At 35.4% G+C, this 128,065-nt stretch overlaps 1 protein-coding gene across 1 annotated transcript; it reads right to left on the minus strand.

Annotated features, from left to right (window-relative positions):
- Window positions 1-527: 527 nt before the first annotated feature.
- LOC127213834 (cadherin-8-like) lies at window positions 528-55,866 on the minus strand (the record flags this gene model as incomplete). Its single annotated transcript, XM_051174285.1, has 3 exons — window positions 55,780-55,866; window positions 51,601-51,895; window positions 528-647 (listed from the first exon to the last, which is right to left on the minus strand). Coding segments are annotated over exons 1-3 (502 nt in total), but the record flags the coding sequence as incomplete, so codon positions are not given.
- Window positions 55,867-128,065: the final 72,199 nt, after the last annotated feature.

The raw sequence follows: 128,065 nt of genomic DNA on the forward strand, positions 1-128,065 counted from the left end.
ATTAGTGGTATATGACTTGGGCCAAACAAATATCTTTATGGCAGCTCATACTGAGTTATCCCAAGAAAGGGCCCCTCTAGTCAATGTAATGATAAAGACATAATGATATGATGAATGGTCATTTTACCATTAAGAACACCACATGAGTGATAAGGGGTCCTTCCACACTTCATTATAGATAAAGTAAAATCTAGAAAGTCACCTTTCGTAAAGCCAATAAGTTACTGAATCTATATTTAGATATGACAATGCACTCTCCTAATTCAATCTCCTTTATTTTATTTACTCTAGGATAAGAAGTTGCATTAGACCATCTTCTAAAAAGTGGAGATAATCAATCCAAGCCTTATAATTCATTTATTCAGTATCAGTGATATCAGAGCTAAACTTGTCTCTCACAGTGTGAAGTCAAATATTATTGGTATAGTCAGTGAAATATTTAGCCAGAAAATTTCTTAAACCAGATCCTAATAAGTGTTTCCCTGAACAAAATATGTTAAATAGAATTTATAATTTAAACCACAAACCTGTTTCAGGCTCAATGGAAAAATACGGCTGTCCTTCCAAGATACCGTAAACCAACTTTGCACTGTTTCCATAAACTGGGTCATCAGCATCCTTGGCTGTTACATTAGTGACAGATGTACCTAATTAAAAAAAAAAAGTGAAAGTGGTAAGAATTTACACATTATTTTTTGCCAAGTGCTAGGATTTTGTCAATTATATCCTATATTAAACTTATAGCAGGTAAATATAGGTAAATAGGTAGATAAGGTAGGTAGATAGATAGGGATTGATTGATAGAGATATACATCCCCTTTATAAGATAAAAGTAATCAGCTTGGTCAGAACTTCAACAACTGGAAATTCTTTTGTAAGAAGCAGTACTTTGAGATTGAAATAGCAGATTATGATGGCACTTTTAGTTTCTATTATTTAAGATGTCTTGTAGTTTTCATTTTTAATGGTTTTTATTAGAGTTGTGGGGGTTTAAGGGGTATGCAAAGGAATCATATCAAAGAAACATGAAACAAAAGTTTAATAATATAATATAGCATGAAGCACTTGAGTATTGTCAAAGTATAACTGAATGTGCCTTGAAACTTTGACTACTGTAAAAAGAAGTACATAAATATCAAAAGGAATATTTTTATTCCATCACATTTAATTCTCTCAGAATATAAGATGAGATAGGAACCACCAATTAATCAGCAGGCTCAGGTAATTAGACCTGTGGATAACAGAATGAAAAACCTCTTTGCACATTAATCTTTTGTGTTTTATAACAACTGTACACATAGAGCTTGTCTGGATGGCAGTATATATGCCTATACAAAATCCCACCTGTACTAAAGAAGCTTAAAGTTTATGGTGGGGAAGAAGAGAAGGAAATAGACAAATTAACTTAGTTACTCAGGTGAATGCAAGTGCTGCAAACCATGTGCCTTCTTTGGTCTGCCACAAACAGAATGGCCCTGGATGTGTTTCAAAAACAGATTGCACTGAAACTCAATGTTAAAGAAATGTCAAGTTTCTAAAAAAAATGAATGCATAAAAATTAGCACAAGAATTATTCAATCATAAATAAAGACAATGATCATTGAATAGTCTTATGACCTCTGAAACAGTAGAGAACATAGGGAGTCTGGTGTGACTAGAATCCACAGTAGATAGGGCGAGGACAATATTATTCTCTTCAATTAAAAAGTCATTCATATAGTAGTTAGTTACCATATGTCTATTAATTAAGTGGCTATATGGAAGAATGTGTTACCTCATGATTTATTGAAAAAAGCAGTGTCACAGATCATTCTGTGTTGAAAATTCAGTACATTTACTGGAGGGTGTCCTTTGTCAACCTCTGAGGGGAATAAGTCAAAGCAGATGTCTATAAGATGCCAGGAAATATCAACAATGGCTGTTATATGATGCTGTGAAGCAAGATACTCAGAACTGGAGCAACTTATTGAGAAATGGGGCCAGACTTTCATATTGTAAGATTGAAGAAGTAGGAGATGGAAATGGCCCATGAGGAATGGAACTTTGGCCTTGAGCCAGACAGGGTGTTTAGCCAAGGGCAACTACAAAGTGGTGTCTGGGATTACTGAGCTTTGAACTCTCTGTTGATAATGTGTCCAGCATAGAGTGAAAGAGGATTTTAATCCTGAAGGAGATAAAGGGTACATCTGAGGAGTATATCTTTGTAGTGATTGAAATAGAATTGAGTTCTTGCAAGATCCTGTCAATCAAAGTGTTTTGGATATGCTTTCAATTGCGGTCACTGCTCAGAAAAATGTAATATTTGTTGTGTAGTTGATAACTGTATAAAATTGAAATTTATAACTCATAATGCTGTTCCTCCCTAGTGGCGGACATGGTTCCTGTGTAAAATGGCTACTGAAGAATTATGTCACTTTGGCTCTTTATCTTCATCCAGGGAGAACACATTGTAGTTTTACTGCTCAGAAGAGACAACATGAGGTGTTCTAACCACAAAGAACCTCATCTCCATTTATACGAGAATTATTTATATGTTTTAAAATTCCACTTTAGTTTTGAGAGTACATAAAAATTTTAAGGAAGATATACATTAACTATTATGTAGTCTGCAAAATTAGTTCAAAAAAGGAAATAACAATGGCTGGAGAAAGAAGTACTCCAAGATTTATTTAAAGGGCTGACAAGTGGAAAAATCTGCAGAAAGACACAGGGAAAATTGTTCTTTGCTTTGTGGTTCAGAGTGTCCCACTTTCATTTTTTAGCAAAAGACATTGTTTTCCTACTGTGTAGTAATAAACTGACATGAAAATATATTGAAATGTAATGCTCACTATGATACTGTGGTAGTAAGTCCAGTCACTATTTAAGCATGGGGGAAACAGAGTGAAAAATCAAATATTGTTTCTACTGTCATCAAAATTATCTTCTATTTCCTGAATTGATTCTTTAAATAACAGATATATTGGTAGATAAATAAATATCTAAATATTTTCTGGAAGGTTTTTGCACACAGAATGGACTAACATGTTCTCAAACGTATTCCCATATCTTCAGGCAAATCATTTAGCCTGACTCAGTTTCAGAGTATAGATAGATAGATAGATAGATAGATAGATAGATAGATAGATAGATAGATAGATACATACATAGATAGATACATAGATAGATACATAGATAGATACATAGATATATATACATACAATATTGGAGGGTGAAGCCAAATAGATAACCCAGAAATTATAACATGCTAAATCTAGAGAATAAATCTATGCCTCTAGTCTACAAGCTTCAAAATATGATCTTAAGGTCCCATCCAGAATGATATGATACAGACAGTGGTAGAATATTACTTTAAATATTCTCAGGCATTTATAATGTGAAGCCATGTTTCAAGATGTACACTAGGACCAAACTTTTCACAACTGACTCACTCCATTTTTGTGTTGGTACCTTAATTTCTGTTATGATTATTTTGAGAAGGAAAAGTGACTTTCAGATTTGTTTGTAAAACTTAGTTTATTAAGCTATTCTCTTGGGGGAAATGAAACATGCAACCATTTCTCATAGAAAAGAAGATGAGACTATGTACTTGGCAGTTTGCTATTTCCAAGATAGTCTCCATGATGTCTTCTCCTGTGTCTATTGCCATGTGATCCAATTTCATTGTAGAGGCTTCATATCGCAGGCCTGGTGCAAGAGAGATTGGCTTAGCAGATCCATAGTACAGCTTTCTCATAGGTCAAAAATTTGGCAGACCTCAAAATCTTATACAGAACTCTGGCTGAAAGAATACAATTTTTGAAGTCACACTATCATGAACCAGAACACAAATTTCATTTCCTGTGTCTTATATTTTTTTTTCAAATTCTCTGCATTTAGCCAAATACCTGAATCTTTTCTACCCCTTGGCATCATTGTCTTTTTATCAAAGTTCATAGTCATTGTTAAAATGCAGACATGTTCAGATAATTCAGGGAAATAATTCATGTAAACACTAGGAAAAATTTACTGAAAATTTTTCTAGAAGCTTACTGTCCTTCTCACTTATGTGTATTTTTATTTGCACAAAAGTAAAACTGAATACAAAGTTTGACAATTTTCAGTGGTAGTAAATGTTTAATTTGTGAGTCATTTTTCTTAACTTTACCACTAATAGGTTTGCATATATCTTGGGGAATAAAAAAGATTGTAAAATCAATAATATTGAGGTAAAGGGGGAAATATAATCTAGTGTTCCATGTCACAGATGGTTCATGTAAATAAGAACAAGATTGTATGTCTCAAAGTAGAAGAATAGGTTTTAAATTTATGCACTATAAAGATATAATAAGGTAGTATATATATTAATAATTGTCAGTTGATCATCTCACAATAGATACATGGATCTATGTCAACCAAAAATAAAACGTGTGTGTGTGTATGCATATGAAGAAACTGATTTCATTTTTAAAATTGCCAAAAGAAAAAAAAAAAGAAAAAGAAATCCCTCATACATTGTGTGTAACCTTACATTCATCAACACATGACCTCTGTCCAATCTATTTCACATCGGTTTCTGCTTCAGGGTAAATTGCTCTTGGGTCTAAAAGAGAAAAGTGTTTAATGTAGTGAGCACAAAGAGAGGCATCGGGCACTGGACAATACAAGTTTTCTGCTGCTACTTGAATAGAAGGCATATTCCATGATCATGCAAATACTATGTGACTGAAGATGAGCTACTGGGCCAACAGTGCTAAGACTAGCTTTTGCCCAGAAACTCATCCAAAATATATCTGCCTGATGTCTGGTTTCCAGAAATCCACATCCTTTGATATTAGGCATTTGGAAGGGAAAAGGTAGCACTTCTTTCTGTCATGAATGACATTTCTCCTTAGGGATTTAGGACTGCTGATACACCTGTACACTGCAGTAGATGTGTGGGGAGGTTTTATGGATGTATTTGTCAAGTGATTATCCAGAAGAAAGAAAATAGACACTGGAGTTAATCTTGCAGCAGAAAAGATTCAAACCAAGCGGCAGTCTTGGCTTCTCCATGGAAATGCATGCAGAATGCAGAGCACTGACGGAAATTGAAAAGTGTAAACCTTGCAGGATAATTTTTCTTCAAAGCAGCAAGTGTTTGGTGTGTGATAAATGGGACCCTGAGTAATACCCAGGAAATATAACAACCAGGATTCTCTGTTTGTGTTTTCATTTGGAACTGTTTCTGTCCCTTTGTCAAGGATACAAGAGACCCATTTAGCTAGTGACTATAAATTTGACACTGTGCCATTTCCCTAAGAAAGCCCCTATTATAATTCAACTGGATGCTGACCCTAATTACTAATAATATAGCTGTTGTGTCTCCAGCTGTTGTCAACAAAAATGATCCCACATCTCTGCAATCCAGACTTATAGTATCAAGTCAAGTATGAGAAGACCATTCCAAGGTGATTTCTGTTTTTAACAAACATATTTTCTGAATTTAAATTCTTAGCTGAATGAAATGTGCCGTTATTCTGCACGGTTTTAATTACCAGAGAGCCTGCAGTTTTTACTACATCTTGCCCCACCAGAAACTTTCCTCCTATTAGCCACAGAACTATCATATCCTCTTCCAATCATGACAGCAAACACTACAAGCAAAATTAGCCATCAAAGATGTTAGTCTGACAGGTTAGAGGTTTGGGTTTGCTGACAAACTAAGATGAAAAGCCTCGGGAAAATAAGATATTGGGCTTTAGGTAGCATAGCTCTGCTAGCTTGGCTATACTTATTTTTTTTTATGAGCAAGTCAGCACACCGATTTTGCACATTATTCAGAAAGAAAAATGCCAGTGCTGACACCTAAGCTGGGAAAACAAAGGTTTGGTGCAACGTGAAAATGCACACACTGGAAAAGCTAAAACTATTGTGATGAGTGGAACACATACCCCATTTGCAGGGAGTCATTTGCAATACATTCTTAAAGAATAAGCATTCAAATAGCCAGTAGAAAAATAAAGAAGCAGAACCTTTGCAACAGTTCAAATCCAAATAGGCAAGCACTGCTGGCCTGCTTCTATCATCTTCAAACTTTTCATTTTAATGTCTAGCTTCCTGTTCCAAGTCAACAGGAATAACCCACAGACAGAGTGCTTAGGCATTATCATCTGAAAATGCCTTACTTAAACATTCATACACATCAAAAAGAACACAACTTTAATGGGTCATAGCAATGATGGGATTCCTCTCATTAGTTTAATAAAAGTAAACCCTTGCCTTAACTTTTTTCATATTCCTCATTAATTTCTCCAAGTACTGTGAAAAACAATAGGTCAGGGGCATGGGTGTCAACATGACAATACGGCTTGTTTGTAGTAGGGCAGCAGAGTCATAATTTCATATAGCCTACACAACTTGTTGGCATTTAAATTAACACTGACTAGAAATGGAAGCATAATGTCCTGGATGTTTCAACATGTCTGATCTAGTACATTACCTAGTAAATTTTTGGCATAATGCATTAATGCACTCATCTATCTGACTGGTAAACATAAATGTGGGTTTTGCGTTGCCCATTTGTTTGGTTTTTTTTTTTTTTTTTTTTTTTGGTTACCACAATCAACATAACACAAACCTTTCATAATTAAGGTAAAAACTTAGCAATGAAAACAGCCAACTCTTTTCACTACCCTTTCTTTAAGTGAAACCATAGTCTTCAACAATTACTTCTCCAGACAGGAATCAAGCTAATGTTCCCAGTGGGGAAACATGCCCTAAATCCTACCAGTATTCTTCGCTTGTGCTACTTAATTATAGAAGACACGTGCCAAATATCCAATTCTCCAAGGCTGCCTTAGGGGTCTTTGCGGGCTCAAAAGAATAAGCATGGACCTGAAAAATACAGTGCTTTTTCTACTTTAACTCTGTATATGCACATCTCTTCTATAGCTATGTTCTGAAAGTAATAAGTAGGGAAGCAAACCACATGACCACTCAACTTCAGGCCTGAGAAGTTTTTTTTTTTTTTTTTTTTTTCCCAAGAATCCTGAAGGATAATTGGAGAAGTTTTGTTAGACTGATATCATATTGTTGTCTTTCTTTACTTGATCAAATATTGCTGCCAGTCAATTCCAACTGACTCCTTGCTTCACACACACACATACACACAGACACAGACACACAGACACACACACACACACACACACACCACAATCCCAGGGTTAGTCCCACTATATTTTTTTTAAATACTCTCTGAGTGTTTTTCTCCTGTACCACATGTTTAGCCTACACCTGAAAGATTCTGCCAAATTTCACATGTTCCCCAACTGACTTTAGTATTGAAATAGGGACAGATTAACTGGGGTGCATAGACAGTACCAACTGCATTCGGCCATTATATTTTTTTCTGTTTCCATGATTGGAGACTTCAACTAAAAAAATAAATCCAGTTTCCATATTCCATTCTGGAGCACACAGAGATAGATATATGCAGAGTGGTGTAACAATGAAATAGCCAAGGCATTTAACATCATGCTTTTAAAATAAGCCAGAACATTTCAGATGTGATTAAAATGCTTTAAAAAACAGAGTTGAGTATATAGACACTTCTTACTCACCCATGCATCATTCAGGAATTATCTGTAATGTGCACTGGATGAGAGAACTGGAAAGCATCATGTGGAAATGTGTTACTGTAAAATCTCACCATGTCACTATGCACAGAAGAAAGTACCTTTCCCAAACCTTGCAGACAAATGCTTGCTAGCCTGGTGGCCTAGGCACTGTATTTGCAGCAGATAATGAGAGCAACTGGAGACCTGGCTGTGGAAACTAATAAGCTCATGGTTTACAGTAACATGTGCATGAATAAACTCTTTCTGAATTCAGATGACTTCCTCAACATTACAGAAAAGAAAAGGTGTATTTGTATTCCATATGCTGCCTATTTCCAGCAATAGAGTTTTCCCCTATTCAGTTTCCTATGAAATCCTATAAATAACAGAGAACTAAACCAGCACTGTATATGATTTAGAATATCTGGTATATTCATCCCGACTTTGCAAAATGATGCTACCAAGGCATTTACATCTACCATTTCGATGTAATAGTTATGTGAAGATTTAATAATTTCTGTTTTCTTAAATGAATTCATTCATTTGTTCCCACTTATGGGGTAGTTTTTTCATGACATATACAGAATATGAGGAATTGAGCATGAGGTTATGGTATAAGAATGTGTAGGAGAGTAGTAATTTCTTTTTACACCTGTGTTTGAAAATTAAAATAACAATGCATACAGCTGATATCTCTTCATTGTAGAAAACTTCAGGCTTTTATTAAATTCAAAATATGGCACAATATAAAATAAGGAGAGTAATGATGTATACTCTAAGGCACAACAGAAGTTTCTGTTGATAGTAGTTTATTAAAATATTGAAACACATCCAGCATAGCAATGATATTGTGAGCCTGAGGACATGAGTTCAGAACCCTAGCTTCTATGTAAAATGCTGGAAACAATGTCACACACGTACACTTCAAGTGCTGGGAATACAGAGTCAAGAGGATCTATTTGCTGACATTTTAATATACCCAAATAAGTGAGCAAGAAGTTTAATGAGTGATCATGTCACCAAAAAATATAGTAAAAACAATAAGGGAAGACACACAGGTACCAGGTTGAGTTATGTTCTATGCCTATGATTTGATATTAACTAACTAAGAATTTAACATCATCGACTCAGTTTTCTAATATCAAATATAGGAATAGGACAGGATATTTGGCACACCAGGTAAAGACTCTTGCCATCAAGCCTGATGACCTGAATTTCATCCCTGGTCCCTGCATGATGAATGAAGAAAACAAACTCTTAAAAGTTGTCCAGCTATGTCCACTTGTTCATAATGCTACATACACCCAGTACCAGACAGGTCAATCAGACACACACCAAACACACAGAATTAAGTAATTCATATAAAAAAAGACAAACATGAGCCTTCAACCAGTAGCTGATGGAAGCAGAAGAAGATATTCACAGTTAAGCACTGAGCTAAACTCTTGGAATCCAGTTTCAGAAAGGGAGGATGAACAAATGGGTCATGAAATACTGGGAAAACTCACAGAAATAGCTGACTTGAGCATGTAGGGACTCATGGACACCAGTCTGACAGCTGGTGAACCAACATAGGACCAAACTAAGTCCCTGAAGATGAGTGTCAGCTAGGAAGTATGGGCAGTGTATGGGGCCTCTGGCAGTGGAACAAAGATGTGTTTGTAGTACACGAATGGAGTCCTGGAGCCCATTCCACATGGAGGGATACTCTCTTAGCCTAGAACCACAGGGGATGTCCTAGGCACTAACCTAAATGACTTGACAGATTTTTATGATCCCTCATGGAAGGCCTCACCTTCCCGGGGAGTGGATGGTGTATGGGATAAGTGGACCAGGGAGGTGGAGGGCATGGGAGGATGAGATGAAGAGGGAACTGGTAATAATATGTAATATAAGAAAAATTATTAGATAATAAAAATGCTCAAAAACAAAGAAAATATTTAAGTAAAAAAATAATTCTTATGGATAAGGATACCATCCTCTTTGTTTTTACTATAGATCTCCATAAAGAAAGATAAATATTATTCCGAGGGGAAAGGATATCTGTTTTTCCACAGTTGTGTGTTCTCTACTACATGACACTTTGTGTTTGCTAAACTGTGAGATAAGACAACTATACATGAAAATAAAAGTTGTTCATCTTAGTGGCTGTTTATTTTTCTTCTTTTAGAGTAAGCCTACATCTCTAGTAAAAGCCAGGACTTGTAGAAATGATGACAGTGCACTGTCAGCTTATCTTTCTGGTGTGAAGGACAAAAATCCTGTCAAATTTCAGACCTGCGTAAGTGAAAAGCCACTGAGCCAGTACAACAACTGGGATAGAAAGACCCAAACAAAGAAATATTAATGTGATGTCATTAGGAGAATTTTGATCTCATGGATATTTTTAAAAAAATATTGTTTTTCTAGCAGAGATTATGCTATCATATGCATGTTGCTGTCCACAATGCAGCCAGCTGTAAGTAAATGGCCTTATTTCCCATTGAGGATCTTCACCATCTTTTTATTGATATCCTGCCATGTGTGAAGACTCCATTTCAGTAGCTTAGAAACCATCATTAGGAGAAAAACTCTTGCTTTCTTGAAAGGACAAGTCATGAAAGTGTGAAATTTTTCAGCAACAGCTACAAAATGGCATGATAGAGCATTGAGTGTGAACCAAATATTAAAGAATGTAGGAGGCTGGATAAACAAATAGATGACAGGTTTTGATTTGAGGAGGTCTTGACCTTAAGATTTGGCAAGACTTACATTGACTGAGAAGGAGATTCCTGTGTCCAATTTCACAGGAATTGCAAATTGAGATGAACTCTCCTGGGATAATTTGTTTAATGAAAAATTAAAAAGAATACATTCAAATGTCATTGAAAAAGGAAAATAATAAATCAAGATACTTTCTTCATACATGGTCAGATAAGTCTATTCCTGTCATACTTAACAAATGACCACAACATTTTGAAGATGTACTTGATTCCTAGCTCTACCTCTGAGCTCCCCACAATGCTTCACTCAACTGTCTTTGAGTACCTTTTATTTTTTGTATACATTTTTATGAAAAGAGTCTTTCATGTTTTAGAATACAAGCTTTGATATGAGGGCTATTGCCTTGTCTAATTGTATTCTGTTTTGTCTTGTTTGGCTGTTGTCTCTTGATGGCCTTCTCTTTGCAATTGGAAGAGAGAAAAAAATGAGGGAAAGCTAGAAGGAAATGGTGGTAGGGATGTATTATATGAGAAAAATATCTAGTTTCAATAATTTTTTTTGAAAAGAACTTCTAACTGATAAAAAGAATAGTATCCTTTCTTATTCTTTCAAATTCACCATATTCTTCTCACCTTCAGAATTACATATTCCTGAAAAACATTACCTTATCGTTTAATCTACAACTTAATCAAGGATCTATACTGTCCTAGTTATACTTGTTAAGAACAATGCGTAGTGTAAGAGGACTTTTGTTATCTTTGAAGTAACTTGTGACAATTTGGTGTGGTAATATCACTACACATAGAGATGTGTAAGATTTTCAGTCAGACCAGGCATAAACATTTGCAAGCTTGCTTTTGTAACCATGGTGCACATAATATTAATTTTTGAATGACAAGTTTTTAGTACAGGGAAAATAACTTGGTGGTTTCTGTTTTTCTCTATCATCATAAAATGTATCTTCTTCACAAACATTTATGTAGAGAATATTGTGGATCACTCATTTCTCTAAATATTATTACAGTGGTCTTATGTTTTATATCATGTATTGATACCATTTATTTGAATTACTTTCATTTTAATCTTACTAGTAAATAATAGGTAATATTTCTCTACTGTTATACTTGAGTGTATCCATGACCGATTTTCAAGTTGGAATCACATAATAAACCAACATGATATCAAACTCTCACTTAATTTTGTGGGTAGCTCCCATATAAGAGATAATGCATGGGACATTTTTATGAGGGTCCAAGGATGTGGAAAGTGTCTTTACCAGTGCAAAAGAAAAAATGATCTGACCCTAGAAGTGTGATAAAGGTGGTGAAATGGGTTATCATGGATCATGGGCTTCAGAATCCTATATCAACATCTGCAATTTACATCCAAGAAGGTAATTAATAAGTGCTCAAGTATGAAATTGGGATTCAAGGACAAAGTTACCATGGAGTGAATGGAGTATTGACAAAGACAAGTTAATATGCAGGGTAACCATGAAGGAGGTTGAAATATGTACTAAGAGAATCGTCTAGTATCCTCTAGTACATGCATCAACAAAATAATCTAGTAGCCAAGGACAGCAATAATGTCCATTATGATAAAGGTGATGGGGAGCTGAAACAGAGGTTCTCCTTTCCCATTGTGAGAATATTAATTCTATCAGAATTTTCTGTGATGTTTTCCTGGTTAGTACATGCCAACTTGACATATGTTATATTAGAAGAGAAAACCTCAGTTGAGAAAATGCTTCCATCAGATTGTCAGCCAATAAGACTGTGTTGGGATTTTCTTGATTAATGGTTGTGGGGGGGGGAGGTTAGGGCACAAGTCTTGAGTTTCATAAGAAAACAACCTGAGAAAGTCAATAAGCAGCATTACACCATGGACGTTGCCTCCAAGATCCTGCCTTAAATTCTACCACCGAATTTTTTCACGGATGGATGACCAAAGAGATGTGAGATTAAATAAACCCTCTCCTCTAAAAGTTGCTATTGATCATTTGTTTTATCACAGCAATAAAAACCTAGCTAATAACATGGTGTATGACTGTAACATTATAACTCACCTGTAATTTCTCCAAATTCCAAATTCCAAACTTGGGGATTGACCTTTAGGCAACTGCACTTTGTGAAGTACCTTTCCTCAATTATCAGACCACATCTGTCTGAAGCTTATAAAAATGAAACTATATGCTAAGTTAATAATTAAAACATATCATATGTAAGTAAAGCAGTTGTCTGTTTAAATTTGGAAGAGAGGTGTGTGTGTGTGTGTGTGTGTGTGTGTGTATTATCCTGATTAAGGTGATTTTTTCCTACAGTACCATTAGATCTTTCTGAAATATGCTACTGTAAAGAACATAGAAAATATTTTTAAATATACTCTTTTTTTACCAATATGTTTATTTGAGTAGTTATAACAACTACTCAATATTTTTTAGTCAACCATGTACTTATTAAAGAGAAGAATGACAAGATTAAACAAAAAAAAAGAAAACTAGTTAATTCTTTTATCAAATACCTCTGAAATATTCTTTGATCCACAAGAATAAAGGCCTTGTGATGGTCTTGCTGTCATATAGTTAAGGGCATTCTATTAAAGCTTAAAAAAAGAAGATGCACATATTTTGAGACAGAAATTCATGTAGCCTAAGATAGCCTCAAACCACTACATAACCAAGAGTGACACTGTACTTTTGATCCCTGCCTCTGGCTCAAAAATGTTAAAATTGAAGGAGAGCCTAATTTTATGAACTGCTGGCAATACAATCTCTGGTTCCTAAATATGAGGCAAATACTCTACCAATTCACAGACATCTTCACACTATGATTTTATTTCTTTGACATAAATTGATTCTTGTTGCATTTTTAACAGCATTATGCAAGAAAATCTTTTTTCTGTAGAAGGAAAACAATCACAAACAAGATATCATACACTGAATGCTCATATCATCCAAATGAGTGCTGAAATACTAACTACCAGTGGAAGTATTAGGAGGTAAGGCTTTGGGGGAGTTAGTAAGATTATCATGGTAGAGTCCTTATAAAGGAGGAGATGAGAGGAAGTTTTGAATTATTCTTTACTTGCTTTTGTGTGTGATAGCACAGAAAGATACTATGGAGCCCAGATCTGGAGACTTGCAATGACAGTATGTGGATTTTGGTCTTGTCCTCCAGTCGTGAGATAGAAGTATTTCTAGAGTATTAGACCTAGATTTTCATGATATTTTACAACAGCCTGAACTGACTATTGGTATCTCTTATAGCCAAGGCCCATGTGTTGATGCGAGAATCTTACATAGAAGTATAATTCCATCTGAACTAAGCCAAAATTTCTTTCTACAAGCAATTTAATGAATAAGTGAATGAATATATTATACAATGCAGGTCTTCTAGAATCTGTGTATCTTAAAAGAAGTTTTGTTTTTTTTTTTTTTAACACAGAATCACTACTGTATATCATTATTAAGTAAACAATATTTAGGTGGTTGGATTTTTTCTCTCAGAGTTCTACCTAATATGTGGGCAACTTAACAGAAATGCTCAAAGACAGCTCTAAGTCAGAAACTCATCATTGTAATCCACACATGTCTAATCTTTATAGATAACATACATTGTGAGAAACATTAGAAAATTTGCCTTGGCAAAGAGTATTAATGTCAACATACACCTACAAATGAATAGACTATGTCTGAAGCAATGCAAATCGACATATTTTTTGCTACTTGATTGATTGCATGCATCTCTAATTATAACAAATAATTTAATTTGTTACTATTGGGATAAGACAGTTTTTCTTTTCCTTTTCATAGATTGTCTTAAAGGAATTATGAATCCAAAGGACCTTTTACAAGAGTATGTAAAGAAATAAAATATAGTCATATTAAACAGGAAATTCATAACAGAGGAACAAAATACACCATAAGAATGCACTGAGACCTTGATCTGCGAATGCATTAAAGACTTTGAGAAACAACACTGGAAACTCTGTGAATCCTAATTAAAACCATGACAAGAACAAAAGAATATGTGAAAGGCTAAATAATGGGTCACACAAATAAAGAGAAACACACACACACACACAATAAAATGATTAAGCAAGGCACCGCTAACAACTTCGGGTTTTATTTTTTAATTGCAAAGGTTAAAAATTGGAGGGGGAGAAAGTAGGATCTATGAGAGAAACAGACTGGCTAGTGTCATGCTTTTGGCCCTGAACATCGCACTGATGGTTCCAAAGGGAGACTTTTAGACTCTAAAGAAATATTAGTAAGAAAGCAGATTGTGTATTTCCTTCTTTCCCTTGTTCTTCATCTGTCAGCCCATTTTTTATTCTATCCATCTTCATAAGTTGCTACAGCTATTAATTACTGTTGATCACGAGAAAGATGCTGATAAGGCTTTTCTGACTTATGAGAAACATACAACCCACAGTAGAGAGGTATAGAAAAAACAACACTGCATAACCTGGAACCCTGAAATTTTTCTATGACTAAGGGCCATGTTTTATACTAAGAATACCTCCAGGGAAAATTGGAGGTTAGGTAAATAAACGATTTATAAAAAAAAAAAAATAGTATTATGTGCATCCTAACTTTAAAGATAGGCTTTATGAGTTCAGAATATTGATGTTGTAAATGGAATGTGTGTGTGTGTGTGTGTGTGTGTGTGTGCGTGCGTGTGTCTGTGCATGTGTGTGTGTGTGTCTGTACATGTGTGTTATTGTTGTGACAATGCATGAGATTAAAACCTAATTCAAACATTAGATCCTGATTAAATAAAAATTTAAAGGTCAAGCTTTATTTAGAACAGCACTGCCACACACATCCAGCCTTAACTCTCGTAAAATTTTAACCCCTATGGAGTGTGGTGGGGGTAGGTGGGATGGAAGGGTGGTCAGGGGGCATGGGAGAGAAGCAGGGAGGGAGAGAGGAGGGAGAAATGGAGGGGAGAGGGAACTGGAATTGATATGTAAAATAAGAAAACAATATTTACAGTTACACAGAAATATCTATCTATCTATCATCCTTATCTATCTATATAAATTAAGCTGAGCTGAAAAAAGATATAAAATTTTAACATTGTAATTGTGACACCATGACAAGAGATACAGACTAAGCATTTGAAACCATGGATTTAAAATGAAAAGTATTGCAAAATTCATAACATTGTGAGAACAGACAAGTTCACAGATTTTCAAAGCTGTTCTCATGTAATAGGTTATATTCAGAATAAAGATGCACTAAAAACATGGCATAAAGCTTGTTTCCATGTTCTGTGTATAGGTATGGAAGAACTACAGGTGAATTTTGTAGATACCTTTGGATCCTATCCTTAAGATATTCCATTATTCACATGTAAATATTCCAAAATACAAAAAGATAAAACCACTTCTGATCCAAAGCATTTTAGAGAAGGGGCAATTAACCTACAAAACCTGTTGTGAACTTTTACAAATAATAAAATAAAAAAGTTAGTGCTTTTAAAGCACAAATCCAGGTGAGAAAGTTACACAGACAAATTTGACTCCAGAAATGATATAATGGTAGATGAAGATACTTGACTGCACAAAATTGTTCTATGAACATTCAAATGTATACAGTGGAATATGTGTCCATTCCTAAATATTAAAAACAAATCATATCTTGAAAAATTGAATTTAACACAGAATTTAAGGAGACATTTAAAACAAAGAACCTTTAAAAATAACTGATTTGAAAACCTTATTCTTGTGATCGAACTCTATACTCTACATACTGCCAATGGAGCATAATTCTATTCAGCTTCAATACCTATAAATCATGACAATGACCAGCATGACAAGGGATCCAAAAAGTTGCAACATGTAGCATTCACATGTGGGTACTAATCAACAACTTTTTAATTGGATCTAATCAATTAAATACAATTAGAGGTCTAATCAATAGGAAAGAATTCCCATCTAGTTCAGGAAACAGAGCCAGCTCCCTGGGGATAAAGGTCATGAACCTTAGAAAAGAATTTATGACTAACACTTGACTAGACTTACCACATTCAAATCTTATTCTTTTACCCACAGATAACTATAGCTACCATCCTCTCCAAAGAGGTCTCTCTTTACAGTAAATGGAGACCATCCCAGAGAACAGAAATGGACATAAACCAGAGATCAACAAACTGTCTACAGAACAGCCCCAATGCATATGTCTACATAACAGCTCCTGCATCTATGGCTCAAGTAACATTTTGGAAGAGGGATGGAAATACCCGAATGGCAGAAATACTAGTAGGTCTACTGTGAAACAGTCTTTTGTAAAGATGGATGCATAAACAAGACCAGATGTAAATGGATACATTAATGTGAATGGAAAAAATTTTTGAGGTATTTCATTTCTACACAAAGAACTACAGGACACTAATTATTCCTGGTAGAAGAATATGCATCTCTCAGGTATGACTTTCATTGACTGTCAGTGCAGAGTGGTTAGGCTTGATATCATATACACCAAAATAAATAACAATGAACAGAGCAGGTTTGTGTATACATGTGTGTTTGTGTGTATCAAAAACAATCAAAGAGAAAGAGGCTATCAATTTAGGGTTTGGGGGAAAACGATCAAGGGTTTCATGGGAAAATGCCTACAAGGAGCTGAGGGAAGTAAGGAACCAAAAGTGGTATCATTGTATAAAACATCAATAGATATGCAAATGTGGAGAAGAAATCTATTGAGGCATCAGTCTTAGACTACAGTCAGTTATGGAATACTGAAAGCAAACAGGAAAAGTCCTCCCTAGGGAAAAGTATACCAATTTATTATCCAATGCCAAATGGTAAGCCAAAATGCGTGCATAAAAGTAACACTGTAGAGATTGAGATGATTCTATTTAACAATATATACATACAAACGTAAACATATATAGCATATATGATTGAATATATACACATGTGAATATATTAGCATATATGATTGAACATATACACATGTGAATATATTCATGTGTGTGTGTGTATGTGTGTGTAAAATTATTTGAAGATAAAGAAACAATGAATTTGAAATAGATAAAGAGGGTTTGAAGAGAGTAAGGAGAAAGGAAAATTATGTAATTATTTTATATATCAAAAAATTAAAAATAAAATCATTGGATGAGATATGAATGTATAGAAGAATATGTATATGTAAGAAATATATGTATAATAATAACTGGAATGATTAAAAGACCCACTTTCATTCTTTGTGCACTTCTTCCAGCTTAATTATAGCAATTATATTAAGAATATCCTTTAGAATAAAAAACCATATATGCTCTTTCCTAATAGCTATATCTTCCCGGGTTATTTATGACATGTGTGACTTTACATTTTCTTTTCAATATTTCTACTACATTTGTGTTTACCCTTTGGGCTAATTCATAGTTGAACCCAGTAATACAGCCCCTTTAGACAACATTTTTGTGACAGACAATCATTGATTTAGCTGTTTTGCAGAGTGCCTTAAAAAAATCAATAAATACAGGAAAAAAAGAACTGGTGAAACTTCATAACATCACATCTCATTTTTATCACAAATTTCCAATTTGCTAAGTTCTTGTCTCTTATTTATACCAGAAAGGGCATGCTGATAAGATACACAGCCCACTCTGTCCCTGTTGGCAATTCATTTATAACGGAAGCACAATTAATATCTCTGCAGCTGTTCCCCTGGGAAAAGAAAAAAAAATTGTGGCAGCATTTTGTACATGTGTGAGTGTAAATGTGTAAAGTGAGGGAAGGTGGATCATACACAAGAACACTGGAATCAGTGTTCATTTTAAAATTCTCCAACGAATTATTTCAACACTGTATCTCATACAGAAAGAGAAGCTCTCAAGTATTCCCAGAAAGCACTAAGGAATCAAATAGTCCTTATGTATGAGCTTGACCCTCATCTGTTTTCAAAACCTAAGTATGTCAGTAATACACTGAATTTTGCATAGTGACACATCATATTAACTTCTTTGTCACACCTTGTTCTTAGTTGGCTCACTTATTGCCAAATATTAGAATCTTCTTTTATTTAAATATCTATAATTACCATCAAAGTAGATGAATGATTATGTCGTTAGTCCAAATATTGTTCAGTTAATATTATTGTGTTAAATAACTTGTAATTTGGGTTGTCTTCTCTCTCTCTCTGTGTGTGTGTGTGTGTGTGTGTGTGTGTGTGTGTGTGTGTGTGTGTGGTGTGGTGTGGTATGGTGTGGTATAGTGTGTGGTGTGTGCATATTCGTATTCATGTGCATGAGTGTTTCTGTGGAACCCAGAGGTCAAAATTAAAGGTTTTCTTCTATCACTCTTCAACTTATTTGAAGATAGTTTCTGTCACTGAATATTCTGTTTACCACATAAATTATACTGATTGGCCAGTGAGCTCTAAGGATGCATTTCTCTCTTCTCCACCCCAGCACTCAGTAAGATATTTGGGACATAATTAAAATATCCAAACAACAATCCTAGAAAACACACACACACACACACCACAGAGAGAGAGAGAGAGAGAGAGAGAGAGAGAGGTACAGGTTCACATTTCTCTACCCTTTAACACATGATTTCAGATCACTTTGTGTAAATCAGTATTCATGGATAACAAACCTGTAAACACAGAAGCACCACAGTGGCTCAGTATAAGCTGTGGTCTTCAGTTTGCACTGGGAAATCAAATAACATTATAATATCTTATCTTTTCTTTTAGAACACATGTGACTTATGGTTTAGAGAGATTATTTAGTACTTAAGAGCACTGTGTCAGGGGGCATGGGATGGTGGGAAAGAGGACGGGAGGGAAGGACAAAGGGAGGGAGAGGGAATTGGGATCGATATGTAAAATAAGAAAAAAATTTATATATGTATGTATAAAATGGGCACTAGATTCTCTTCTAGATAACCCAAATTCAATTCCCAGAACCCACATGGCAAATTGCACCCAACCATAACTCCAGTTCTGGAGGATGGACACTGTGGTAGTTTGAAGATAATTGGCCTCCATAAGCTCATAAGTAATGATACTACTGGGAGGTGTAGGTTTTTTGGAGTATGTTTGGCCTTATTGGAGGAAGTATGTGTCTGTATAGGCTGGTCTCATATATATGCAAGCCACACCCAGTGAGACAGTTTATATCCTCTTGCCTGCATATCAGCATGTAGCAGCTTCTTCTCCAGTACTATGGAAGCTGCCACCTCATTAACTGTTTTCCCTTATAAGAGTTACTATTGTATGCTGTCTCTTCATAACAATAGATAACCTAAGACAGACACCCGGTTCTCGCTCTTGCAGCTACCATGCCTATACATCGTGTATAAATATATATGCAGGCAAAATACCCATACACATAAAATGATAAATTACCCTTTAATAAAAATAATGTGACTAGTAGTAAGAGAGATGGCTTATTGCAGAAAGAACACAGCATCCACATAAAATGTGAGGTATGGTTCCATGTGCTCATGTAAAGTCAGCACTGTGAGGTGTGAAGGTGGAAGTATTACTTGAACTTGCTGTGTACCAGTCTAGCTCCAGGATCAGTGACAGATCTTGTCTCGAAGAATTAAAGCAGGCAATGAATGAACATGTCATATGTTGTCCTCCTTTGCTCACCATGATCATTCACCATTCCCAAAGATCCACAGATATACCTGCATATATCCTACACATACATACCCACATACAAAAATCACTCTAATTTATACATCACATACACACACACACGTACTGTATCTTGGCTGAATATTTCCAGACTATACCTTGGTCATCATTTCTTAAATAATTAGCATGTAAAACTATTTACTTAGCTTTGACATATAATTGGGCTTATGAGGAATTTATAGGTAATCAAAGAATGTAGTGTGCATTATATTTTATTATATGCAAATATTATGCCATTTTATTTGAGACTTGAACACCAACAGATTTTGGGACCTAATTGTGATATAGGAGAGCCCTTGGTAGAATAGAATAACTTTGTAGGGGTGTGTGTCTGTGTGTGTGTGTGTGTGTGTGTGTGTGTGTGTGTGTGTGTGTGTATGTGTTTTGCAAATATATATGTTAAGCTATTTCATTGATTTCAAATTATGATCAAATAGTACTGTTCTAAATTATGGTAGAGCTATAAATATTTATGTAAGTAACAATAGGTACAGTTTTATATGTACACACATACACATGTGAACTCATACATTTTTTAATAAAATTCTTCACAAGTGAAAGTAGCATTCCTTCAAAAGCTTTGACTGATAAAACAAAACCAAAAACAAAGAAAAACACAAACACTAAAAAAAAAAACAAAATAAAAAAAAAATTAGCAAACAACATATTAGGCATGGGAAACATACCCTTGAAATGTTGTTCAAGGGACTACTAGAGACTCCCAAATCAATATGTAATAGTACCATTGCCCTTGGTTGACTTCCAGAATTTGAAAGTAAGACTGCATTGCTGAAGACATCATTTAGTTCAGGCACAGCATGTGGAGGAATCAATATAGAGCTGAGCTGGAAGTTTCTTCCCTGAGAAATGGATCTTACATTATCTGAAGCTTCTTGCGAGCTGACAAGGAAGAAGAATAATCTGTAGCACTATTCAGTTCTAAAGCTTATGAACTACAAAAATGGGCAGAATATCTAAATAGTTCAATATTATCTAAATATCTAAAATAGTTCAATGGTTACACTTTTATCATGGAAATATTCAACAACTCTATAATTGGACTTATGATGAGCATAATAAGAGGGAATTCATCCCTGGTGCTTTAAATCAAGCCAACATCCTATGGCTAGAGAGGTCATAGACTAGTGAGGAGACACTATCCTCATCTTCTATTAAACTATCATTATTTGTAACTGCATTAAAATACTTAACTTTATACTCACAGGTCAATGTAGATCTTACTGCTCATCAATGATGCTTCTTTCTTTTTTTATTTTAACAGATTGAGACTGTTACAGAGATCCACAATTGGTCAAATTTCAGAGAATAAGTAGCTACAAGGAGTTGAAGTCCAACTTAAATTACCCTAACTCAAATCTACACCAAAGACTCACAGTTAATTGCAAGACAGAGGATCCAGGACAGCTACTGTTAGATATATCCTAGATATGACAGGAAAAATGTACCCATGAATGGTCAGCAGTATGGTTGCCTACAAAGGTCATTATAATGAAAGTGGCAGTTGGCAAAACATTTTAACATACATTTCAATTAGTCTTACTCCTAGCTGAGGAACCACAGGTAGCCATTGGCTACTGAAAGAGGAAGAAGCAGTTTCTGTCTGCAATGTACTCCTGCATAGGTTGTCCTGTCTCAAGTCATCTGCATATGAAAAAATGGTAAATGGGCTAAAGTGATTGGATATATATTTATATGCATGTAACAATAGTTAAAGAAAAGATCATGAGAAAAAGAGGAGGGGACATGGAAAGAGTTAGAGGGAGGGACAAAACTGACACAGATTCAGTGTTCATGTATGAAGTCCTCAAAAATGTAAAATCATTTCTAAAAGTATTATTAACAATATTTTAATAACAATAATAAAGATGTGGCAAAGTAACGCTAAAGTAGGATACACAAAATGAAAGCAACTAAGAAAAAAAAACCCTGATTTTTCCAAATAAAAGCAACAACAGCAACAAACCCTGAAAATTTTAGGTTACAATGCTGGAATGTCTTTCACCTATGGAACAAAGGTTAATATGATATAGTTCATAATCAATTTTTTGTTATTGCTCTTGAATGTAACGAAAAGGGAAAATACTACTTGTGAATCACAATGTGCAGATGGTTGTAGGACATATTCTGAAGTCATCAAACAAAGCAATGACTATCCGAAAAAAAAAAAAAAAGAGTAACAACTGGAAAACTGTGCTCTTGTGTAAATGACTCCTTCACCAAAATACTACTATTCTGGTTAACTCTATTTATATTATAAATAGAGGTCTTGTGCCACAGACCTGTGATCTCCACTACTCCGGAAGTTGATGTAGGAAGATCATATATTTAAAGTTTTCCTTGTCTACAGGGCATGTTCTAGTTCAGTTTATGTAACTTCTCAAAACCTGTCTCAAGCTAAGAAGTGAATGGAGATGTTTATGGAGATTAGTAATAGGACAGTTTATGTCCTAAAGTTCTGAGTATGTCCTACTACTTTAAATTCCATCCATTGATGCATTCATTCATCTATTCATCCATCAATCACTAGATCTTTCAAAATGGAAACCAGCTCAAAATCACATTTGGAATCTACTTGACACACTAGCCCATTGGCAAGTGCTAGTTGTGAATAAAAAAGTGACCAGGATGCTTACATACCTTTAAGAGTTATATATTATGTCAAGTTTCTAATTACAAAAGTATTACATACTCATGGTGAGAACCACACCTCTTTTTGTAAGCAACTCAAAGAAACACCTCAGAAGGTACTGGACTGTGCAAAGACGTGTTAAGGAGTTAATTAACACCTCCATTCTTAAGAGCATTGAGGAACAAATTAATATAGATGTGATGGTCAGAATCTAAGAGAAACACCCAAAAAAAGCCTCAAAGATTGAAAAAAAGATCACACCTATAACTTAGCTATTGTAAGTATTTAAGCCTACATACATTTGTAGTTTTCTGTTTATTCATCCAATTTTGTCTCTAATTAAGGTGCATTTTTGAGTGAATGTGTGCAAGTAGTTGCTCATATTATGTAATATTTATATAACAATAAAATTAGCTGTTTGAATAATCAAAGTGTTCAATATATGCTTTATTTTTATTATTCCTTCTGAGCTGCTTATCTTATTGTTAATTTTCATTTCATTTTATTATATATTATCTAAGTGCTCTTGCCTATGGAAGTCAGAGGATAACTATCAGGAGTTGGAGTAATAGTTTTCTTCTACCATATGGGCCCTGCATTCCCAAGGCCCTCCACTAATTATGGAACCATACCATTAAATTGTAAAGAGCTGTTGCCAGAGTAAATAGATGTGCTTTTATGGGGTGTTAAATTCCACAGTAGATATGAAATATCTTTTGTGATAATTGTACCTTTTCTCTAAAATTAATAGAGTAGTACATCTGAGCATAGCAATTAAAAAAAATACTAACTGGTTAAAGTATCTGAACTAAAAAAGCATTATCAAAGCATTATCTTCAAAGTACACTTTTCTTTTTTTCAATTCATTTAACTTGTGGCTTCCAGGATGTGCCTCAGATTTAAGATTTAATGACCTTAGGTTCTTGATATCAGCCTCCTCCTGCCAGTGTTTTATAAGATACAGCCATACTTTTGGCTTTGAAATGACTAATACCAACAACCCTGCGCATTTTGCTTCTTGACAGTTTTCTATTAACCTTGGGAAGTGGGTCTCCATATACTTTAATTTGTCAACAGAGGAACAATTGCTGGTTGCTAGGGCTTCATTGCTGTCTCTTCAGATTATTGTTCAGGGAACAAAAATGCCTTAGTCCCATGAGAAGTAGAACCATTTAATATATGCAGTCTTATAGTAACAGTGGCTTTCTTCTTCTTAAATGAATGACTGAATTTAGTAAACACAATGACAAGTGTCAACTTTGAATTTGTGTCTGTCTGTCTTCTCCTGCTTTATTTCTGATCCAGGTCACATTGAGTCTAGAGATGATTATATGTGGAGTTTATTGACAACAAAAGACTGGTGTGAAAGTCTCAAAGCAAGTGAATAACTATGAGTCTAATTCACTTATCTGCTTTCCTTATCTAAGAGCTAGTAATGTAAAATATACTCCACAATCTGATAGGAACATCACAAACAGATCTTCAAAGATAATTGTAATAACCATGCCATACTTTCTATCTAGATCTCTGTTAATGGTATAGTGACTTTCTAACACAGACTACATACCTTACAAAAACTTGGAAGTCACATAAAAATTACTTTGAGTACCAACATTAATAAATGATTAAATCACAGTCATGGGATAAGAATCTAGTGCTGTATGTTATGGGTGGCACTAACAGATGGATAACAAAGTAAATGAAGTAATATAGAATTCAAGAAGATAGGAGGGGAATTCTATGGTTTTGATGAAATTCAATCCCTTGGAACTTGAGTTTCCTTGAATCAGAGATTACAAAATAAATAATTTCTCAGTCACATTTTTTGCAAAGATTATACAAGATTAATGATTTCTCAAGTTCTTAAAGAGACTTATGATTTTGCACATACTTCACACTGTGTGGATATATGGAAAGATGCCTACGCTTGACCCATAAGAAAATTCCCTTTAGGATAGAATTTATCTAAGCAGGGACAATACAACTGTTTTTGTTGTCTTTCCAGACTACACATTTTTCTCTTTGATTTGGAAAGAAAACATTTTCATTCCAGCTTATACTGTATATATCACACAAATCCATGTACATGTACTCAGATATTGCAACTTGTAGAAATAATAGGTAAAGGGGAAAGAAAATGTGCATGTGTAAGACAGAGATGAGGTGGGAGGAGGCCAGGATAGGGAGAATTGTGTATATGAAAGATAAAGTTATTTTTCTTTGCTAGCTTCGTACAACATAGAAATACCCAAGAAGAAAACCCTGATAAGGGATTGTTAGATCAAGTTGGTCAGTGGGCATATTTGACAATGATTGTCTCAATTCCCTTAATTGCCTTGGAAAGACCCACCATGAATGTAGGTCTGCATCCTTCCCTGGTTTGGAGACCTGGATTGCAGATGAGAAGAAATATCTCTCTGTGTAGCAAACCTGTATGACTTGAGTTTTTGTCTGTGGATATCATATGACCAGCTTTCTGGGCTTCTGTCACTCTCACATCCCTGCAGAGATGGAATGCAATCTGGAATTGTGGACAAAAATAATCCCTTTCTTCCCCAAGTTACTTTTTGTCAGAGTATTTTTGCTCAGCAACAGAAATAAAAGTAAGAAAAAAAAGTAAGGAATAAAAATTCTGTTTCCTACCAAGAGTAAAAAGAAAATATTTTTGGAAATAGCACTGTACCTCAATTTGTAAAGAAGTTAAAACTAAGAAGACTAGGCACTAGAATGAATCACTTGCAACTTTTTCTTTGTCACAGTTGAAAAAGCAACATGTAAGCACTGACTGACTTTATGTCCTTTTGTACAAATCACATGTGAAAACAGCATGGTGGTGACATTTGAGCAGTGATTCAGCCATTTGGTCAGACATTCAAAAGTTTTTAGCATTTCCTTGAAAACTTGTTTTATACTAAGCTGCAACATATTAGTGAGGATAATGAATTCTATTTCACATCCCCAGAAAGGCATACTGAAAAACATGACTCAAGGAGTGCCTTGAATAATTGAGGCCCCACAGACTGACAAACTTTGGATTTCACCTGAATGAAAGTATCAAAAGATAATTGCACAGGCTTTTGTGTAATGTGAATGAATGGGAAGTGAAAGAAGTCTTGCTTACCTTGAAAGCCATTGTGATTTTCAATAGTGTACACAGGAATTCTGTATGTGTACTTTATTCCTGCTGGAAGTATCGCATGTTTGTTTTACTAAAGAATTTGTGGATCAAATTCTTCACAGCTTCATGGCCTGTTTTCTGCAAGATTCTCAGTTACATAGCTGTATTTTTTCAGAAAAATTGACATGTTGTTAAAAGAATGGGGTGAGAATTGTGGAAAGTAAATTAAACAAGAAAAATGCCCCCCAGTGTACTTCTGCTCCACAGTAGTGATGATGACATAGATAAACCTGATCATGGCACTAAAGATGCCCTGAATGTTTCTATTTGTAGGACATTTGCTTGGGTATTTTGTGTGGGATATTGTCGTTGCTTCTGAAGTACCAAGGACTGACTAGCCAGTAAGCATCTTTGCTACATGTGTAGTAGAAATACACATTGACAGCACCAGGCATTGGTGCACACCTGCATTTGGGAAGCACAGGTATGCAGATCTCTTGTGAGTTTGAGGCCAGCCTGATCTACAGAGCTACACAGAGAAACTCTGCCTCAAAACCTCTCCCTGAAAAAAATACACATTAACAATAAAGGAATAAGTAAGAGTAAAGGAACCTTATTTTAAAGATAATAAATTGGAAGTATAAGAAGATAAAAAGACCTGTGGACTTGAATGTTTAATGAGAAGCCTCCATGATAAACAATTCACCCTCTGAAGCATTTGCATTCGCTGACTCTCTCCTTTGATCATTTTATGTTCTTCATTAAATTCTATTTCATAACAGGCCATGTATGTTACATCCTGAATATTTTTCATCCCTTATATCTGAGTGAGTTGACTAACTTTATGTCGACTTGAAATAAGCTAGGGCCATCCTGAAAGAAGAAATCATAATCAAGAAAGTGCATCCATATAAGTAGGCTGTAACCATGTCTGTAGGACATTTTCTTGATTGACCACTGATGAGGGATGGCCAAGATCACTGTGGGTGATGCCTTCCCTGTGCTGTAGGTCCTGGGTTGCCATAAGGAGGCAGGCTGAACTAGCAATAAGTAACAAGCCAGAAAGCCAGTAAGTATGATCATTCAGACCTCTGTATCTGCTCCTGCCTCTAGGTCTCTGCCCTGTTTGAACTCTTTCCCTGACTTCCCTTAGTGATGGACTGTAATGTCGAACTATAAGCTGAAATAAATTCTTTTCTTCCAAGTTGTTTTAGGTTATGGTTTTCAATCACAGATTTGAAACCCTAAATAAGACACTGAATACAATTTCTGTATTCATGTCCACGTCATGCTCATTGGTGAGGTCTCAAGAAATATATATATATATATATATATATATATATATATATGTATGTATGTATATGTATATGTATAATAAATAAATCAATAACACAGTGGATCTTCTGTTTCACTGCATAAGTCACAAATGTGTTTTATTGAATGTAGGCAACAGACTTATTTCTAAGCTGGATGGCAAAGTGTAAATAAAAGAAAGATGCAGTGAAGAAGAGGGCCTAACAGATGGGGACAAGATTAGGAGGGGAGTCAAGTAAAAAAAAAAAAAAAACACCACCTTAAAGAAGTCAGCCACAAAGGGATGGGGAAACTTGAATGTCAAAAGTACATTGAAAGATCAATTTGGCTCATGTACAGAGACCAGAGACATAAAAGCTGTACAAGATATTCCTTATTTGTCATATTCTAGGGTCCACTTTGAGAAAATATTTAGAGACAAATAGCATTCAACAAACATGTCTCACATTTCTCTGAAACATTAACAATCCCTTCATCATTAAATTTTTGGTTGGCTCTGAGTTTTGCTATTAGTTTTCATTCTCATAATGGTTCTACATTCCGGTCATTGATATATCCCATTCCTAGCCTCTTTCACCACAGCTCTCAGGGAAGATCCCAAGACAAAGTAACTATGCTAGATTTATGATTTATGACAAGCCATTTGCACAAGCTTATGGTCAAGTTCAAATATTAACAATTAATTAATGACTTGCAACTTGTAGAAAAGATAAAGCAAAACAACAAGAAGAAAGCTAAATAACACTATGATGGTGGAAGAAAGATTAGATGTTAGAGTTGCCCATGTCAAATCCTTAACATATAATGAAACCTTCATGGCTGAGGCCATGAACATATTTGAATATGGGTTTAGTGGTTTACATAATATATAAGCATGTACAACATCATCTACAATGTTGTGGAGATAAACTATATATAAAAGGCAATAAATGCAGAAACTCATTAATCATAATAATATCATGGTCAGATAAGTAGTATTTATAATAAAATGACTCAAAGCTCATACATGGCTTTGCAATAGGAATTGACATCGTTGAAACCTCTTTGGTAAAGATCATTTTTGCTATTAAAGAAACTGAGGATACATTAGAGTATCCACAATCTGTGAATGGCTAGAATCAATAGGATTCAGCAAGGCGGGAGATTTTGTTCTATTATGTGGACAGGAACTGTCACTCAGAAAGAACATGAAGAACAAAGTGGAGTAGATGACCATCTATTGATGACAGTGCAAAAAAAAAAAAATAACACTTTCATTTCAGCAAACTAGAGGGCTCTGAATGTTGGCAATAACTAGGACATATTGATCCTGGATTCTTGTCCAGATAAGTCTCAGATGATACCTCAGTCATGGGTAAAATCTTGGTTTTAGCCTTACAAATCACCTCAGCAGAAAACCAACAGTCCTTCCGACTGGACTGATGACTCATACAAACTAAGAACCAATAAAAATATATTGATACTATGAGTAGTCACAAATATATATGAAGGTGTCATATTCTCACCTATGCATGTCACATAACAGTTTGAAATGTAGTCTGGAGCATAGTTGAAAAGTTAAAAAATGAGGTACTTATTTTTTTGGAAAATGAATTTATAAATAATAGTAGTAAAATGAAAAGTGCATCAGATAAACAAATGATAAGGACTTACTTTCCACAAAGGTAATGGATGGTAGGTATTTGTTTGGAATTAGGTAGACACTAATTCAAAGACTGTAGCCTAAGCATTGATAAGGAGAAACTGATACACTTTGCTGATATTTAGAAAAACTCAAAGTAGCATGCTGACCAAGAAATGGAGCCAAGGTTAATTTTATAACTATAAGCAAGCTCTTAGAGCTTGGCAAAAATTGGAACTTTAATATTGCATGCCTGGAAAATTATTACAGCCTTTCATATATCCTTTATTTTGAATGCCATTTTAAAGTAAAGGAGATGTAGATGACAAGAGGTAATTCTCTTCCCATGGTTAATGTGCTGTTTGAAGATCATGATTACAGCACCAGTCTGGTTTCCAAACAGAAGTTATTAAGATTGGCCAATATAGGGTAACATTAAAGCAAAAAGTAACAAGTACATTGTTATATTGTTCAAGCACTTCTAAGCATAGATTGGATCCCACATTGCCAAATATTCACTTCTTCACTTGGCTTCTAAAATGATCAAAGACCAACAGTAAGTAAGGATATATTGACAAAGCTACAAAGTCAATCACAATCTTAGATTTAACAAGCAAGATGTTTCTGTTTAAAGCAAATGGTGAGCCTAAAGTGACAGGATGCTTCATAAAACCAAGAACTTATCTCTGTAGCTGGACATAGTAGAGGTTCAAAATATCCTTTATTAACACACACACACACACACACACACACACACACACACACACACACAAAAGGTTAAATGCAGACTCTTAGAATTTTTTTTTTCTGATCAAGTGTCCTTTAGTAAATGGACATGACATGGAAGCTCCCATTGAGTGTGGAAACAATCACACACCTTTAAATTCATCCACCTGCTTGCACACTTGTATGTGGTATTCATTGTGTATGTTTACTGGACTGCTTGGGCACAGGCATAGTAGACAGATTTTGCAGGGATTTCTGTTTTTCTAGAATCAGTCTTTAAGCTGAGCCCATTGAGTCTCACTAGCTCTCTCTTTCATGGACTCATATACATCATGTGCTTGTAAACATCTGACCTGGAGAGATTGCTCAGTAAGTAAAATGCTAGCCATGAAGCCATGTGGATACAAGTTATAATCTACATCGTTCACTTGAAAAAAAATTCTGGTCCTTATGGTCATGGAATTTTAATTAATATTTTATCATGTAAATCTTAACGTTTTTGGGTGATATTTCATGATTTCTGCATAATGAAAATATCACAATTTATGATGGAATGGTTCTTTGTGTCTTTGGTAACATCAAGATTGTAGGTTGCCATCCTTCTCAGCCTAAGTGGCACATGAAGGAAGGCATAGTTAAAAGAAAACATTTATTCAAAGAGTTTTCACATGCATATAACAAAATACTGGCAGTTAGCAGGATATACTCCTTTCCAAAATGTTTTAATTCCAGCAGTATAATCTTGGTGCATAAGGAATCAATATTAATTAACTTTAAATCTATAGGCACACATATTTGTATCCAGTTTACTCTTCATTTAATCCTTTTGATTACACTGAAGACAGCATGCCAATTCTATTTTAGTTTGCATTCACAGTGTTCCTGATACCTTTTAGTATCCTCTTACACATATAGGAATCATACAGCTTGCAAATAACATCTTCAGTCATCAGTAATGACTCTAATAAGTTTCTGGGAATTTTATGTGTACATGTATCTCATATTATAATTACTCCTTGTCTGGTAGGTTTTGCAAATGATATTGCCAGTGAGATAAAGATTGTTCTTAAAATTGTAATGCAAGTAATATATAAATGCATGTTTTCCTGAACTAGATGTGCCTCGTGTTACTTAGCTACAGTCTTGCTACTGGCCATAAATCCTGAAGATAGATCTCTTGAGACTAAAGGTGGATTCAGTATTCTCTTTAAAGGAGCTTACAGGGATTTGTACCAAGTCCTGCTGACTCTAAAGAATAAATGGTTAACCATTGTTTATCTACAAACCACACATTTATCTCTATGGCTTTACTGCATAGTTACTCAATCAATATTTATGATTTGTATTTGACTATAAAGAATTGGAGAAAACAGAGCTGTTTGGTTGTGGAGCAACAGCAAAAAGAAAGTATAATATAGAACAGTAGAAAGAAAGTTTTCTTTCCAATAAATGACAGTTTTAATAAGTGAGTTTCTTTAGGAAGACAATGGGTAGTTTTTGAAGCAGGTTAGAGACCTGGAGAGTACCACAATGGTATGAATAGATGGACTTATGATTATTTTAGTTAAGATGGGGCTAGACCTCAACATGAATATTTCTACAAAGTAACACTGAACTTTATAATAAAATACTATCCTAGAGAAATATTATAAAAGTCACCTTTCAGAGCAAGAACAAAAAGAGATTGGTGATGGTGACAATTAACATGATAAAAGCAATAAAACAATAAATTAGAGGAAAGAAACCAGGCTTAAAGTCATTCATATTCATGAGTCTATCTGAAGCACAAAGCAGACTAAACTTATCTACACTGGGAGAAGGAAACATGGCTATTATTAAAAGAACAGAGAATGTGCCTATGCACATCATAAGAAAGGAATTTTCAAGATTGGTGCCATTATAACTTTTTATTTTGATGCTGGCCTCATAAATATGTTCAGCTTTGGTGTTATGTTCTTAGCTGTATTGACAACATACATGAATCCAGAATTGAAAGGTATATATGGAAAAAGGGAAAAAAATGAGATGTAGAAAAACCTGAGGATGAGCAAGAGCCAGAACCAAAATTGTTAATATTCATAAAACTTAAGTACAAGTATAGTTTGTGACAATTCAGGGGAAATGAGAGAGGAAAGCACTATGCTTGCACATGGCTCTGCTTACTTGGAGAAAGACCACATAACAGAACAAGGGTCTGTTCAGAACACCTGTTGAGAATGTATTTCTGTATGAACAGATCTGAAATTAGTTATTGGCCCTTACCTTATATTGAATTTTACATTATAACTTGTTGCTATCCATAAACGTGCTGGACATGTTTGATGTTTTACATTGTCACCTAATAGCATTAGAAACACTAGTAATTACATGGGAATAGCTTTTTTTCAGAGAAGAAAAAAAATAGAATCCCAGGTTGATTATCATTATTCAGAGTACTCTGTCAAAGAGAGAAATAGGGACACCAAAGATAAATCCAAGAATTAATGATTCCCTATGTTTTTAGTCTTTATAATCCAGTTTGTCTTTCATAGCAATTTTTAACAAAGTACACAAAATGGTAGCTTATCTTCCCTCCATTAATAAGATCTATGAATAAAAATAGTGAATGGAAGATGAAAACTATAGTGAGTATGAAAAACCTGAGTATATTCTTTCTTGAATCTCAATTTCTTTGTTCAATGGCAGGCATGTTCCTTTTAAAATCCCAGTGGAAAGGGTACCCCACCCCCCACTGCAATGTTAAATTCTCCAAGTATTTACTTTTTAATTTATTGTTTTCATATATATAGCATTGGGTAATGAAGATATCTGTTGCATACAGCTGTATTCTTACCATGTGTGAATCCAATGAACCAGACCTTTCCCAAGGAAACACAAGTGATAATCCATTCATAAGATCCATGTGATTACTGGATGACATTTAATTTGTGAGGGCACAAATACATTTGGAATTGATATGTTTGACATAGCCCAAAATAAAAATGCTCTATGTAGCATCTCTGAAAAATCAAACTAATGTTCACTTTCAAATTTTTTTCATTTAAGAATACCTCATGTTCCTCCCTATATGTAGTTGCCATTCATTGAGAGGGAAGCACCAAGGAATTCAAAGATATAGATTGTTCAAAGCTTGGCATATTTCTAAGACTATTCATTAATAAATACATCAAGGGGTATATAGCTCGGTTGGTACAATGTTTGCCTAGAGTGTATAAGTTCCTGGGTTCAAATAACATTTAGAAGCTGGTGTACTTTGAAGTTCAAGGAAATTCTTGGCTTAAGCTACATGAGACCATTTCTCACACAAAAGAGATAATACAGAGCGTGAGGAGAAGAAATCTGCTAATAAGCCTTGAAGTTCCTTGCTCTTCCCATTGTCACAAATGTGAACCCAAGCTTACTTCTTTTTATAGTTAGAATATGTGTATGTGTGCGTGTGTAAAATTATATATATATATGTATGTATATGTATGTATATATTTGTGTATAAAATAGTAATATATATAATAGAATATAGATGCATTCTAACTATATAAAATACATGCTAACTACATAGAATATATACATGTTGAGAAAACGATGTCTAATTGAAGTTTCAAAGTTCATATTATAATATTGATGTATTTGGAAAGGCACAATTTCCACATCTACTCATTTTTGTGACAGATTACTGGATGAAAGTCATAGAATTAGACACAATAAATTGTCTACCCATATCTCTCAAATGAGAAGCAATTTTGTATAAGCATGTAAACGGAATCCCACACTGTGATGAGAGACTACAGTGCCCAGATAATTAGCACATGATGAGTCATGCAGAAGCTATAGGAATATTTATAATATTTCTAGTAGATTGGTTCTCCATAGAGGTTGCTGACTAGAAGATATCAATCAATTTTTCTGTTTATTTAATTTCTTATATTTTTAAAGTCTCATTTTTAGTTTGTATTTTTTTTTTGTTTGTTTTCTCTTATTAGCTCAGGCTGATCTTGAACTGGTTTTATAGTCAAGGATGATATAAAAGTCATAATTCTCCTTCCTCAGACTCTGTGTATTATTAGATTTAAAGTGTGTATTACTTCATCAGGCTTCTTCACATTTTCTGTCAAATAGCTCGGATAAAGACTAACATAGGCAACAAATTATCCATAAGCAGATATTGAAAGAATATGGACGCAAGGTCCCAGCATTCCTAAATTAAAGCAAAAAATTTCTTCTTCCTATTATTACTTTTTTAAAGAGAATGAGCCCTAAGATTATTAAATATTGAATTGCATGTTCTTACTTATATATGATTATCCAAAACCAATAAAGACTTCTTGTTCATTCCTAAATAAACTGATCATTTTTCTCCAGTCCAAGTTTTCCGTCATTAATATTTTTGATGGTTAATAAACAATATATTTCAACACTTTATAAACAATAAATGGGATTTCTTTTTATTATTATTTATTATTTTTACATATCGATCCCAGTTTCCTCTCCTCCCTTCGCCCCTCCCTCTCATGCCCCTGGACTCTCTCCCACCCCATCCACCCCACTACACAGGGAGGGTGATGCTTTCCAGGAGGGACCAACAAAATCTGTTAAGTCATTTGGAGTAGGGACTAGGCCCTCCCTACTGCCTCTAGGTTAAGGGAGCACACACAGTGAGCCTTTTGTTAAACTATTTAAGATATATATCTTAAACAAGAAAAAAAAACTTTGAAAATCATTCAGAAATGTTTTAAATAATGAAACTGAAACAAAAGAAAAGATAAGGTAGGAAAATTTTTAAAATATTTAATAAAGGTATTTATTAAATCTTTAAATTCAAAGTAATACATTACAGTGCAGTTTATATGCCTTTTTCATGCTTTTATTCTGTTTTCATGTTTGTCTGCTTTTTTTTATTTGGGCTATATTATTTGTATGGTTTTTGTGTTGTTTTTTTTTATTTTGCCTATTTATTTTCTACAGAGGAGAATGAAGGCATGCACTTGGATGGGTAAGGTGCTGGGGAGAATTTGAGACAAGATAAGAGAAGAAACTGTGATCCAAAAATGCTGTAAGAAAAAAAAAAATTCACTTAAAAGAAGCAGGCAAAAATTCTGACTGTGTCAGGTGATTTTCAGACTGGAAATGGACATTAAAAATTTCGGGTGTCACTAGGGGTCATTTGTAGGGTCAAACAAAGCCTACTACAGAAGTTGCTTAAACTGTACACATATATGAAAGAAATCTAAACAGAGTCACTGAATATTGAGGGAAACAAAGCTCCAGCTAGTCATCATTTTACCACCAAATACAATCTTCCATGTCAGGAATGGGTTCCATCTAATTGAATTGTTGGTCCCGTGGAAAACTTCAAACAATGTAGGCTAGTGCTAAGGCTACAGTTTGCTCTCTTCAACCTGATTGTAAGGTCTCATTGCTGAAGACAAGCTTACATATCTTAATGAAAATGAAGATGTTGGGTTGGTACATAACTAGCATATGGATCAATATTTATGGTACTGAAAGGTACTCTGTATGATATTAGAGGAGAATGGTAAACACTAGTCCAGCTACATGAACTTTAGTCTATAGTGGAGAGCTGCCTGCATGACTTAGTTCAATAGTGGCACAAAATTTGGAAGAATAACCAACAACTATTTTTTTTTTAATTTAGGAATATCCATGAGCTTCAATTCATGTATAACACTTGCTCAAGTGATCAATAACTTAAGACTAGACAGGTCATGGACCTAGGGAAAAAACAAATACTATTGTTCTGATGAAGGTACATAATATTAAAGACACCAAGGATGAGTGTCTCACTAAGCCATCATTAGAGAATCTTCCTCTTGTAGTTGATGAGAACTAATAAAGATTCATAACTGGACAATGTGTAGAGAGTGAGAAACATTGGAACACTCTATCCCATATGGATTATGTTCATCATACCATCAGGGCTCAGGTGCTATGAGAAAGAAAAGGCAAATATTTTTAAGAGCAAGAGGGAATTTATGATACCAACAAAACTGGGCTAATATACATATGAACTCACATATACTATGGCAGCATGCTGAAGGCCTTCACGAGTTCAAACAAGAATGGGTCCTAGTGCTGAGATGGAGAAACAGACATGAAGTTCCATCCCTTACCAAGAAGCTATCTCTAGATGACAATCACTCTCAAAGGAAAAAATTGGGGACTATCACTGAGTATACCATAGCACTCAAAGGCAGATTCCATGTCTAGCAAGAGATATCCAAAATGAAATGAACTAAACGGTATGTAGGATTTTTTGTTTCATAATGTTTGGAGTGAGAATTGTGTACCTTTCTGTTCTTTTACATTTTGAATATTATAACGTCTAATTTTGTGTTTTTATGTGTGCATGCATGTATGAGTGTCATGTGTGTATCTGCATATATATATATATACATTTCATGTACTATTTCTGTGCTAATTGTTTTTTAGTTTGTTCTTTTTTATCCTTGATTGTCAGTTTACTTGCATATTTGCTTTCTTTAGACAGAAATAAGATGTGGAATTGAAGAGTGAAGAGATGGAGATGATCTTGGATGAGAGGAAATAAAAATCATGATCATACTATATTGCAGAATAGGAAAAAAAACTTTCCTTTACTTTCAATAAAATAATTTTTCAGTATGATTTGTTACTGGGAAACTAAAAATTTTAAATACAAATATGATTTCACTGCAATACTAAGATCATCAAAATCCTCAAACAGAAAACATTAATTTCTGCTGAGTTTTTACAGGACAGGAAGTCCCATCAACTTTGTTATAACTGAGAAAGTTGTAATCATTTTGAACTGCATTTTTGAAATATGTTACAAAGCTGAGTGTAACATTACCATGTGACCTAGTACTCTCATTCTGAAGAATGAATTAAAATACTTTCATTTTAATTCCTTGATACTTTTTAATTTAAATTTGAAACAAGTTAATTGTACATGTCAATCCCAGCTCCTGCACACTCCTGTCCTCCCCTTTTCCCCCCTCAGCAACACCCATCCTACCCCTTTCTGCTCCCCAGGGAGCAGACTGCCATGGGGAATCTCCAAAGTCTGTCATATCACATGAAGCAGGGACTAGGCCAGCAGTTTCTGTGGGATTACCCAGACTAGCTTTGACCCCTTTGCTCATCACTCCTCCCTCTCTGCAAGTGAAAATTATGTCTAATCAAAACTTAATGGGAAAGTACTTACAAGCTCAATGGACATATTTATATTTATAATAGGTTTACCTTTCATCACAATATCATAAAAGACCTGAAAGCAAATTGGACTGTCCTTCAAAAGTAAATGTGAAAACTGCTGACACCATAGTAGGATATTTAATCATAAGAAGCAATTAACCAACTAAGAAAATAAAATAATGATTGAATATTAAATGAAAATAACTATGTGAAATGTCCACATCAATATGTCTCCTCACACAATATATTGCAGGAAAAAATCTCAAACTTTAAATAAACAGATAAACTTAGGAAGAAGCTCACTATGGTTGCCTGCCTAAGCTTTCTAAAATGTGAAAAAGCTGTGGTCATTATTAAATAAATGCAAATTTATAGTGGTTAAAATAGAATTGGGTACCACTATGTAGTATTAATTATTATTGAGTTGTAGAGTAGTTATTTGTTATCCAGACCTGAAACTGGTAAGATTGCTCTGGATTTCAGAAGTAATCAGAGACATTTCAGTACTTTAAAAAAAACTTTTAAATTTTATAGTTTAATTTTTATCTTATGAATATCTACATATATATGTATATACACAGACATATATATATATGTGTGTGTGTATACACACACACACACACACACACACACACATATATATATATATATATATATATATATATATATATATATATATGTAAACCACATCTGCCTGGTGTCTGCAGAGGCCAAAAGAAGGTATTGAATCTCTTGGAACAGGAGTTAAAAATAGTTATAAGTCACCCTGTTGGTGCTAGGAGCCAAATTCTGGTTTTCTGCTCATGACTCAAGTGTTCTCCATTTTACTCCAGCCTTCAAATATTTAACTTTAATTATTAATTTCCCCAAGTGACCACAATGTCTTTGTGAACTCAACCTATTTGTAAAGAATCACAATGAGTAGACAATGGTGAGATCTGATGGGTCAAATGTGGATATAAAGGCTCCTCTTGTTGCTCCTAGCAAAATGAAATTGAATAAAATTCTCTCCAGTAACAGCACAAGTATGATTCTGCTGTCTGTGATGTTGAGTCCAGAAACAAAATATAAAACTCCATTTTGGCAGAATGAGAAAGACATTTGAGTGCATACATTACCCAAAATCCATATGCTCTCATTCACAGCCTTATGGAGTAACTATATTTTGTCTTTTGTCAGGATATCTAATTACATACTAAGAAGACATACTGCATATTTTAAATCTCTTTGTACATAGACTACATAGATACCCTTACATTTTTGTTCATTTAACAGCTTGAATATCTTCTCTACTATTCTTGTCTATTCACCTGTGTGTTCTTTTATGCATGCTGCACTCTGTAATATAAATCAATAATATTATTTTCTGTACATGAAATTTCTGTAAAGAGAACAATTAAATCATACCTCAAAACTGTAACAGTATAATTGCTAATCAGCTGAAGAATAAAAGCCACTTGTACCTAATTTTTGTATCAAAATTAGATATCAAATTAAAAGAAATAATGTCTGCTTACATCCATGGAAAATCTAGAAAACTTCAATTACCATGACAGTGAGGTTCTGGGGAAAGTATGTCAAAATATATTGACAATGGTGCCCGATGCTCATTTTCAGCCAACATTTGAGAATTTCACAGATATATGCCTTGGATGTGCCCTGACATGCAGCTGACTGAGTTCCCTTCCAGGCACATTTGTGAAAATGCTGACTCTTTGAGCTGTCTTTTTCCAAATTCTCTTAATTCATGAATTTTTAGAACCCTTGTGGAACAAATAAAAATAAGTCTGTAAAGCACTGTGTGTGACCGTTCCAGTTTATAGAGCTCTACACACAGAACATGAATACAATTTGTCTATGGTATAAATATATATTTGTATCCTATCATACTAATTTCTATAAGGGGAAAGTGTAAAAGACAGGTTTAAGGAGATGGTTCAGTGATTAAGAGTATCTTGTGTCTTTCAGATCATCAGAGTTCAGGATCCAGCACCCAATCGCAAGGGATCTGATGTCTTCTGTATACATGTAGCACACAAATCCCATAGGTTTATATGTGTATGCAAAAAAGGTTTATTTTAAAAAAAAACAAATAAGTAAATAAATAAAAGACCTCCATAAAACAGATTCACTAGATTATCAAAGTAGAACCCTATATGGATCGTCAAATTCTCCTCCATGTTGTCAATCTCCATGTTGTCAAATTTTTTTTTTCCTGAAAGATTTGCTTCCATGACAAGTGCAGGTTACCTGACTTCGTATTTCAAGCCCTCATAAAAGTTCATCAGATGGATGTCTCCTGTCCTTTAGAAGCCTAGAGTGGACCTACATGAAGTTCTAGCCATAGAAAACTTCTCCAAGTATGGCAAATTGGATGCAACACTGATAAACTAATATTTTGAGAACCAGGCCGGTAAAGAGACAACATAGAGATAAATCCATTTTACAGTCATTCTAACAAGCAAATGGAGGGCCAAAAGGAGTAAAACATTAAAAGGAAAACAAAGGGAATTATAGCCATTAGCTATTACTGTGAATGAACTTGGAAACCAGCCTTTACTTGGAAACTGGGAGTCTGGCCTGATTTCAGGGTTCACGTTAAATGAAAACATCAGTGTGGTTGTTTTGAGTTGATATTGTCACTCTTAATTTAATTTTAATCTTCTGAAAGATTAACTCAAATTATAATAGAACTGCGATTAGTGTTTCTAAATGATATAAAGACAAAAACATCATATATTAAGGGACAGCACATAGTTCACTGAATAGTTACAAACAGGGATTTAAAGTCTTTTTTCTGCATGTTTAATGTGGGGCCATTTGTATATTTTTGTTAATATTTTCTTATGTAAAACAAAAGAAATATACACATTTTATTTCTACAAAATCAAATGAGGTATCATCATGTTTTCTTATTATCACAATACTTATGAAATTTTATTTGGGAATTATGACCAATTCATCTATTAAAAAGAATAGCAAAAATATTACCAAACAGTAAACTACTGAAAATATTTCACTTCCCTTGGAAATGTATCTTGAAATAAGAGTGGATGTAAAGCTATTGACATAGGTCTAGAATGAATTGAATTATAGTGTCATTAGATATATTTTCAATGTGACTGCAAGCAATTTTTCTATGAAATGCAGAAAAACATCACCTAAATTCATAGGCTATGTTTTATTATGTATTATGGTCTGAGCCTTGAACCTTGATTTTTAAAAACTGAAAAGATTAGTGGTAGGAGTTAATCAAACTAAGTGTTAAAAATTAGTAAGAAACATCTTAGAGAAAGCATTAAGAATAATTGTATGCTTGTCATCTGCAGTTTTTTTTACTTATATTGTTATAATTGAGGCAAAAATGTTGAAGCAAAAAAATGATGACTCAAGATACCCATATTACATTTACTTAAATAAACCATGTTCATTTTTTCATTATTTTTCATAAAGCTTGCTTTCAAAGATCATGTGAAAGTAGTCTAATGCCTCTTGGAAAACTAGTGTTTTTAGACAACTACAATAATAATGAAATGAGATTTGTATCATTTATGCTAAGTTCTAAACCTTGAACCACCGTGGGGTAGCTCTTAAAACAGGAAAAAAATTAGAAATTTACTTCTGATTGAATATGTTTAAGTTATATTCAAATTTTGCTTTCAATTGAACTCCTTTCTCCCTCCCCCTCCCCTTCTCTCTCTTTTCCCTCTGTCTCTCTCTGTCTCTGTCTCTCTGTCTCTCTCTCTATATATATATATACACAATATATATGTATATATATTGTGTGTATGTGTGTGTGAACACAGATGCAGGTATTATACCATCTCTATATCCTTAATGAAGATTTAACTTCTTTATGGAAACTAGAGATTGTGGAATGTTCATTCACCCTGACCTATGATTTTGGAACTACCCCAGTCATTGGCATTCACATCAGGTACAGCAGCTGGAGATCTTTTGCAATTATTTCCTTCAATCCTTATGATTTTCTTCCTATATTTTCCTAAAGAATTTCAATTTTCTTCATCTGTCTGAAGGAAAGCTAGAAAAAAATATAATCACATCCATCAAGATGTATTTTCCCTTTCACTCTTTGCATATTTCTTTAAAAAAAAATACTTCCAAATTCATTTGAAATATTACCCAAGGAGAGAAACAGAGCACAAAAGCAAGGTATAAACTAAGGATTTTAAAAGAAATGTGTCAAGATTACAACAGTTTGTCAAGACACAGCATCCTTTGATGTTTTAAGAATTATGCATTTAATGTTTATTTAAATGAATTGCTTCAATTATGACTTTGAACATATTCTTCTTTGGGGGGGCTATAATATGTACTGGGCAATGACAAAACAACAATGTAAGCCATGTCAGCTGCAGTCATCATAATTCACTTTTTAGAAATGGCAATTTTCTCTATTTAGCTGTGTGCTAATTTAACATGTAGTCATGCATGGTAACACATGTATTCTCATTTTCTCATTAGATATTTTTAAGACTTTCATTGAGTAATGTTGTTGGTATGATACAGCCAATTTTTGAAAACAATGAATTCTATAATAATATGAATGCCTAAATCTCTATGAGACCATATAATATTAAATTATAAAATTATCTTAATATTTTAAAAGTCAAAATAACAATAAAAGCTGAACTTAATTTCAGAATTTTTCAAATGCATTAAACTCTTTTTGCATTAAACCTATTTTTGTATTGTATTCTTTTTGTGAGAAGTTATATATAACCCACCCCTACCCACTCCCCAAGGATAGTGTGGCCTTCCATGGAGGATCATCAATGTCTGCCACATCATTGAAGAAGGGCCTAAGTACTCCGAGTATCTTTGCTGAAACAGTATCCCTCCATAGGGGATGGGCTCCCAAAAATCCATTTGTGCACTAGGGGTAAATACAGATTTTACTGTTAGAGGTCTCATGGACTGCCCAAGCCTCTTAAATGGCGCCTATATTCAAAGGGCTTAGTTCAGTACAATTCTGGTTCCCCAGCATTATGCCTAGGGTCCATGTCCTCTCAATAAGTCAGGTCAGCTGTTTCTGAGGGTTTCTCCAGCATAGTCTTGACTGTTTTGCCTCCCACTCAACAAATGGATTCCAGCAGTATGGCTCAGTGAATAGGTGTGGGTGTCTGTTTCTGTTTCTATCAGCTACTGGATAAAGACTCTAAGCTGGCAAATATGGCAGTCATCAATCTCATTATAGGGGAAGGGCATCAAAGGTGGTCTCTCTGTTTTTCCTAGATTCTTAGTTGGGGTAATGTTTGTGGATCTGTGGACATTCCCCTAGTGTCAGATTTCTCTTTAAACCTATAATTTCTCCCACTATTAAAGTATCTTTTCTTGCTCCTCCACAGACTCAGTCTTCCTGATCCCTCATGTTCTCCTTACCCCTCCTCTTCTCCACTTCTCTATTTCATACCTAGGTTCCATCCCCCCATATACTTCCAGTTTGCTCAGGGGTACTTGTCCCTTTCTCCTTCTTCAAGGGACCATGTATTTCTCTCTTAGGGTCCTCCTTCTTTCCTAGTATCTCTGGAGGTATGGATTCTAGGCTGGTAGTCCTTTCTTTAAGTCAACTACCCATTTATTAGTGAATACATAACATACTCTTATTTCTGTGTCAGGTTCACCTCACTCAGGATGGTTTCTTCCAGTTCCATCTATTTGCCTGCAAATATCAAGATTGCTTTGCTTTTTTTCTGCTGAGTAATACTCCATTATGTAAATGTACCACATTTCTCCATCCATTCTTTCATTGAGGGGCATCTAGGTTGCTTACAGGTTCTAGGTATTACCAACAATGCTGCTATGAATATAGTTGAACATATGTCCTTGTTGTATGAATGAGCATCCATTGAGAGAATCCAATAATAGAATTGCTGGATTTGAGGAAGACTTATTCCCATTTTCCTGAGAAACATCCTTAATGATTTCCAAAGTGGTTGCACATATTTGCACTCCTACCAAAAATGGAGGAGTGTTTCCCTTCCCCTATCTAGCCTAGACTATCATTGGTATTTTTTATTTTACCCATTCTTACAAGAGCAAGATGGTATCTCAGAGTTGTTTTGATTTGCATTTCCCTGATTGCAAAGGATGTTGAGTACTTTTTAAAGTGTCTTTCAGCCATTTTGAATTACTTTATTGAGAATTCTCTATTTAGTTCTATACACCACTTATTAAATGGATTATTTGGTGATTTGGTGACTATCTTCTTGAGTTCTTTATATATTTTGGAAATCCTCCCTCTGTCAGATGAGGGGATGGTTTTTCTCATTCTGTGGGCTACCATTTTATCTTGTTGACTGTGTATTTGACTTACAGAACTTTCTCAGTTTCAGAAAGTCCCATTTATTGACTATCTCAGTGTCTGTGCTTCTAGAGTTATGTTCATGAAGTGATCTCCTGTACCAATTCATTCAAGGATACCTCCTACTTTCTCTTCTAAGGCAATAAATATGGCTGAATTTATGTTGAGGACTTTGATCCACTAGGACTTACGTTTTGTGCATGGTGATAGATAAGGATCTACCTGCAGTCTTCTAAATGTCAGCATCCAGTTATGCCAGCACTATTTGTTGGCGATTATTTATTTTTCCATTGTATAATTTTAGCTTCTTTGTAAAAAATCAGGTGTTTGTAGATGTATGGGTTAGTCTCTGTATCTTCAGTTTGATTACATTGGTCCACCTGTATATATTTGTGCAAATATCAAGCTATTTTCAGGACTATAACTTTATAATAGAGCTTAAAGTCAGGGATAGTGATGCCTCCAGAAATTCCTTTATTGTACAGGGTTGTTTTCTTTTTATATAAAGTTGAGTATTGTTTTTGTCTTCTCTCACTATCTCTCATTTATTTTTTTATTTATTTCAAAATTAAATAGATAGCAAAGGATCATGTTGTTTACTGTGGATTTGTCTCCTAGTAAGGATACATTTTTTAGTTTTTTGGATTTTTTATTTGTTTTTTGACTGTTGTATGGTCTATTTATTGAGTTCCCAGGTGTTCTGAACTTGGTTTGCATTGTTGTTAATGAAGTTTATGCCCCTGAATATGGGTCTCAACAAGAAGAACTGAGCAGTCTAAGCAGACAAAGGAACCAGGATGTATTCCTGGTTCACAAAAGGACCTTGCAGAAACATCCCCATGGAGGGAAACTCCCTTAACCTAGAGTAAAGGCTACTCTTAATATAAATTTAAAAATATTGCTTATATATATTATATTGCAAAGGCAAAATAAATATAGACACTGGTATGTACTTTCTTGTCTCCTTTCCTATCTTCCTACTGAGTAATTCAATATTGAAGTTATTAGACTTCATTGGCAACATAGGAGGACATATTATACCCTACTAACATAGGGAGGTAAAGGAAGACTCCCAGAGGAGATGCACAATACTATGCAGGCATAGAGTGGTTAAAAAGATAAATTAGAAATAACTTGTCTAAGGATTTATTAAGGATCTGATTAGAAAAACATAGATCATTTTTACAGAACTTGTGATAGAGGATAGTGAAAACAAGAAAAAAAAATCCCTTTTGTGTTCCTGTGGAGTTGATTTGAAAGATATAAATTTATGGAGTCCAATGGACAGAGATTTTACTAGATCTCAAGACTTCCCATGACAAACTGACCTAAAGTTTTATATAGTTTCAGAATCTGAAATCATAATGTCCACAGACTCATCTTCCCACGTGAGCTCCCACCATGTCTGTTTTCAGCTACGTCTTGACTTCTGATAGCAAATCTTATATTTTGCCTCTACATGTATATGCCTTTTAGTAAACCTGTATTTTTACATAGTTTTGTATACCTATACAGATAATTGTATTTATATGCAACTATGTATAGACAGAACATAATTAATCATAACCACACACATCTTCTTTTCAAATAAATTCACTCTGCAAAGTTCTGAGTAGACAATTACACCTGAGAGTTTTAGGGACACAATTCAATTCTGTGCAAATGAGTAAAGTATAAGTGTGTGTGTGTGTGTGTGAGAGAGAGAGAGAGAGAGAGAGAGAGAGAGAGAGAGCATATACATATCCTCAATGAATTTTTCAGATTCTTCTTGTTCATAAAATTTTCAGAACACTAACTCCCAAATAACAAATAGTAAAACTACTATTTAGATTTTGGCATATCAGATGATTTCCCTTTAAATGGCATTTAAATAACTAATTCTAATACTGAGATAAAACCACAAAATAAGTCTGAAATACTTTGTTGCTATAGAAGGGAAAAACATTGCCCAAGAAATAACCAGAACCAGCTTCTAAATCACACATGTTCTTGTTGAAGATAATCTGAGAATCATCAAAAATACTTTAAATGTCTGTAATGACCTACTACATAAAATGTAGATGCAAATATCAAAATAAATTTGAGTAAATTTACAAGTAAGGAAATTGAAAGGAAAAAAATGTTCTCCCCAATAAATGTCACATAATGAGATAAGTAAGAAAATCCGTGATTGCATCTCCTCATGCTAATAATTAATTCAGCTATGAAACTTATTAATGTTAAAATTTGGTGTTCCCAGTTTGATGAGAAATAAGATATTTATGAAGGCTCAAAGTATGGAGCTCAAAGACAAAAAAGAATAGATTTACACAGTAGACACAGGGCATATACCTCCTCAGCAGAGTGATCAAAGTTATTGTCACCTTTAATGGGATAAATAGAGCACCTCACATGAGCCGAAGTTGCCGTGTCTTGGAAAGTATTTTCAAAAGGCACATTCTGAATTCAACCAAGGAAATAAATGACAAAGTTTCAGGACTTTATAAAATATTTTTCTTTGTAATTGAGAATTATAAAGAGCATGGCAGGGAAGTGAAGAGTGCAGAAAACTTGAGAGTTAACCGGGTCTCATGGATGCTTAGTCCCAGAAAGACTTTTCTTTACCAAAAAATGGGCACACTTTGGACAGTTGAAGCACTTTTATTGATCATCCTGCATCTAGCAGCAAAAGTAAGTTCATATTCTATCCCTGAACTTGATGGTGGTTTTGTGTTAGTGTACAGTGACATATATAAGATGAGGATTTACTCTATATATAGGGAGACAAAGAAAGCAACAAAATTTTATTCTCTAGTGTTTCAAAAAAATATTTGGATAATATCTATCCCTTTCACATAAGATTTAATCTACTTAAAATTAAAGATAATAACCAGTAAGACATGTATGTGGTTTATTTGGGCCTCCTTTCAAAAGAATGCTTAAGTCGTTAGCATAAAGAGCATGTATACAAAGACTCATAAAGAAAACAAAAAGTGAATTATAACAAAAATATAACATTTTTCAGAAAGAAAGCACCTGAATAACCTAGTAGAATTAACATTTGTTTTAAATTGAGCCACTGTTCAATTTCATAATGTATTACATCGTATGTGGGAAGACCCATGAAATCAGTGGGACTTAACATTTTTTTTTCTTATTTTACATATAGAATCCAGTTCCCTCTCCTTCCCTCCATCCCTCCATTCCACCCTCCCATGCCCCCTGACCACCCTCCCATCCCCCCCATTCCACATGCGGGGTGATGGTGATACCTTCCAGGAAGGACTTGACGTATTTAAAAAGACATATTTACTAAGCCATAATCTAAGCTTTTCATGAGATTATAGTTATTATTTGGTAGGAAGTACATTCTCCCTCTGCTTTCACCATCACCAAAACCAGAGTTACTCAGTTCATTCCCCTATATATATGTTCAGTTCTTGGGCTGTTGCCATTCAACACAGGGATCTTAATGAATGTTTATTGTTACTGAATTCCTATGTGATGAATTAGTCTTACATTTTTATACATTGGTAACTGTATAATATTATCCTCAAAATTTTTTTCAACTTTCCTGTTACATCTTCAATTTGCAATTTAATTTGCAAAGTATGCTGACCTCAAAAGCTTTTTCACCTTAGAAGAACTTTAACTATGCTAAATATGCATACAATCATTGCTCTCATATAAACAAAACTCTCTAGAGATGCTATCAGAGATCAGTAGAGCATGATGGTTAAACCCATGGGAGGTAGCAACAGATGCTTAAAGTTAAATCTGAGCTCCTTAATTTAAAAATCTTCCTTTATATTAGAGATTTTTTTCCTGTTTTATGATTAAAACTAATAAAGACAAGAGAAATTTATCTCTGTATTAAAATCACAGTGCAATGGTAAATATTAGAAGCATTTAACATATACAATAAGCTGCCGAAGCATTTCAATACATATTGTTAACTGTTAGAGCAGTCCTTGCTTGTAAGCAAACAAAAAGACCTCGAATTTCATGCAGTCTGTATCTGCATGAACAAGAATAAAACTATGACCTACAACTCAAATTCTACCTGCTGTCAGGTCTCTTTAGAACCCTTTGACTAGCTAGCCATTTTAAGAAAATAATTTTCATTCTAATAAGTAAATTTGTAGAAAATTTGTCATTGAACATGTTTCCATTGACCATGTTATTCATCATGTCTTCATCAATTTATTGGATGATACTATTAAAAGGAAATCATAGATTGGTTATAAGTAAACTAGTTCTATTAGACAGCAGTACTATTTTAGGCCACATAGTTAGCACTTTGGTAATTTGAATTCTCTAAGCGTACTTCCTGCTAGGATTTATTTTTTAAACTATGTAGATAAATTGTCCCTAAAATGAGAGTATTGTCACTCTCACCATGGAAATCAGATTTGCAACTTAATAATTCCAGAATCAATTTATAAAGCAAATAGAAAGTTTACTATTCCACAATTCAGATTTTCACTTACATGTATAATTAAAACCTCAGTATACAATATTATTAAAATGTATACTTACCATTTGAAGTAACAATTAAAAGAAAAATGTAAAGTAACTTCAGTTTTCACTGTTAGAATAAGACACATCCAGCTTTGTCATAGAAGCAAATTATCACCAAGACCTGAAACTCTCTGTATAATATAAAAGGACCATGTCTCCAGTGTCCAAGTAAGATATTACTAAATTATTTGTCTACACACACACACACACATACACACACACACAGTGTATGGGTGTCTATACGTGTTTTGTCTCAACAGATTGTCAACTGGTAGGCAATTTTGACAAATCACATTTATTTCAGCTTAATATTGGTAAATTTCTCAATTAGACTTTTATTTTCCCTTAATTCTTGCTGGCATTACTCCAGACATATGGTTGCAGCACTGGCATTTTTGAAGAAGCAAAGGAAGACAATGAAAGAAGAAATGAATGGGAGAGACACTGTGAAACAGGACAGTGTTAACAGGTAGAAAAGAGAGATAGTTGGTGACCTTCATCCCCTAGTCACCTTCATGAGTAATTAAGAGAATAGTACACACTTAAGTATGAAACAGCATAGCTGCCTCTGCTTCCTTAGACAAGGAAATTAGCATCCAATAAAAACAAGACACCACTACTTAAAACCAATACATAGAAGAATGTACATATAAGTAGTATATTAATAAAAATATTCTCATCACTGCCAAAACACCAATAATGGTACAATAATCTATTAAAGCACTCCTTTATATTGTATTTAAACATGAAAATCATTAATTGGTAATGATAGCTATAAAAACTTTGGCAATAATTAAACCTGTCAAAATTTCTCAAACAACCCCAGAATAAACAATGGAATTAGGACACAAAGACACAAACCTGCTCTGATAACTCCAACAATGTCTCGGTGAATCTGAAGACTCGTTACACATTAGAGATTTAAACACTTATGTTCGTATGTACAGTATTTATATATATGTGTGTGTAAATGTATGTGTATATATGTGCTAAGATTAATTATGTCTATCAGTTTAGCAGAATAAGAGATTTTTTTACACACACACACATGCCGTTCTGAAGGAAATAACACTATTTATAACCTTTCATAAGTAAATTAACTTTCAAATTTGTATATGTATCTGAACTTTTCTTCTCTAGCATTTTTATCATCAGGCATGTGAATCACATGAACAGAAAATGCATCATCTGATACACTTATACACGGGAGAGAAAGAGTAACATGGGGCAGTTACAGTTTTCCTGTTCACTGTATATTACTAATTAAGCATATCCTGTGTTTCAAAGGCACTAGTAATTTTGTGTTTAGAAACCATCTTTCTAGAATCTAAGGAAAAAGATAAATGGGATAAATAATTCCTTCACCTAATGGAGCAGAACAAACAAGATGAAAAAGAAAGAAAGAAAGGGAGGAAGGAAGGAAGGAAAGAAAGGAAGAAAGAAAGAAAGAAAGAAAGAAAGAAAGAAAGAAAGAAAGAAAAAGAAAACTTACAAAGTATTTCTGACTTCCTGCTTATACTTGAGAATTTAAAAGATTTGTAGAGATTGGGATGTTTCTGCCTGTTTGTGTGCTTCATTTTTACAGTGAAGCTGATGGAGGAGAGGACATTATGGCTAGGAATTAATAAAAGTTTTCCCAAGTAAATATGTCATTTTGACCATCTATAGCGCATATCATTCAGTTTTGATGAGCATGAAACATAAATAAAAATAGGATTCCTCTCACAAGAAGTAGATAAAATGGAATCCTGGCGGGAGAAATATATGCTAGATAAGATATGAAGACATAAAATCAGTTCTGATTTGTTACTGGAAGAGGTATTTCTACCCAAGTTTCATTATAGGGTGATAGTGAAGAGGAGATCAAATGAAAATAAAGCCATCAAAAACTTTCAGGCTAAGGAGCTTGGACATCTTTATTCAATGGAAGAAACACACACTTGTACATGAACACACACACACATATCTATGGACTATGAGGAAGATTTTTTCCATTGTAAATCCAGATATTTGTTAACAAAGTAAAATATGGATGCTACAGCGATAAGCCACTTGAAGACACAGGTTCTAATTTATAAGGGTTTGATCTAAGAATGAAGTGAGCAATTAAGACTGCACTAAAGAATGCCCAACCCTAAATGGAGTATATACTGCATATCTCCTACAAAGTCCCTGGGACTTTTGCAAAAAGGGGAGCAATAAGAATTTAAAAGTCAGGGTTGATAGTAGCTACAAATAAATGGTGCTTTCTTGCCAGACCAGGGTACGTACACAAAAACTCACAGTGGTGGTATACCATTCAGTCTAAACTCAATCAATCGCAGCATGAAGACTAAAGATAGACATGCAGCTTTGCCCCTGAGTGAGTGGATATTGGTAATTCTTAGCTGTTGGGAGAAAGAGGATCAGTTTTCTTTAAAAGTGTAATCTCTGGTAAGAAGAAAAAGCTCGACCAATATCTTTCAGGTTTTGTTTGGGGGGTTTTGGTGTATACTGGGACACAGAAAACTGTGGAAGTCTGAATCAGAAACATATAAAGAAAAGGAATGAAGTTGATTTTTTTAATATTGTGTTTGGTTATCTTTGGGACCTCTATGTGAAAACATACAGAAAGCATATAGACATGTAGGCTACTGGTTTAATTAAGCAGGCAGATCAAACCCTGTTTGGGATTTTAAAGCTATCCACACAGCAAATGGCTGAAGACATAGTCAGACAAAGGACCACTTAATGGTCAAAAAGAAAAGAAGAAGGTTAGAGGGGATGAAGTGAGAAGAAAAGAAAAAAAAGTAGAGGTGAAGGGAAAAAAAAGAGTAAAAGGGGAATGATGAAGAAGAAGAGAAAGACAAAGAGGTAAATGTGAAATATGAAGAAAAAATATAACTGCAACAGGCATAAGGAAGGGACAATAACACCAAGGAACAAAAGCACAAGAATAAGTGACTAAACATGGGTAAGGGAACAAATGAAGAGGCAGATGAAACCAAGGGACAATCAGACTGAGTAAATAAAAGCAACTTCAGCTTCAAGATGGTGCTGGCTAGGTAAGGGACATTGTGATACATGTGCCTGATAATTAGCAAGAAATTTGTCCTTGAAGTCCAAAAATCTTTGTGTTGGCATTTTCCATCTTTAACTTCCTCCCTGGTATTTGTTGCTATGGACATGTTCCTGAGATATAGAACCTAGAACCAGGGTTTTGTTGATCAAAATGCTTGATGCATTTCTCTGGTAGAAACTCTAGTCATATTTGGGGAGGCTTTAAAGGATGAATTCAATTTCCTGTAGTCACTTAATCTTTGATGGCTTTTTTTCCTGGTATTTTTTTAAAATTTGTTTTGTTACTTTTACCTGTGACTAGTTTATCTGTTCTTTCTGGATACCCTTTATCCTGAAATGCAATTTGAAACAAACTAACTATATATTATATGTACAAAAGTGAATTTGTGATGCTATATTTTGAATTTTGCATCTTTCCTCCTGACATGTCAGAAGGAAAGAGATCTGGAAACTCTCCTTTTATCATAAACAGTGTGAGATTTGAGGAATTCTATATGAAAGCTTGGGCTAAAGAAGAGTTAAACAGATCTTTAGGAGGGGGATTAAAATCACTCTCTGGAAAGCATTTTGCTTTGCTTTTTATGTAATAAATGTGTCAATGATTCAGAGAATGGAGTGAGTGAAAGTTAATAACAATAATTTAAAAACACTTTCTGGTTAAGGTAAATTAGACATAAGAAGGGAAACTCATTGGTAAGAGTGACTCTATAATCCTGTGGACTCTGCCCACTTGCTTAGGTCAGTATCTTCCTGACTGTAGCCCTAAATCATTGTGTATGTCTCTGGCACTTTACTTGCATGTCAGTATACACAAAGAATTAAACATGAACCAAATATCAATAGGATTATGTTGGCATGTTGGAAAAAATCTTGATAAATCCATCTCAGTAACTATACTTGTCTATGACAGGAATATGAATTTTGCCTATTGAAATGCTTCTATGTAAGGAACGATATTTTAATAAAACTGTCCCTCTGTCAGTTTCTATCACTAAGGGACTAAAGCTATTGAGCTGTGGAACTTAGACCAAGAACAGGGATTTGGAAATGCAAATGAGACATAAGAAGGAAATAAATGTCTTTTGTTCAGCAACATACCATCCTTGATGCCAAGAGCTCTTTGAAAAATTACTCTTAACAGGTCTGTGAAGCATACATACCCAAAATAGACATCTCTGGCACAGTAGCATGATAAGGTCCATTGAGAAACTCTGGAGCATTGTCGTTGATGTCTTGAACTTTAATAATAAACTCAGAAGGAGGCTCAAGAGGTTTGTTTGTCTCCCAGTCCACTGCCTGAGCTGTTAACGTGTACTCAGCCTTTTCCTCCCGGTCAAGTCTTTTTATAGCATGGATATCTCCAGTTATATCATTTATTTGAAAGATTGTCCCAGCTCCATCACCTGATAGGATATACTTGATTTTTTTGCTTCCAGGATCCAGATCTGTGTGCAACTAAAATGAAAAGTAGCAGTAATTAGTTACAAAGATAGATAAATCATTTTCTGAATTATTTATCTGACTCTTGCTTATATATCAAATTGATTCTCTTTACACTACTTCCCATGTCTCTGCTAAGCAAAACTGTACAAATAACATATAATTTCATTCCCAGCATGTTACACTACAGCATAATGAACTTTACCAGACCAGCTTTTACAAAGTGCTCAAATTTGTTTATAACAAACTCACAGGATATCTTAATGCTAAGAAAGCATAAAGAACACATTTCACCTATGTTTTTGACTAATTGAGACACATAAATGGCCATGCACACACAATGTTATTACTACTGCCTGTTATGAACTACAATAAGGTAAGAACCATAAGTCAGTTTTAATATAAACATCTCCTTAAATTTTATTTAAAATAAATTGGCATTTAGTATGAGATTTTAAAATAAGAGAGCCACCATGGCTCATAACTTCTGCAGGGCTCATATTTGATAAGATCACATGGAGTGACCCATGAGTTTAGTCAGATTGCTGCTATAGTTATTCATAACAACAACAAATAAATTCAACAACTTAAATTATATAATTAGTCCTTTCACTTCTTTCTTTAATTCTCTACAATTTTTCCAGTACAGAAAATCATCCCCAAAATAGAAAATATTATCAATTATAGAATGCTGGAGCATAACTTCAAGAAAAAGAATGGAATTTCATTGAAAAATGACAACTGTCCAAACAATTCAAATTCATCAAAGATCATACCAATGAGTACTGATTGAACAAAATTATAGTGTTTTAATATGAAGTAGATCCTTGGCCTTACAGATATAGCTAGCTTCTGAGAAAAGCAATTATTCATGTTTAAAAAATCCTTTTATGATTTGTTCACAAGAAGGACTCAGATATGTTTTGATGTATAGATTTCCCCATGAAACAGTGTAGACTTCTGCTTTGAAATATAAATTCATTTTAAAAATTTAATTTAATTAATTATTTTCAAACTGTTGGGATGGCTGACCAGCCAAGAGCTACTTGCAGAAGAACATGGTTTAATTCCTTGTACCCCATGGTGGATCATAACCATATATAACGCAGGTCCAGGAATCTGATGTCCCCTCTTTAATCTTCATGGGCACCATGCATGTAAGATGCTCACCAATGTACACACAGACAATCATTAAATAAATATACATTATGTTGGAATCTTGCATTTGTAGAAGAAATTACATAATTAACTTTGCAAAATAATGCTGAGATACACATATTTCTGTTTCACTCTCTTTTACTTAACTGCCACTAAAATGCTTATTTTTTTCACCTAAAGATATAAAGTATTTATTCCTTAAGAGTAGGTGTGTTGTAGAAGGAAACACCTACAAATTCAAAAGGCATTCTGTGCTCCTGGGATTCCTTTTAATCTGAACAGGCTCTATTGCTTTCTTCTCCAATTTGAATTGTATTTAGCTCTTCAATAAATGAAAAGAAAAGATTATGAAAAAGACATTAAATAGCAACAAAGAGCCAAAAAATCAGAGATCTTCTGCTTTAATTTAGAATATTTTTAAAAGTTGAGGCAGAAGATTACATCAAATATTTATTGAATCTCAAAGTGTACCCTTTTCATTTATTGTATTAAATTTATGAACAAGAACAAATATTGAAACACCACTTTATCTTAATGAATGAAGTATTATAATTCATTAATATGATATTAATCCTAATTTATGATCATTTTAATTTATGTGCATTTTAACATTCCATTAGCATTTTTATTAAAAAATGAACATTTGAATAATATATCATTCACACAGTCTTCTGTTCATAAAGCAGCCATTCTGGAGGCAAGGGGATACTCATATGTATTACTCTTATCCACACTTTTTTTAGATTAACAAATAAACTATACAAATTGAACTTATTATTATTTATGCTAGAAATTATTTCAACCATATTTCTTCCTATTACAAATAGCGCCTGATTATTAAATTGTTATGATATTAGGTTTTATTTATTTATTTATTTATTTTATATAACCAAGTTCATTTAAATGAAAACAAACATTTATAGATAATATTTAGTAATTTGGGCGTTGTTCTTTCCAAACTACTTCCTGCTGGTAAGGGGCGCTATCATGGGGGATATGAAGAAGATTCAGAAATCCTGGCTGTAGTCTGTAAGTCTGCTTTGTCCAGCTGTTTTGAATGTAGGATCACCTGGTACTCTGTTTCAGGTGGTCTGGCTTGATCAAACCACATTAGTCTGGAAGGAATTAGGTTTTCTGATCACTTGCATTTACAAACAAGAAAAAATAAGCAAAAAGCATAGATTATTTAGAAATCTGGCATAAGGGAAATCTTCAGGGATCCACAAGGGTAACCCCCAACTAAGAATCTAAGCAATAGTGGAGAGGCCTCTTTAAATGCTCTTCCCTATAATGAGATTGATGACTAACCTAAATGCCATCCTAGAGACTTCATCTAGAAGCTGACAGAAGCAGAGACCCTTGGTTAAGCACTGAGCCAAACTCCTGGAATCCAGTTCTAGTGAGAAAGGAGTGATAAGCAAAGGGTCAAGACCATTCTTGGAAAACCCACAGAAACAGATGAACTTAGCAAGTGGGAACTCACAGATATGAATCTAACAGCTGAGGAAACAGCATTGAACTGAACCAGGCCCCCTAAACATGGGTGTCTAACCAGGATGGGCAGTCTATATGGCCTCTGGCAGTGGAACCAGTATTTATCCCTAGTGCATGGATGGGAATACCCTCTCAGCCTAGATACACAGGGAAGGAACTAGGTCCTTAACCAAATGATGTGACAGGCTTTGATGATCCTCCATGGGAGGCCTCAGCCTTTCTGAGGAGTGGATAGGGGGATGGGATGAGATTTGTTTGGGGGGGATTGGAGGACAGGAGGGAGAGGGAAGTTGGATTGGTATGTAAATGAAAAAGATTGTTTTTAGTTTAAGTAAAATTAATTAAAAAAGAAAAATGAAATCTTAAGAAAAAGAATAAACAAAATGGTAAAATTCAGGTCTTTTTAATTATCTGTTCTTTGTACATTAACATATTTTATAGAGCTTCAGTTATCCTAAGGATAAAATAACCAATTTCATTATTTGTTTTAGAACCTGAGAAAATGCATCAACCTAAAAATTATTTAAATATAAAGTATCCATAATGACTATGAAATAGCTGCAACCATTTTCATTCCATAAGTTCTTGAATTATGTACAAATATCTGTTTTTCCTGGGATGAGTCCATTTCTTATAAAAATACAAACAACTTGGGACAGTAGGATGACACTTGAGTTCAGTCGCTAGAACCAGTATGATTCCTCCTGATAAATGTCTTCTCACTTATACTTGTGCCCAGTAGGGCACAAAGTTATATACACACACACTCACATGCACACACTAAAATGTTTGTATGTATGAAAAATTTAAAGTAACTTTAACATAAAGTATTTAGTGAAAGAATGGAGAAACTTATGTGTGTATATATATATATATACATATATACATATACACATATATACACGTATATATATGCATATGTATATATGTATATATATATATATATATATATATATATTTCTAATGATCTTTGCCAGTCTACTTGACACAACCTGGATAGAACTGAGAAGAGACTTCCAATTTAGGGATTGACTTTATCAGAATGGCTTGTTAACAAGACAGCAAGAAGCATTCATGCAAAGTTTCTGCTACTAGACCCTGTTGAGTTCCTATCCTGACATCCTTTCATGATGAAGTGTAACCTGGAAGTGTAAGCTAAATAAGCCCCTTGATCCCCTAAGTTGTTTTTGGTCATGGTATCTGTCACAGCAACAAAAGAGTGAAACTAGAATATAGTAAATTGGTACTAAAGCAGCAGATATCACTGTGATGATCGTCACCATGTTGTTTCCATAGGACTGTGGAACACTTTGTGCTGTGAGTATCCAGATCATGTTGTCCTAGTGGAAGCATTGGAAAATATGAGATGAGTGCTGAGGGAAATGTAAACTGTGAAAGCCTGGACTTTGTCATTTCAGACGGAAGCAAGGACTCCATTGGAATGGAGCTAGGTACCATTATTTTGATATTTTGGCTAAGAATCTTCGTGTGCTGGTCAACTGGGGCTGAATACTCAGTGCTGATTCACAGGAGAAAAGTACCAATGAGGTGAAACCTGTGTTATACTGAAATGCTAAACAGTTTGCAGCTGAAAAATCAGCTATGATTAACATGATAATAGCACTATATAGGTGAAAATTGCTATGCTTCATTGGGAAAATAAGAAAATATGTTCTTAGGATCAGAACACAGAAGCTAGTCTAAGAGGGCAGGTTTTGTCTCCAGCTGAAAGCGAAACATATCAATATATAAGAGTTCCCATATAGTCCTCATTTGGGACATACAAAATCAAAATGTGGCACATTGGAATGCTATGGAGAACCCATGAAAAGATGATGGTGAAGGTGCACCTCATTTGCATTAGAGATCCCAGGATTTTGGAAATGTCAGGAATGTGAGATGTCTATCACAGATATTAGCAGGTATGAATTGGAGCTGGCCTAAGCATGTGAGATAGCTATTGTGGCTGATGATTGAGAAATTGGAGTAATGGGACTGCCTAAGCCATTTAGAGGTGGAAGACAATACAGTATTTGAGACCTACATGTTATATATTGAGCTACAGAATTTAGATTCACACTACTACTATGTTTTAGTTTTGTTTGAGTGTGATTGTTTTTATACAACATGTCTTCCCTTTTTGATTTTGTTTTTGCTTTATAGGAGCTCACTTTTAAAGAGACTCTGGGCATTTTAAAGAGAACTTAGACTTTTAAAAATATTAGAATTTTAAATATTGTGTTGTGTTATGATATATTATCATATCTTATATTATAATATTAAAATGGGACATTTTCATCCATTTTTCTTTCTCTTCTATCTCTGCCTCTCTCTCTCTCACACACACACAAGCATACAATACACACACACACACACACACACACACACACACACACACCATTCACATAAACATTTGTGAGTGTGAAACAAAAAACAATTGATAAAAAGAATCATCAGGGTACCTGAAAGCCTAAGCCTGGTACTCAGCATAGTGTCAAGGTGCAGTTACAAGCTACTGTTTTTGATATTCTTTCCCACATGTTTGTCAGATTCTGCAAACTTAATACAATGATTCTACCCATCATTTCATCCCACTGACATGAGCATGTGATGCTAAAGACCATTTCAAGTGTACTAAATATTCACAGTTATGAATAATCTGTACATGTGAACATTGCCTTTAACAAGGGATGCTTTTGCTAACTGGAGAAGAATAAGGTCCACATGAAAATCAGCCCAGATGGATAAGCCTTCAGGTTTACGATGGCACAAGAAGACATTATCTTTTGATTTAATAAACATGTAGATTGCACCCTATGCTCTTTCATGTGCAACATTAGAGACAAAGGTAAAGACTCTGCTCTCAGAGTCTCAGTTTGTGGGAGATAAAAACAAAGCTGAGAGGAAGTATAATGCTTACTGTTGTTCTTGCCGTTATGTTTCCAGGGTTTGAATAAATATTTTCCCTACTAGCTAATACATTGAATAATTGGTTTCCAGATGTTGACACCATTTGGAAAAATTCTGCAAACTTTAGGAGAGGGACCTATTTAGAGGACGTAGATCACTGTGAGCTTACATTTGATAAACATGGAGGAACTGATATTTTTCTAATGTACAATGCAAATCATGGGAGACTTGACTGGCTGACAGGCTAGTATACACCCACTATCATGAGTTATTGATCAAGCTTAGGGCCAACCTAATCATAGGCTGCGTCACTTAAATGTTTATGTCAAGCACTGTGTCACAGCAATGTAAAACAACTAATACATACATATAAAGTATTTTCTCTATGGTAAGCACTTTGCAAATAAATCTATCTGCTGTTGCAGCAAACCTGAGAACATTCCTCCATTTGTTGGGGAGGCACAATTTTTTCAATATGCAGAGGTGATCACAGACTTTTACATTTTCAATTTTAGAATGACAGGGCTGCTCATGAGTAAACTGAATCTTGAAAACTGGAATCATTACATTCTCATCATCTTCCATGTATTTGCAAAATACCTCCCAATTAAAAGACAAGTTTATACTGTAGGAATGACTGAACATGAAGACTGAGTCAGGGAAAGAATAGAGAAGATTCCATAATAGTGGGGACCAGTATAGGTTTAAAGAGAAATCTGACACTAGGGAAATGTCCAGACATCCACAAGGATGACCCCCTACTAAGAATCTGAGCAATAGTGGAGAGGCTACCTTAAATGCCCTTTCCTGATAATGAGATTGATGACTACCTTATATGCCATCCTAGAACCTTCACCTAGTAGATGACGGAAGAAGATGCAGACACCCACAGCTAAACACTGAGCTGAGCTTTAGGAATCCAGTAGCAGACAGGGAGGAGTGATGAACAAAGGGGTCAAGACCAGGCTGCAGAAACCCATAGAAACTGCAGACCTGAACAAGGGGGAGCTCATAGACTCCAGTCTGATAGTTGGGAAACCAGCATAGGACCAACCCAGATTGCCTGAATGTGGTGTTAGTTGGGGAGGACTAGGCTGTCTCTGCAGCCTCTGGTGGTGGATCAGTACTTATCCCTAGTATCCAAATGGACTTTGGGGGCCCCTTCCACATAGAGGGATACTCTCTCAGCCTAGATACTTGGAGGAGGGCCTGGGCCCTGCTCCCAGTGATATGACAAACTTTGAAGACTCCCCATGGAAGACTTTATCCTCCTTGAGGAGGAGAAAGGAGATGGGCTGGTATACAGGAGATGAGTAGGGGAACAGTGGGGAAAGGAGGGTACAGAAATTGGGATTGATATGTAAAACAAGCTTGTTTTAAATTAATATAAAAATACAAATAATAAAAAATTAATCTTGGGAAGATGCATTTGTATTTCATTCTCCTTTATATTCTCTTTACCTAGTAATATGTTTGTAATGCTGTTGGAAGCTCAATAAATATTTGTGGAGTTTTGTGAATGTAAAGGAAGAATAAAAAAAAAAAACAAGAACAGTACCCATTTTATTTTTAAAACAATGATTTAAAGAAGGAGGAAAAAGAATTTTGAAACATTAGGTCCAGGGGCTTTGAGTGTTTTCTATGGTAAACCTGAACTTTTGGGCATGCTCAAATATGTATTCAAATCTTGAAGACAGCATAGGAACTAAGATAGATTAGTTAACAGGAGAGTGGGCTGCTAGAGAGTACTTGGTAATGGAAAAATTAATAGATGAGTAACAAATGCCAATTATTTTACACTTGGCTATTACCATTCTTGAATCAAAGAACATACATCTTTTTTTGTGGTTTTAATGTTAGAAAAAAAAATCTCCACTCTTCTCTCATAGGGTTCGTTATCACCCTAAGCAAATTTAAGACATAAAATCTAGAGTACATTACTTTCTCCTAGTATTAATATAGGACATGACTATGTTTCAGTTACAAGACAAAATTAGTCCCAGACATTCTGATTACAATTTGTGCTCAAATGAGATAAAGGATGTGATTGAGTATCTACAATTAAAATCATATCCTTGGTTGAAAACCGGGTATCCCTGACATAATAATTTATTTTGAAATTCTGTTCAATATAAATGGGCATCATGGAAATGTATCTCTGATCTATTATTTTCTTCCCAGCAAATATCTAAGCTACAGGGTGAAAATCAGCATCTATTACAATGTAAGATTTCATAAGATTTGGCAGCATACATCACTGCCATTCACGGATCCTACTTTTACATGAATGTTATCTGAGAAGAAGTTAACCAGCTCAGCACTCTTGAATCACATTACATGATAGACTATCTTCTCAGGATCTGGCATAGTGTCTGCTGAGTGGAAAATGTGCTATGAACTATCAATTCATCAATGAATAAATTAAAATCCATAAATCACAATCATTCCACGACAAGATAGTACCAGCCAGTTTGACACAATATGTGTTTGGCCTAAATATTTGTGATGATAAGAGTGTAAAACTTCATTCCGGAACAGACACATACACAAACTTTCAAGAGTGTGACTGTGTGGGTTAGGGCAAAGAATAAGAGAAACAAATCAACTATTTTCATGTTTCTAGACTGTTTTCCTGATAACTCAAAAGCTAGTATCAACATTTGCTCATTCTAAACTCTGATCCAGTCCTCTTCAGCTCTACAGAGCATCGTTCAACAGATGCAGGACCAGCATAAATGTCATCATTCTAAGGGAGCTGAGTAATTATAAAAAAAAAGAACTGGACAATCACTTTGTGCTTGGGGCCTGATAAGCAAATAAAGTGTATCTCATGCTTTAGAGTTAAGTATTGCATTCTGTGCTGGTAAGAGGTTAAAAAAAAAAAAAAAAGATGGCATCTTCATCTTGGGTAGTATATTGAGAAAAATATATTCAATTGTTCTAATAATAATTAAATTCAAATAATGCAAATTGATTTTCATTTTAGCCACTCAATTGTTAAAAATTTTAAAATTCAGTTACATAATAAACCAATACAATAACCCATAAAACCATGTTAAGATTTTAGAAAAGAAAAACTTGGGGACAGGCAACCTTCTAACATATAGTAGGAGGAAATATAAGTTTTCTGAAATTGAAAAATATTTTTTCAAGGAATTCTCAGATAAACAAACTTACCCTTGAATTTGAATTAAGAACTGAAAGGATAAAGATTATATGCCTCATAACTCAATATAAATACCACAGTATCTAGCCGGTGGCCTTTGTTGCTCTGATAAATTACTTTGAAAAAAAGTAAGTACATGGAGCACTACATTTTATTACTGAAGTGCAGATGATATTTGCTTCAGGCAAACAAGACAACATACACTCACACACTCACACAAACACACATATGCACGCATGTAAACAGAGAAAGAGAAAGAGGAGAAAAAGAGAGAGAAAGGTGGGGGTTCTTAGTAATATCCTAGGTGATGTGTAGCACTGTCATGACTCTGGCACATTACTTCACATTCTGTTTCATCTTCCATTGTGAATAAGGTTTGACCTACCCATGGGGACTAGTGTCCAGAGCAATGGAAAATTACAAGTAAGTCCATGTGAAGTTTTGTATTATGTACAGCTGAGAATGAAGCCAGAGAAATAAAGTTATTGCTTTTGCTATTCTTAAACAGTGGGTTTCACAAAAGCAGGTCTTCTGTATGACTAAAATCAACAGCATGCATTGTGTCTATTGCTTACTCAGAGCTGGGTGAGCACTGACGTACTTTGTCTGCATAGAAGAAATCCTGATTTCCTACAACTTGTCAGTGATTTTGTATGTGAAGACTCAGTTGTTGCTACTAGATTTATTTTTCTCAAGTTCAATCAATTAATAAAACAGAACCAGTGGAAACCCAATCAGATCCTTTCAAAATCCTACACAATTTAGAAAGTTCTATAAAGACTTTCAGGAAAGCATAATTGGTTACTCTAAAGTACATAAATGGATTGTAAATGAAAATTTGACAATGGGTTTGTTGATACAGAACAATGGGAAGAACATATGCCTTGCATGCATAAACAATGGATTCAGACTCCTATACAAATATTTTTTAAACAACAACACTTTCAATAACAGGAACAATGAAAAAGTCATCATGGTTTGAATTAGAAAAGAAATACAGACAGACAAAGTGACAGACAGATAGATAGAGATATACCACAAAATCTACAGACCAATCATCCTGCAATATGTGAAAAGGAATAGACAGAAACAAAAGCAACCTGTCATGCTAGTAAGTACAAAGCAGTGGTACTGACAAGAATGCATTACAAAAACTGATGTTCATGAGTCAAATCTGCTTCCATTTTACTTCTGGACCACAGATATTTAGTTCAACAAACATGGTGTTCTATAGCAAACCCACTGCTATTTTCCGAATTCCAATAAGATTCAGGGTCTCCTTTTGTGGGCCTTCTCCTTCTCTTCCTTCCTCCCTTTTTCCCTCCCTTCTTCCCTCTCTCCCTTTTTCTAAGCTCCTTCTCTCTCTCCCATTGCCTTTGTCTATACTTCCCTCTCTCCCTTTTCCTCCACCCCCTTCTTTTAGCTTAATATCCTCCTTTAGGAAAAATACAAGAAATGGCAATGCTTTAATGCAAAAACTATATCAACATAGCCTATATAATATTTAAATAATTTAATGACCCAGACTTTTTGTAGATTAAGATATACCTGCAAGCTAAGTCAAAGCCAAAGTATTCACTTTAATGATTTTTGGAGAAAGACAAGATGAATAATTCATTATGTTTTAGTAATAAATAATAGATCTTGCTTATTTTATTAAATGTATATTTAAATTACTCCAGGAATGTTCAAATTCTAGGTTCTCAGTGATTGTCCTATCTTTTGTGTATTAGATGGATGGTTAAATTACAGTATTTAAACAGGAAATCATAAAAAGCAGCTAGCAGAAATTCATTTTATTTGTCATTTTAAGCAGTTATTTATTTTACTAAATATTGACAACAAATAAATTCGTGTTCCATCTGTGGATATAAAATATTTTTCATTTCAGGAAGAACTCTTAAGAGAAATAGGGACAGAAATTGTCACTCTTTATTTGTGTCTTATATAACTGTTTTCCACTTAGCCATTTTTATGTTGAGTATCTATGTGTCTCCTGGTCAAGGCTGTGCAGTGCTATGACCAGTACTAGTAGAGAATACCCATATTTTGCTACATGCTTTTTACCTATATGCTAATAGCAGCCTGGATCAAGAATCAACATGTTTTTTTCTAACATAACAAAAAGTTGGATTAACACTTCAGAGTATTAGTTCTAGAATTGGTGTACAATAAATAATAGAACTAGATAGAAACAAACTGTAAGATGGGGGAGTTTACTTAACCTTTACATTCTCAGTCTTCACATTTTAAAATGTTTTAATAATAATACTTACCCTTTAAAGTCTCTATAATGATTAAAATGGACTCTCTCCCCCCCCCTCTCTCTCTCTCTCTATATATATATATATATAATCTAATAAATGCAAAATGTGCTCCAATATGAATCAAATTCAGAAAGTTAATAGTCTTTAGGATACATTGAGATAATTCTCTGCCTAACCTTCACCATAATTCCAAAAAAATAAAAATATATTTAGAAAACTTTTAAATCTGAAAATAAAGCTGGCAGAATCTTAATCATGGTAAAATTAAGAATGTAACTTTTAAAACTTGTGTTTCACTTATTTGTGCATTTGAGTAAGAGATGGGAGGTGGACACTCATGTCCATATGTGCATGTCTAGGTAAGGAACAGTTTTGTAAGAGTCAGCTTTACTTTCCACCATGGGTCATGAGACCTAGGCATCAAACTCAGGCTTATACATCAAGGGCTTTTACTTTCTGCGTAATTATACTGTCCCAAGAATGTAAGTTCATGACTTAGCTGAGCTCAGCTTCACTCTAGCTCACATTGGTGATCTTACTTGAGTGTCTAAGAGTACAGAGCAATAGTAAAACACCACTATTACTGGAAATACATTGGCATAAGTTAAGTGGACCAATGCATGGATGAGTTAAAAGGTGGATACACAGATGAATGGATGAATTGGTTGATAAGACTATTCAGAGGAAAAATATAGGTAGATGCATGATTTTATTGATAAATACATAGGAGAAGGTAAAAGTAGGTAAAGGGATGTAAAATAGAATGTTATTCTCATTTTATATTTATTTTCTCATTCAACCTGAACATTTTGAATTCATAGATAAATGTACACATAAAAGAAATAATGGAATTATTCTGTAAGCTGTAAGAAACCACATTTTTTCCATTAAAAGATTTAAGTTGTCTTAGAGCATTATCCTAATGCTATACAAAAGTAAATAGACATTTTTAAACTTGAGTGTTATCTACAAGAGATACTTAAAGATAATTTGTAAATATTTAGTTTTCAACTAATGTCTCTTCTCTTGAGAATACACATATCCCATGTATATGTGTGTGTATGAAAATGGATATATACCTAAACATGTGAAAATGTAGAAAGATAGACAGATATAAACAAAGATAGAAATAGAGACAATTCATATAAAGATAAACTTTCCTATTTATCTTCTCAAATAATCACAAAAACTATATTCAGTGCATTAATTAACAATATAAAACAATGTTATGATGGCACCTAGAATGAGAGTTTCAAAGGTTTTTATGACTCAAGGAACTTGTGTCACCAGACAATTCCTAACAGTAGTTAGTTAGAATGTGACACATAGAAGTCTAAACATTGATGTCTAAACAGATTCTTCCTGTTATGCAAATAAATGATAAGGGCAGGGTAGGAGGGCACATGTGATAGCTTTTGAATTTTTAGAGAGTAAAGGAGCCTGTGGATACAACAGTGACGTGACCAGGAAGGAAGCCACAACTGAAGTTACAAAAGGAGATATATGAAACTAAAATTTTCCTTTTTGTCACAGGGGAAAGGTTCAATGTTGGAAAACCACTTGTTTTTATGATATCTTAAAACCTGATAATAACTTCCATAGTTAAGGAACATATCCTGCTGCATTTAAAGCCTTCTAAGAATGCTGGGAATCAGGACAAAAATTCCACTTTAAAAACATCATTAACATGTTTGTGCTTCCATCACAGCTTCTCAACAAGAGTACAAGTGGGTTTATACATGGTGAACAGATCCACAAGAAGGAGAGTAGATAAAGTGAATAGTTTAATTTTAATTTGATGCCATGTCTTACTATTAATCAGGCTCATTCCAAACTTGCAGACCACCTGTATCATCATTTGTTGTACTAGTGTTACAACATGCCACCAAACTAGCTGAGATAGATTTCTTAGTTTAATTGAAGAAGGATAAAAATAAAATGAAGGGATAATGTCTTTGCTTCTAGATACAAGGTAAATGAAGGACCTGGATACAATCACAACTACCAGACATGCACTTGAGTAAGTATTTCTTTTTATTCTTGTCAGTTCTTCTTGTTAAAATGCTACTTAGAAGGCCACTAAGACTATAGTCAAATTGTTATAAATATAACAAATAAGTGAAATATTTTGTTGTTATCTATATTCATTTGTTTTCTTCATTAACATTAAGTATCATTATGATTACAATACATAATGGGAATAAAGTATAAAATGCCATCAAATTATCAGACTTAGATGTGAGGTACGGGATCCATGTATGCTTGTTTAACTTTGTGCATAAAACACACACATACATTATGATGCATATTTTGTCACTCTACCTATACCTTCTTAGCCAATAATATCTATGCTCTAGATGAAAGAAGCAAGAGAGAGAGAGAGAGAGAGAGAGAGAGAGAGAGAGAGAGAGAAGGGGAGGGGAGAGGAGATGAGAGAGGAAAGGAAAGAAGAGAAGAGAACAGAAGAGAAAGGCCAAGTGACAAAGCAATCAACCAAATGAAAGACCACATGCAAAGTCAAAATGTTTTTATTCTTTCAAGCTACAAAATATTGTTAGAAATACACATGTGCCTCATACTGAATGTAATTTTGATAATTTCTGAAGTTATGGTACTTTTATTACTAATCTGAAATAAAAATGGTCCTTCTATTCTATTATTATAGAAACATTTTTCTTTAAAATACTTGTATGAAAGCTTCAAATTACTGTATCAGAAAAGGATCACGTGAACATAAGACATTTGCAAAAGTTATTAAAAGTGAAATATCACCATTAAGCTTGCTTTGATCCAATTTGACTGCTGTCCTCATAATATGAAATCTAGACACATTGGGAGACACCAGGATAGGATGTGTACACCTCCAGCAAAGACGGAGACACCATGAGAAAGTGGTCACATGCAAGTCACAAATATTACCTCAGAGGAAAGCAACCTTATTGGCATCTTGGGTGTGGACTTTCTAGTCTTCAGAATTTCAGGACAATACATATCACTTTCATTACTCTTCTTCACTGAGAAAGCTTGTCATGTTTTCTCTACCAAAAGAGTAAAATCCTCTAAAGCATCCTGGCCATTTTTTAATGAGTAGATACATGATAGAAAATAGTAGCAGAAACTTTAATGTCTATTTCCCAGCGAAAAGAGTTATGGCTTTTGAGAAGAAATTATCCTTCTTAAAGAAGGCCTGAGACTTAACATCAGTAACTAAATTATAAAAAACAGTAAATAAGTTGTTTTTCCTATTACAGAATTCTTAAAGATATGAATAATTGAGGTGTTCATATGGGAAGATTATTCTGAGTTAAGTAAGCATGCTTGACATTATTATCCGGCCCCAAAGAGAAAAGCAATGTTTTGTGTGTTTTTGTTTGTTTGTTTGTTTGTTTTGTTTTTGTTGTTCTTTGGTTACTGGGAGACACGCCTGTGGAAGATTGGTTATATTAAGGCAGCCTTTCTGACTAAAGATGTAAGGATAGGTCCAATGGCCAAGTGCAAAAGAAACAACTCCCTCTAGATATTACAGAAAAGATCAGAGCCTAATCAATCATCTTTATCACTTCCCAATGAAAACTGGGTTGATAAAATGTAAGCTGATAAATTTAAGCCACTAAATTCATGAAACTTTGTGCCCAAAACAGAGAATAAATTCATGACTTGCAATCAATATTGTGATGGAATTGAGGGAGTTGTTTTCATTACAGGTGTCTATGAACTTTGAATATGCCCCATATACTTTCCTATTTGGTAATGTAAGAGAAGGGATCCTGAATTACCTTAAGGGTGTTGGCTAGTACAAATAGTCTCTGAATAGTAAGATGCATCCTCCCTGTTTTCACAGCTATTTAACATTTTCAGTATACTTCCCTGGCTTCTCCTTAGAAAATATACACAGCCAAGTTAAGATTCATAAGCGTAACCTATTAATTTTGTTATATAACTATTTCCTCAAGGATATTAATTGAAAGTTTTCCTGCATCCAATATTTTAAATCCCTTTTTCTTTTATCTCATCTAATTTTCACAAAAGTCTTATTCTTTGATTTGTAGAGTTCAAAAACTGAAGTTTTGAGATTGAAGCATTTGCTTAATATCTCATATGTCCAATTCAAGGTACCAATGATTCAAGCAAAAGTCTATCTGCTAAACAAGCTTTTATTAGTTTCACAGTTTTAATGTATTGTGCTAAAACCTAACACAAGCTAGAAAAAAAATTCCTAATACCAAAGTTATGGTTGCTCACAAAATGAAAAGGGGTTCAGTAGGTTTTATTTTTTTTTGACATAAATTTCACATATTACTTGTTTGAAAGGCTCTTATGATGCTTGAAAGCAAACATTAACTGAGGGGCATTTCATGAAAATAGAGCCTTAGATATCATGATCCTTAGAAACCTGTAATACTTGGTTAACATATCAGAGTTCAGACACTTCAACTCTCTTGTGAAAAGTTTTCTGATGGTAAAACCTCAAAAGGCCAGGGTCTATAATGAGAGAATGGGGTAGAGAAACGTGTTCAATACCAAGAGAAAATCTTAGGGAAAATACATAGAGGCTAGGAGATAGCAGTCAAGAGGCATGATAGAAAGTTTACAGAAAACAATGACAAAAGGGACAACTCTTAAATATATTTTGCAAATCAGACTCTAACACAGCAAATAATCTACTCAAATATCTGTATATATACATCTTCTTTTTTCAAAAAAAATCAATACAACTTTTCTTTGTATAGTATGCAGTTGCCTAAAATAACTTCTGTACTTGAAGCTGTTCCACCAAGGCCTACTGGTTAAAGATTGTTTCTACCTCTGATAGGAAGCAGTGGTACCTTTAGAGAATGGATGGCAAAAATATGCCTTATACAGGGGTACTGAGACCTGTGTATTTCAGACTTTTGTTATTGTGTTGAAGAAATTAAAAGAAAGAAGAAAGAAAGAAGGAAAGAAAGAGAGAGTGAAAAAACACCCAAAGTAAGTAAAGATTTACTCTGACTAGTAGTTTCAAAGATTTCATTCCAGAGGCAAGTGGCCTCATCACTGTGAGTATGTGTTGGGAGAAAACATCAGGCATAGAGTGCATTCAGTGATGCCAATAAAGAATGGACTATGAGGTTAAAAGAAGAAGCTAGGGGAGAAATACATCCTTTAAGGCATAAACATATAACATACATCCTCTAAGTCATATTTTTCATAGTCCCCAAAAATCAACTTGTATTTTAATTCCATAAATAGATTAACCTACTAATGATGTCAGAGCACTTATGACTCATCCATTCTCTGAATGAAGCACCACTGAACACTACTTCTATCAAGGACTAAGCATCTAGAACATGACCATCTAAGAGCTACACTTCACATCTAAACCATACCATACCCCATTGTTTCCTGTCTCTCTGCCTCTAGCTCCCATGAGAACAGCCTCCTCCACTATGAGGCACCAAAGCACCACAGGATAAAGGTGCCTTGATAACAACCTGTAAACTGAAACCATGAGTAAACATAAGCTTTTCAGGTTTTTAACTTATTGACTTTGGTATTTATTTTTTCAAGGCAATATACTAACATTGTTATTAAGGTACATCCTGGATGATTCATATCCAATTTTGAATTTAAAAAACATTGCACTGTATTCTATCTTCCCAATATGTTTATGTATTCAAGATAAACAACCAATCAAACAAAAACTTTAAGTGATGTGGGAAGTGGTGCCACGTGCCTTTGATCCCAGTACTCGGGAGGCAGAAGCAGGCGATTCTCTGTGAATTTGAGGCCAGTATGTTCTATAGAGCAAGATCCAGGACAGACTCCAAAGCAATATAGACAAGCCCTATCTCGAAAAACAAACAAACAAAAAGAAACATGAAACTGTGGCTTCATGTATTTTCAGTATTCTTCTACTCATTCTGACTATAAGAAAGCAGTAATATATTTGGCCAAATGGTTCTTTTAAATATTTATTTTTTTGCAAATTTTCTAATTTTATCTGTCATAAAACTTTAGAATATAGCTAAAACCGAAGATATCACACAAGGACAGGATAGGGGCTGACACTGCCAAGAATGAGGAAACAGTTCAGTGATTGTTTTTAATATAATTAATTTACTATTAATTTTGTGTAGTTGAAAGGAAAAATTGTGGGTTCTCACTGCTAAGCTGAAAATTTGTCACACATATAAATGTCTAACACATTTCTGTGAACAGTAATAACACTGATTTCTTTACCATATCATAGATAGGTGACAACAGAATTTAAGTTAATACACATGTGTGTGTTTGTGTGTGTGTGTGTGTGTGTGTGTGTGTGACTGGGGAGTTTTTGTTTTTTGCTTTTTGTTATTTTTGCCAAGTTCACTTATACATAGACTAAGAGAGTGAAGTTCAGCACTGTGCAGTTTAGTTTGTGGTGGGTGGTGGATGTCTTGCAAATTAGTTTTGCTCTGTTTTTTTATTTTTTAGGTACCAAGTAAGAGAGGATGAGGATGAAAGAATTTGATGCTGTCGTGAAACTTGTCACTGTATTTATTCACCTAGAACTAAATTTTAAAATGGCTACTCCTGGTTGTTAAGATGTAAAGCAGCTATCACTCTCCGGGAAGGGCATTTATGATAGCCTTTCCACGGAAGCTCAAATTGTTAGTTGGGAGCAGTCTTGTAGTTCTCTAGACCTTTCTTTGTGTTCAATTTTATCTTCAAACCAATATTGGCTCCCTCTTTTAGTTCTCTCTCTGTGTCTCTGTCTCTGTCTCTGTCTCTCTTTCCCTCTCTCTCTTTCTCTCTCTCTCTCTCTCTCTCTCTCTCTCTCTCTCTCTTTCCTATCTTCTATTCCTAACCAGGCTCAATCTTCCTGGTACCACATGTTTTCCTTTCCTCCCCCTCATTTTCTCCTATTTCTCTCTCCATTCGCTGCCCCCCCCACTTCACCTGAGCTCTGGGGGACTTGTCCCTCCATAGTTCTGTGAGAGACTTTATATGAATCTCTTAGAATACACCTTGTATCCTAGTTCCTCTGGTGGTGTGAATTATAGGCTGGTGATCCTTTGCTCTAGGTCTAAAATCTATATATGAGTGAGTACATACTGTGTTCCTCTTTTTGTGACTTGGTTACCTCATTCAGGATGGTTTATTCAAGTGTCATGCACTTGCCAGCGAATTTCAAGATACCATTATTTTTTTCTGCAGAGTGCTATTCCATTGTGTAGATGTCCCACATCTTCATTAACCATTCTTCAATTGAGGGGCATCTAGGTTGCTTCCAGGTTCTTGCTATTACAAATAGTGCTGCTATGAACATAGTTGAACAGATGTCTTTGTTGCATGGATGTGAATCCTTTGGGTATATGCCTAAGAGGGGGATTGCCGGGTCCTGTGGTAAACTAATTCCCATTTTCCTGAGGAACCGCCATACTGATCTCCAAAATGGCTGTGAGTTTGCACTCCCACCAGCAGTGGAGGAGTGTTCCACTTTCTCCACATCCTCTCCAACATAAGGCATCACTGGTGTTTCTAATTTTAGCCATTCTGGCAGGGGTAAGATGGTATTTCAGAGTTGTTTTGATTTGCATTTCCCTGATAGCTAAGAATGTGGAGCATTTTCTTAAGTGACTTTCAGCCTTTTTGATTTCCTCTATTGAGAATTCTTTCTTCAGTTCTGTTCCCCATTTTTTAATAAGGTTATTTGGTGTTTTGTTGACTAGCTTCTTGAGTTCTTTGTATATTTTGGAGATCAGCCCTTTGTTGGATATAGGATTAGTGAAAATCTTTTCCAGTCTGTGGGTTGCCGTTTGGTATTGTCAACTGTGTCCTTTGCCTTACAGAAGCTTCTACGTTTGCAGAGGTCCCATTTATTAATTGTTTCTTTCAGTGTCTGTGCCCCTGGAGTTATGTTCAAGAAGCGGTCTCCTATACCAATTTGTTCAAGGGTACCTCCTACTTTCTCTTCTAAGAGGTTCAATGTGGCTGGATTGATGTTGAGGTCTTTGATCCATTTGGACTTGAGTTTTGTGCATGGCGACAGACATGGGTCTATCTGCAGTCTTCTACACACCCTCATCCAATTGTGCCAGCACCATTTGTTAAAGATGCTGTCCTTGCCCCATTGTATAATTTTAGCTGTTATGTCAAAAATCAGGTGTTCATAGGTGCGTGGATTAATATGGGGATTTTCAATTCGATTCCATTGGTCTACCTGTCTATTTTTATGCCAATACCAGGCTGTTTTCAGAACTATAGCTCTGTAGTAGAGCTTAAAGTCAGGAATGGTGATGCCTCCTGAATTTCTTTTATTGTATAGGGTTGTTTTGGCTATCCTGGGTCTTTTGTTTTCCATATAAAGTTGATAATTATCCTTTCAAGGTCTGTGAAGAATTGTGGTGGGATTTTAATGGGGATTGCATTGAATCTGTAGATTTCTTTTGGTAAGATTGCCATTGGAGCCCTCAATTAATGCCTGTTGAAAACAGGATCAAACACCCATACATAAACACTGAGTCGAACTAGAACCCAGATGCAGATGGAGAAGACAAGACCATGCGGCAGAAACACTTAGAGACAGCTTACCTGAACAAGGAGGAGGTAAGGGCCACTAGACTGATAGCTGGGAAGCCAGCATGGGACTGACTCGGACCCCCCTGAATATGGGTCTCAGCCAGAAGGACTGAGCAGTCTAAGAGACCTCAGACTTTAGAGCCAGGATGTATCCCTGGTGCACAAAAGGACTTTGCAAACATATCACCCATGGAGGGATAACTGCCTTAATCTATTGACAGGAGAGAAGCCCTAGTCCCAACTTCAAATGACCTGTCAGATCTTCATGACCCCAACTGGATGGCATTCCTTACATATGGAATTGGGGTGGGTGGATGGGAGGGAGGGTGTTTAGAGTCCGTGTGAGAGGGCAGAGAGGGTAAAAGGGAGGGAGGGAGGGTGGGAGGAAGGGAGGGAGAGGGAACTGGGATCAACATGTAAAATAATAAATTAAATTTTAAAAAAATGCTTTGACTCCAAAATTTAAGTTGAAGGACAAGTTACTGCGGAAAAGGATTTCTATTTTTGTTTCCACAGAAAATGAAAAGATGTGGATTCCTTCCAGACTAATGTGGTTTGATCATGCCAGACCACCTGAAACAGAGTACAAGGTGATCCTACGTGCAAAACAGCTGGACAAAGCAGCCTTCCAGACTACAGCCAGGATTTCTGAATCTTCTTCAAATCCCCCATGACAGTGCCCCTTACCAGCAGGTAGTAGTTTGGAAAGAACAATGCCCAAATTCCCAAATATTGTGTATAAATATTTGTGTTCATTTAATTGGAATTTGTTATATAAAATAAAATAAATTAATTAAAAAAATTAAAAAGATGTAAAGCAGCTCATCAAATGGCCAAATTTGACTGAAGTCCCTTCCTTTCTCACTTTCAGTCCTGAAGAACTAAGAAAGACTGAAAATGCATTTTCAACTGGCACTAACCTACCCTTAGAAGAAGGGTGTTTTTCAGTACTTAACACCACTTCCTGGGGTATAAATGCTTAAATGCTTGGCTGGGCTACTTTCTAGAATCCTTTAGAACTATTCAACTGAGGAATTTGCAGACAATTCTCTATTTATCTGAATAGCTTTCCTAAGACCTGGAGGACTTGGATCATCAAGATCCCAGGCTCCATTTGTCTTCTGCTATCTACCTGCACATAATAAAACATATTCAAGTATTGTATTATGTGTGTTAGGGTGATGAGTCCCAGAATCAGGCAAGTAGTAAAACACACCCATAATACAGTGAACTAAATAGAAATAGTACACAATGGTACTTCTTTGCAAGGGCACTAAAAAGTGATGGAAAGGGATAAAGTGGCTAGATTAGCAGCAAAGTCTTTATTTCTCCATAGTAACCTCCTATATCTGGACTTTATAGATGAAACAAGAAAATGCAGAACAGTTGTTGTCATAAAGGCCCACAAGACTCTGGGCATCTCTAAAACTTGTTTAGAGCAACTAGAAAAGCAGCATTAGTTGTACTTCTTGTCTTTGTATTGGGATATATATATATACAATGAGAGAGAGAGAGAGAGAGAGAGAGAGAGAGAGAGAGAGAGAGAGAGAGAGAGAGAGGGAGAGAGATGCCAGGTTAGTGCCATTGAATACAATGCTGTTGATCCTATTCTCACTCACACTCATGAGTATGTCTTTAATGTGACAATGTAAATGACTTCAGGGAAGCTCAAACAGATATACCTATTTTTTAATACTCTGTGTAATGAAATGGGTTGTACACATGATACTTCTGTGACACATTGAAGCAGAAACATGTTCAAAGGATGCAGCTGAGCTCGCCACGTTTCTAATAAACTTCATCTTTTCAAAGAACTGATAAACTACAACCATTCTGACTTTTATATCAAATACATATTTGATAAAAAAATCAACACAGCTACTTTATCACTTCAAAGCTAAGCATCTGTATTAGTTGTTAACATCAAAATTTGAATATTCTCCAAAGATGAAAATATTAGGAAACATACCCCTGCTTCTGTGAGGTTAGTATATCTAAACATTCAAAAGTATTTCTGTGAAGTTGCTAATATCACTGTCTATGATAGTTTTTCAGTATCACATATTAAAATTTAAACTATTCAATTTAGAAATCCAATGTTTTCTAAATTCATGATAATGGAAAATTACAAATAGGTAAACGTTTATTTTAAAACACAAGAGGAATCAAATGGATTTAGTGTATTAAAGTACAAAATTTTATTGATATATTTTGAGAGTCTGCATTGCAGATAACTTCTAAGGTATTATCTCGTGTGAAAATGTTAGTGCGTTATCAAAGAAAAACAGCCTCAGTTACCTGAAATAGTTATAAAAATCTCATATGTTTTCTATCCACATATGTGTGCATGAATGGATTTTCTTCATACAGTGTGATGAAAACAGCATATTGTATAAGACTGAGTAGGGAATAAATATGAGAAATCTAGCTTCATTTTATGCTTTGGTTTTTGGCTATTGGTTTTTCTAAGGCAGACTTCTGATTCTCATTAAGTCAAGTCTATAACTCACCATGTAGTTCTTGCTGCTTCTGAACTCTTAACTAGCTTTCTGACTCCATCCTTAAAATTGCAGAGAGGAACATTCATAGAGGATAGATGTATTAGGTTAAGATAGAATCTAAAGAGATCTTTGTAGCTGTATAACAAGATCGTTTCACAAATTTTGGCATTAAATATAATTATTTTTATTAAATCATCAGTTATGTAATATGTTTATAATATTTTTTAATTTGTATTACACCTTCATTGGAGACAGGGGCTGAAGCCCAAACTGAACTCAAACTCCCTAGGTCTCTAAAAATGACCTTTAACTTCTGTCCTTTCCCTCCCACATCTTTAGTGCTAGGATTATTGGCCTACAAGCCAGGCAAGCATTTTACCCACTAAGCTATATTCTCAGCCATATCATTTTTATTTTTAAATTATTACTTACATCCTTTAATTTTCTGTTTTAATTTCTACTTTGAAACTATTAATAGGTTTTCTTTTTATAAATCAAAGATTTGTTTACTTCTTATTTAAATTTAAAACTATACCCAGATATAGCAGGACATTCCTCTAACCCTAATAAGAGAAAATTAGAGGTAGTAGGATAATGAGTTCAATGTCATACTCACCACAAAAACAGTTCAAGGCTAGACTGAGCTATGTGAGATCCTATTTTGAAATAATTACAATAGGGGCCGACTGGATGACTGAGTAGGTTAAGGTACTTGCCACTAAGCCTGAAGACCTGACATCAATCACCAAGATCTATATAGTAGAAGAAGAGAACTGATTCATTCCAGTTACACTAAGATCTCTTCATTCAAACCGTGATGTGGATACACTCACATGAATAATAAATTAATTGATTAATTAAATTTATAATAAAATCTTATTATGAAAACAAAATGGTTCTGTGACTAAAATGCTTATGAGATACTTATTTAAGTGCAATACAAGTTTACCCCAACAATGATTAGTTTTGAAAAAAATGTAATTGTATTTTATAGAATTACTGAAATAGAATGTCAGGCTCTTGACAGACAGGACAGAGTGGTATATCTATGGTATTTGTGAATATTCATAATGATCATCTTTGAATTTTGATATAAAATATTTTGCTTCATATAACATGTCTAAAGCAGTAAAATTAATGTGTAACAATTGTGAAATAATCAATAGATCAATAGTCAAAATATTTTCTCTCATTGTTCTCTCCAATAGCATTGTTACAATAGGTATTAATGCCATGACATTATTGAGAAGATGAGGATTTGGGAGTTAAACAGTGATGCCTAAAAGCTAATGATGTTTACTTAGTGAATAATTTTCATTTTTGTCTCAATCACACTACATTTACTCTGCAGCTGTGTCACTAAGGAAGGTTTTAAGTCTCAGGTTTTGACTGCATGAATTATGTTTGCTTCTTTAGGTTATATACCATACTGATTCACATCCAATTCTTCCAAGAAAACTGAAATAAAAGGCTAGAACTAGCTATGAAACAGCAAAGTCTCCTGTGTTTGTGGAGGCCAGAGGTCAACAAAGCCAGGTGTCTTTTCCTGTCTTTCTCCTACTTATTTTTTGATACAGGATTTCACATTGAATCCAAAGCTTATGGAATGGCCAGGCTGACTGGCCAGCAAGTCCCTGGGATATTCCTATATCCTCCTGACATCAATGGTGTTGCAAGTGGGTGTTCTGTGCCCTACTTTCTTTGTAGTTTCCAATATCCTAACTCAGGTTCTCATGCTTGCACAGCAACCTCTTTATGCGCTGACCATAGCCCTAGGACTTGATTTCCACCTCTCCTGGGCTGCATGCCTGAATAATAGAGGACTAGAATTTACACTCAGAGGAAAAGTCTTAGTAAACAAATACAGCTATCTTCAGATAAATAATGTGAAGTACTCTATGGAAATAAGGAGAACAATCCCTACAAATTTTTATGCAAATGTGGTATACAATAATTGCCTTAGTGGTGCTTCATTGGTAGAAAATAAATTTATCTTTGAAATAAAAAATTATGCTAAGAAGACAAGTATTTATAGAAAAATAAAATATCACACTCAGATGAAAACATTCTTGTTAATTATTTATATAAAAAGTTATAAAAGTAATTACACTACCTTTGAGATATTTTATATACAAAATCATATCATCTTTCTCTCATCCTATTATTCTTAAACAATAGAATCCCCAACTTTCATCTATGTTTGTACAAACAATGTTCTTATTAGGAATGTCTTGCATAATGTAATTTTACTGCTCTATTGATGAAATGGACATGGGTTGCTATGTCTTTTTCTTACTCTTTTTATGTGGTGAGGAAGTCTGCATTTCGATGATTAGTGCTGTCTGTAATTGGACTCTCTGATCCAGAAGCAGAAAAATCACATACTCATTCACATGGAAAACCATACCAATTATAGTCCATGTTCTACACATCTCTTGTAACTCAGTGATTTACAAATCACATATAAATTAGCATAATTTTGAAAAAATACACTTTCTCATGTTCCAATCATTCATTTGGAAGGAGTAACAATGCTTATTGATAAATGATGGTAAATGCCAAAGGTGTCATGATTCTAGTGATCACATTCACATATGATCTTTATTTTTATTTTATTTGTTATTTACTTTATGTGTCTTTCACATCATGCTTCTCTGTCCCACCAACCTCCCTCCTTACCTCAAAATAGAACAAAATTATATCTCCGAAAAAAGAGGAAAACAAAAAGGAAAGGAAAAAAGGAAGAGAAAATATTATCATGGAAGCTGCAGTAGGACACAGTAAGGCATGCAGTAAACCCCTTTATCCATAGACTTTTATATGCAGGTGTTTACTAAAAAGAGTCAATGTTCTGGTTCGAGGCTGTGGTCTCTCCTGCACCATTGAGCCTGGTCCTGCACTGGACCTCCTCCTGGGCATCCAATTGTTGCCTGTGTTGTGGAGATCCTGCAGCCCTGGCTTCATAGGACTGACATGCCTCATGTAATCCTTCATGCTCCAATAGGTCACAGATGCGGTAGATGTTAGGCTGTGCCACCACTTAACCCTGATTTTGGGCTTGGGTACCTGCCAGCTCTCCTCTGTCTTTGCAAACAGCGTGGGCTCTACAACATTTCCTTGGCTAGGTCTCCCCTTGCAGCGATGAGCAAGGGACCAGGCCAATTTACATCCTCAAGATCAGTTCTCCCATAACCACACCTTCAGGGTCAGCTCTGCTGTATTGCCCAGGTATGGTATAGGGGACACTCTGCCAAGAGCTGCAACTAATGAGAGGCAGGGGCAGCTCTCCCATCTGCCTCAGGCATTGATGTTATAGGGGGGATGGGAAGTGGAGTTGGAAGGAGGGGTCTATTTCTCTTCCTATGCCTCCACAAGATAGATGAGTAATGGGGCCAGCTCTCCCATAGTCACAACTTCCAGTCTGGGTCATCTCTATTATGGAGCCCCAAAAAGGTGTAGGATCATCTTTGCTTGAGTGTTTCAGCCAGTGAGGGGCAGGGCCAGTTCTCCCTAGTGTTATAGCCAGTGGCGTCAACTCTGCACAGCCCTGTCCACTCTGTAAAGCCCTATCCTTTGACAGTATCAAGAGCCACAGATATCAAGAGAGACCATGGCTCCAACATAAACCCAGTCATGAACCCAGAGCTATTAACCCAGACATGGAACCCAAGAAGCACAGGCCCAGACGTCACCATAACCCTGTTTGGCAATGAAACCACCCACCTCAGCCTGCTCCTCATCTCTTTCACCCCTTCAAATATGCCTTAGTTCACAAGACATGAACTGTTTTTTTTTTTCTCCAGATATCCCCTTTTCACTCCATATATTTACTCATTATAGTTGTGCCTGTGTGACTGGTGCTACAAAGTGCCAGGTGGGCCAGTGTTTTTGTCTTAGATCCTGGGGAAGACAACTGAAGGCCAGTGTATGGATCTCCTTGCTCAGCTTAGAGTGTCATGGCCCTGGGCATGACCATGCTTCTTCATGGCAAAGAGATAATAATAGTGCCTGACAACCCTGCCTCTAGGTCTGGGAGGGTTCCAAGTTGGTGAAGAGGTGTTGCTGGAGACCTATCACCAGATGTGTACTAGGAAGCTGGCAGTGTGGTTCATTGAGTTCTGCTGGCCCCAGACGCATGTTGTGGAGTGGGGATGGATGTACTTTATTTTTATATTAAAAAGTGTCTTATATATTGTTTCACATGATCATTTGATTCAAACTCTGATGTTGGTCTGTGTGTAAGCACTCAAACATACCTACCTAGAAAGAGTATTAAAATTTGTGTTCTGGACTTTCCATTTCAAACTCAGCTTTTCTTTCTATCAATGTGAAAACATTCCACAACTATTTGTTACATAAAGATCACTTCTGAATTAAAATTAGCATACAGTGCATTTGCCCATTCAACCTTAGGCATCAGAGTCACTGATGATCATTTTTGCTAATAGTAACCAACACAAGTAACTGGATAAGGTTTGCACAAAAACGAAACTGCTAGATTCACAGTACCTGAGTTTGGATTTTCAATGCATGAACGTGGGTAAGTCATTTACATTTTACAAATGAACATATCTTTCTCTGAACTTGCATTGAGAAAAACAATACATGTTGAATACAGAACAGAGAACAGGTCTGTTCATCTTCCCTACTCCCTAATATCTTCCTCTGGGGAAAATGCAATGATTATTTGAATACCTAAGAATGATTCTAGGATGTTGCTTAACTATTGAAGTCATAGGCAAAGTACAACCCAGGAATTTGCATCATGCTTGGAACCTGAACATTGAGAGGAAGTACATGTAAACACTTTTTGTGATATGTGTTCCAGATGCTATGATTATCAGTGTCTTTAAGGAAACACCTTAAAGACAGATTATTTTGACTGCCTCTTGAATTTGGATATTAGCCCAAAACCATTTCTTCGAACTTCCTAGGACACTAATATTGTTAGTCCAGGAATTAATTACTTTGAGAGCATGTTTCTTACCAATGCAATGCAATTTTTTTGTTTTGATTGTTTTAAATCTTCAAACATTATAAATGTGGTTGTTTTAATTTAATTGATAAGGAAAATACTATCATTATTAAATGTTTCAAAATGTTTCTGGTAGTAATCAATTAAAGGTTCTAAACATAATTTTAGGGATCTTCAAACAATCATATTCCAAGTACTAAAATTTTTCGTGATATAAAATATAGTTTCTAAGCCAGAATTCATGTATAAAATTTCTACAATTGGGACTAGCATAAAGCTTAATGTTTCATTGTCTTATTACTGGTAATAACACATTTACAATCTTATGGTTCAGTTCTAGACCAAAAAAACCTATGAATTCACATGTGCAGTTCCATAGGTATCTGGAATATTGAAAAACCATAGCCCCTTCTCTATTGCTGACTTCTACATTCACCACTGAATGTTACTGAACACAGTAAACATGCCAGACTGATATCATCTGCATTTGTGAAAGTAAAAAAATGTTATATTCAAATATCACACACACACACACACACACACACACACACACACACACACATACACACACACACAGTATCTTGAAGATTAATGGAGCAATGTAGTTTGGGTAAATGAATGTTCATTTCCAGAAAAAAAAAATAGAAAAAAAAAAAAAGGAAGAAAGACACTTAAACTAAAAATTTCCTAACCAGAAATGTCATTCCAGATAGTTGCTACATCAACTCCATATTTAATATCTCTGCTTAAATTTGGCAAAAGAACAATTTAAATAAAGAGCCATTAGACATCCCAAATAGGATTATTTGGAAGACACTCTCAACATACAATTTCAATAAAGTTGTTACTTGTTCCTTACATTAAAATTTGTTGTCCTGCAAATGAACACAAAGAATAATCCAAATATTACCCAAGAATAGGGTACTGTTCTACATTAGCAGTCACGATATTATTCAGTTATAATTAATGCACTTCTAAAATAAAGTGTTGACAGCAGTCTTATTCAAATATATAGCATATGTTTACAGTCTCGCACGTTGAAGTACACACTAATTACGGTATATATGTGAGAGAATTGCAGAGACACTCTGAGGAGCTGGGATTGCAGCTAATTGAAAACTGCTGTTGTTCAATTAAAGCAGGTAGGACAGAGGAGTGCCAACACTGCCAAATGACTATCAGACATGGCCAGGGTTATCAATTTAAAAGATGAAATGCAATAAGAAGAGCAAAGAGGTTTTCATTGTTCTTGTTGTGGTTACTTTAACAGGGAACTGAGAACCTAATGGAAATCTGGGTGCATGGTCGTTCTCCTTAGTCCAAGTCACAGATCGATCTTTATGGAGTAATATATCAGTATGGAAAACAATGAGTAGCTCAAAACCAAAAAGCTCACATTATACCAAAAGACCATTTCGAGAAGAATAATCACTTACTAGTTAGAAATGTGTTTTTGATGTTGTTATTCATAGAAACTACAGTGTGCATTGTACTATATTTATTTTTTCCATTTGAATGAATTGGAAAATAAATTAAATCAATTATCACATATTTCAATAAATTATGAAATCATCCATTTCAAAATTAAACTAGCATTTCTCTTCTGCTTAAGCAGAAAATATTGTTTCTTTTAGGAGGTGTGGGGTATGAAATGTCAGGAGAAGTCTGATGTGGCATTATATCTCCAAGAAATGACAAGGTACTACAACAATGACATCTTAATACTATGACTGCCCAAACAAGACCTGAACAATGACAATGTCAATCCAAATCCTCATGTGCAAAGGAGGAATCTCATGGAATCCTGGCCCAAGACAAAGAACTACAGGCAACTAATGAATGCTGGGAGATGGAGAACTCATCTTTCCAAGGAATGGACGTCTAATTGGTTATTCACTACCAAATAGTTACCCCTAAATTGATAAGCATATAGGCAATTCTAAATGGACTCAATAATATATATATATATATATATATATATATATATATAATCACAGCAAAAGAGGTCATGAATTTAAGAGTGAGTGGGGGCATTGGAGGGGTTGGATGAAGGGGACAAAGGCGCTGTTGGAAGGCATAAAAGGAACAGGGAAATGATATAATTATATTTTAATGAAAATCTATAGAATGTAAAAGGAATGATAGCAAATAACCATTCACCTCATATATTATTGGACTATTCTTTAGTTGGCTATAAAAATACAGCAACATGAAACTTGTAGCATGATATCAAATATTACCCCTACCATAATGCAGTCAGAGGTAGTAGGACAAACAAATTAAAACAGAAAAACTCAAGTATGAAGGAGAAAGAAAGCTATTGATGCATTTTAAGGATCTAGGATGTACTAGGCATGAACATATAAATTGACATGATTTAATTCATTGTTGCAATAACACCACATAATTTTATTATTTTTATGTTGTACAAGAGAAACATGAGACAGTGTGTTACTAAGCAATACACTTTATTTGAGGGAGCTTGCAAGTAATAAGAAGTGCAGCCTTGTGCTTTGGTCCTGTGCTCTTCAGTGTGTGCATATATGGATGTGGATGTACATAAGCAATCCTTTACTTCGGAGTGGGAAGGGGGAATGGGGAAGTCATTCAGAGGTCAAAACAGTTGCCATGCAAGCAAGCACAAAGACTCAGAGTTTAGATCCATAGAACCCATGCAATGCTTGGAGGGTGTGGTGGTTGCTTCTAATTTCACCCTAGAGGGTGATCCCAGAACAATCCAGCTAGCAATATTAGCCATATTAGAGAGATATGGGTTTGACTGAAAGATCCTGCCTGAATTAGTAAAGAGGACTAAGGATTATTCTTAACATCCACTTCCGTCATCAACAAACACCCACATACATGTATATGTACCACCATATACATGCCCGCACCCATGGACAAAGACAGTCAGCTGGAGCTGGGAGTGAGAATTTTGAGGCTGGCTGGATGGCTCAGTGGGATGATTCACTTGCTGCACAAGCATCATTGTATAGGTTCAAATCCTCAGTACATGAATTAAAAAAAAAACAAAAACAAATTCTCAGAAGCTGTTGCACATACTCGTGATCTCACACAGCAGTTGTGGGCAGAAACAAGAGGCAGAACTCTATACTTTGCATATGAGAAGGAAAAATAATGAACATTAATTGAAGATTGACCTATATTTAACCGAGTCATTGCACAGCATGAAGAAGAACAGATGAACCTTCCTGTGACTTAGTTATCCATTAATTTCTAACAAGTCACATTCTTCTCTGAGTTTCCAGGTTTCTTTATACAGAGTTCTGTTCCCTGTCTTTGTATCATCTTCCAAATTGACATCATGATCTGTGTCCCTCTTCTTCCAAAGAGCCAAGTCTTGAATTTACCAGGTGGTAGGAGTATGCATCTTTAGTGTTTTTATTTGTTTTGTTTTGTTGTGACACCTGACAGATGTAGCATATGCCCACCTATGACCCAGCATTTAAGTAATTGTTCTTGGTGTGGAAGGGATAGCAAGATTGGAAGATACTCACAAAGTACCGTTAATAATTTTCATTAAGTGCTGCTAGTTTTTGTGATGCAGAAATAGCTATTTTATGCAGACACACACTAGAGACTGGCATCTAGCACATACTGAATTAATGGTGGCATTTGGGAGGGAAAATAGGCAACAAAGGTCTCACTTAAGATGTTTTGAACTTTTTTGTTTGAAGAGTCTAATTACCACCATTGAACTCTGCCATTTATCTTCCATGACAATTTCAAGAATAAAGAATAAAAAACAACAGACACATTAGAAAGCAAAGCATGAGGTGGTGCTTATGATCTGAGAACTCTGACACTTAGCCTTGAAAATCATTCAAATTATTTCCTCTCCTCTGTTCACTTTTTGCCTTGATTTAGTTGTCATGTAATTCAAAATCACCAATTGCTTGAGTGTGAGTTTGAAGTCACTCCTTCTTCAAAAACATCCAAGACTGTGACTAAGCATCATACAGCCTCAAATAAATCATTTTATATCTCTTAGCTGATTTTTTTTAATATTGAAAGCATAATGTCACTAAGCTGCTATGAGAGTTGAAATAAAAAGTGTATCTATGACAATGGTAAATATATTGGGTGTGGTAGGTATACACCCTGATTCAACAAATAATGTTATTTCCACTTGCATGAATTTTAATGAGTATGTCATAGGGGATATCATATACACGTGTGTGTGTGTGTGTGTGTGTGTGTGTGTGTGATGCTAAACAAATGATATTGTAGACAGGTAGAGGGATAGACATATATTGCCTATAAACATATAGTAAAACTTACTATATGTAATATAAAATTTATTCTGCTCACTACTTCACTAAAAGGTAGGTAGCATTTCTTCATCATTCATCTAATAAGCAATATTTCAATAAGATGACACTTGATCAGAACGTGCTGTGCCCTAGGTACTGTCCGATTTTATGTTAGTGGTAAAGACTGTATTGATAATTTGGGAGATGGAACATGAGGGGCCACAGAATTAATATGTTCTGGGATACTGAAGACTCCATTTCTTTCTAGTAAATCTCAAATATATTACTTGACAATGTTGCACAGCACAATGTTAGAGTGCTTAAAAATGTATGGAAACCATTGTTCTAAATCCTGCAATACCTATCCCTGTGTTACAAAAGGAAGAATCAGGGTTCCATTCAATACAATTTATATAATGGGTTTTCCCTTTAGTACAGTTAATTCCGTTGAAGTGCACTTGGCACACAATAGTTGCATTTTTTGTGACCTACATTAAAGAAGGTTGGAAATTAAAAGTCCTATGAGACACGACACCTCACTGTGGTATTATAGGGTTAGATTTGAGGATGCTGCTCATTACATTGCAAATACAAAATGCATAGGTGAAGACAGCAATTCCCAACACTGAGTCAGTAACCCAAAGTTCTTAGGCTGAACTGGTTTCCTTCATTACATATGTTCTCTAATGTGAACAACCAGAGTAAGACCAATTTTATTCTTTATTGTGGTTTAATAATCTAGCAAATATGATTCAAAAGTTTGGTCTCACCAGCAATACATGTATAATATATTAGTTTTATATGTTAATTAAAATTATCATGTCATTTTTTTGTCCTATTGTTATATTTTCTTTTTTAGAATTCATTCTCAACTATGATTAGTTTATGGAGTCCCATAAACTAATTGAATTTTGAGGGTTTTTTTTTTTAATTATTGATCCAAGTTCCCTCTGCTTCCCTCTCTCCTACCCTTCCATGCCCCTTGACCACTCTCCCCTCCCACCACCACCACCCTGACTCCACATGTAGGGTGATGCCTTCCAGGAGAGGTCACCTAAATCTATCAAGTCATTTGGAGTAAGGGACTAGGCCCTCCCTCCTGCCTCTATGGTCATGGAGTATCCCTCCATGGGGAATGTGTTCCCAAAGCCCTTTTGTGCACCAGGGATATATCCCAATTCCACTGTCAGAGGTCACTTAGACTGCACAGGCCTTCTAACTGAGACCCATGTCTGAGTCAGTCTGAGTCGGTCCAATGCTGGATTCCTAGCTATCAGTCTGGGTTCATAACAATGAACAAAGGAATTAAACAGCTCTTTAAACCACTCAGTAGAGATGTTTTAGATATGTTTGTTCATGACTAAGTAGAAAGAGCACTTTGTTTAAATACACTATTGTAAGTTAATTACATAAAAACACTTTTGGGATTGGTAAAAAGTTACAGCAGGCAAAGGAACTAAAGGATCTTGCCACCAAATCTGAGTATAATCCCTAGAACTCACATGGTGGAAAAAAAGGACGAACAGGATATACATACAGTGCTTTTACTTTTCACATGTAAACATACATACAATCACATAGCAACACAAGTTTAGAAACCCCCCTCTCTCTCTCTCTCTCTTATGCAAGCATGATGTAAACAAGTAAAATAACAGCACAAGAAAGAACTGTTTTTGAAGATACCTGGGTTCTAACATTTGAGTATGAGCCACATCTTCAAACTGTCCTCTACTCTCCTTGTTGGTAGATAGTCTAGACACTGATGCAGTAGATAGACATAGTATGCTACCTGAAAGTTTAGAAAATGAAACTCCACACAAAATATGAGTATTTGATTTAGATGTGGTTTATTTCACAAATGTTCTATGTTACTGAGGATTAAGAGATTTATGGAGTTGAGTGATTTTAAGTGCACACCTGTCCCTCCCCAGTCAAATTCTAACTTCCTGACTCACCATTTTTTAATCATTCTCACACCTGTCCCCTCCATAATGGCAGAGTGCTGGAGTAGCTAAGGTCACACCTCTGCTATCTTTGTATGAACCGAGACACTATGAAACTAGAACTTCTTAACCATGTGACTCTATCACACCAAATTGTAGTTTGAAGGGTCTAAAGGTATTCTTATCCCTGAATATCTCAGAAGAGCCTGGTTGTTTAGTACACAGAACAGATATTCTTAGAAAGATAACTATAGTGTTAAGCTTATCAGCCCAATAAGTCTACAAATTTAAAGTGTACTCTTACGAATGAGAGTGAACTCACCCAATCAGTGAGTAGGTTACTATTCCTGCAAACCTTTATAACAATAACATTGCTCAGAACAAAGTAAAAGTTTCCTAAACAAAAGCCAGTTTTGTTTTCTCCAAACCTTTCTTTCTATGGCCCTGTTGTATTACAAATGTGAGGTAGGGTCTGCACTGAAACAGAAAGTTGACATTAATCTGTTTGTAATTACTGCTGTGATTACAACTGACTGCTAAGGGGAAAAAGGTGCTTACTTAAATTTGTATCAGTGTCAAGAGCAAGGGAAACATATAAAGAAATAAAAAGAAAACAATGTTAATACCTAATTGACTATTCTATTGATGAGTGACTGACCAGTAATTTACTACTAAAGTTATAAAGTGCATGTATAAACACATGTATGTAGATACATAGATGTCAATATATATTTTCAATAGATGTGAATATTTTCAAATGAGACACATAATTTTACTACTCAAAAATTATCAAATTTTACATGTAATTTGGTCTAAATTACACCTCAATTGAAGAAGATGATAGGAAGAGTTGTTATTACACACTAAACAAATGAACTTTGCTTACACTACAAGATGGCCTATTTCTCAATGTACCCTTGAAAAATATTTGAAACTAACATTTCTTTTATGCTAAAAAGACTATAAGTTTATGGCATTGCCTTGACCTTTAAAGTTCTGAATTCATCATTCATAAGCCCTGGGAGACACTTGCTTTGTCCTAAGAACCGAATGGACATTTTGTTCCATAAACATAAAACTGTTATTTTCTGTTTGTGTGTTTGTTTGTTTATCCAATTCTGTAAAATAATATCTAGATCTACAATAGCAATGAATATAATGGCTTGCAGTGCATCATGCTTTTCTCCATGGACCATATTAAGAAGTTTTACCAAGATGTTTTTCTATTAAAAATAAAGGCTGGGGGGAGGGAAGTCTCTTAGTATTGGACTGTAACAAAACAGAGATCTAAATGTCACTTGCATGATTCCTGATTTTATTCTTTCCTGAGCAGCTTTTTAAAAAAGTTTTTAAAAGAGGCTTATGTGTTTCTACTTCAGCTTGAGTAGCTGCATGCAGTGAATCACATTATGAAAATAAACAAGTTGCCCGATAGTCACACTAAAGACAAGAGTATTTCGTCTAGAATTTTCTGTGTGTATGACTCTACAGTTTGAAACTGTATATGAATGTGCATTCATAATATCTGTCTTAAAAAGAAACAGTGGAAGTAAAGAGGGCATGTATAAGCAGTCATTCAGCATCACTTAGTTTCTGGATACCTTTGTGACTGGCATATGCTCCAAGCTGAGTTCTCTTCATAGAACTCAGACAATTTATATTAATATTAGGACACCCAGTTTCCTTTATTAGGGGTTTTGATACAAAGTCACTTGATTCAATCAAAAACTTCATAAGGTATCTTGCACACAGACATAGTTGTAAATGTTAAACAAACAAGCTCCCAACCATTACAATAAATGTTTTGAACAAATTGATCCTGTTAAGAGTGTAGTGCTACAACTTTTGTGAAAAAGATAGTCATGTATGTAACCTGAATATAAATCTATTCAGTCACCATTTGAGAAGTGAGCTATCATAAATGCAAAAGGTAAGACTAATAAATATTTCTATGGTGTGATACATTATCAGTTTAGAAAATATCACTATGGAATTTGATCAAAATAATGTTCAAAAAATACAATTAAAACAAAGTTGCTGGCAACATAGGTTCAATACCCAGAATCTACATGGTGTAAAAAAAATTAACTTCTGTAAGTTGTCCTGTGACAGCTATACTTGCACCAAAACATATGCACATTTACACAGTGTTTGTACACAAAAATTAGAAAAATAAATGGAAAAATGCAATTCATAGGTTTGGACTTCAGTGTACTAAAAATCTATTTAGGGTATTAAAATGTACCATGCCAAATAAATGTGTGGCAAACTGGAGTGCAGTTTTGGTCTGAAAACATTTATCTGGAGTCATGTGATTCGAAATAATATGGAATATGTACTTCTATGCAGGACCTAGAGAAAGCAGGTTATGAGAGCAGCATAAATGTGATTGGAAATGTATTCAGACTTTTTTCTTGTACACCATTACTCATTTCTTATTGTGATTTCTGTAATTCTAAATATTAGACCATAGTGATGATTAATTCAGAATTGCTTCATACTGTCAATGAATATGGATATTTTGGTCCCTATTAGCATGATTCAAATTCTACCAAAGAACACTCAGAAACTAAACATTGTAACCTCCTTTAGGGAATGAAAAACATAATCATGTCTAGTCCTCCTAAACTTCAATATTTAAACATCTCCTTAGAATCTTGCAAAAACAAAGATTTTACTCAGTAGATGCAAGGTGGAGCTGATATTCTGTATTTATAAGCAGCTCTCAGGTAGTGTTGAGGCTGTCATCTTCAATATTTAGATAGACTTATGAGCCAAATTTGAAAGAAGACAATGTTAAAATTGGTGGAGGAAGCTATTAGAATCTATTCATGGTCAAGCATGATTTGAGAGTTATCTATTTTGTATATGACACACATGCAACCTGTTTTACCTTAGAAAATAGTGTTACCTTATGCACAGCAGTTCCAAGGCAGGAATTATTCATGAGGTCAAAATGGAAAAACTGGTTCTACAGGAATGCAGTAACAGCTATAGTGCAGGTTTGTGTTGTATTTTAAGTGAGCAAACAGGAAGCCTAAGAGGGACTGTACAGTCAATTTCAAGTGTATATTAAGTTCGAATTTCTTCTGCATTTCCACCAAGTACATGGTATACTAAACTAAGAGGACCAAGAAATATGTACAATAAAGTAGGTCCAGTGTGATCCAACTACAGAAGGTGGTAAAGAAAATGATGAGAGTAGAGGAGGAATATACAGTTATCTGTCTGCTTGTGGGCATCTTAGAGATGCATTAAGGATACTGGATGTTTGTTACCTAGGGAGATTTAGGAAAATTAATAACACATTGACATGGCAGAGCACCATGCCCTCATACATGCTTTTCAACCATCACTCAGGCTAGTGTGGAGAACTGAGTAAATGAATGTGATCTTGAAGTTAGTAAAAGCATTTCCAAAAGTTGAATAAATGCTTAAATATATATGACCTTAAATATACTATAGCATTTAACAGCACAAATGGTAGAATTTTTTAATGGTAGAATTTTTGTCATATAAAGTATTGGGAAGTATATCAATTTCTTCCACATTCCTTATTTTTGTTATTGGCAGTGTTGTTTATTTTCTTATCTGGTTGTTTTACACAACTTTTGTATGTGACAGAATTAGTGAAATTGTGGAAAAATGTGTTACATTAACATCCCTTATCTTTTACTATGTATTTCACAAAGAGAATTACCTTTGAAATTTTTATTTTGTCAATAAAGGTTTTCTACACTATTCCTTCTGGTTCATTTTAACATACTTCAGCTAATTATGAATTAATAGTCGAATAATGCATTAACCACTAAATAAACCACTAAATTAGCCACTAGATTAATATGTACTGTATAGGTAAGATTAAATTGTTTCTAAAGCTTTAATCTATAATTACTCTATTATAAAAGACAAAGTTTAAAATACCCAACTTACTTTACTACAATATATTATGTGTGTGCTTAATTCAATCACATACTAAGCAAACATTTGAAGAATGGTATTCTTGACACTAGGAATAGACTGATGAACTTTCTGTAAGTTTGCAAAAGTAGGATTTTATAATTGTTCTCTTCCACTTTTAGTAGTATTTATGCTCCACATTTCAAAATTTAGCTCAAAAAATGCCAAACTTGTATCTGTTAACAAAGAAGTTAACATAATAATGCTAACAAATTATGCAAAAAATTTTTCAGATATTGGCATGTGGCTAGTTTTAAGTTTTATTTTAGAATGACCTAATGATTTACTTCTCTCTGAAAAAGGAAAGTGACCATGTTAAAAACTATGTTATTGTCATGTTTCTTTCCATTAGAACAGATTCCCTTCTGCATCACAGTGAATCACAGTCACATTTACATATTTATTGCCTAATATTGGAAAACTGTAAAACTAACAAGGTGACATATGAATGAATGGTGTTGCTCTGTCCCTTCCGGAAGTACTGAGTTGTTTCTCAAGGAAAACAGAGAGGCCATTCAGACCTTTAAAATTCCAAGACCTGTCTACCCACTGTGAAGGGAGGAAATTTGGAAGACTTCCTGTGGAAACATAGAATACATTTTGTACCCTAAACAAACTGAGTTAACTTTTAAACTTTTCTTCTAACTGAACATCACTTATTTCAAAACACTTCCAATATTCCATCAGAAAGTAATAATTATATATTATTTAGGTAAACTGAGGACTAGGAAAAAAGGGTTTATGTTATAATTGAGGAATGAAATTATTATATTAAATGTAATTTCAAAAATTAATATGATAGTTTACATAAGCGACCCAATAAACTCTACCAGGGAACTCCTACAGCTGATAAACACCTTCAGCAAACTAGCAGGATACAAGATAAACTCAAAAAAATCAGTAGCCCTATTTTTTTCAGACGACAAAGAGGCAGAGAAAGAAATCAGAGAAACATCACCCTTTACAATAGCCACAAGCAACATAAAGTATCTTGGTGTAACGCTTACCAAACAAGTAAAAGATCTATATAATAAGAACTTTGTGACTCTAAAGAAAGAAATTAAAGAAGATACCAGAAAATGGAAAGACCTCCCATGCTCTTGGATAGGTAGGATAAACATAGTAAAAATGGCAATCTTACCAAAAGCAATCTACAGATTCAATGCAATCCCATTAAAATCCCACCACAATTATTCACAGACCTTGAAAGGATAATTATCAACTTTATATGGAAAAACAAAAGACCCAGGATAGCCAAAACAACCCTATACAATAAAAGAACTTCAGGAAGCATCACCATTCCTGACTTTAAGCTCTACTACAGAGCTATAGTTCTGAAAACAGCCTGGTATTGGCATAAAAATAGACAGGTAGACCAATGGAATCGAATTGAAAATCCCCATATTAATCCACGCACCTATGAACACCTGATTTTTGACAAAACAGCTAAAATTATACAATGGGGCAAAGACAGCATCTTCAACAAATGGTGCTGGCACAATTGGATGAGGGTGTGTAGAAGACTGCAGATAGACCCATGTCTGTTGCCATGCACAAAACTCAAGTCCAAATGGATCAAAGACCTCAACATCAATCCAGCCACATTGAACCTCTTAGAAGAGAAAGTAGGAGGTACCCTTGAACAAATTGGTATAGGAGACCGCTTCTTGAACATAACTCCAGGGGCACAGACACTGAAAGAAACAATTAATAAATGGGACCTCTTCAAACTTAGAAGCGCTTCTGTAAGGCAAAGGACACAGTTGACAAGACCAAATGGCAGCCCACTGACTGGGAAAAGATTTTCACTAATCCTATATCCAACAAAGGGCTGATCTCCAAAATATACAAAGAACTCAAGAAACAAGTCAACAAAACACCAAATAACCCTATTAAAAAATGGGGTACAGAACTGAAGAAAGAATTCTCAATGGAGGAAATCAAAAAGGCTGAAAGACACTTAAGAAAATGTTCCACATCCTTAGCTATCAGGGAAATGCAAATCAAAACAACTTTGAGATACCATCTTACTCCTGCCAGAATGGTTAAAATTAGAAACACCAGTGCTGATTTATGTTGGAGAGGATGTGGAGAAAGTGGAACACTCCTCCACTGCTGGTGGGAGTGCAAACTCATACAGCCATTTTGGAGATCAGTATGGCGGTTCCTCAGGAAAATGGGAATTAGTTTACCACAGGACCCGGCAATCCCCCCCCCCCCCCTCTTAGGCATATACCCAAAGGATTCACATCCATGCAACAAAGACATCTGTTCAACTATGTTCATAGCAGCACTATTTGTAATAGCAAGGACCTGGAAGCAACCTAGATGCCCTCAATTGAAGAATGGTTAATGAAGATGTGGCACATCTACACAATGGAATACTACTCTGCAGAAAAAAATAATGGTATCTTGAAATTCGCTGGCAAGTGGATGGCACTTAAAGAAACCATCCTGAATGAGGTAACCCAGTCACAAAAGAGAAACACAGTATGTACTCACTCATATATGGATTTTAGAACTAGATCAAATGATCACCAGCCTATAATTCACATCACCAGAGGAACTAGGATACAAGGTGTATTCTAAGAGATTCATATAAAGTCCCTCACAGAACTTGGAAGGGACAAGTCCCCCAGACCTCAGGTAAAGTGGGGGAGGACAGCTAATGGAGAGAGAAGTAGGAGAAAATGAGGGGGAGGAGAGCAAGGCATGTGTGACCAGGAGGATTGAGCCTGGTTAGGAATGGAAAATAGGAAAGAGAGAGAGACAGAGAGAGAGAACATAAAAGCGGGAGCCAATATTGGTTTGAAGATAAAGTTGAACACAAAGAAAGGTCGAGGGAACTACAAGACTGCTCCCAACTAACAATCTCAGCTCCCGTGGAAAGGCTATCATAAATGCCCTTCCCAGAGAGTGAGATCAACAACTAAATTCTCCATGGAGTCCTCAACTAATGCCTGTTGAAAATAGGAGCAAACACCCATACATAAACACTGAGTCGAACTAGAACCCAGAAGCAGATGGAGAGGACAAGACCATGCGGTAGAAGTACATAGAGACAGCTTACCTGAACAAGGAGGAGCTAAGGGCCACTAGACTGATAGCTGGGAAGCCAACAGGGGACTGACTTGGACCCCCTGAATATGGGTCTCAGCCAGAAGGTCTGAGCAGTTTAAGAGACCTCAGACAGTGGAGCCAGGATGTATCCCTGGTGCACAAAAGGACTTTGCAAACATATGCCCCATGGAGGGATAACTGCCTTATTCTAGAGATAGGAGAGAAGCCCTAGTCCCTACTTCACAGGACTTGTCAGATCTACATGACCCCAACTGGATGGCATTCCCCTAAGTATGGTATTGTGGTGGGGGGTTGGGAGGGGAGGGTGTTTAGAGTGCATGTGAGAGGGCATAGAGGGCAAAAGGGAGGGAAGGAGGGAGGGAAGGTTGGAGGGGAGGGAGGGAGGGAGGGAGAGGGAACTGGGATCGACATGTAAAATAATAAATAAAAAAAAAAAAAAAAAAAAAAAACGCTTTGACTCCAAAATTTAAGTTGAAGAACAAGTTACTGGGGGAAAAGGATTTCTATTTTTGTTTCCACAGAAAATGAAAAGATATGGATTCCTTCCAGACTAATGTGGTTTGATCACGCCAGACTGCCTGAAACAGAGTACAAGCTGATCCTACATTCCAAACATCTGGACAAAACAGCCCTACAGACTACAGCTAGGATATCTGAATCTTCTTCGAATCCCCCAAGACAGTGCCCCTTACCAGCAGGAAGTAGTTTGGAAAGAACGACGCCCAAATTCCCAAATATTGTGTATAAACCTTTGTTTTCATTTAATTGGACTTTGTTATATAAAATTAAATAAAAAAAATAAATAAATAAATAAATAAATAATTGTCGATTGCCTCACTTTATTTGACACAAATGCAATTTATTTTACGTTAAATAATTTAGTTATCTCATTACAGCTTTCTGATTGGAAAACATAAAGTCAAATTAAGAATCACTAAAAGGTAAATATCCAACACATATAAACAGTTTTGTCCAGGGAAACTGAGTCAATAGTATGAGTATCTTCAAAGATTCCAACCCTGTTGAAAACTGAGTCTCCACCCTTGACCTTCTCTCCAAGGTGTCTAAGCACTAAGCACAAATTTTAATATACTGTTAGTTTTCAAGGCAGGCTTATCAAATTATCTGACTGCCAGGGCTTTAAAATTGCCAGCAAATGTAGGCCTGGTTGTCACACAAAGATTTTCAGGGGTAAAAGTGTGAACTTGGGCTTCCAATGCAATATTCACAACTTTAGGTCAGAACTCTAACATCCCTGCAGAGTCCAAAGGAAATACTAGAGAGACTACAGAGAAGATTGTTGGCCAGAAATATTGGCAGAAATGTAGCTCTAATGTCAATTGTGTAGTCATCTTTTTTTTTTTTAAACAGAGTTACAGTGAATGCTAGTTTATATGAGAAAAGAGAAGATATGCCATTTAGTTTAGGTATTACAAGGTAATACTGATGGGAAGGCTCCAACATTCTGTAAGAGAACTTTGGAAGAGTCAAAAGTCAAGCATTTTCAGCTGATCTGGTTTAAACTAGCATGATTAATGCAGAAGCAGGGTACAGTGTTCCCATTTGGAATGCATCACTAGGCTTTAAGATGTTTTTGTATGATGTATAACTGGAAAAATAAAGCCATCATTATTTTATGTGAAATGAATTAACCAATATATTCCCATTAAATTTCCATTTAGCCCCAAATCAGCTTTATGTAAGCAAATTCTAAGTGGAGGAATTTGGAAATGATGAATAGTTGGACCATGTAACTACAATTACATGTCTAGCCTTCCAGGACTTCAGTAATGCACTATTAGTATATTCATTTGAGTTTCCTATTCTCCCTCATCATCAACCACAAATGCATGGTTGCATGTCTTTCTTTCTTTGATAGAAGAGGAAGTATCCTATTTCTAGGACAGTTTTAATTTTTCTAGATTAATATATTATGCATTCACTACTCATTTTTTTCTTCTTTTTCAATTGGCAGCATCTTTTGAGCATTTAGTATTCTTCAGACAATTTGTTATGTGCTAAAGACATGTAAATAAATTAAATGTGTGTGGTCCTCCACTGGACCATGAACTTTTCAAAAAAGCCATTGAAAACAAGTCAGTTGGATGTCACATTTGGTACATATATATAGTATTCATAAGCAGTGTAGAAATTTGGTCACCAGTTTTTGGAGAAAGTGTTGCCTGTCATAGATTCAAAGATTATGCTTGAGAATTAGACCTTAGAAGAGAAGACAGGGAATTATTATAAAGCTTCTAGTCTGTATCCATTACAATGCCACATCACATATTCTTTATGTAACACAGTTCTTCATCTATAAAATGGAATAATTACCATATTTGTAGGTCCTAATATTGAATAAAGTAAGACATATTTTAAAAAAATAAAACATAAAATGACCATTATGCAATAAAAATTGAAGTTATGTAAACTCTTACTTTGCATTTCCCTACTTGGGGTGAGGGGCTGCACTCAGAAATTTTACCAAGAAAGGCAAATAATTTGGGGACATTCATGAATATCTCTGAAAACAGAAAAGATGCTGACAACCAACATTTACTGACCAGTTAACATTGCTATGCTGCTGTTCTGTGGGCTTGTACTATCACCTTTTAATGTTCATAAAAGAGCCAGTGAATAAGGGCTACCCACTCACTTGCAAAACATATGGAACTAGGCTCATCAGAGCCTGATGGGGCCTGATGCATAAGGCTCATGAGAAGTCACTTGAAGTGGTAGAAGATGTCTCATTTGCCAAATATGAATGTGTCATTACTTCACAGATACTTAAAGAAGGGAAGCCCAGAGAGGGAGAAGAGTTTTGTCTAGACAAGTAATATTTGTCTTGGGAGCTGCAGACAATACAGCTTATTACTCATAGACAAAACTGAAGTTTTCAGGATTTGTTTGTTTGTTTGTTTTGTTTTTCAAGATAGGGTTTCTCTGTATTGCTTTCGAGCCTGTCCTGGAACTTACTCTTTAGACAAGGCTGGCCTTGAACTCACAGAGATCTACCTGCCTCCCAGGTTCTGGGATTAAAGGTGTGTGCCACCAATGCCTTGTACCAGGGGTTTTAACTTTGTGATCATTTGTTTTATGGCTCAGCTAGATAAAAGACAAAAAGACAAAAACATGCAGTTTAAGAAAAGCATGCCTTTCACCACAGTAGGAAAGCCATTAAAGTATAATAAAGTACAATGGGTAAGGAAGCAAATTAGCATTACCTTTAATGGGGGTAGGGGTTGTAAATGAACATAAATGCTGTTTACATGTATGCTCTCCACACATACACACACACATACACACACACACACACACACACACAGAGAGAGAGAGAGAGAGAGAGAGAGGTAAAAAGAGAGAGAGAAAGAGAGAGGAGACAGAGAGAGAGAGAATTTAATTGGGATATGTCTGTAATTGAAAAATTGGAGACCAAAGAATCAGTCTTGGAATTTTTGTTCCTTTATCCCCTCTCTCCTTTAAAACACTTTCAGAACCTCCCAGTTTCCCTTTCCTCTGTCCTAACTCTCCCATGTACGCTCCTTATTCTCTTTCAAATTTATGACCTCTTTTTACATCAATTGTTTTTACATAATTTTGTGTGTGCATGTATATGCATATGTTTATATCCCTATATAAATACATAGTAAGTTAATATGAAATTTGCCAAGAACTTTATTTATGTACAAACTTTAGTTAAATGGAGAACTTAATTATGAATATGTGTAGAGACTTGAATATGTCTTCCAAACTGATGAGACTTTATTATCTACATTAATGTCCGTGAATTGAACTGCTCACCTACCTAAAGAAAAAAACCTTCTACAGGCAGAAGGTGAATCCAGGAGTCCTTCATCAGAGGCTAAACATCCAATTGTGTTTCATGCTTTTACACAGGGCACACCTGTTCCTAATTGCTGTCTCTATTTCTATTTATATTTTTAGCCTGGAGAAGTGCTGGTAAGATTAATTACAGCAGTTAATGTTTCCATTTGAAAGGAGATGATATCCTAAGAGTACTAAATATTATTGAATTTAATGGAACTAAATTGCTTTAAAAGAGACAAATGGTATAATCCAGTGTCTCACTATGCCCCAGAAAACTGCAGCATCTCATAGTGAGTCACCAAGACACAGCAATGTATTTCTTTAATTTTCCAAATTACAAAATGATTTCATTGAGTGTCTACATTACAGGCACTTAATGATACACAGCTATAAGTGACACATCAATTGCTTTGGACAAGCTGATGAGAACTGAATTAATTACACAACCATCACAAATGACACCCATTTTATAGTGCATTATTACTTCTACAATCTTATTAGTAGTTTCAAAACTAAAACAGTTCATTCTAAGAAGGGAAATATTCATTCCTTATCATTGTTTTGTATCAATGAGAACCCACTCTTTTGCGTGAATGGAGATGTGTCCCTGTTTTCTCTTCTTCCAGGGAAACAGACAACATTAATTACATGAGTAGATCATTGATATGGGAAGTCGTTTCAAACTGTATGGTATTGGGGACTGGGTTCATCTTGCTAGGGTAAGATCATTTGCTGGATTAGCATGAGGACCCAACTTTCCATCCTGCTTGGGCACCTGTCACCACATCTCTGTGGGTGGCACACCAGAAGACCACTGAAGTTTGCTGCTCTCCATCCTAGCCAGACTCATTGGTAGACCTTTTCTTGAAAGAACAGGGAAAATGACAAAAAGTCACAAAGCACATGTCCTTCTCTGGTGCTTATCTCCCACTACACACACAAGCCTATACACCACACACACACACACACACACACACACACACAGCCCAGGTGCATCTACCTGCCTTCCCCCTGCACACGATACAAAGTAAAACAAATAGAGACTAGGACTAAAGTTAATTTACGAACTTTAAGTAGACACACTCACTGTAAAGATCTGGATTCCAGGTTTATTTGCTAAGTAAATTTTCACAATTGCCAAACCTCTCCTTTAACTCAGTCCATTCATCTACAATTGGAATAGTGTAAGTTCAGATTGTCAGGGGCTTTCTGTGAATAATAAATGCGATACTGTCTGTAAAATGCCTAGCATCCTGTTAGCTATTCAGTACACACCCAATATATATTAGTCACACGATTGCATTTAGCTTTAATGTATCAGCAAGGCCTTAGGAAAAAGTAACCAAAGAAAGCTGAGGATGGCAAGAAAAGGAGTTCCTAACAGATTAGGATTTACTTGTGGTGGTCAATTTTCTCAGCCCTAAAGGTGATGCCATCTGCCAAACACTGAATGCTTTAGATACCTTTAGAACTGTAAGTCAGTGCAGATGTTAGGGCCCAATCCAGAGAGATGACGCTTTGGAAAGGTACTTCAATCCATCAATGAAGTAAATTTCTTTGTAGGGATATATGACTAAATGTGTATGTTCACACTTCACACCGGTGTGTTATATGCACATTACTGTGGAGGCCAGATGTCAGCATCTTCCTCCATCTCTTGGCAGTATATTTTTTGAACCAAGATCTCTTATTGAACTTGGAACTCAACAATTAGGCTATAGTGGCTAGCCAATGAATTCCACAGATCCACTCATATCTTCCCCTCCTTGCCCTCGTGCTAAATTTGATACTTGTTGCTAATCCTCATTTATATTTGTGTTCTAGGGATTCAAACTTGGTTCATCTTGTTTAGGCAGCTAGTCTTATAATGATAGTGTTCTCTCCAGTTCTTCAAGGAATTTCTAATTGGAATTAGATAGCACATTTGTGGTGAGGGAATTGAGAGTGTGTGAACAAAGTAGGTATTCTCAGCTTCAAGTAGAATTTAAAAGAGAAAGAAAAAATATTTTTGTAACCTAACAAAAAAAATATGTCTAGATATTCCAGACTCATGAAGTATTATACCAGTAGACCTAATTTTTAATTGAAAATAAGTTAGGTCTGAATATGAGGAATGTTGTATTTTCCCCCCCCCCCCTCTGGGGGGTGTGTTCTGCAGTTAAAGTTTATTGATGCCATCATGGGGTGAATTTCATCAGGAACTATTTACTCTGATGTTTGGAGAATCCAGCTACTTATCTCATAACATGACATTTTAATTTATTAGCATTCCAATTAAAAACATAATTTATCTATAACCTTCAAGTTTATTATTTATACTGCACCTTCTTAGTAGCTAATAAATCATTTGTAATTGACTATGATACCAAAAGCTAAATACCAAGCCCTACTAGGACATAAAACTGACGGCTATGCAAATACACCTGCCTCTCTTGTTACACATTAACTTACAGAAAAGGATAAAGTTTTAGTAATTTGCAAAAAGATCCAAAATATCCTCGTGAATAGTTGTCACTAACCAAATATCTTCCACTTTCAGAGAAATAACATTATTTTTTATATTGCACAGATGAGAACTATAGGTGTCCAGTGTTTAAAAAAAATGGTCTAAAGCCAATAGACTTAAAGTGATGGGCTAGTGTCTAAATAGAGAATATCTAGCTCATAAAATATTGTATATCTCCCAACATTTGTCTTGCAAATACAAAGAAAATCATTACATTCCTTTTTAGCATGCCTCTTCCTTGATTCATCTTTTGTATCACATCATATTTAATAAACATGGAAGAGAAAAACAAGTGTCAGTCTTTGGACTTTATTTTTTAAATTTTGGCAAACAATGAAAATACTAATGTATATATTTGCCTTATGTCTCCTTCACATATTCCCACATCAAATGCTATATCAACAAACATGAATCATTGTAGGACTAAACCTTCCAGGATTCCTTGGAATAAATATTCTCATATAACATTTGTTTTCATACTTAAGGTTTTTTTTTTTCTGGCCCAAATTAGCTTCATTTGTGTTTCATTTCTAACCAAGGTCAGAGTTTACAGCCTTGCTGGGAGAATCAGGCAGCTATAGCTAAGAGGGAATTTAAAGAAGTTGGGATCCCTGCAGTGTTCCTGGGCCTGATATAATCACAGTTAACTCTAAACCAACTTTAGAGTTAGCTGTATATGTGTTGGTGATGTGATATTGAACATCCAGGAAATGCCTTCTTCCCCTTTCTTTGTCTGTCTTTTAAAAATTGTAAATCAAGTTTGAGGAACATCCCACTGTCATAACAAAAACAACACAGGCTACAAGATGAGAATTCCTTGGGGAAAGAGGCATAGAGGATCACCAGGGAGATGCCATGTCAATGCCAAAGGAGTAACAGGTCCAGGCATTCTCCAGTAAGATAAGACAATGTAGAAATACATAGATTAATATTTGTGGGTTAACAATTAGGACAGAGCTATCCAGTAAGAACCCATAGCCATTGGCCAGTTTATAAATAATATAAGCCTCTGTATATTTATGTGGGACTAAAGGGCAGTATGACAAGATGGGACAGAAACTCCATCTACACTGTTGTGCATTTTTAAATTAGTGACTGACTAGCAAAGTCCCAGCCCTAGTGGATGGTACTTAATTTGTACAGGTGGCTCTGGGTATGTACAAGGGAAGCTAAATAAGCCATGGAGAGCAGGTCAGTAAGCAGCATCCCTCCAGGACCTTGCTTCACTCTCAGCTTCCTGTTTCCTTCCTGCTTGAGTTTCTGTCCTGATTTTTTTTTTTTTTGGATGATGTATTGTGATGTGGTGGAAAACCCTTCCTCCCCCCATGTTGCTTTTGACCAGCAATAGAAACATTTACTACAGAATAAATCCTGCCTCAGCTTCTATGACTCAAAACTATATACTTTGAACACATGGTTTGCCCTTAAATCTCCAAACTCATAATTGTTCCTGGTTTCCCACATAAATATTGAAAAGAAGTACAGTGTTAATATATTGAAAGCTGATCTCTAAATTTGTTCTACTGCATTTTAAAACTTTATTGACATATGAGATGTACTCTGGGAGCCAAAATGATAAGACATTAAAAGCCTAGTTTAAAGAATTGTTCAAATCATTATTTATGGGTGCTCTGACTTTTTATCTTTCCATAGATACAGCCTTCCCTTTATCTACATAAGTGGCAATCTCATACCCAAAATAAAACTCAGAAACTTCTCAAATGACTTCCAATTATCAAAACTATCAAGAAAACAGGTTTGTCTTCTCCTGTAAATGTATCCCTGAACTTATTTTTTTTCTCCACTGTTTCTTCTTCCATAAACCTCCTACAACATTACCTAAATATAAATTACTATTGCTTATGTTCTTACTACTCTAATCTGTCCTTGGAAATAATCTTAAAATCTTTATGAAATGTTTATAGAAAACTAGTTGGAAACTCTTCATTCCTTAACACCACAACTGCAAAATGAGCAAAGCTCATCTCTTTTCTTAATATAAATTTTTTTTTAAAATTAGAAACAATCTTATTTTACATAACAGTCCCAATTTCCTCCCCCTCCCATCTTCCCATGTCCCTACTGACCACCATCCCATCCGCCATCCACTCCCCAGGGAAGATGAGGCCTTCTATGGAATCACCAAAGTCTATCTCATCATATGGGGCAGGATCTAGGCCTATATATCTAGGCTGAGAGAGTATCCCTCCATGGGGAATGGGCTTAATCCAAGAATCCCAGTGACCATAGCTATATTCCACCTTCATTTCATACTGTTCTATTTGCAGCGTACAGCTCTCTAAATATGTTGAATTGCTTAGTTCCCCTACCAAATTTACCTTGCTGTCTGAGAAAGTGATGTGTATTATTTCCCCTATCCTTCTATGGTTGACAATTTCTAGTCTCTGATGTCTTTCTAGGCCTATTTAAAATTGACTGCTGAATCTGTTAACAAACAAGGGGAAGCAAATGGTGGTAATGAAAGTTTTTTTTGTTAGTTTGTTTTGTTTTGTTTTTACAGTTACTTCCTTAATTGTGAAAGAAGTTCAGTTCAGGAAATATTTTCCTGTCCTTCTTTGGATTAGTTTGAGATTCTGAATAAGTGTATGCAGCTCAATTTCCTGCCAAAATGATGCAGTGATTTGATCAAGTGATCAATCTACTCTGAGTCAAAACTGGGGTGCTCACATGAATATTAAAACAATCACTATATCTGCTTGAATACTGGGTTTGCTGAGACATATAAGGCCTTCCAAAAATATCCCATTGAACACATGCATCCTCTACTCCCTATGTATTCTCTTGGTTTTCAAAACAAAGGATGAGACAAAGCAACTTTTTTTATAACATCTACGAAGTCTCATAGGATGCCAGAACAATAAATAGAGTATGAATTTTATAGCATGGCTGATGAATGGACTCAATACACTATGAGAAAGTATTTTGTGAGGTGCAGAGGATGACTGGCAAACAAGGTTTCATATATAAGATATTGAAAACAATGGAAAAATTGGGAAAAAAAACTGAATGAACAATAACTTAGGACAGTTCTTCAAAGAAAGGAATGAATACACCAAAGCCTATAGAATAAAACAGCACATGTGACAAAGCAGACAACAGTGTAGAGCAGCAGCATATAAAAGAAGAACATATTCTGAGCCCAAGCAGATCTGGGTTGGCTTTCAAACTTCACCACCTTTGAGTTATATCTGAGGAAGTCACTAAGCTTTGCTTCTTCAAATGAACACAAGTGATGCTTGAAGAACACTCCTCATTGCCTCAAACGGACACTGTGAGGCTGAAATAATTCAATAATAGGTATGAAGCATGTGCATCCTCAGATTCTAGCATGAGTTCCCAATTACTCATGCAAGGAACATGAAGAAACATGAAATCCAGGAAATGAGTTAATGGAACTGAGCATTGCCCAAGTACAATATTTGAAAGTTGATTATCAGAGAATCTGTATATCTTACAGACTTTAAATCTAAGCTACTTTTAACAGAAAAATAATTTTCTCAAATTGTTCTCAGTTGCCTCATTCTAAACACTTCAGGGGGCAGCATTGAAGGCAGATAGAGTATAATAATGTTTTTAATATTGTCTATTTTAGCCTTATTACTTCACTATGAATATTATTGTCCTCATTTATGTTTATTTTAAAAATAGAAATAGTATTGGCAGGTAAATAATTAACTTTGCTTAAGTATGAAATAAGATAAATGCATGAAATCATTATGGTTTAAAAGACTTAATATCAATATCTAAAAATGAATTTGGAGCAGTGTGCCAGGAATAGTTGTGGTTTGCTCATTTCCAAATGAAAAAGGGGAGGGATTCTCGAATAGAAGGTTACCTGTGAAAATGCAAATATAGAAATAAGGGAACAATAAATATGCTTATATATAGACATAAAAATATAAAGAGAATATATGTGGTTTTCATGGTCACATAACATTGATATTGCACAACAATGATGATACTACCTGAGAAATACAATGTTAGGTGGCTTTGTCATAAAAAAGTGGTAGCTACAAAAACCTAGGTGAGTCAGTCACTTTAAATGAATTTTTTAATTATAACTTTTATTTTATTCTTTTGAAGTTCTATATATTGATACAATGTATAATGATCATATTTGTATTATCACTACTGAGCAATCTCTGCTTTCCCCTAGCACCCACACCCCATCTCCTGCCAAACTACATGTCATTTTTTTTGTTATTAATCAGCTCCTAAGTCAAGGTATTGCTGGCCATATGAATATGGATGTGACATTATCTACTGCCAGGTGAGCAACCTCCCAGCAGCAATTTCCCCCAAAGGATAAGGATTCTACCTTGCTCAGCAGCCATCAGGTGCCTATATCTCTTGTGATAATGGTGGAATCCCTCTCACACCAATGGTGGAATTTTGCCTGGCTCAATCTTGTGCGTGCCTTGTGCATGAACCCATAGCTTCTGTGAATTGATGCAGGCAGGAATCTTGTCATATCAGCATTTGAAATGACCTCTTCTTACAATCACAAAACACAGTAAACACATGATGTATCAGACTTCACCCTGTGAAACATGGCATGCTGTTTTATGTTATGTTTATTGTAAATTGTACTACATAAAGAGTAAAAATAGTACATTGTTAAATCATAAGAAAAAGAATCTGAAAGCAGTAACATTGTCAATATGTGTTAGAGAGCATTACGTGCTCTACTTAATTCTATAAACCACACTTTGTTATGACAACATGTACAGGTTGCTTTACTCCAACATCACTACAAATATGTAACTGTTACATTACAGTATTATGTCAGAATGGATATAAGGTCACTAGGCAATTAGTAACTTTTGAACTCTGTTATAATTTCAGGGGACCACTCTAGGGTACCACTAGCTGTCATTTTCTGTGCCACTTTGTATATATGTAGGTACTTATATACATAAATTAATGCATGAAAAGACATATTAACTCCATGAGGTAATTTGAATGAAAATAGCCTTGACAGGCTCATATGCTTGAATGCTTGGTTCCCAATTAGTGGAACTTTTGGGGAAGAATTAGGAGATGTAGCCTCGTTGCATGAAATGTGTCACTAAGAATGGGCTTTGAGGTTTGAAAAGCCCACACCAGAGCCATTATTTCTCATCTCTGCCTGCAACTTATGGATCAGGATATAGAGATCCCAGCTACTGTTTCAGCCCCGTGCCTGTTTACTTCTCATGATGGTGGTCATGAAGTGAGCCTCTAAAACTGTAAGCAAGCCCCAATTCAGTGCTTTCCTTTGGAAGAGTTGCCTTGAGCACAGTGTCTCTTCACTGCAATAGAACAGTAGTAAGACATGTTACTGAATTCCTACAAATTGCATGGGAGGAATACATATATGTGCCCTAAATCTATAACCTACAGAACAAATAAGACCAATTAATGACAGATAATATAACAGAGAGATGGGCATCATCCTCTAGTCATAAACAGACTATTGCTTATAGCTAGGGCTATGAAGCCAGAAAGATGTTTGACTTTTGAGTCCCACATGACCAAGTTTGAATTAAAATTTTATTCCTGAAAACTTTACTACATGCAATTTCTAAGACTTTTAAGTGGTTTAGAAAATTATTTAAACTGTTTAAATTTATTTAGACTTGTTTACATTGTAATTGAAGATAAAATGAGATTACCCCTCATACAAGTTCTTATAAAGACTAAGGCAGGAACAGATGAGAAATCAGCCCTGTCTCATTTCTAGAATCAACATCTAAGTGAATTGTTACAGTGTCACATGCTCTACAGGAAATGGTTATCACTTCTCACTGACAAGGTAGGTATGGGCACAGTCCCCAAGTTATGAATCCTGCCACAAAACCAATTTCATTTTGTGCTTAATGCATGAAAAAAGAAGTGGATTCTATTTTATCCACCCTAATATGCCACCCATGTCACCTCCAAAGGTTACCTAAACTCCTAGGCCACATGGATCTGCAGGAGCTCTTTGATTCAAAGGTTACCTGAAAAGTCCAAGTTTGTTTAAGTGTTAATACTTGCCAAGGAAAAGGAGCAAAAAGCATGTGGTTGTCCAGGACAAACACCTTCTTTAGGGATTCCAAACCCAGAGAGGCATCTGCAAAGCCTGAGAGATTAGCTTCAAGGAAAACAGCTATTCCAAGATGCTGAGGAGGAATTAGAAACCACCAGCTGGAGTAAATCAAGAGAAATATGTTGCTGAAAGGTGCTGGAGGAAGCTGTGTACACAGAACTAGGCATTCTCTCAGCCTTTTCAGGCATGCTTTCTTTCTTTCTCTTTTAAAGATATGTTTTGTTTCATTATTCCCATCATTTTTCCTTGGAATCCTTTGGAAAGATGTGAAATGAATGGCTGTAAAAAATGTGAAATTGTTTGAGGCTGAAATGCTGCTTTGTGATATCCAATCATCTTAATAGGTAGCAGGTAAAATAGATTGAAGCATTTTCTACGAAGCTGCCTGTCAAAGGAATCTTACCAATTAGAGCAGATTTTTCCTAAGTAGAAGATCTGAAAAACTGATCTACACCCCTCCGCAGCATGCCACCCATCTTCATGAGTCATGAACACATACAAACACATGCACACAGAAAACATGAAACACACTTAGGTTCAAATGCAGATGATTTTGGAGATGGCAGTCAAAGGATTCTTCACCGTGGCTGAATTTGCTTCTTAAGGTCTGAAGTGTCTCTCCATCTTGTACAAAATGTATGAACAACACTGTGAATTGACTTTCTATTTCTGTAAGTGAAAATTATGTATACATACAAAGTAATAAATCACACAAATTGAAGATTGTGTATCCTTTGTGTAAAATTTTAAAGAAATCATTGCTTTCCTTTTTTTTCAAACCTGTATGAACTGAAATCTTGGGAAGCTGATTTATGGAAAATGAAAAGACGAATTTCTGAAATAGGCATGCCAGAACTTGAAGGGATTTCAAAACTCAATGTTTGCTCAATCTTCTCCTTTCCCTTTGTAATAGTTATCTCCATATTTACCAGGTCAGAAAACTGGGTTTAAAAGGTACAGTTTTTGCTATAAAATAAATGTTCAATACATTGTAGGTAGATTTCTTCCAAAATTGTTTGTTAATATATGTGTATTCTTCTTATTAAAAAGATGAGACACTATTTAGAAAAATATAAAACAGAATTATTCTGTAGTGCACGTCCACAAAGTAATTTATCAAGAAGACACCATCTAAATAGCTATCTGCAGGTTTTATATCTCCATATTTGACCTCTTAAAAACTACACATTGAATTAAATGGCAATGGCCTATTGTTTTGGCTTGCATTAAACAATCTTAGACACAGAATATTGCAGATGAGAAAAATGACTGGTGACTTGTAGTGGGATATTCACTTTGTCTCCTTCTATAGCATTGACCACGCCCATTGGGGGTGGAGCCATGGGCGGAAGTGACCTGTGGAAGGAGGTCGGAGGGGGCCGGAAAGGTGCCCTCTTTCTGGCGTGACTGGACAGGAGAGGATCGGGTTGAATTTCCTGGTGTTCATCTGTCTAGGTTGTAAGTTATTTCTCCCTGAATAAACATCTATTCGGCCTATTTGTTTATCCTGATCCTTATTTACCGCAATATCTGGTGTCAGAAGTGGGATTTACCTGGGTTTTGCCCCCAGGCGGCAGAAGCCGCCCCCCTCCCCCACCTTCCCCAACGGGCAGGGTTTAACCAGGTGGACTCACCACAGCTTTGGGACATTTGCCTCTTCCTTACTACAAAGGAGATCTTTGCAGCTAAAACAGACCTGAGAAGGCACTTACTGCTTAACATTTTTTGCCCATTTCCACACGGGACTTTGCATTTGCGCAGAGCCGCTCGGCGGCACCCGCCCGGTGGCACCCGCCCGGCTTGCAGGCGTTTCGTCTTGTGTTACAAGTAACTCCAAAAGTCCCCTTTTAACAAAATTCTGCTTGTCTTAGTTTGTTAAAAACTTTTTACAGGAACAGGGATCAGACGAGCCTCGGCGGCTAGGCACTATTTGGTGACACACCTCCAGGCGTAGCTACCGCAAGCTGAGATATACAACTAAAAGCATCAAAGTTCCAGGACAACAGAATTACACCTAAGATAATTGTAACATCCTTTGCAATTTAAGCTGATATAAAATCTGAGATAAATTGTTCCATAACTATGGCAGATAATTTTACTATGCAAAACTTTAGGAATTATTTTACTTCATATGTAAAAGGGATTTTAACAAAAGAAACTTATGACTGGACCAATATATACTTTTATTTTGTAATAACAATGGGTTTCATCATTAACATGATATTCTTAAAGAAATGGTTTGAGATTACAGCAAACAATAAGAAACTTGTACAAACCATAGGAGACTTAGTAACAAAGATTCAAAACATTGAAAATGATAAAATTCAAAACATAGAGACAAGGACTCAAAACAATTTATTTATAATTGGGTGATGCTTACACTCAGGTTTATCTTTTAGACAGGAATAGTAAATGGTTGGTAAAGGTATGGTTTAGATGGGATATAGGTAGATTAGCCTATTTTCTTGAGAATTTGAGTAAGAATGAGATAGTATTTTACAGCTTACATTGTTGTGTATTCTTATGTGGTAAGCTATGTAAAATTAAGTTTATATTTTGTTATATTGTGTTAAATGTTTCCACTTATAATATTTTATGCACATTATTTTTTTTACCATACTCTATGTATGTATACTTTTCCTGTATTCAAGACATTTTGGATATTGATACAATTTGGGATATTTATCTTGCTGCCCTTTATAATTCTACCTCTTGTCTTGACACTTATACTCTACCTCTATTTTAGGGATTTACATGTTGGTATATGTAAATAGTTATATTGTTTAAGTATTTGTTCCTGCTTTACTCAGGAAATTTTAATCAGTCTTTTTAGCTAAGTTCCTGAGTATTACAGATTATCTTCACTCACATTTCCTGTACCTATGAGATTAGTCAGATATAGATGCTTAATCTTCAATCACTTCATAGACATGCAGAACATGGCATTTAAATGTTTTAATATTAGTACTCCATTGACATGAGACACTGTTGCTCCTGACAGCATTGTGTACTTTCCCAAAAATATGTTGGACACTGTTGTTGCTCCTGCTGGAGTTCAATCTCGCCTCAGCTAATGGCCTGTTGGGCATAGAATTGCCCCCACCTTGACCACTGATTTGGACATACAGTCCTATGTGCTTGCAGGAAACAAATATAAAAGACTGCTTGACCTTGCCAAGTCAGGGTAAGACAGCCATTCTATTTCCCTGCTGTTGTTGTGGTCTGTCAAGTACTCTTGGCCTTAGCCAAATCTGGGTGTACCAACGTCGCTGTGAGACCTAGGGTGACTGTTCAGGTGGCTTGCTGTTTCTGTCCTTGCTGCACCTTTTGGAAGTTGTCCATCCGCATTTCCTGTCTACTCTAGTATTGTTAATTTCCTTCTCAGGTCTTAATGAGGTTAAAGATTAAATTATCACAACTATTATTCTCTCTTCCTAGTTAGATATATTAGGTACTAGACTTATGTTTTCCAGCTTAGGACAACTCTATTGTAAACTCCATTATGCCCTCACCCTAGGACTAGATATGTAGGTTATTTTGTTCTCGATTTTCCTTTTCTTTGAGCACACTTGTTATTCACTGTTTTGTATATAATTTTTGTATTAAGCCTAAATCTTTTCTTTAGACTAAAAGGGGAATTGTAGTGGGATATTCACTTTGTCTCCTTCTGTAGCACTGACCACGCCCATTGGGGGATGGAGCCATGGGCGGAAGTGACCTGTGGAAGGAGGTCGGAGGGGGCCAGAAAGGCGCCCTCTTTTTGGTGTGACTTGGACAGGAGAGGATCGGGTTGAATTTCCTGGTGTTCATCTGTCTAGGCTGTAAGTTATTTCTCCCTGAATAAACATCTATTCGGCCTATTTGTTTATCCTGATCCTTATTTACCGCAATAGTGACTCAGTGAGGATGGAGAATTAAACCAGGTGGTCACTAAGACAAGTCAGATGAAGTCCTCACTTCTCCTGTTTATTCCTAGTAGAGCACTTTTCAGTGACTAAAACAGTAATGTACTAAATATCTTCTTGATAACAGATAAGATGTTTATCTGTTTCTCCATAGCCAAAACTTAGATGGCATAAAACAGTATCACAAACATTACCAAAACAATTTCAATCCATTATTTATTTTTTCTATTGTACAGTATATTCAACTTTAGTTGGATGTGGTTTGATTAGTATTATAAAAACTATGAGGAAATAAGGAAAATATGATTTTTTATGTGAAACTATAAATCATCTCCTCCATAAACACAATTTTAATAAAAGTGCACTATGTGTATGAAGAAAGGTACTGAGTGTTCCCCATGTATTTTCATAACTGCAGCATCCTCAATAGACATTCCTTCTTTCCATTTACACATTCAACAAGAAAAGAAAGTTGCTTTTGTTTGCTCAAGCTTACAGGGTCTCTCACAGGATGATGAATACCACAGTCCTCTGCCTCCAGACTCTCTTTCTATACTCAGTTCTCACTTCTAAGAAGACTAAAGTCAATGGAAAACAAAAATACAGCAGAGTTAAAATTTATGATATGACAAATATAAAAGAAGTCATAGTACAATTCTCCTCTAAGTGTAGTAGTGGTCTGCTTTTCATACTTCAGACATAAAGAAGGGAAATTGTTCTCATGCCAGGTGTTTGTTTCAAAATGTTCCTTTGTATTAATAAATGCTGTTCTGTGACATTTTCACCTGAATAATACTCCCTCCCAACCCTGCCAGAAAACTTTTTGTCTACATATCTCTCTTTTCCCATACTCTTTTCCCATTTTATTTTCTTGTTTGCCTTACTGAGTTTAACCAGTGCCATTTGTGTGATTGTGTGTTTGGAATTACTTTTGAAGCCTAGGAGAGTCACAAATGGCATACAATTGACTACTATGCCTTCCAATCTCGAAGAATCTTTATTTTAACTAAATTTAAAGAAAAAAAATAAAGTTTTATTTAACATTTAAAAAATACACCTCTGGTATAAGAGTACATGTTAATCTATTTAAAAGGATTTATATTTCACAAACAATTATATTGGCTTTGTGGCTCCTTTCATAAACATTAAGAAGAACCCTTGAGAATGTATTTATTGGTTGGAATTTATGTTCAAATGGCAAGGTATCCAAGGATTAACAATCTGCAGTCTCCTCATCCATTCATCTGACTTGGGCATCCATCCATTAGGAATGCCACATTGACAAAAAATGCTATCACATATTAAAATCAATCAATCAAACAAATAATACTTACAAACTGAGATTTACAAGATAACACTATTTTAGAATTAAATTAAGATCTGAGCATAATTGATGATGCCAAGAGATCTACAAAAGCAGATAGGGGTACCATTGATCTTATATTCTAATAAACTCTATGCACTAAAAACCACATTGTAATCTGAGAATATTATGAGTTGAAAATGTACTCTAAGTGCCAGCCTACTGAAAATCACAGGTGAATAGAACACTGGGCTCATTGGTTAATGAGCACCATGAGTTCATGATCATTCTGTGAAGAGATGCAGTTCACTAGCTGTCTGATACCCATTATCTGCAGAGAACATCACTGAGCAATGAAGCCCACAAAGAAAGCAAATTATAAATCACAAAGACATCTATTCATGTTTATCACTTTAACACTTTTCAGCAGTGGAATAGAATCACTTCATGAACTGTTATCATAAGGGGGAATGTGATGGCTATTCTTGGTTGTCAACTTGATTATATCTGGAATGAACTACAATCCAGAAATTGAGGGCATGCTTGAGATAAGGATGTTGAGGCAAGAAGACAAGATGCCTTTGATCTGAATCTTGAGGCTGGTTAATACATGCCTTTAATCCAGAACTTAAAGTAGGCAGGGACACCATTAACATGGGCCACACCTTCTGATGAAAGGCCATATAAGGATAATGGATAAAGGAAGTGAGGAAGGGTTCTTTTCTTCTACACCTGCTTTCCTTCACCTTGTCAGCACATCCATTTCTTCACCAGCATCAGAGCTTGTTCCTTCAGGATTTCAGCATATATAGTAGACAGTTGAAACACCCAGTCTCATGGGATTGAGCAGATACTATATTCTTGGACATTCCTTTCACAGCTAGTCATTTCTGGACTGAAGGTTGTAAGTCATTCCAATTAATTCACACACACACACACACACACACACACACACACACACACTCACACACACACACACACACACACACACACACACACACACACACAGATAGAGAGAGGAGAGAGGGAGAAATATAGGAAGAAAGATTTATTTATAAATTATGTGACTCTAGAGAACCCTGACTAATATGGACATTGGTACCAGGAGTCAGGTATTGCTATGATTGGCCTGACTGTGTTTTTGTTTGAAGGAATGCGGATCTTGGGACTGTGGATTAGAAAAGTCGTAGAATACTTTAAGGGCTGTGTAATGGACCATAGTAGTAGCATGGAAGACAATGGAGCTGAATAATGTGATTTAATGAACTGTGGGGGTATTGTTCAATAGGTTACAGAGGAGAAAAATATTAATATGTAACCTAGGGATCATTCTTGTGATATTTTGAAGAATGTAGCTGCTTTTTGCACTTGTCTAAAGAGTTTGCCTGAGGCTAAAGTGAAGAGCTTTGACTTAATTCCCTTCGCAAAGGAAACCTCAAACCAGCAGAGTATAGAATTCATTATGTGGTTGGTAGTAGTAACTCTAATGAAGATTTATAATGAAAATAGCAAACTGAGCAAGGAGATAAACAGATTAAGAAACAGAATAAAGGGACTTGTGACATCAGGGCAAGTTCTGATCCCACTTAGCTAAATTTTTAACTTGAAAAAAGGAATTAAAGAAAAATTGAGGGCTGGGTGTGGTGCTGCATGCCTTTAATCCCAACACTCTGAAGGCAGAGACTGGCAGATCTTTGTGTTTGAGGCCAGCCTGGTCTATAGAGTATGTTCCAGGACAGCCAAACTTAGGCAATGAAGGAAACCATGGAAAACAAAAATATAGTGAAGATGTAACTAAATGAGAGAATCATGTTCCAGCCCCAGAAAGAAATAGAACTTGGGAACTTCAGCCATGTGGTCTGGCTTTAAGGATAGAAAAAGGGGAGGGGAGTAGGGAGTATTCCTCAGCAACTAAGGAAAACCACTGAGGCCAGGCACTTGTCAGGGTTTCCCCTGAATGGCAATTGTGTGAAGCTCTGAAAGTGAAAACTAGATTACTGTGGAAACTCCAAGGTTTTTTGAGATGCCAGAGGCATGGGCTACCCACTGAGCAGTGCTCCTATCAAGGAGTGGAACTAATCCAAAAGAAAAAAATATGTTGCAGTTAACAAAGCCAAAGGGAGTTGGATATATGAAGAACATTTTGACAGACATGGAAATACAGAGTTTGGAATTTGCTCAGCTGGCTTTTGACTTTACTTTGGTCCGGTATTTCCTCACTATGCTCCCTTCCCTACATTTTGGGGTATAATAAATATCCTGTGCCATTTCATGTTGAAAGAATATGATTTTTTTATTTTAATATTACAAGGGATTACAGTTAAGAGATAGCATGAAACTCAGAAGAGATTTTGAACTTTTGAAGTTGGATGAATACATTTTTTGCACTGTCACATGGTACAAGCCTTTGGTGGTCTGGGAATGGAATGTGGTGGTTTGAAAGAAAGTAGCCTCCTAAGGGAATGACACTATTAGGAGGTTGGCTTTGTTGGAGTGTGTGTGTGGCCTTGTTGGAGGAAGTATGTTACTGTGGAGGCAGGCTATGATGTTTCATATATGCTCAGGGCATGTCCAGTGTCTCAGACACTATAAGTTCCCTGCATGTCAAGATGTAGGACACTCAGCTACTTCTCCATCACTCTGTCTGCCTGTATGCCACCATGTCACACAATGATGATAATGGACAAAACCTCTGAAAATGTAAGGTACCCTAATTAAATGTCTTTCCTTTATAAGAGATGTCATGATCATTATGTCTCTTCACATCAAATGAAATTCTTTTTTTTAGAATTTTTTATTTATTTTATATAACCAAGTCCATTTAAATGAAAACAAACATTTATAGACAATATTTGTGAATTTGGGCATCATTTTTTCCAAACTGCTTCCTGCTGGTAAGGTGTGCTGTCATGGGGGATTAGAAGAAGATTCAGAAATCTTGGCTGTAGTTTGTAAGTCCAGCAATTGAAATTCTAACTAAGGCATGTATCCAGCTTTGAAAAAAATGTTGGTGGTGGTGGTATTATGAGTGACAGACACCTGCCATTCTGACACTGGAGAGGACTATTGTGGTGACCTGTCTGTCTTCCTGGGCAACTTGGCAAGATATAGGATCACCTTGAAGACACAGGTCTAGTCATGCCTGTGAGGGTACTTCCAGAGAGGTTTAACTAAGAAAAGAAAAATCACCCAGAATGTGTACAATTCTCTCACATGAGCTAAACACCAGGACTGACAAAGAAAATAGGAATTAGAGAAAGCTTCCTGAAAACCACAAGTTCCCTACTCTCTGCTTCCCTGATCTCCCCAGATGTGAGGAGTCCCAGAAATATGTTTCTGCTGCCATGAACTCCATTATACCTTTCCATATAAAACGGACTAACAATATTTTCTTAAACCTTAATCCATGAACTAAAATATGAACAAATCCTCCTTCCTTACAGCTGTTTCCTGCCTAGGAATTGACAATAGTTGCAAGAGAATTGGCCAGTTGCAAGAGATATTGAATTCAAGTTAGCATGGCCTCTTTAGTGAAATGCTACCTCAGACAAATAAAGATTGCCTGTGAGAATTTACTTCGTAGAATTTCTGACCATTTGCTATCCTAACTGTTTTGATCTTACCACAGGTAATTTTGGGTTTGTTTGGGTTTGGTTTGGCTTTAGTTGCTTTTGGAGGGGTTTGGTTTTAATGTTTGTTTGGTTTTGTTCTTGTTTTTGCTATTTCGTTTTGTCAAAAAGTTGTAAAAAACACACATAAGGAGTTTAAAATTTAGTCAAAACTTAGCACCAAGTAAATTTCTTTTCAATAGGAAATGTACTCACTATTTATCAAATATTTTTTCACTGTGTAACCAGAATAGAGGATGAATCCCACTCTGAGTGGTGCAGATATTCTATAGAGTTGATGTAAAAAGGAGCAGCCCCAACGTCAATGTTGCAGATGGTCACTTAACCTTGCTCAAAAATATCTTAAAAGTAATATATTCTAACTGAAAAACTCATCTTCTCTCCTATTTTTGTTGTTAATGTTTTGGAACAAATAAAAATGTGATACATATTAGAAACCCACCTATTATGGCCATCTTATCTCATATTCCTCAGTGGCATATACACATCACAGATCAGTAAGACAAAAAAACTCAACTGTGCATTCTATATGTTATTCTTAAAGTTTAATTAATCCTTCACTGGCTTCGGTGATCAACACCAACATTGGGAATCTTTGTGCCACAACAGCTACTGATGCCTCACAGAACAGGTTTTGAGTAAAACTGAATGTTAGCTCCGTGACAGACAGTGTGGCAAAATTCTAGTACTTATTCCCTCCTCGTGCCTTGAAGTATGTGTAGCCCTAAGTAGTCTTGAAATCAAGATAGTTTGGGACCTTCAAATAAGATTTTACAGTGGAATTATTGATAAAGCACTTTTTGTCCATAAAGGATGAGCCAGCACACTTCTCATTGAGACAGGTTGTAATACAGGAAGCAAGGCCTTTTGATCTCAAATGGATCATTTTCCACATTGCTTTTCTGTTGAAAAACTCTGCTTGAGATGAGACAAAGAGCAGGATATTTTTAGCTGACATGCAAATCTTATTAAGAAACACACATTTGTGGAAATATTGCTGGTGCAAACAAGATTTTATTCTTCGCAATATGTACACATGTGGTTCAATACTTGTTTGTTGAGTGAATCAATGTAGAAAAGATTAAATGATGCCAGTACAGAATCATAAGGAGAATGTGGCTATCTCACACATTGCTTCTGATTTAAGTGTGTTTGTGACAACATGGGAAAAAAGCAACAAAAACCGGGAATCAAAGTGGGAGATTACTTTGTCTATAATTCAAAAGTGATCAAATATCAAAATACCAATTTAGATATTATTCCCTGAAGTGAGTTTGATTCATGCTTCTTATTGTCTGTAAATTTTGCACATAGTCATTCTAGCTTTCAGTCTTTGAATGATGGGAGTTAAGAATGTACAAATAAAGGTGAAGTAGCAACAGTTTCACAGCAGGAACATTAGAATGGGCACATCTGTTTTGCCCATGTTCTTCACAGCACACATGACCCTCACTCAGTCCTATCAACCCAAATGTGAGAACTTCCATGCTAGTTTCTTTCCTCACATGAAAAATATGGAACTCAAAGGACTCAAACAAATTGTTCTACATCATTTATCCAGTATGAACACTTGTGATTTCAAACCTATGGACGGCTTCCTTCTCTATTGAGTCTTACATTTTATTGCACTGGAGCTAAAAGCCTGAAAGTGTTTCTGAACCACCATTATCCTTTCTTTAACTGGAGCACATTTATAGAATGCTAGCCATTCCTATCATGCCTCTTTCTCCTGCTTTTCTCTTTTGCTCATTTAAAGGGTTCTAATTTCCCACTGAGCTACTGTATTAAGCAATAGACTGCTGCAGAATTCCCCACACAGAGGACATGGACTTTCAATTTAATAAAGAAGTCAATGGGAAAAAAGGATTTTCTTCACAGGAATTACCCAACATAGCTGGAATTCACTCATTGTGTAGCTAGGGGAAGTACTTGAGTTGGAGAGAAATAAAATAAACCCCAAGTCAATTACTGAGTGGTATTAGACATCTTGCAAACAGTAGCTGTGTCACCTTGTTCATATGCATAGCTTCCAGAACAAGCATGGCTCTTAGAGCTAAAGTTTAACACTGATAAATAGTTTTCATAAATGATTCATAAATGTAAAAATTATTCTCATTATTAACAAGAGATTAACTAGGTGCATTGGAGCTCTGTTTCTATGTTAGGTGAGTAAGCTGCCATGATAACTAACCTGAAAATGGTAATAATAAGAACTGGCCAATAAAAGAAATAAACTTAGGTTTTTACTTATGGGACTTTGGTTGTTTGCTGTTATTTAAAACAAAAGTGTTGGCTTTCATGGTTCCAATCAAGAATTAAAAAATTTCACTTGATGAAGATGTATTAGAAAAGTCTTACAAAGCAAAGCAAGTATTTTAGAGATTTGCTAGAATCTTTAAAGTAAAGCTAGGAATAAGATGAGTGAAAAGTGATTTTTAAAAACAGCTTATGTAGAAATTCCAGAAAGTAACCAATGTGAGAGGATAAAGGAATGAAACATGTGAGATATAGATTTACAAATAATTCTGAAGGTGTTCCTTGCTCTGCAGAAAGCTGGCCAGACAGGAAGAGACAACATCATGCCTTCTTGTAATAACCAGTATGATTCACCTTCTTTGAATAAGGGGAAGCAATGCCTGTCTAATGCCCAGAATGTTCTTAAATATACAAATCAAATTAAGTTATCTTTATGATTCAGTATATTGACTGGTATGATGGATCAATGTTATTTAGTCCTTTGCAACAACTGATGTGTGTAGATAATTATGCAGATTCTGATACTATATAAATGGCATGTCTCAACAAAACTCACATTTCTACTACTCCCTAATTTGGGAATTAAAATTCTACTCCTTGGGTTTGTGGATATGGTTCAATGAATATAGTGCTAATTCTTACTTAAGGGGAAACATGAAGTGGAGACTTGAGAAATACCTGAATTGCCTGAACCAGCTAGTCTGGTGTGCACAGACTTTGCCAGCCATAAGTGAAGGTTGTTTTTTGAAGACGTTCATATATGTTCTATGGAAAGCACATGCTCATTCTCTCTGTCTCTGTCTCTTTCCCTATGCCAAACACATGCTTACACATGAACAGTGAGATAGAAGAAGGAGAAGGAGAAGGAGAGTGGGAAAGAGGATTTTAATTTTCAAAGTAAGATTGCTAGCATCTATTGGAATGTTTTGAGGGCTGAGCCTTCATGACTGAGATCTGCATCCTTTCTGAAGGAGATTGGCAACAATCCCTTATCCCTTTACCATGTAAGGAAATAAGAATAAGTTTAAAGGAAGCCCTCAGAAACCAAATATTTGGGTACCTTGATGTAGAGCTTCCAAGCCTCTAGAATGGTGAGATATTTACCTCCTGTTTATGAACAGTCAAATTTATGAAATTTTGTCATGTTTTCTGAATGGACTAAGATAGACATCAAGGATAGGGAGTGAGAAGGGAGATAAGCAAATATACATAAAAATGTGGGTAAGATATATAAGTTTGAGGCCAATTTGAGAATTTCTACATTTCTAATTACGACCTCCATCATCATATTATTTTTCTGATATGAATGCTAAAAATTGTATTAAATGACATATAAGTACATATATTAGCACCACTATAGTATCATGTTGTTTTATGGAAAATAACATACCATATAATGCAGAAAGCATCAAAATAAATAAAATGAAAAAAGAAGAGATAAATAAATAGACACATGCCATTATAGACCTAAATCTGATCCATGAAACCATTTTAATCTTTGTTGACAATTATAATATTTATAGGTATGAAGTATTAAATCCTGTGTATTGTATAAACTTTCTCCTTCAAATATCAAAGGGTAAGAACTAATTATAGATTAATTAGAACACTTTCTATAAGGTTGTGTTAAGAAACTTCATAGAATTGCTTTAACTGGTAGAAGGTATAATTGTCAATTAGCAGATCAATGATAGGAATCTTCTAACATGTCAGTTTCAGTTATGATTTAGATATGAAGTGTTCTTCCACAAAGCTCCAAGGATGAAGGATCGTTCCCTGTCTTGTGGCATAGTATTTATCAGTGGATTAATCCATTAATGGTAATGAGACTACACTGAACAAACTACTGAAATGTGACTAGTTAGAGGAGGTGGGTCAAATGAGTCTTCCTTTGAAGGGATATTCTCATCCCCATCCTCTCTCTTTCTCTTTCCCTCTTCCTGGCTGCCCTGAGATATGCAACTTTCCTTCATCATGTTCTTCCTCCAGGATGTTTGCCTCCAGGGTATTTGCCTCAGGCTGAAACCTCAGAAGTGGAGATGCATAATCAGTCCCCTCCTTTAAGTCAATTTGCTCATTGCTCAGGTATTTTTGTCACAGCTACAGTTACCATAGCTTCTTATAGCTCAGTAAAGTACATTTCAAAGTTCTCTTTCCAGTATATATCTATACATAATGAATGGCAGAGAAATAAATCCCGGATATAGTATTTGATAGTTACATGATTTTTAACTTCTCACTTCTTCATTATTTATTGTCAAAACAACTCTTCAAATCCAGTACTAACAGTAGTTCAAATCCAGTAAACTAACTAAAGTTTACTGGAGTTAACTTTAAAGTACTGGGACTTTTTTCAAGTATCTTTATCTAACTGGCATGTAGGTCTAACTTATATACCTGATAAATTTTCAGTATAACCATGTAGATCAAAATGCTTTTGAAAATATTTACAGAAAGATAATAGTATTTGATTGTCAAAAACTGAGTCCCAATCATTGTCTATATTTTAAGGAGGGGTTACAGAGATGCCTCAGGTTTATTTCTCTTACAAAGGACCCAGGGTCAGTGCCAGCATATACATAGTGGCTCACAACTCCCTGTATCTCCAGTTCCAAGGGATCTAATACCTTCTTCTGATTCCCAAGGGCTACTGATTGAATGTATGTAATACATACACAAACATGTAGCCACACATATAAACAATAGCTAACTGAATGAATAATAAAATTCAAATATAATATTACAAAAGTTGTCTGAATTTAATCTCTGTTTGGTATTAATAACACTGAAAGATAATATATAACTACTTAGCTCAATTACATTGTAATCCTGCAATGAACTTCCAAAGATTAAGATGTAATAAAGATGTAATACACTTATGGAAATTACACAAATATGTCATAGATATAATAAGTCCATAAGAAAAAGACCTCTACCTAATGATCATACTATATTCTATTGCAAAATACTGATATCCTGTATTTAATAAGATTTTAATCTTTGAAGATATGCCCTAGTGTCTCATAAAGACAACCTTCATCTACTCTGTCATATTTTCTTGTCATTACTCACAATGAAATTTTTACCATTATTGAAAAATGGATACACAAAATTGTCAGCAGTTTTGAGTGTGGAAATTACAACAGGATGAGTAACCAAATCAATTCCACTCGCTGCCTTCTTCCCTATAAAATTGAAGTCTCATTATCCTTATGTGATTAAGAATTTAGTGGGCACAGTACATGACAAGTGCTTGAATACCAGAGACAGATGAGTAAATGTCCAAATATGGTTCATCCTAGTACCACAATTGCCAAATGAGATAGAGTAACATGAATTACATAGAGAGGCTATTCCACAGACCAAAGTCATTGAGTGGCATTGGGTCAATAGCTCTATGTGTAAGCCTATTTGTTATGTAAGCATGAGGACCTGAGATAGCTCCATTACCCATATCAAAGCAGGGCATAGCTGGCTGAATTGCAAACACAGGGCTGTATAGAACAAACATAAATGGGTATCTGGGAATCACTGGCCAGCCTTCCTAGCTGAGATGAGAGGTCCAGTGAGAGACCCTGCTTCAAGAAGCTAACATATGGAGTGATTGATATCTGACCTTTACATATGCACAAGTATATACATACAATCAAGCATAAACCACACACAGGACAGCAAAAGAATCATCACTAAAGAATAATTGTGACCAATGTACCAAAGTATATGTACTAATATTCAAGAATTACAAGATAAAAACATTTAACATTCTTTAATATAACTTTTACGTATACTTTAACAAGCTAATTAATATCTATCCTGCAATTTGCCCACCTACAGCACACATACATATTCTCTTTAACTACAAATACTTGTAGGTCCCAACACTTTTGTGGGGGGGGGGGGGTCAAAAATTAGATAGTCTATGTATCAAATATTTACATTATGATATAACAGTAGCAAAATTAGTTCTGAAGCAGCAATGAAATAATTTTATGGTTGGGTTACCACAACATGAAGAATTGTATTAAAGGGTTTCAGAATTAGAAAGGTTGAGAGCCACTCTTCTACATACTAGATCCATTCTGATCCTATTTCCTGAACATGGTAATGTTCTATCTGAAGAGCTGTTTCTTTTTCTTTTTTTTTAAATCAGACAAGAGAATCCTTGCAAAAGCAACAGACTCACATCACAAAATCTTAAAGTAAACTTAAAGAAATTGTCTGCAATTGACTCAAATAACCAATAGATGCCAATAAAATTCATCTCCATAGAAGGGAATAGAAGTAAATGTACATTGTATTTTATTATATTCTTTAATGTTATCTAATTTCCAAACAACAGAAGCAAGGTAATACAAATTCTATTTTATGAGGGCAAATTAAACCTAGTTTGCATAAGTTTAAAACAGTATCTATTTTTATAGTAAAAAATACCAAGTCCCTGAATAGTACTTTTATGATTCTGCTTAGCAAGTTTGTACTTCCTTGGCAAGAAGAAGTTAATTCACTTCTCCAGTAGAAAGCAGAAAGGGGAGAAAATAAAAAGCTACATAAAATACTCAGTCCTCATCAAGGCATTCTAATTGCAATGGGTTTTTCATTGACATTGGTTTTGATCACCTTGTACCCACTGAGATGGCCTGGACACATCAGGCAGGGGGCCAGAGTAGTAGGGGTATGTAGGGTCCTTCAAGCTGGAATTACTTGATTAGCTGCATTGTCTCCAACCTGCTTTCATCTATCTAGTGGTCAAAACATCCTATGTTCAGGCATTTTTCATAGAAAAAAATATGAAGTGGCCAATGCTTGTGTTTAATGTAAAATGCATGCCCCATTGAGAACATTAGGTAGACCAGAGTAATTTGGTATTTCTAGCTGATTTTCAGAGTACATTAGTTGTTAATGCAATATTGCCAGGCAAAACATTCCAGAAGGCAAATGAAAGTGGCTATATATTCAAAATTAGGTTTTGGCCAATTGATTCTTAATTATACAATCGGGGCTCTAGAGATCAAATCATATGGACACAAACACATACACACAGAGGCACCGTAAAAAGTCATAGAATTTTCAGTAATCAAAGCATATCCTGGCTGTATTTTGTCTAAGAATAAAGCTTCAACTGTCGAAGTAGGACCACCTACAGTCTATCTGATTGTTCCTTTCAAGGAAGCCAGAAAGAATGCCGATTTAAGAGCCACAAGCAGCAGCTAAGTGTAGATTAAAAGGAACACATTGGAAAACCTCCCTTTGGTCACCTTCACTGTTTTTGTAAAAGAACACCAGTTAATATGATTTTAACATACTATAAACTATTTAAGTAGCTGTTCAGCTCAGATACAGAAAAAAAAAGAGGGAAAGTTTAAACAGGGGAAACAAAGATATCCAGCTATGTAAGCTTAAGTGCAGAGATACTGGCAAACACTCATATGTATACACATTCTGCGTTTGGAATGTCCAAGTTTTGTGACACATCTAATGCTCTTGTAAAACAGCTTCATCCTTTGGACTTGCTATCTTCTGTGTGCATGAGAAAGTTTCCTCATGGATTTTTATGGGACTGATTTCTTATTCTTAAGGTTAAAGCTTGAAGAGTAAACTCTGTGCTAATCATTACACTGAAAGTCATTTCCTCTCCTCTGGTCTGTTTGCCTTTGAATCTCTCCTTCATATTCACAGCCCAAGAACCTAAGACATTAGAATAATTAGAATAAATCATCCAATGTAATATTCAATGCTAGATAAGTGCTCTATTGGAAAGGTAAGACACTGAGTAATTGCTACTAGAATAGATATAATAAAATATTGTGTAATAAAATAACTATCATATAGCTATGCATTACTATTCTGCAGCTCATTCTAAGGACTGGGGATAGCTGCCAAAAAGTAACACCTTTTGCCTCAAGAATCTCCTGTATTAGGGCAGAAGAGACCACTTAGTTTGTAAAGTGCTTGTCATGGAAGCCAGAGGACTTGAGCTTGGATTCCCACATAAAATCCTCCCATGATTGTGCTCATCTGCATCACTAGTTCAGGTGATGGGACAGGGAATTTCAATTACAAGTGGATCTCAAGGGACAGATGGCTATTCAATTCTTGCCAATGGTATACCCTAAATTTACTAAAGCATCCAGTCTCAAATGATGGTTTAGAATGTGATAATAGAGGATACTGAACATCAACCTCTGGCCTCCAGATACAAATACAAGCATATGTATCTATTTTTGCATATTCACATTTGCATATTCATACACTGTCCCTTATGGGATAGAAGGATACGCATCCAAACCCACAGATAAGCAGACATTTGAAAGCATGTCTTTAAGCAAACCAGCAAAGGGAAAAGCAATCCAGTTTTCAAGAGACAGAAAATATTCCAAAGGCTGCTGATAGCTTAAGTTAATCCTTAGAAAGTGAGTTAAATAAAATCATGCTTGGAAGTACTCCAGTTAAAAGAAACGCATTCATGCAAGCTTGAAGCCATGAGAGCTATTTGATCTATTATAAAATTGAACTTATCTATAAGTGTGTGGTGATATGAGGGAAGTCAAGTATGCAAAACTGAGTTGTCTCAATATCAGACTACAAAAATGTGGCTTCATCTATGACAGCAGCACATACAATTTTTACATCCTTGTAATTTACAGCAATGCTTCTTAATTCTTCCAAGCCTTCTTTCTTACCAGTGTTGTTCCCCTACCACCATACATACATACATACATATATATATATTAAAAACTAAAATGAAGAATACACACACAAATGCTGGAATGCAAATTTGTTTTTCACTTCGTCTCCACCTGTCTAAGAACAGACACCAGTCTCAATTCTACCATGCACACTACAGATTAATAATAATAACTAATATTATTCCCCAAAGTTCATTTACTCCAGGAAGGAAATGATGCAAGAGAGTAAATTTGCACTACCAGACTTTAAATGCTATTCAGTAATTGCAGATATTTTGTTCATTAAAACCTTCAGGACTGAATCACATAATTCCTTTTCCACTGGGTAGTGTGGAACAGCAGGCATCCCCTAGTCTGACCCTGACTATTTCTTTCCACTTTCTCTCCAGTCATGCTAACCCTCAGGCAGTCTCAAAACAATGACCATAACTTCAACTAAAAACCTCAGGCACACACAGCTTCTTCATAAGTTCTCACATTAACACGTGTTAGTTCCTCCTGCCCGAAGTATTTTTCTCACTTGGTCAACTCCACATTTTTCCTTAAAAAAAATAAACTCAATTTGCACGTTTTCTCAAAAATTCTCCTTTAAAAAAATATTTCATAAGTTATTTGAGAATTTCATATATGTATGGTTCATACTCACACCTCCTTTCCCCAACTTCTCTCAGATTCAACCATATCTAAATACCCAAACAACTTCATGTTCTCTCCTGTTCTGTTCAAAAATCTTTCTTCCTCTCCCTCTCCCCCTTGTGTGTGTGTGTGTGTGTTTGTGTGTGTGTGTGTGTGTGCATGCACGTGTGTGTGCAGGTGTGTATGTGCGTATATGATGTGAGATGTCATTCTGTAAATATGTTTCTCATATTGTTTAATGAATAAAGCACTGTTGGCCAATAGGAGAGCAAGATAGGTGGGACTAGGAGACAAGGAGGAAAGAGGAAGTAGTAAGGAGGGGTCAGCATGGGGAGATCTGAGAGAACAAAGATCCTGCCCCCCTCTCTGGTAATATGAGACCACATGAAATACTTAGATTAATAGATTTGGGTTAATACTTAAGACAGAGCTAGCCAATAAGAAACTAGTACCTGGCCAACAGAATTATTTTAATACAGAGTCTTTGTGTGTTAATTGGGATGGTGCCACGACTCTGGGCGGTGGGACCAGCGGAGGGAAAATACTATTCGTAACATGTATATGTGTGCATCTCTGTGTGTGTGTGGGGGCACATGTCTGTGCAGAGGCCAAGAAAGAAAATCAAATTCCTCCAAAACGAAGTTATGAGGGCTTGGTGGGCAGCTGGATTATTGTGTCCTGATTGAACAAGTATTCTAAACCACTGAACCATTTTTCTATCTGCTTTGACCACTTTTTTTCCCCTTAACTCAGAATTATTTCCACCTATTCTGTACCTGTCTGTAGAACATTATAACGAAGAAGAGACAGATGACTACCTTACTACTGCTTGATTTACCCACATACTTAGTGGCCGATTTAGATAAATCAATTTGTAGCATAGACTATAAAAATGATATGATATGGAAACAAACTAGAAGTGTGTCAGTTAAGGCACTAACTACATGAATGGTCTTTCATTCATTTGCTTAGATGGATATTGTAATGTCACATTGGGATTTACTTTTTCAAATTATACATAATATCAAGAGAGTGAGCACAGAGCAGTAAACCAAGCACAATGCCCTTCCAGACAGAAGAAACTCAAGGGCTGCAAAGATGACATGGGAATGAGTCTATCTTACTGCTAGAACCTGGGAACTGAGAGTGCAGAGACCATGATCTGTATATTTTGTCTTTTATGTAGAAAAAAAATGCAGTGAAATTGATAGAATAGATAAGAAGAGATGGAAAATTTCTTCTGATTAGTGAAATATGATTAAGGGGACCCATGACTTCATACTTTAAACTCTTCAGACTAATTTAATTATAAACAATCCGCTGCACAAACAAGAAAATTACTTATAATTCAGAGGAGCTCCCTTTTCCATTCAGTCATTGTGTTTGTTTTCATGTAATTTCCTTCTTACCTGACTCAGCATCACAGGATGACTGGGTCTTTCCTTAATGCACACTGTATGTATTCAGGTGAATTATTTCTTTAGTAGAGTACCTGCTAGCTTCAATAGCTTCAATACTGCTTACCGCACTTCACCTGTTGTTTCCCATCTGCATCATTGAAGACTGGAATTCCTTAAAGTTCTAAGATGAAAGCTTAAAGAAAATCAGAGTTGTGGGGCTACCTACTTCTCTTTCTGTCTTTAGACTCTATTTGCTACAAGAAAAATGGTATGGTCTCTTTAAAAACCTGAACTAGACCATACCATTATCTCACAAAAATTCCAAGGCTGTGTATCACTGTCACACTGTCATACCTCTTGGACAAGTCCCTTTCTATGGCTTATGATGTTCTGCTTCATTCTATCTACCCCTACTTGTCACTATTCTCTGCCACATCCAAGAAGCCAGAAAGGTTTCTGGTTCCTGTGGTATAAGGAAATATCCTTTCAAATATCCTTTCTGACTATGAGAAAAGAGCCCCTCATGTTATAGGCATTGCAATAAAGTACACTGATTTTCTTTTCTGAATAGCATAGCATTCCGTATTACTTATTCTAAATCCAGAGTTTGTTTTTGTTTTTGTTTTACTATTCCTCAACCCTGTCCATCCCCTCCCCCAACTCTGTGAGGGGAGTTCATTTATATCCCCTCACTAACAGGTATATGTCATGTTATGGTAGAGTATAATGATGGCAAGTTAAAGGAAGTCTGAAAATACCAGATAAAGAAGTAACAGGGATTTATTTGGGGAGCATTCACACTATGATGGTAAATAATCACAATGTTCTTCTGCTTCAGGAGATGCAACCTCTGCCCTTCATGATGCTCTGACCACAACCCAAGAGAGTGAAAGCCTCTTCTCCCCACACACTGCAGTCATATCCTATGGTGTGGCCACCACCCCAAGCCTACTGGTGGAACAAGATGCCACTATAATATAAGATCCTTAAAGAATTTGGGGGTGGGGTGCTGGAGTGATAAATCAATGGGTATGAGCACTTGCTGCTCTTGCAGAAGACCAGGGTTCAGTTCTCAGAATCTACATGTGGACACTAGGCACATGGTACACATATATAATTATTCAGCCAAAGTACTCACTTGCAGACAACAAATCTAAAAATAAAATAAAAACAAAAACAACAAAAACCAATTGCTTCCTGAAAGTAAAAAAAATACATTTATTCTGCTTACCCACCTCTACTCTCATTGTGAAACTAGTCAAGCAAAATGAAGGCTTTCCACTATCTTATATTCACTCATTGTGAAGCTACATTGTTGCTTAGAGAAAAATCAGAAAAGCAGAGTAGGACCAGCAATGTCTAAAGGGACAGATGAGAGACCTGGCCCTGACCATATCATTTCTGGTTCCCTTTATGTCACCATAGCTATCAGTCAGTAACCTGACACAAAGAATCTGACAGCTCTATTGCACAATTTTTCACATATCTGCATCTCCTATGTCATTTCTAATTTTTGCCTTTAAATTGACTTCCCTACTCAAATGTAGTTTAGAAGAGAACTTAGAATCAGTACTGAAAACAGAAGAGTTGTACTCCATGCCGTAAATAAATGCAGTCACAAATATGAATTCAATGAAAACGAAGCAATAGCACTCAATTATGTGCAGCTGTAGTTGCAGCCAGAAGCTCCCAGAAAGAAGGAAGGGGCCTCGGGCCCAGGGATGTTCTGATCTCTTTTGAGCACCACACTAAAGACCAACAAAAAGCTGTAACTTTTTGTTCTCTATCATGATAAAGACTGAAAGAGAAAGGAAGTGGAAATGCCTTGGGAAATGGGACGTGTCCACATTGCTAAAGAGTTTCTTCCAAGTTCTATGGGTTCCCAAATATCCCAGAAGAATAAGACACCAGTTGTATTAATTCATCTTTATTGTTTCTTTCAAGGAGGATCAGATGCAAAGGGATGCTTAGAAATCCACTTTGAAATTGTATAGAGCTTTTCTCTTATGCTTATCTTTACAGAACAAAAAGTAGCCAATGGCAGCACAGTTAAGCCCTGTGGCATTTCCAATCTAGAACTTTCTTTTAATATCTATTGATAGGCAAACACAAGAAGAGACACAGATATTTGTTACAACCCTATTATACTCAAAAAAAAAAAAAAAAAAATGAGCCTAGTAGCCTAGCACCTCAAGTTTGCTTTTAAATACACAAAAAATGCTTCATACCCTGATTTAGTCAATCAATATTACTAACTCCTTTGGGAACTATGGATCAGTTGGCAACCTTTTTACTTCAGTAGATGTTCTGTAGAAAATAGATGTATTTTTTAAGGGTGAATCCAATCACATTTCTTTGTTTAAAATCCTCAAGTTTGCTTTGCTATCCTAAAAATCTAATTAAGCTCTTTCATCTCCTAAACCTTGCATACCCACACACTACCAACTAGTCTTTTACATCTTCATGTATTCCAAAGTGTATGATTCGTCTCATCTCAAGGTGACTGCTTCTTGCTGCTCTTTCCCAGGCTGAATTGTATTTTTCTGAATCCAGCTCCTCATCTTTCCTTTAGGGAATAAGGTTGGAGAGCAAGGATGTACCTAGCCATAAGAAACAGATCAGTGGAAAGGTTGCCCCTCAATGAGCACTGCTATGGTTAACATAATGCTAAAAGTAGTGTATTCATGGTAACATCTTCTAAAGTAAAGTAGACTTGCATTGACCACTTGCTACTTTCCCCCAGTGCCTTATTTTTTCAGTCTCAGTTAAAATCTCACTCCTAATACTTAAATTATGAATGTTCTAGCTTCCCTGTAGGGAAACCAGGCCCTTAAGCAAATCAATAATACTCCTTAATGTCCAGGAAGAAGATCAGTAAAACTGGCCTCCTTAGGTCTCTCACAGCTCATACTGAAATATAACTTGATTCTAGTATTTGCTTCCCATTTGTTTTGTAAACAGTGACTTTTAGAATGCTAAAAGTAATTTAAATTGAGTTATATAAATAGATGTTTCAGAAAGCAACTCCTCTTCTAGTTGCCCAAACACTCAAGTGACAGTCTAAATAAAGAAAAAGCAAAGAATAAAAGCAAGGGATTAAACAAATAACAAAATCATCTAAACCTAATTGCTTCTCTGGTAAAACATGCTGAGAAGGATGAAAGGTCGTTGTTAGTGTACTTTAGGGGAACAATGCAAGCACATTTCCAACTAGGTATTGTCAATTTGCAAGCGGGCATTCTGAAATGGGCCATAACATATCCTTTAATTCTCTTTTCATTGTGTAACTCTGTAGCACTTAGCCATGTAATTGAGAATGCATATTTCCCAATTATCCTTCTGCTTACACCTGAATCCAAGAGCTAATTGTTTCTGTAGTAACACCTATGGGCTTGAGCAAAAATGCGGCCCTATTAAAAGATGAGTAGAAATGGCTTCTGAGCATGAAAAACCATGCTGGAAAGACTCCGAAAGTATTGTTATTTAATCCACTGATTGGTATCAAAAGGAGTCTATTAGGCCAATACCACTTAGAAAAAATGTTACTATTAAAAGGAAGATAAATAACAGTGAATTAGCTGACATATTTCCCTAGGACCTGTTTTAGAAAGACATGAGGTAATAATAGTAAGGTCACTGTAAAACAACTTTGTATACTATTATAATTTAGTAATG

The sequence above is a fragment of the Phodopus roborovskii genome, unplaced genomic scaffold, assembly GCF_943737965.1.
Source record: "Phodopus roborovskii unplaced genomic scaffold, PHOROB, whole genome shotgun sequence".
Lineage (NCBI taxonomy): Eukaryota > Metazoa > Chordata > Mammalia > Rodentia > Cricetidae > Phodopus > Phodopus roborovskii.